This window comes from Chiloscyllium plagiosum, unplaced genomic scaffold (assembly GCF_037043375.1).
Source record: "Chiloscyllium plagiosum isolate Xiang-an unplaced genomic scaffold, Cpla_swu_hap1 HiC_scaffold_37, whole genome shotgun sequence".
In the NCBI taxonomy this organism is placed as follows: Eukaryota; Metazoa; Chordata; class Chondrichthyes; order Orectolobiformes; family Hemiscylliidae; genus Chiloscyllium; species Chiloscyllium plagiosum.
In genome coordinates, this window is record NW_028270175.1 from 82550 (window position 1) to 200040 (window position 117491).

General features: G+C 42.6%; 1 protein-coding gene across 2 annotated transcripts; it reads right to left on the minus strand.

The window, feature by feature from the left end:
- Window positions 1-11040: 11040 nt before the first annotated feature.
- Window positions 11041-105566, minus strand: ddx19a (DEAD-box helicase 19a). 2 transcript variants are annotated; one of them, XM_043676359.2, is made up of 12 exons: window positions 105464-105565; window positions 104677-104728; window positions 98587-98685; window positions 67723-67858; window positions 40246-40338; window positions 40045-40147; window positions 38261-38375; window positions 30071-30248; window positions 29409-29646; window positions 26850-27012; window positions 22507-22698; window positions 11041-13618 (listed from the first exon to the last, which is right to left on the minus strand). In XM_043676359.2, exons 1-12 carry the CDS (start codon window positions 105518-105520, stop codon window positions 13557-13559), a joined length of 1488 nt encoding a protein of 495 aa, XP_043532294.1. In that variant the 5' UTR covers window positions 105521-105565; the 3' UTR covers window positions 11041-13556. The 2 variants fall into 2 exon arrangements, with proteins under 2 accessions (XP_043532294.1, XP_087836309.1); XM_087980183.1 differs by lacking the exon at window positions 11041-13618 and adding an exon at window positions 15796-15939 and having other exon boundaries at window positions 105464-105566.
- Window positions 105567-117491: the final 11925 nt, after the last annotated feature.

Sequence of the window (117491 nt, forward strand, 5' to 3'; positions counted from 1 at the left end):
ATAATCCAAAAATACATAACCCTTTGTGAAAAATTCTTCCTCAAACATTTTAAATGACTGTTCAGAAACAATATGCCCAGGTTGTAGATTACTCATGCTTGGAAAGATCTCACCAAGTCCCTTGTTAAGCCATCTGACAATCTTATGTTTCAATAAGACCATCTTTCAATGTTCTAAACGTCAATGAGTACAGGCTAAACTTGCCAAAACTTTCCTCATAAAACAACCCCTTCATCCTTATACCAGAGACTAAAACTGCACATAATACTCTATATTCAGCCTCACGAATGCCCTATACAGTTGCAACAAGGCTTCTCTAATACACCACCTCCTTGCAATTAAAAGCAATCTTCCATTTACCTTCCTAATTATTTGTATCTGCACGCTAACATTTTGTAATTCACATCTCTCTGCACCACAGCATGCTGTTGTTTCTCTCCTTTTACCTAATATTTTGTTTTTCTATTTTTTTCTACCAAAATGGAGATCTTCAATCAAGAAGTTAGGAGTTAGCTGATCCTCCACCCATGCTAATATACAGTATAAGCTCAACAAGATGAGTTTTAACTTGTATAGTAATCTTTCTAATGACATCTTATCAAATGGCCTTTGCATCCTCAAAGAACTCCAATAAATTTGTCAAACATGATTTCCCTTCCACAAACCATGCTGACTCTTCCTGATTGTCATGATTTTCTAAATGTACTGCTACTTCCTAATGATTTCCTGTATTTTCCTAATGACAAATGTTAGGCTAACAACCACTAGTGACTTGCTTTCTCTGTGCCTCCATTCTTGAAAGTAATCATTAAATTTGAGTTTTTTTTAAAAAGTCTTAAATATTTTTAGAATCTATGGAATATTTGAAGGTTGTAACCAATGCATCCACTCTTTCTGTAGACATTTATTTGGGTCCGAGCAAACAGTCTCTCAGGTCCCGGGGACTTATCAGACTTTAATTCCATTTGTTTTACTCTCCAGTGATTGTGATTGTTTGAAGTTCCCTCTTTTAACCCTTCATTTTCTAGTATTAATAGGATAGGTTTAAGTGCCTTTCATGAAGGCAAAAAAAATTCTTGTTCAAAATCTCTGCTTATTTCTTGTTTCCTATAATTAATGCCCTAGTCTAATCAAAGGTCAGCTGCTTGTTTTTGTTATTTTTGATATTTGCTATAAGCATAATACATTGTAGTCAAAGTAATTCTGACCGTAATACTGGCGTTGATAAAATAGTGAACAGAACACTATGTTTGACTTGATCAGATGCAGGAAGAGTCTGTAACCAAAACAGCCATTTAAACTTTGGGATGGACTGACTTTTTTTTCCTCTCCACCAGTCGGGACCTCCTCATCCTAATTCCCAGTTCTCATTACTATTTAAAAGCAACACTATTGAACTACAGGCACATTTAAATATAATTTGGGTATGTGCTTCTGCCTCAGTATGGCCTTTTAATACATAGATGGATAAATTAGTATTTATAATGTTTTCAAATGATAGCGGTGGGTAATCAAAGAATAATACTTCTAATTCTTTCAAATTAAAGGTTTATAACATTTTACAATGTATGTGTGAAGGAAATATTGCATTTGAATCTACTCATCATACAATGACAATAGGATTATATTATGACATTTTGACTATGACTTTGCATTTTGTTTACATGGCTTGCATTACTTATTGCACTGCAATTTACATAATATAAAATAGAACTAGGAAAATGGCTGTACTATGAACAATTCTATGTGTGTTAATTTATATGGAACGCTTTTTCAAAACCATAATCATTTTTGAAATCTATCATTGGCACAGTGAAATGTATATTTTTCCAAGTGGGGTTTTGACCCTGTTTTTTTTCTGAATTTGAAGACTTTCATTAAGCTTTCCCTTATGCCCCTGACTGAATTCAAAATTAAATTCCATATGTTTCTTGTTGTACTTTAGAACTTCTTATATTATCTCAAGCAAATAGATAACACAGAAAATGTTGATCCATTCAAAATACCAGTTTGGAAAGTGATATAGCATGATGCATACATCTAAAGTACTATGTAACTACTTTCATCATGTTAAAGAAAAGGGGAGTGGGTGGAAGGAGTTGTAAAGGGACGGGACAAATAAAGAACATGGATCCAGAGGAACCATAAAGGGCAACAGAATATTTAATGGCTGTTGAATAATTAGGGGTAGTTATGAATGCACTACCTTGTTTTCTTGTTGAGGGTAATTAACCATAGAGAGAAAAAAAACAATTGTTTAGCCATATGTACATTTAGCACTATCTTCTAGTACGCTTGTATATACCATTTCTATCATAAGACTTTAACAAAGCAAACATGTTGGAACACATAGGTTGGTTTTACAATTTAACACATCTGCTGCTGAGATTTGCGGTACAAACATTTATTGGGATTTGGCACGAAGATTAGCACAATACCATATTCAGAGTGCAAATTATGAGTGAACAGACCAGAATTTCTTGCTTTGCATTTAATTTCACCTGACTTCTTTGTATATTTACATAATATTGTTTATTTATTAAGGCAAGAGGAATTTATTATTATCTACTATTTACTATTATCTGTAAACATTTTAGTAATAATTAAATTTTGAGATCTAACCAAAGTTACTAGGAACTAAGCATTTTTCAACTGATACTTTTAAATGGTACAGCTATTTTTCTAGTGTTTTAATTATGTTGGTCATTTAATTAATCACTTTTCAAAAATAAAATCACACATGATTTGATTAGTTTTCCTGTCTTGCCTTTAAAATTCACCATTCAGGAACAATGTATTACAAATTTTAACTTCATTATTGGGATCTGTTACAATATTCTTTATCTCTGGATAATACAAAGGGATAAAATTTCTAAAACAATAAAAAGGACGGTGGGACACTGAATGGTACAACAGGCAAACATACCAGGCTTTCTTTTAGTCAAATTGCGACAATTTCAATGAGAAATTCACTTGATAATTTAGTTTTGACTGAGACAATTACTTTAAAAATTGAAATAAAAACAGAAAATGCTGGACAAACTTGACAAAAGTTGGCAACTCCTGTGCAGAGAGAAAAACAGAGTTAATAGTTTGAGATTTAGAGTCATAGAGTTATACGGTATGGAAACAGACCCTTTGGTCAAACTCTTCCATGCTGACCAGATTTTCCAAACTGAACTAGTCTCATTTGCTTGTATTTGGCCTATATGCCTTTCAACCTTTCCTATTCATGTACCTGTCTAAATGTCTTTTAAGTGTCTACCACTTCTTATGCCAGTTCATTCCATATACGCACCACCCTCTCTTTGAAAAGGTTACCCCCTAAGGTCCCTTTTTAATGTCTCGTCTCTCACCTTAAATCTGTGCCCTCTAGTTTTGAATCTTTGCTATTCACCTAATCTATACCTCACGATTTCATAAACCTCTATAAGGTCACTCCTTAAAACTCCTATGCTGCAGGGGCAAATGTCTCAGCGTATCCTTATGACTCAAACCCTCCAGTCTCAGCCTTCATCCTTGTAAGTGTTTTCTGAAGCCTTTTCAATTTTATAAACATTGTTATTATAGCAGGGTGATCAGAACTGTATGCAGTACTCCAAAAGTGACCTCACTAATGTCCTGTACAGCCATAGAATGTTGTCCCAACTCCTATACTCAATGCTCTGAGCAATGAAGCCAAGTATGCTACATGCCTTCTTCACCACCCTGTCTACCTGTGACACCATTATCAAGAAACTATGTACCTAAACCCCTAGGCCTCTATTCAACAACATACCCCAGGACCCCACCATTAACTGTGTAAGTCCTACCCTAAATTGTCTCATCAAAATCCAACACCTTCCATTTATCTAAATCAAACTTCATCTGCCATTCCTCCGCCCAGTGGCACATTAGACAATAAAAATCAGGCAGAAGGACAGCTCGCAAAGCAAACTTCCCATAACTGTTGAGACTTATTTTGAAGAGTCTTTAGACTTGAAACACTTTTTTTTGGCTAAGTCCTAGTTGTATCAAATATTGAGGATTTGTCAATGAGGCTTATCGACTTGCCTGATCTCATCTCTTAAATTACTTGTCCCATCCCATGATGCCTCACACATCTGATTTCCACCCCTTATCACACCATTTCCAGACCACCCCATTAGTCAGCAGATATCCAGAATTCACTGGCATTCCTTGTACCCACCCAATCTTTAAAACTGTGTGGACCTTGACAAGCACCATAAATCCAGAGCTGTCCTGCACAGGTCCCAATACTTGATGTGAACACAACAGACTGGTAAATCAATGCATGCTTTATGGGCAGGTTCCTGGAAATCTTGCTAAACAGGGTGCTGCAATGGTGGAGCTTCCTCACTCCCCCAGGGCCAGCAAGAACATGACACCCCAGGATGAACTCTCAGAAAGTGACTGATCCAGATGGAATGTCTTTCCTTGCACACAGATCAACTGGTGGGAATATTTGAAGACATCTTAAACCTCTCCTTACTATGCAAGATTTCCACCTGCTTTAAGATGACCACTATCATCCCAGTGCCAAAGAAAAAACAGCCAACATGCCAGTGGCTCTGGTATCATTATTATGATGTGCTTTGAAAGATTAGGAATACCACACCAACTCCAGCCTCCCAGATTGCCTTGATCACTGCAATTCATCTACAGTTACAACAGTTTCATAGCAGACACAGTCTCTCTTGCCTACTCATCCCTGGAACATCTGAACAAGGACACTTGCATCAGACTACATTGACTTTAGCTCTGTCTTCAACATCATAATTCCAACAAAACATACCTCCAAACTCAGATCTAGGACTCTGCTCCCCTCTGGATAGTGGATCCTGGATTTCTTGACCTACAGACGGCAAATCAGTAAGGATAGGCGACAACACCTTCTCCACAATTATCTTCAAACACTGGTGCCCAACAAGGCTGCATACTCTGTTCCTTACTATATTTCTTATACATTTGTGACCATGTGGCCAAATTCAGCTCTAATTCCATTTACACATTTGTTGATAATGACCATAGTGGGTTGCATTTCAAACAACGAGAATGTGTACAGTAATGAGATAGACAGCTTACTGGCATGGTGTAAAGGCAACAACAGTCTCTCCCTCAATGTCAGTAAATGAAGGAGCCTATCATTGATTTCAGGAAGTGGAGTGGCTGACATGCCACTGTCTTGTATCAATGGTGCTGAGGTAAGAAGTGGTTGAGAGCGTCAAGATCACCAATCTATCCTGGCCCATCTATGCTATAATCCATGTCTATTTTCTCAGAAAGCTAAGGAAATTCAGCAAGTTCACAAAGACGCTCGACAATTTTTCTTGCTGCACCATATAAAGCATCCGATCCATCATCGTTCTGGATAGCAATTCTAGTCTCCTTCCTATCGGAAGGATATTGTGAAACTTGAAAGGCGTCAGAAAAGATTTACAAGGATATTGGCAGCGTTGGAGGATTTGAGCTATAGGGAGAGGCTGAACAGGCTGGGGCTGTTTTCCCAGGACCATCAGAGGCTGAGTGATGATCTTATAGAGGTATATAAAATCATGAGGGGCATGGATTGGGTGAATAGACAAAGATTTTTCCCTGGAGTGGTGGAGTCCAGAAGGGCATAGGTTTAGGGTGCAAGGGGAAAGGTATAAAAGGGACCGAAGGGGCAACTTTTTCATGCAGAGGGTGATACATGTATAGAATGAGTTGCCAGAGGAAGTCATGGAGGCCAGTACAATTACAATATTTAAAAGGCATCTGGATGGGTATATAAATAGGAAGGGTTTAGAGGGATATGGGCCAAGTGCTGCAAAATGGGACCAAATTAGGTTAGGATATCTGGTCAGCATGGACGAGATGCTTCTGCGCTGTACATCTCTATGACTCAATGATTCTATAACTGCTCTGCCCAAGACCACAAGAAATTACAGAGAGTTGTGAAAACTCAGCCCAGTCCATTGTAAAACCCAGCCTTCCTTCCATTGACTCCATCTACACTTTCTGCTGCCTCAGGAAAGCAGCCAACATAATCAAAGATTTTTATTGCAATATGTCCCCTAAATTACTGTCACTACCTCACTAGCACTAAACGTTGCCACCACTATCAACATCTTGGGGTTACTACTGATCAGAACCAGACTAACCATATAAATAGTCTCTATCAATGCAAATGAAGGTTCGGAACTCTGCAATGATTACCTTACATCCTGACTCTTCAAAGCCAGTTCCTCATCTGCAAGACACAAGAACACACAAGAAACTTGACACAATTTATAATTTTGCTGATGATATCATCATTTTAGGACAAACCTCAATCAGTGGCGAGACAGAACACCGGAAAGAGATAGAGTGCTTAGTGGCATGGTGTCAAGATTACAATCTCTCCATCAACATCAATAAAAACAAAGGAGCTGTCATTGACTTAAGGAAACAGTGTAGAGAGCAGGCCCCTGTCTGCATCAATGGTGCTGAGGTGGAGACGGTTGAGAGCATTAAGTTTTGATTTGATTTATTGTAGTCACATATACCTAAGTAGAGGGAAAAGTTTTATTCTGGGAACAATACAGGCAGATCATAGCAAACAAGGACATACAGATCATAGGGTGCTTAGACAGAGTGAGGCATGCAAGGATATGGCTGCATAGGAAGTGCACAAAGCAAGATAAACATTATTTGAAGTTAGAAAAATCATTTCAGCAGTCTAATGATAGCAGTGAAGAAGCTGTCCTTGAAACTGTTCAAGCTTCTATTATCTCCGGTCTGGCAGAAGAGGTGGAAGACAGCATTACCAGTCTTTGATGATGTTGACAGCCTTTCTGTGGCAATGAGAAGTGTAAATGGAATCCGTGGATGGGAGGTTGGTTTCTTACAATCCTAGGCAGAACCGTCATCATACCAGGCCATCATGCACCCACATAGAATGTTTTCTATGGTACATCTGTAAACGCTGATGACGGTCCTTATGGAAATGCAAGATTTCCTAAGCCACCTGAGGAAGAGGAGGCTTTGTTGTGCCTTGTTGACCATCGCATCCTGGAAGTCCAGGATGGATTATTGTCACTCCTAGGAATAAGACTCCTTGATCCTCTCCACCTCAATTCTGTTGCTGTAGGTAGGAATGTGTCCTCATCTTTTCTTCCTGAAGTGAATGATCAGTTCTTTTGTTTTGCTGACATTGAGACAGAGATTGTTGTCATTGCACCATGACACCAAGCCCTCCATCTGCTTTCTGTAATCTGACTCATCGTTGTTTGATATCTGTCCTCCCATGATAGTGTCGTCAGCAAACTTGTAGATGGCATTCATATGGAGTTTGGCTACACAATTGTGGGTGTTCAGAGTGCAAAGTAAGGGGGGCTGAGAACCCATCCTTGGGGATGGTGTGGGGGGCACGAGTCAGTCATACAGCACAAAAACAGATCCTTCAGTCCAACCAGTCCATGCCAAACATAATCCCAAACGAAACTAATCCTACCTGCCTGCTCCTGTCCCATATCCATTATCAGGGAGTTACTGAGAGTTATATCCAACAATCTGTCTTAGTCCACCTATGCCAAACCAATGGTCGAGAAAGCATAACAATGTCTTTATTTCCTGAGGAGACCAAGGAGATTTGACATGTTCACAAGGACTCTTACTAATTTTTATATACACCATAGAAAGCATTCAATCTGGATTCATCATGGTGTGGTTTGGCAACTGCATTTCAAGAAACTACACAGTTGTGAACACAGCCCATCACGCAAACCAACTATATTTCCTGCTGCCTTAGGATAGCAATCAAAATAATCAAGACCCCTCCCACCCTGGTTATACTCTCTGCCCACCCTCTTCTGTTGGGCAAAAGAGTAAACGTTCATACACACATACAAAGAGATTCAGAACAACTTCTTCTCCATGGTTATTAAACTTCTGAATAGACCTCACAAATTTTTAATTTAATGTTGACCTCACTCTCTGTGTACCTTCTCTGCAGCTGTAACATTGTATTCTGCTTTGTTCTAACACCCTAATGTAGTTTGTATGGTTTGATCTGCCTGTACTGCACGCAAAACAAAACTTTTCATTGTTCCTCGATATGTGACAATAATAAATCAGGTCATATCAACCATCTGGCACATAGCAGCCTGCTTGATTGGCACCACATTCACAAGCATCCATACCCTCCACTACCACTACTGAGCAGCAATGTGTACCATCAGCAAGACGCACTGCAGAAAATCGCCAAGTCTCCTTCAGTTGTTCCAAACCAACAACCACTACCTCTAAAAGATAGAAGAGCAGCAAATATGGAAGCATCACCACATGCAAGTTCCCACAAGCAATTCACCATCCTAACTAGGAATATATCAGAATTCTTTCACTGGCACTGGGTCAAAATCCTGGAATTCCTTCCCTACCAGGATTGTGGGTCTATCTATAACATAATGACTGCAGTAATTCAAGACGACAGCTCACTATTAGCTTCTCAAGGGCAACTAGGGACAGGCAATACATGCTGGCTCTGCTAGTAAAACCTGGATCCCATCAGTGAATAACAAAATTCTTCTCCCATTTAAATTTCAGCAATGCTGTTGTACTATGTCTAATCTTATTAATACGCAATGAAAGCATGCTAATTTGTCACTTTTCTGTTCCAGCCTTCTTTCTTTATTACTTTGACATCCTTCTGCCTGCTGTCCAAAATTGGTGGTACTTCATTTGCAGATTTTCTGTTCCTCCACTTTGTGAATTTCCATAAAACCATTTCCCCATTTAATACATACCTACATAGAATATAACAGTGCAGTACAGGCCCTTCGGCCCCCGATGTTGCACCGACCTGTGAAACTAAGCTGAAGCCCATCTAACCTACACTATTCCATTCTCGTCCATATGTTTAGCCAATGACCATTTTGATGCCCTTAAAGTTGGCCAGTCTACTACTATTGCAGGCAGTGTTCCACACCCCTACTACTCTTGAGTAAAGAAACGATCTTGACATCTGTCCTACATCTACTCACCCCTCAACTTAAAGCTATGTGTTCTTGTGCTAGCTATCGCCATCAGAGGTAAAGGCTCTGTCCAATCTAACCTCTGATTATCTTATATGTCTCAATTAAATCACCTCTCAATCTTCTTCTCTTACAAAAACAACCTCAAGTTTGCAAGATTTGAGAAGATTTGTAGCCCGGATTTTGATTCTGGATGTAGTTTTGCTCGCTGAGCTGGAAAGTTCATTTTCAGACATTTCATCAGCATACTAGGTAACATCCTCAGTGAGCCTCCTGACAAAGCACTGCTAGTATTTCCTGCTTTCTATTTATATAGTTGGGTTTCCTCAGCTTGGTTATGTCATTTCCTGCTCTTTTTCTCAGAGGGTGGTAAATGTGGTCAATGACTCTTTATATCTTATACAATCCAAGACATTCAATGGTGTTACCATCACCAAAGTCCTCAATATCGACTATGTATGGAGGTACAAACCCTAATTAAAGATACAAGTTTGATCTACAGGTAAGAACAACAGGTCAGCTCTTTGAATGCTTAGCTGGTAGAGGATGGTATATTGCAGGATTCCATATGGCTTGGCTGATTTTCACATACAATGTGCATGTTTGGCTACATGGTGAGGTCTCAAGAGCAACCCAGACACCGATATCAGTGAACCCACTCGGGCAAACAGAATAGTCATCCTTGAAGTGTAATTACATCCACAAAGTACATATCATTCTTAATAATGGATCCAAATTTGCATTCTTTGGATCTGCCAGGAGACAAGAAGGGTTATTCATTGCTGAATAACTACATCTGACCTGCTCTTGTAGCCACTGTATTTACATGGATGGTAAGAATTCCACATCTTAATTGGCTCCATCTTGCATGCAACTTTGAAGTGAAGCAGTCAAATGATCGCCCTTGTCTTGATGTCCTGGTTTAGAAATCAGCCAGGGGGTTACATGTTATAAATTAGCCTCATCAGCAATCTTGTAAGACCTGAGCAATTTGTTCACTTTACACACCTGATACTGAAATAGGGGCACACCCAATCTATCTTGCAGAATAAGGCCTCTGCACAAACTCATGAACAGACTAAAGGTAATCATTTTTGGTCCAGAAAAGTGCACCATCTGTCTCAGATTACTCTAGAAGAGTAAATATCTCAGTTTTCAGCAATAGGTGATGCTTGCTGCATACACTATTGCTGCACAATAATAATAGAAATGGTTTTCACCACTAAGATATGCTCTGTCCATCACACGAATAAATTGTGGTATACAAAAATAGAAATTGCTGGAGAAACTCAGGTCAGGCAGCATCTGTAGAAAGAAAGCAGTCCATGTCATGGCCAGACCCAAATCTCTCCAGCAATTTGTTTTTTTTCCTGATCTTCAGCATCTGCAGTGGTTTTACATTATTGCGGCATATGACTTTCAGCGCCAGTGAGATGTTAGGTGTGTAGGTCCTATAGCACAAAAACTAGTGGATTGTATCAAACAGAATATTCCTTCTGCTATTCACGAAAAGGTCCTGACTGCATTCAAGTGACATGCCCTTGCAAAACACAAAAGTATTCAACATTAAATGTGATTCCACAACTGGATGCTTGTGAAAACAAAGAATTAAGCTGACAGTCAATTTAGGAATGCCAACTGAGCTTGCAGTGTGGTGCACATTGTAAAATTCAGTACATCATACTTTAGTACAAAAACATGCAAGCATATACTACACCTGTTTCAACAAACTAATAGGTGAGTCATTCTCTGGTTGGTTTCTCACAGCAGTGGAGTGACATATTAAATCAGGCAGTTTGACTATTTTAAAAAAGCTTGACAATTCACTGTCAATCACCACTTTAACTGCTTCATTCTCCATGGCAACACTACTATCAGAGTTCACTTGTTGACCAATCAGCAAATTTTTCATAAAACATGCTGCTTTCCCTTTACACTCGTACTGCAAATTACCCTGAAAAGCACAAGATGCAAACCTTCAAAGCCTTTTGAAAACAATACTCAAGCTCTGTTCTACCAAACGAATAAGTTGAAATTTCAAAATAGGTGACGTACTGACTCTTTATTCCAAATAGTACATAAGAGTAATACGGAAACCAATCAGCAAAATTAGTTTCCTTTGTTGTAAGGGCTTTCAAAGATCTTTTATAGTTTGTAAAATTAGAGGCATTTCAATCTCAAATTCATTATGACACTCAAAGCACTCATTCATTTCTGCAGTTTCAATATTTCCAATTACAATCCAGCTCACAACCAAATAAAAATGCATTGCGTACAAATGCATACACCCTATCGTACAAAATTCAATACAGTAATTTAAGCTGCACAGTCATTGCAAGGTAAAGTTCATATACAAATATTTGAAGAGAGGGCATTTTGTCAAATTTTCCTAAAACTTTAGGTACAATCTCAAATTAGTTTCAATTTTTACTTGGTAAAAGTTTCATTTGTTCCTGTATTTGAACAGAATTATACAGCCAATATATTGCATAAGAATAAGTATTTTATTTTCTCAGACTGTATTTTTAGTTCCTTACCCCAAATTTTTAAACACTTCCAATGTGGGGTGTGATCTTTAACCAGTTTTCAGTATGTAAAGCTGCAACAGTCACCAATTGAAGACATTACTTGAGAAATATAAACAGTAAGATTTTTAACAGCTGGCCATAAATTGCAAATAATCTTTTGCCAAACCAGGAATTCCCTTTTTAAATAAAATTGCTATGCTCTTCAAATTACTTGTCTTTTAACACTAATTTTTTTTTAAAAAAAGAATGTGCCAGTAAAGCTGGTATACTGCAATGACAGTTACCTCAAAGTAACTGTTGAACATATCCAAGACACAAAAAGAATAAAGATTCAAGCAGGGACTTCATTCACAAGCAGGAATAGTGATCCAATCTCTGCTTTCCAACAGAAATATAAAAATGTGGACTTCCAAACTCATATTTAAGGAATACCTTTTTTTGTGAAATGGTTTAAAAATAGTTGGCCTATGTAGAAATTTAATTGATAGGAATGTTATCCATTCAATAAATGTGGACCTTGTATCAGTGATAAATAATACACTGGTGAATTGATGTTCACATACTGCAGAAGTCTGACTAGATTGTTACGTCAAACCTCAAATTCATTGGTTTTTCTAGCCACCTTCCTTGTACAGTAGGATATTGTATGGCAAAGATACTTTCACAAGTCAATTCAAACATAAGCATTCAATATAAAAGGCTCATGTTTAACGGAAGGGTACATATGTCTACAAAGCTATCCCAATTCTAAAATTCAGTGAATAGTTTCTGGTTTATACTCATTGCAGCACACGCAAGCATTTTCAGCATAAAATGGATACAAATCTAAAGGCTGACAAAGGTACAGATTATTTGTGCAGCTATAACTTACATAAGATGACATTCAGAGCTCATTATATAGAATAGGTTCATTCAGTGCAGCAATCTCAAAAACAAATCACCTGCTAGCTCTTAAATTGAGCAAAGCACTTTACATGCTAATGTAATATTACTTATTCGAAGAGCATTTTTAGTTTGATTTGTGTCCAAAGTTTCACTGTTCAACATAAATTATTTCAGCCCAGCAATGCTACTCTTCCCCAAGCTTTCAAACATTAAGTAAAAATCAAACCAGATTCGCAATTCATATCAAGAACTTAAATTTCCTTATGAGCATTTCAATATTAAAGGAACTATAGTTAAACAATTACTTTTCTTATTTAAGGTACTGGGAATTTTTAAATGTTATTATTAGCTTTAATTATTTATTTTTTTGAATCCCTAACAATAAAGCAAATTATTATCAAGAAGTTCTGGAGGTTTTGATGTGGCACTATGACAAGAGTGTTTATTTTCAGTCTGCAGTAACTTTAGGCTGAGTATAACTGAAGATACTTCTGAATAAAAGGTATGGGCTTAATAACTAAATCAAAAATAATTTCACTGATCTAGGAGAAAGCTAGTCATGAGTAAATCACATCTGAAATAAAGCTAAATTAACAATTCGTCACAGCTGAAGTGACAGTAAAAACCCAATACATTCTCTAATTCGTATGCAAAATAATGAAGGATAATCATGAAGTGTTAGAGTGTCATGGCAATTTTGCGTAAGACCAATTTTTTTCAATTAATTTAAGCATCCATTTTTATACCTATGCTTGTAACCCATTAAAATGCAGTCCACCTATTGGAAAAGGCCATTCTTCCTTAACATTGTTACAACTCCTACTTTTTCAGTTTGGCAATTCAAATTTTATTTCTATTTTTTGTTTTTAAAGGTTAACTAAGAGAAACTTTATAAAGCATGTTGAACATTTCAAATGTAAACATTTTCCTGGCATGTTTTATTCACTTGAAGGAAAAGTATAAAATTTTACAGTCCAACTGCAAAGTTTTAAATGAGGTAAATTCAACATAATTTGATTCTGTCAGTCTATTCTTAAAATTGGCTGCAGAATAACCCAATGGATTCCAAGTCCAAAAGTCCAATTGCAGCTGGGCAGTGCACGTTGTCACAGGGTTCAGAAGGGTTTAAACTAGTTCAGCCTGTTGCACTTCAGTTAGCAATCCTTTCAATCTCATCAAGGTCATCTGTATCAAGCTTTTCAATTCTCTTGTCTGAAACAAAAACATATCAGTTAGAAGTAAATTCTTGCCAAGCATCTTCTGTCAACACTGAAGTACAAATGCTGAAATCACAAGCCAAATATTGAAAATGGAATTTTCTCAGTATAATTGGGACAAGCATGTGTGATATCCATCCACTAGCTTATCAAGCAATGTTTAGCTGCCTTTTATGAAAAAAATACTTCCAAATCTACAATCTTTTAATCAACCTGTTCAGATCTGTGATCATATTGTTCAGGGACAGGAGGAATTTGAATCTTAATCTATCTATCCAAAGGTAGGGACACAATCACTGCATCACAAGACCCTCCATTTACACATTTACCTACTCAGGTGTTTTTCAAATAGATTCCGATAGCAAAGAAACAGAAGCTTTGGTCCAACTTGTCTGAGCCAACCAGGCTTCCCAATCTGAGGTGGGGGAGGTTAGTGCTGAAGAGAAGAGGTAAGATGACTGCTTTAATTGTTAAGAGTAGGCATGAACAAAGTGCATAAACTCCAACTTTTAGTTCACTGGAATTGTTGAAAAGAACTGTCAAAAGGATCCATCGAGGCATTTAGAAAGTCTGACATGTTTGAAAAAAAAAACCTTTATTTTCTATCTCTGATGACAAACTGGAGGGATACTGCATGACTGTTTCCATAACCATCCACGATCACAGTTGGGTGTTAACTTCACTGTTTGATTCATAATGACAAGTTATTACATACTCCTTGAAGTGGAACTGTGAATTTCACTGCTTATTGTTTGTTATAAGGGGTTGTGCATTTAAACTATAAGAGTGTTAGAAAGCTTTATTAAGTTGAAGGAATGTAAATACTCATATCCTTTAGGGAGGTATATCTCCTCTCCTCATCTAGTCTCGCTTACATTTCACTCCAGAACTAAACCAATGTTGCTGAATCCACACTGCTCTCGAAGTGATATAGCAAGCCCACTTAGTTGCCTTCCTATTCATATACCCAACCAGATGACTTTTAAAAGTTGCAATTGTACTAGCCTCCATCACTTCCTCTGGTAGCTCATTCCTTACACGCACAAGCCTCTACGTGAAAAAGTTGCCCCGTAGGTCTCTTTTCTATCTTTCCCCTCTCACCCTAAACCTATGTCCACTAGTGCTTGATTCACCCAACCCAGGAAAAAGACTGTCTATCTATCCATGCCCCTCAATTTTATAAACCTCTATAAGGTCACCCCATAACCTCTGACACTAGAGGGAAAACAGCGCAATCTATTCAGCCTCTCCCTATAGCTCAAATCCTGTAATGCTGGCAACATCCTTGTAAATCTTTTCTGAACCCTTTCAAGTTTCACAACATCCTTCCGATAGGAAGGAGACCAGAACTGCGTGCAATATTCCAACAGTAGTCTAACCGATGTCCTGTATAGCTGAAACATGACCTCCCAACTCCTGTACTCAATACTCTGACCAATAAAGGAAAGCATACCAAACACCTTCACTATCCTACCTACCTACCTGCGACTCAATTTCAAGCAGCTATGAACCTGCACTCCAAGGTCTCTTTGTTCAGCAACACACCTGAGGACCTTATCCTTAAGATCAAGATCCCATTATCATATTAGGTAACCTCCTTCACTGTTTACCATACCTCCAATTTTGGCGTTATCAGCAAACTTACTAATTTTGCCTCCTACGCTCACATCCAAATCATTTATATAAATGACGTTAAGTAGTGGACCCAGCAGTGATTCTTTTGGCACTCCACTGGCCACAGGCCTCTCGTCGGTAAAACACCTCCACCACCATCCATTGTTCTACCTTGGAGCCAGTTCTGTACCCAAATGGCTAGTTCTCCCTGTATTCCACGAGATCTCACCTTGCTAACCAGTCTCCCATGAGGAACCTTGTCAAACGCATTACTGTCCATATATATCACGTCCACCACTCTGTCCTCATCAATCATCTTTGTTACTTCTTCAAAAAGCTCAATCAAGTTCCTGAGACATGATTTCCCACACACGAAGCCATGGTGACTATCCCTAATCAGTTCTTGCCTTTCCAAATACATGTACATCCTGTCCCTCAGGATTCCCTCCAACAGCTTGCCCACCACCGAGGTCAGGCTCACCGGTCTATTGTTCCCTGGCTTGCCCTTACCACCTTTCTTATATAGTGGCACCACGTTAGCCAACCACCAGATTTCCAGCACCTCACCTGGGGCTATTGATGATACAAATACCTCAGCAAGGGGTCCAGCAACCGCTTCTCACAGAGTTCGAGAGTACACCTCAACAGGTCCTGGGGATTTATCCACTTTTATGCGTTTCAAGACATTCAGTACCTCCTCCTCTGTAATATGGACATTTTTCAAGATGTCACCATCTATTTCCCAACATTCTATATCTTCCATGTCACTTTCACAGTAAACACTGATGCAAAATACGCATTTAGTATCTCCCCATCTCCCGTGGCTCCACACAAAGGCTGCCTTGCTAATCTTTGAGGGGCCCTATTCTCTCCCTAGTTACGCTTTTGTCCTTAATGCATTTGTAAAAACCCTTTGGATTCTCCTTAGCCCTATTTGCCAAAGCTATTTCATGTCCCCTTTTTGCCCTCCTGATTTCCCTCTCATGTATACTCCTACTGCCGTTATACTCTAAGGATTCACTCTATCTCTCCTGTCTATACCTGACATATACTTGCTTCTTTGTCTTAACCAAACCCTCAATTTCTTTAGTCAACCAGCATTTCCTGCACCTATCAGCCTTCCTTTCACCCAAACAGGATATCTCTTGATCTCATTATATCATTTGTGAAGACTTCCTAATTTCCAGCCACCCTTTACCTGTGAATATCTGCCCCCAATCAGCTTTTGAAAGTTCTTGCTGAATACCATAAAAATTGGCTTTCCTTCAACTTAGAACTTCAACTTTTAGATACAGCCATAGAGATGCACAGCACGGAAACAGACCTTTCGGTCTAACTAGTCCTTCCGACCAGATGTTCCAACCCAATCTAGTCCCACCTGCCAGCATCCGGCCCATATCCTCCCAAACCCTTCCTATTCATATGCCCATTCCAAATGCCTTTTAAGTGTTGCAATTGTACTAGCCTCCACTACTTCCTCTGGCAGTTCATTCCATACACGTACCACCCTCTGCGTGAAAAAGTTGCCCCTTAGGTCTCTTTTATATCTTTCCCCTCTCACCCTAAACCTATGCCCTCTCGTTCTGGACTCCTCCACCCCAGGGAACAGATTTATCTATTTATCCAATCCATGTCCCTCACGATTTTGTAAACCTTTAGATCCAGTCTATCCTTCTCCATCACTATTTTAAAACTAATAGAATTATGGTCGCTGGCCCCAGAGTATTCCCCCACTGACACCTCAGTCACCTGCCCTGCCTTATTTCCCAAGAGTAGGTCTGGTTTTGCACCTTCTCTAGTAGGCACATCCACATAGTGAGTCAAACTTTTCTTGTACATATTTAACAAATTACTCTCCATCTAAACCCTTAACAGTATGGCAGTTCCAGTCTACATTTGGAAAGTTAAAATCTCCTACCATTACCACCCTATTATCCCTTAACTGGGATCTCCTTACAAATTTGTTTCTCAATTTCCTGCTGACTATTAGGGGGTCTATAATACAATCTCAGTAGGGTGATCGTCCTAACATCTTAGGGCAGCTAGTGCCAAAAGTGGGAGAGCTGTCTCGTAGACTAGTCAAAATAGACAGGCAGTAGGCTGGAAGAACACAGCAAGCCAGGCAGCATCAAGAGGTACAGAAGTCGACGTTTCAGATGTAAGCCTTCTTCAGGACAGGGGGATGGGTATAGGGGGAGCTACAGACAAAGGGGGAGGTGGGGACAGGGTGGTGAAGTGGGGATAGGTGAGGATGGGTAGAGGATACCACCTGGTTGGTCAATGGAAGGAATGAATCCGGTTGGTGGCAGGAAGGAGTGGAAGGGACAGGGAGGAGAGTCAGGGAATGGGAAGGGAAGTTATTTGAAATTGGTGAACTCTGGGATGTAGAGTGCCCAGGCAGAAGATGATGTGTTGTTCCTCCAATTTTGCAGTGTGGTTTATTTTGGCAATGGAGGCAGCAAAGGATGGTTACATTGGAAAAGGGACAACGGGAAGGGAAATTAACATGTTTTTAATAAAGCTTACATTCGATTTCCCGATGGAGAGAAGATCAAACCGGAGCACCTTATGCAGTGAACTAGGTTGGAAGTGAGGCAGGTGAACCTCTGTCTCACCTGGTAGGACTCTTTGGGGCCCTGGACGGAGATGAGTGGGGAGGTGCACTGGCAGAAATTGCATTTTTTCAGATGCAGGGGAAGGTACTGGAGGTTCGATGGGGACAGTGGTGCAAACCAAGGACTATCAGAGGGAACAATCCTTACAGAAGGCAGAGAGGGATGGGGAGGGGGAAGATTCTTGGTGGTGGGGTCTGGTTTGAGTTGGTATAAAAGTGTTTAAAGATGACATATTGGATGCAGAGATAGGTGGGTGGTAGGTGAGGACAAAGGGGACTCTTTGTTTATTGTGTTTTCAGGGGGGAAGATTGTTCCACCGCGAAGTCGCTTCAAAGGATGGCCACTTTGCTGCCTCCCTATCCCACTTCCCCACCCTGCTCCCGCCAACCCCCCTAAACCCACCCCTCGTCCTGAAGAAAGGTTACAGCCAAAACATTGACTTGTGTACCTCCTGATGTTGCCTGGCTTGCTGTGTTCTTCCAGCCTTCTGCCTATTTTGGATTCCAGCATCTGCAGTTCTTTTGTCTCAGACTAGTCAAGTAACAGCCTGACAGAGGATGGGGACGGGATCGGGAGGGTGGAGTGGGAGGAGAGGGAGTGAGAGAGTGACTAAATGAAATGGAGGACAACATGGTTTTAAATTATAGAGCCATGCAGTCATACAGCCTTCGGTCAGACTAATCCACATAGACCACAGTCCCAAACTAAACTAATCTGTCTGAATTTGGCCCATATCCCTTGAAATCTTTCCTTTTCGTGTACATATGCAAATATCTTTTAAATGTTGTAACTGTACCTGCATCCACTACTTCCTCCAGAAGTTTATTCATACAATGTTAAAAAAAGTTGCCCCTCATGTCGTTTTGAAATCTTTTTCCTCTCACCTTAAAAATATGGTCCCAAGTTTTGAACTCCCCCACCTTAGGGAAAAAAAAACTTTTGCTGCTCACCTTAACTATGCCTCTTTTGATTTTCTAAATTCTGTAAAGGTCACCCACCACCCTCCTACGCTCCAATGAAAATATTCCAGCCTAATTTTATAACTCAAACCCTCCATTCCTGGTAACATCCTCGTAAACCTTTTCTGAACCGTCTCCAACTTAATAATACCCTCTCTACAACAAAGTTATCATCTCTGGTTTGTTACCCATGCCCTGTGCTCGTGAGGCAAGGAATAGTGTGAGAGAGAGAGAGGAGTTGAACAGGTGGCAACAGGGATGTTGCAGGGGAGAGGGGGTTCGGACACCTGGATAATTGGGGATGATTCTGGTGGACTTCTACAAACAGGATGGTCTATACCTGAACCAGAGGTGAAGTGTATATGGATTTCAGTAAGGCATTTGATAAGGTTCCCCATGGTGGCTATTGCACAAGATACGGAGGCATGGGATTGAGGGAGATTTATGGTTTGAAACAGAAATTGGCTAGCTGAAAGACAGTGTGTGGTGGTTGATCGGAGATGTTCATCCTGGAGTTCAGTTATTAGTGATGTAAGGCAAGGACCCGATTTGGGGCCACTGCTGTTCGCCATTTTTATAAATGATCTGGATGTGGTGTAGAAGGATGGGTTAGTAAATTTGCGGATGACACTAAGGTTGGAGGAGTTGTGGACAGTGCCGAAAGATGTTGCAGGTTTACAGGGGGTCATAGATACACTGCAGAGCTGGGCTGAGAGGTGGCAAATGGAGTTTAATGTGGAAGAGTGTGAGGTAATTCACTTTGGAAGGAGCAACAGGAATAGAGTACTGGGCTAATAGTAAAATTTTTGATAGTGTACGTGAGCAGAGAGATCCTGGTTTCATGTGCATAGATGCCTGAAAGTTGCCACCAAGGTTGATCGGGTGAAGAAAGCATATGGCGTATTGGCTTTATTGGTAGAGGGACTGAGTTTCAGAGCCATGAGGTCATGCTACAAAACTCTGGTGCGGACGCACTTGGGGTATTGTGTGCAGTTCTGGTCACCACATTATAGGAAGGATTTGAAAGCTCTGGAAAGGGTTCACAGGAGATTTACTAGAATGTTGCCTGATATGTAGGTAGTCTTATGAGGAAAGGCTCAGGGATTTCAGGCTGTTTTCGTTAGAGAGAAGGTAATTAGATGGTTGGGTAGGATGGACAGTGAGAACCTTTTTCCTCAGATGGTGATGTCTAGCATGAGCGGACATAGCTTTAAATTGAGGGGTGAGAGATATAGGACAGATGTCAGAGGTAGTTTTTTTCCTCAGAAGTAGGGGTGTGGAATGCCCTGCTTGCAACAGTAGTAAACATACCAATTTTAAGGGCATTTAAATGGTCTTTGGATAAACATATGGATGAAAATGGAATAGTTTAGGTTGGATAGGCTTCAGATTGGTTTCACAGGTTGGCGCAACATCGAGGGCTGAAGGGCCTGTAATGTTCTATCTAGATTATGTTCCAAAACAGGGCAACCAGAACTCTCTCAATATTTCAGAACAGGCCTTACTAATGCTTCTGGAACTCAAATGTTGAGTCTTGAAAGCTACAAAGTGCTCAAGCAGAAAACAAATGTGTTCTTCTGGCTTTCATTGGACCTTTACTGGAACAATGTATCGGGTCTAGATCAGCAATGTTAGCATGAGCACTCCCACATGAAAGTCACAAAAAGTTCACTCCAACTAAGGCATGATGAAGTTTTGACATTATGCACAGTATTTTATTTAGAAAATATTATGTATTACATATTATTTACTGTAAACGTTCTGGTGGGATAACAAATTCAGATATTAGCTCAAATGTTTGGAATGCTAAAAGTATTTCAGTCATTAGCCACCTCGTATTTTGAGCACTGATCGGCAGTCTTCAGATGTTTGTTTTTGGATTTGTACATACAAATGCAGTTCTAGTTTATGGTTTATTATGAATATGAACTCAGGAGTTGAGTGAGTAGGATAATGTTTTATAAGTGACTGATCCTAAGTTGGAACTCTAATGCTTCAAAGCCACGAGGACATAATTAAGCAAGTGAAATCTCAAATTCATCAAGAGTTTAATTATTCTGGCTGGATGTTGGAATTCAAGATGAAAATGTATATTTTCAAGTAATCTCTACATACATTACTGTCCAGTTTTAGTGGTTACTGCTGTTATAACATTAGTGTACATCTAATTAGAAAACTAACTCAAGTTAGAGGAATTTTCTCCAAGTATTACCAATAATTGACTTGACTTTTTCAAATTGCGATAGTAACTCTCAAATGTTTCTGTTAGATTTTATATATAGAAATGTGATGTGACATATAGATAACATCTGCTATGTAAACAGAGGGGTATGTATAGATGTGTATTTTTCAGATCAGAGAGGAGTTGAAAGCTGTGATCCCCAGGGATCGGTGTTGGGCCTCATCTTTCCTGATTTATAACACCAATCTTCAAATTGCTTATTAGGACAAAAATCTATAAATATGCAGTTGGGGAGAGTAGTGAATTGTGACGAGGATGTTGAGAAACTTCATAGGAACACTGACAGGCTGGCCAGAAAGGCAGACAAATTTTGGTGCAGAGAAATATGAAGTAATGCATTTTTGTTGAAGGGCAACAAAATAATAGACATTTAAATGGTAGTATTGAGGGGAGTAAAGGAGCACAGTGACCTCCAGGTTCACATGCAAAATTCTCTGAAGGTGGCCAGGCAAGTTGAAACAGTTCAGGTGGCTTACAGGATCCTGGAGTTTATAAGTAGAGATTGCCGTATAGAAGTAAGGAAGCGATGCTACACCTTTACAAATCATTGGTCAGATCAGTACTGTGTTCAATTCTGGGCATCTTATTTAAGGAAGGATGTTAAAACCCTGGAGAGAATGCAAAGGAGATTTACTAGAATGATACTGGGAATGAGAAATCTTACCAACAAGATTAAAGAAATTGGGCTTATTTGCCTTGGAGCAGACAAGATTAAGAGATGACTTTATTAAGATATTCAAAGTTATGATTTTTTTTAAAAAACAAAAACAGGGTATTCTATTTTCACCAGTATGTCAGTAACTAGGCATCACAATTTCACGATGGTCAGCAAGAGAACTAGGAGTGAGAGGAGGAGAAACCCCTTTACTTAGTTGTTAGAATTTAGAATGCGCTGTTTGGGAGGAAGGTGGAGGCAGATTCAAATGCGAACTGGATTATATATATTTAAAAGGGAAGCTGTAGAGGTAGGGCTAGAAAATGAGACAAAAGTGGGGGAGCTCTTTAGGGAGCCAGCAAAACACAATGTCAAATAGTTTCCTTTTGCACTTTAAAATTCTATCATTTACCTCAAGATATAATGGGTACATATTACAAAACTCCAAGCAGCTGTAATTTGCACACAAGTTGACTCCTTGAAAATCAAAAACATTCAGAAGACATTTTGGTTGATCAGTAACATAGCAAGTTTGAATGAATACTGTTCCCTCTACATTATATAATATAATGCATAGCTGAAAGGTCTAATAGTTTAAGCACATATTTTAATGATACAAATGCAGAATTTAAACTGAACAGTTAGAACAATTCAAAGTTAATCTACATGGTTAAATTAGAATTTTTCAATTCAATTAGATAATTTTCCACTAAATGCAAATTTTCCTCACTGCCAAAATCAGTCTCAGCAGTACTTTAATGATAGAAATCCCACAAATTAAAGGACTAAATGACGTACTGAAATGATCTTGGATTCGGTTGAGGATATTCATGCTGTATTTACTGTCCACCATGTTAATGGCCAAGCCACGTTTGCCAAAACGACCTGTTCGTCCAATTCTGTGAAGGTATGTCTCGCAATCTGGATTACCATCTTTATCCACTGGAAGGTCAAAGTTTATGACGACGGAGACCTGCTCAACATCAATTCCTGGTTTGAAATTAATCAAAGTTTCACCAAACAGCCAGAGGTAATGTAATGTAATAAAATGTTAAGTGGTAGGGGAAAAACAAATTCATACATACACTGTCAAGTATTTACCCACACAACAGCTTTTTAGATCAACATATCAAAATATACAAGGCTGAAAACACGTATTTCCTCTCTAAATTCTCTTTTAGATGCTGGCAATTTTCCATGTCTTTGCCTTACTATGGCTATTTTTTTCCTCAAGTCAGTCTTGATATCAAATTACTGAACTGATTGTACATGGGAAAAGAACAATAAACGAGAACTCATCTTCACCAGCTTCCATACAACAAACTGCACTTGTACAATACCTTCACATTTGAAATAAAATTCTAAGGCCCTTGGCAAAAGTTAAAGAAATGGACACTAAACTCTCGAGAAATTATGAAGGAGTGATCTAACAACATGGTCATGAAATAATTGGTCTTAAGATTTTTTTTTAAAACAAATAGAGAGACATGGAGCAGCATGATTTTCAGGACCGGAGTCAAAGGACACATTACTGAAGGGAATATAGAACAGAAATAGACATTGAAGGAGATCAGAGCTTAAAAATTTGTTGCTGGAAAAGCGCAGGAGATCAGGCAGCATCCAAGGAGCAGGAGAATTTATGTTTCGGGCATAAGCCCTTCTTCAGGAATGAGAAGAGTGTGCCAAGCAGGCTAAGATAAAAGGTAGGGAGGAGGGACTTGGGGGAGGGGCGTTGGGAATACGATAGGTGGAAGGAGGTTAAGGTGAGGATGATAGGCTGGAGAGAGGGTGGGGGCGGAGAGGTCAGGAAGATGAATGCAGGTCAAGAAGGCGGTGCTGAGTCTAAGGGTTGGGACTGAGAAAAGGTGGGGGGAGGGGAAATGAGAAAGCTGGAGAAATCTGCATTCACCCCTTGTGGTTGGAGGGTTCCTAGGCGGAAGATGAGGTGCTCATCCTCCAGGCGTCGTGTTGCCATGGTCTGGCGATGGAGGAGGCCAAGGACCTGCATGTCCTTGGCGGAGTGGGAGGGGGAGTTGAAGTGTTCAGCCATGGGGCGGTTCGGTTGGTTGGTGCGGGTGTCCCAGAGGTGTTCTCTGAAACGTTCCGCAAGTAGGCGGCCTGTCTCCCCAATGTAGAGGAGGCCACATCATGTGCTGCGGATGCAGTAAATGATGTGGGTGGAGGTGCAGGTGAATTTCTGACGGATATGGAAGGATCCCTTGGGGCCTTGGAGGGAAGTGAGGGGGGAGGTGTGGGCGCAAGTTTTGCATTTCTTGCGGTTGCAGGGGAAGGTGCCAGGAGTGGAGGTTGGGTTGGTGGGGGGTATGGATCTGACGAGGGAGTCGAGGAGGGGGTGGTCTTTCCGGAATGCTGATAGGGGTGGGGAGGGAAATATATCCTTGGTGGTGGGGTCTGTTTGGAGGTGGCAGAAATGACGAAGGATGATACGATGTATCTGGATGTTGGTGGGGTGGTAGGTGAGGACCAGTGGGGTTCTGTCCTGGTGGCGATTGGAGGGGTGGGGTTCAAGGGCAGAGGAGCGGGAAGTGGAAGAGATGCGGTGGAGAGCATCGTCAACCACGTCTGAGGGGAAATTGTAGTCTTTGAAGAAGGATGCCATCTGGGTTGTACGGTCTTGGAACTGGTCCTCCTGGGAGCAGATGCGGCGAAGGCGAAGGAATTGGATGTCCATGGTGAATATAAGGCGTTGGGGGCCGGGGAAGCGAAAATCATGGAGGAGGTGGAGGGCATGGGGTGGTGTCCCGAACGTAGGTGGGGAGTTCTTGGACTAAGGGGGACAGGACCGTGTCAAGGTATGCAGAAATGAGTTCGGTGGGGCAGGAGCAGGCTGAGACAATGGGTCGGCCGGGGCAGTCAGGTTTGTGGATTTTGGGCAGGAGGTAGAAACGGGCGGTGCGAGGTTGTGGGACTATGAGGTTGGAGGCGGTGGATTGGAGATGCCCTGAAGTGATGAGGTTATAGATGGTCTGGGAGATGATGGTTTGGTGGTGGGAGGTGGGGTCATGGTCAAGGGGGCAGTAGGAGGAGATGTCCGCGAGCTGGCGTTTATATTGCTGGGGCTAAAGATCGGTGCGCCAAACTACCACTGCACCTCCCTTGTCTGCCGGTTTGATGGTGAGGTTGGGGTTGGAGTGGAGGGCGTGGAGGGCTGCACATTGCGAGGTTGGAGTGGGTAAGGGGGTGGACAGGTTGAGGTGGTCAATGTTGCGGCGGCAGTTGGCTATGAAGAGATCGAGGGCAGGTAAGAGGCCAGCATGGGGTGTCCAGGTGGATGGGGTGTGTTGGAGGCGGGAGAAGGGGTCGTCAGAGGGTGGGCGGGAGTCCTGGTTGAGAAGTAGGCGCCAGACCTGCTGTGCTTTTCCAGCAACACATTTTTAAGCTCTGATCTCCAGCATCTGCAGTCCTCACTTTCTCCTAATTGAAGGAGAGAAGGTGGTGTAAGTTAGTGCAGAGTAGTTATGGACGGCTGCTTCCAGGAAACCTATGCAGGATGGCACTAGACGTCCAGTAAAATGGAGCCAGAATTTCAAAAGCAAGAGTCTTCAGGGCAGAGACTGGAGGTGGACAAAATATCTTGATATGAGTAGTGTGATGTTTGAAGCTAGGCTCTAACTTCAATATAATGCCAAGGATCTAATTGAGCCTGAGCAAGAGGTTCAGAAGAATGATGGAATTACTGCTCTTGAAGCAGATTTAAAGCTAGCACAGAAAGCAATGGCTTTGTTGCTTCTCCCAGAGTTACCCAGGAAGTAAAATCAGAATATTCCTTAAGCTAGCCCCTGGATACTTTGCTATCCATTTGATTGGAAATGTGTTGCTGGAGAAGCGCAGCAGGTCAGGCAGCATCTAGGGAACAGGAGAATCGACGTTTCGGGCATTAGTCGATTCTCCTGTTCCTTGGATGCTGCCTGACCTGCTGCGCTTCTCCAGCAACACATTTCCATCGCTGATCTCCAGCATCTGCAGACCTCATTTTTTCTATCCATTTGATTGCTCAATCTTAATGTCTCTTTTGCTCACTTAGCCATAGACATAGATAATTTAATACTTTTTGCCACAAACTTTGGTAATGTTAAGGCTCAGATGAATAGTAATGGGAAAAACAAATTCCTGGAACTTGACATGGAAACATAAGGTAAGTGTGCAACCAAACACCACAATCATGCTTTGAGACACGTTCTCTACTTGTTTTCATTGGAATTAACAATCTATCATGTGGTTTATAATTAGGGTTTTGGGTGACAAAAACAAGTTAGATAGGGTTAGGGTCAATGCTATCATTGTTATTTGAACCCTAATTCAACCAGATTTCAATCTGTTCATTTTTGGGTTGAAATGCAAGCAAGGCAAAGGTCAGTCAGTCAAGCCAAGGGGCGTGATTGTAATTTAAGTATTTTAGTGCAACAGATCTAGGAATTGCCCTGTCTTCAAGTTTAGGTGGGCTGTCAGCTCTCTCATGCTTTCGGAAAAATAGCTAAATGGAGGTGGAAGTTGATTTCAGGAGAGGCAATGGCCGAGTGATATTATCACTGAACAGTTAATACAAAGATCCAGCTTACGGTCTGGGAACCCAGCACGACTCCTGCCAGGTGGTGAAATTTGAATTCAATAAAAAAAAACTCTGGAATTAGAAGTCTAACGATGACCATGAATCCATTGTCAATTATCAGGAAAAACCCATCTGGTTCACTGTAAACCTTTAGGAAAGGAAACTGCCACCCTTACCAGGTATGGCCTAAATGTGACTCCAGACCCACAGCATTGTGGTTAATGCTTAACTGTCCTCTGGGCAATTACGAATTGACAATAGATGCTGTCCTAACCAGCGACACCGAAATCCAGTGAATGAATTAAAAATAAAGGGAAATCCCCAAGGCATGTCCAAGCTCCCTCTAATCCAAAGATCCCTGGGATCAGAAATTGGTCCACAGACCTCACCACAGTGATCAGAGCTACCTGCTTCAGATGTTGCCCGGACTCAATTCGACCCAACTGAAACCAAGTCTGTCAAACAAGTTTTGTCCGAGGACACCCGCAAGTAACAGAAACTCTTTTCCAAAATTTCCTATACATTAATATCTCAATCTCAAATTTTGTGTCAGCAAAGTTTTATCACTTACCTCTTGCGCAGACATTAGTTGTGACAAGTACTTTCTCTTTGCCATCCCGGAAGCGCTGGATCACAGCGGCTCGTTGCTCTACCATCATCTCTCCACTTAGCAGTGCTACTTGATGACCCTCTTTAGACAATTCAGCTGCCAGCCAACCAGCAGTCTTGCGAGTCTGCAGGCAAAACAACTGTAATTAATTTGTGCAGAAATCAAGAAAACACCTAACTGTAAACTATCACTTGGACAGAAATATTAGCCCAGCATTACAGTGCAAAAAATAAGGCTTAAGCATTTGCAACATTTTTCAGACAGAAGTGTTGAGTGGATGATACATCTCAGCCTTCCCAGCATCATAAATCCCAGTCTTCAGCTAATTCAATTCACTGCCTCTGATATCAACAAACAGTGGAGCCACTGGATAGTACAATTGCTATGGGCCCTGACAACATTCCAGCGATTGTATTGAAGGCTTGTGCTCCAGATGCAATCACCCCTAGTCAAGCTGTTCAAGTACAGGTATAACATTGATATCAACCCAACAATGTGAAAAATTGCCAGGTACATCCTGGTGCACAAAAACAAAACAAATCCAACCCAGCCATTAATCACTCCAATAATCTATTTGAATCGTCAGTAAAGTGATGGAAGGAGTCACCAACAAAACTTTTAATCGAGCACTTGCTCAGTAATGCCCAGTTTGGGTTCTGCCAGGCCACCTTGCCCCTAACATCGTTACAGCATTGATTCAAACATGGACACAATAGCCAAATTCCAGAGGTGAGCTAAAAGTGATTGCCCTTGACATCAAGGCTGTATCTGACCATATGAAGCATCAAGGAACCATTGAGTCAATAGGAATTGAGTGGGAAAGCTCTCCCAGGTAGAAGTCATATCTGTCACATAGGAAGATGGTTGTTTTCTCGTTACTGGATGTCAATCATTTCAGGAGTTCCTCAGGGTTATATTCTAGTCCCAACCATCTTCAGCTGGTTCATCAATGATGTCCCTTCCATCATAAGGTCAGAAGCGGGGACATTCGCAATGATTGCGCAATGCTCAGCATCATTTGAGACTCCTTAGATACTGAAGCAGTCCATATGCAGATTAACAAGACCTGGACAAAATCCAGGCTTGAGCAAGCAACATTCACACTACACAAATGCCAGGCAATGATTATCTCCAATAACAGACAATCCAACCAATGCCCTTTGATAATCAATAACATTACCACCACTGAATCCCCCACTAACAATATCCTGAGGTAACTATTAGGCCAAGACTGAACTGGATTACCTATATCAATACACTGGCTACAGGTGCAGGTCTGAAAATCTTGTAGTAACTCATCTCCTGACTCTCCAAAGCTTGTCAATCATCTACAGGTCAGAAACTGAGTAGCAGCAATGTCTACACAAAGCAATGCAGAAATTTGTCAAAGATCCTTAGAAAGCACTTTCCAAACCCACAATCACTACCATATAGATGGACAAGGACAACAGATACTTGGGACTACCATCAACTCACCACCAAGCCACTCACCATGCTGACTTGGAAACACATCACTGTTCCTTCACTGTAACTGAGTCAAAGTCCTAGAACACCCCCCTTGACTGCATTGTGGGTCAATCTACAGTATATGAACTTCAACAGTTCAAGAGGGCATCTCACCATCATCTTCAAGGGATACCTAGAGATGCGCAATAAATCGGGCCCGGGCAGTGGTACATGTCTCATAAGGTAATAAGCTGAAGGAGTGTACTGTCCCTTTGAGAGAGAGCGAAAGCTGTTTTGCACTGAGCACTTGCAGGCACCCGTCATGTGACTGACTAGCAGTCTCAGAGCATACTAGAAAATTGAAAATATGTAACATTTGGCTGTGACTTTTGGTTCCTATGTTGACAACCATTCAAATTTAGTCACTTTAAATTATCCCCCAGGATACTAAAACCCAACCGACTTTGAATTTACTGTTTTGACAACATCAAACCTGAGACAATTTGATGTTTGGGGTATAAAGATGCCGGCATTTTGAGAGTTAGTCACAGCACGACTAACTGCCATTGCCAGAGTAACTGCCAGCAAAACATTCTCTATTAAAGGTAACTTTTACATATGAAACATCTTTGCACCCAAAAGACCAAAGATGACCCAGGGAGACCTACAGCCAGAGGAAGGACGACACCAGACTAATGTTGAAATTAAGTTGATGCAATTTTAATAGGATCAGTATATTGTTAGAGTTGGAGATAGATAACAAAGGGCGAGGGTTAGAGTTGTAAATAGTTGTTGTCTCGTATTCACTTTTAGAGTTAAAGAATAAATTGCTATTTTTTTCTATAAATAGTGGAAGTTGGGAGTTCTCTATCTCTCACTTTAACGGATTACAAGACGAGGTGAACTTTTCTGGGTGTCTGGCTTAATTAGCAGAAGGGTTCACCGCCGTGTCATAATACCAAGTGGACACTTGTGATTAGAATATGTACATTAGGTTTAGAAATTCAACTGTTCTAGGAAGAGAAAACGGAGGACTGGTAAGCAACTTTGACGAGTAGTATAAAGATTACTCACATGACAGAAGATCATGGCCTGTGCTATGGTAATCGCTCCATAAATATTGCACAGAGCATGGTATTTCTCTTCTTTGTTGTCACAAAGGACATAATATTGTTTAATTGTATCTAAGGTTTCTTCCTCCCGCCTCAACTTGATAATATTAGGCTCTGGAACAACCTTTTGGGCAAATTTCCACACAGACTCTTCAAATGTAGCTGAGAATAGCAGCATCTGACAGTCTTTAGGCAACATTCTGAAAATTAGAAGGCAAGAAATTATTACCAAATCGGACAATTTTAATTACCTATAAATTTGCAAGATTATCCTCAGAACGTACACCACCTTTAGCAGAGTTCAAACCCAGCAGTAGCAGAGGAAATTTAAATGTCAATAGAATACGATACAAAGATATATTGGACAACCTTAACCCAATTTATATTGAGTACAATTCTACAAGAGTAGCATAATTAAATCACTAACTTAAGGTTCTAACGAAGGTCATTATGGAAATTCATAAACTTATGCAATCAGTAGGTACTCAAATATGCCAGCAAACTAGGTTACTACAGCAGTAGAAAGTGGAAATAATTGCAAGTTACTGAATTATATAAATAACACTAGTTTTTCTGCTAAAATTACACCAAGAATGTTTTAGTCCCATAGATTGGTGCTCCCACCTCTGAATTCTAATGCTCTGGTCTTGGTGGCCTTGAGTTGCAATCATGACATCAGCCTCATCTAGGACAAAAACTTTAATTTTCTTGGTATCTATGAATCTCAGTTTTGTGCACCAATCCATAACTGTCCCGGGTGTGCCAATAACAATTTGTTCTGAAATCTTCTGACCCTTCTCAACTGAAAGCACAAAATATATTATGTTACACAATCTAAAATAATCAAATTAATAAAAGTGTACTCCATTCATGAACTACTCATCAATAATTTGGAAAGTAATAGAACTTCTGAAGGAAAAATACATTTAAACAAAAATAGGTGATTATGTTAAATTTTAAATCCATATCAGTCAAACTCCAAGGACTACAAAAATGTTTCAGTTAATTTCACAGATGTAGGCATCATTGACAATGCCCTACTTACTGCTCACTCCTTGTTACTCCTTGAGGAGGCAACATTGCTCTTGTTATTTGCAATTGTTTGTACTGAATGGCTATTACTAAGAAAACCAAATTGGTATGGGGCTAAATCTTGCATAGTTCAGACTACATAAGGATACCAAGGTCTGAACTTTCAACCCCAGGATGGCAGTGCAAATTTGACCTGGAAAAACATGCTCAGGAAACTGATTTTCATTCTGGAGAAGGCAAGTGAAAATGGATATCATAACAGGCAATCCTGAAAAAAAGAGAGTTCAGCGACTGGTTGGTACAGACACCACTGGGCAATCAAGTTCCTGAGACATGATTTCCCACACACGAAGCCATGGTGACTATCCCTAATCAGTTCTTGCCTTTCCAAATACATGTACATCCTGTCCCTCAGGATTCCCTCCAACAGCTTGCCCACCACCGAGGTCAGGCTCACCGGTCTATTGTTCCCTGGCTTGCCCTTACCACCTTTCTTATATAGTGGCACCACGTTAGCCAACCACCAGATTTCCAGCACCTCACCTGGGGCTATTGATGATACAAATACCTCAGCAAGGGGTCCAGCAACCGCTTCTCACAGAGTTCGAGAGTACACCTCAACAGGTCCTGGGGATTTATCCACTTTTATGCGTTTCAAGACATTCAGTACCTCCTCCTCTGTAATATGGACATTTTTCAAGATGTCACCATCTATTTCCCAACATTCTATATCTTCCATGTCACTTTCACAGTAAACACTGATGCAAAATACGCATTTAGTATCTCCCCATCTCCCGTGGCTCCACACAAAGGCTGCCTTGCTAATCTTTGAGGGGCCCTATTCTCTCCCTAGTTACGCTTTTGTCCTTAATGCATTTGTAAAAACCCTTTGGATTCTCCTTAGCCCTATTTGCCAAAGCTATTTCATGTCCCCTTTTTGCCCTCCTGATTTCCCTCTCATGTATACTCCTACTGCCGTTATACTCTAAGGATTCACTCTATCTCTCCTGTCTATACCTGACATGAGTAGACCATTCAGCTTCTCACATCTACTCCATTATTTTATAGTTGATCATCTCCTATAAGCCATTTTCCCACACTATCTGTGCTTTATATACTTTGAGATTGTTAGTCTCTATAACCTTGTTAGTTCCTATCTTGAACCTGCGCAATGAGGGAGACAGAATGCCAAAGAGTCACCATTCTCAGTAGAGAAATTCCTCGTCAGCTGAGCCTTCAAAAGCCTGTCCCTTGTCCTCAGATTATGTCCAGCCATTCCAGAGTCACCAGTAAGGGGAAACATCTCATCTCTATCCACCTTGCCATACCCTGTAAGAATTTTTAAAGTTTCAATGAGATCACCTCTCATTTTTCAAAAGTTCAAAGGAATACGGATCCAGTTTCTTCAATGTGCCCTTATCAGACAATTCTGCCACAAGACCATAGATGCAGGAGCAGAAGTAGGCAATTCAGCCCAGAGTCTGCTCCATCAAAATTATAGCCGATTTGATAATCCTCAATTCCACTTCCCTGCCTTATCTCCATAACCCATAATTCTATTGCTGGTAAAATTCTGTCTTTCTCAGCTTTGAATATACTTAATGATCCAGCTTCAATAGCTCAGTGAAGAACTGCACAGACTTACTATCCTGAAAGAAATTTATGGGTGACACGGTGGCTCAGTGGTTTGCACTGCTGTCTCACAGCGCCAAGTCCGATTCCACCCTCGGCAGACCATCTCCCCTCACCACACTCCCCACCCCCCCCCCCCCCCCGCCCATCTCCTCGTGTATATGTGGATTTCCTCTAGGTGCTCCAGTTTTTCCCTCAATCTCAAAGTGCAAGTTAGGTGGATTGGTCGTGCTAAATTGCCCATAATGGCCAGGGATGTGTTGGCTAGGTGGCTTAGCCTTGGGAAATGCAGGGACGGGGTAGGTGTGGTTGGGATGCTCGTTGGGCTAGGTGGCCTGCTTCCACACTGTGGGGATTCCATGAAATTCCTTACCATTGTCTTAAATGAGCAACCCTGACCAAATTCTTCTAACAGGGGCAAGAACCTCAGCATCTACACGGTCAAGTCCTCTAAGAATCTTGTTTATTTCAGTAAGTACTCCTCTCATTCTTTTAAACTCCAATTAGTACAAATGTGAACAACACAACCTCTCCTAAGAAACTCAATAGCTGGAATTAACCTAGTTAATCTTCTTTGGACGGTCTCCAATGCCTAGATAAGGCAACCAAAACTGTTCACCATGCTGTGTGTGGGGTCTAACTAGTTAATACCTTGTATAGTTTTAGTATGACTTGCTTTCTTTTATATTCCATTCCCATTAAGTAAAGGTCAACAGTTCTTTTGCCTTCCCAGTATCTGCTGAACTTGGATACTAGCTTTTTAGAAGTCCACATCTTCCATGGATAAAGAGACTAAAACTGTACACAATACTCGAGCTGCGGTCAGACCAAAGCTCTATACACATGTAACAAGATATCTTTGCAGCTGGTCTCAAATCCTCATTGCAATGAATGCCAATAGACCATCTGCCTTTTTAATTACTTGCTGCACCTGTTTTCGTCCTATTCAAGTCCTCTTTTCAGCATTCTTACAACTTACCCAATTTGGTGTCATCAGCAAATCTGGAAATAATATAATTGGTCTTCACATCCAAAACATTTCTATAGATTGAGAAGAACGGTGAAGTCAGCACTGACATTAGGAACAGCCTACAACTCACAGGATAATCCATTTATTCCTATTCTCTGCTTTCTGTTAACTAATTTTCAAAACATACGAGCACATCCCCACATACCTCACATACTCTAATTTTATTTACTATCCTTCTGAATACAGCCTCATCAAGCACCTTCCAAAGATCCAAAGACACGCATTCACATTTTCTCATTTGGCTGTGCTTCAAATAACAGCCTCAAACACTCAATAAGTTTCCCAAATAATTTCCCTTCATAAGTTAATACTGACACTTTTTTCTATTCTATTCTAAATGTTCAATTATCACATCATTTATTACAGATTCCCCCATTTCCTCTGTAGGGAACAAGCTAACAGACCTCCACTTTCACCAAGGCTTTGTACAATTGTAGCAAGACATCCCTGCTCCTGTACTCCAATCCTTTCATTATGAAGGCCATTTACCTGCTACACCAGCATGCTTACCTTCAGCAAATAGTATACAAGGACACCCAAGTCTCATCGCACCACCCCTTTTCCCAATCTATCATTCATAATGGTTGAAATGCAACACCTGTTTAGGGCAAACTGGGCTTGCATTCTCAAGCTTCAAAGATTGGAAAATGATCTGACTGAAACTTACAAAATACATAAAGGGATAGACAAAATACATCAAATGTTTTTCCTCATTGGGCAGTTAAGAACTACGGCATAATTTAAAAAAGGGATGTCACTTAGTACCAAGATGAGGAGAAATCCTTTGAAGGGTGTGAACCTTTGGAATTCTGTTCTCCCAGGAGAAAAATGTGGAAGTTCAGTCTGAGTCGGTTTTAAGGTGGAGATTGATAAATTTCTGATTATCTGTGGCATACAGAGTTATGGGTTGAGGTGGACAAAAAACATTCGATTAGCCAGGAGTGTACTGAATGGTAGGGCAGGCTCAAAGGGTTGAATTGCCTACTCTTGTCTCTATGTCCTAAGAATGCAGAGAAACTTAGCAGGACGAGCACCTGCGGAAAGGGAAATAAAGTTAAAGCCTAGAACTGAACATGACTCGGGTCATATAGAACTCAAAGCATTAACTCTTTCTCTCTTCATAGATTGTCAATCTTTTCCAGCTCAGGCTGCTTGGCTTCAAATTTCCAGTATTGCATGATTTTGCTATTTTTCAAGTTACTTGAGCCCCCTCTGCATCCTTCCCCAACAAAATCTCTATTCTGTTGCTCCTATATGTCTGAAATTATCCTGCACGTCTTTCTCCTCGCCTTTTTCTACTGGTCCGTTGATGGTCCACGGGATAAGACCCCCGGGCACTTTTTTTTTTTGGCAAACAGCTCCATTTTGTTTTCCGATCATTCTTCTGTTCAGTGCTGAAAATGCTAAAGGAAATGATAGCTAGATAACTGCCTTAGCAGAACACATTTGATAAGATATAAAGTGCAGGAGAAAAAAAGTGATTGGTGCCTCCTGGTCCAGCAATGCTTCAAACTTGTCCTGGTGTTTGAATCCCTCCATGGTTAAGTCTCTTCACAGCCAAGCAACCCATTTTAGTCCTACAAAGTTTCAAGATATCTCCAGAATACTCATTTTGCTTCACCTCCTATCATTGGCAGCCTTGCCTTCAGCTTCAAGTCTTCTATATTCCTTTGAATAAATACAAGTTCAGGTCACTTAGAGATTAGCGTTTCGTCAAGAAAATTTCAAATCATCATGTTGTCAGAATCAGCTCAAGCTCACACTTTTCTTTGTCTGTTCAAGTCCCAAATGTTCCAAGGATGTGCTGTGACATCTATGAACTGGTTGATTAAAATACAGAGGTACCTCAATTATGTGAACTAGATGGACGGGCACTATTTCATTCGGAGAATTGATTATTTGGTTAATCGATTCAATGCCTTTCCTCTGGGACTTGGAGTTTGGTATTAAGTTTGCTCCCTGTTCAGGAGACGAGCAGCAGCACAGCATGAGAGGGTCCTCGCTCGGCCCCAATTCTGTGCCCACCCCCACCTGACACTACCCCCCACCCGACTCCCAAACCCCGTCCGCCCACCCCACCACCCCCAACTCCGGCGCAGGCAGCTTCTGCCCCCGGTCAGCCAGACTGGACACCAACAAGACCACTACTTTTATTTTTGGGGGTGGGAGGGGGTCTCCAAATAGCACGTGCGAGCGCACACACACAAAGGTATCCCTGTACATCTAAAAATGACTATTGCGCATTTAAATATGTATGCAGTGATATGTTTGTAATACATCCAAAACACACCTTTAATCAAAAAGTATAAAAGCTACAGCATCATTCCACTCGTACTTCGAATAAATCAGATATAAAATGCAACAGCCTTTTGTAAACTAACCAAAGAAAGCATATTACCCAAGCATGCTGAAGAAGTCTCAAACATACAGGACTAAAATGGGCTACAGAGATGGGGAGAAGCTTGACCATGGAGGAACTTGAACACAAAGATGAGAATTTTAAGTTTGAGCCATTACTGGATCAGGAGGCACCAATCACATTTTGCCCTAGTAATTTACACTACTAATCTCTTAACTGGATAAGTGCTCTTTCAGTACCAGCCATTACGATCTTGAACATCCTTAAGCAAATGACATAAGAATGAAAAAATTACAAAAAGGAATTAACTTCAACTCTTTCAATACATCCAATTAAAAAAAACTTTTGATATATACATCTGGTCTAACAGCAAAAGAATAATCTAATTATAGCTCCCAGTATACTTTTCAATTTACAACAGTCTGAATGAATACTTGAGAGAGAAACTTACAAGGAAAATAGGAGAAAACAGGTGAATGGGATGATTGGATTCTTTTATAGATCGCTAGCATGCCTTATATATTTAAGACAACACTAATGTGGAGCTTATTGAAGGTGACTGTAATGCAGTGTTAGAGTCTTAGACCTCTAATCCAAAAGACCTACTCCAGATGTGATAACATAGAACAATACAGCACAGAACCGGCCCTTCGGCCCACGATGTTGTGCCAAACATTTGTCCTAGCTTAAGCACCCATCCACGTACCTATCCAATCGCCGCTTAAAGGTCACCAAAGATTCTGACTCTACCACTCCCACAGGCAGCGCATTCCATGCCCCCACCACTCTGAGTAAAGAACCCACCCCTGACATCTCCCCTATACCTTCCACCCTTCACCTTAAATTTATGTCCTCTTGTAACACTCTGTTGTACCCGGGGAAAAAGTTTCTGACTGTCTACTCTATCTATTCCTCTGATCATCTTATAAACCTCTATCAAGTCACCCCTCATCCTTCGCCGTTCCAATGAGAAAAGGCCTAGCACTCTCAACCTATCCTCGTACGACCTATTCTCCATTCCAGGCAACATCCTGGTAAATCTTCTCTGCACCCTCTCGAAAGCTTCCACATCTTTCCTAAAGTGAGGCGACCAGAACTGCACACAGTACTCCAAATGTGGCCTAACCAAAGTCCTGTACAGTTGCAACATCACTTCACGACTCTTGAATTCAATCCCTCTGCTAATGAACGCTAATACACCATAGGCCTTCTTACAGGCTCTATCCACCTGAGTGGCAACTTTCAAAGACCTATGAACATAGACTCCAAGATCCCTCTGTTCCTCCACCTCACTAAGAACCCTACCGTTAACCCTGTATTCCGCATTCTTATTTGTCTTTCCAAAATGGACAACCTCACACTTGGCAGGGTTGAACTCCATCTGCCACTCCTCAGCCCAGCTCTGCATCATATCCAAGTCCCTTTGCAGCCGACAAGAGCCCTCCTCACTATCCACAACTCCACCAATCTTCGTATCATCTGCAAATTTACTGACCCACCCTTCGACTCCCTCATCCAAGTCATTAATAAAAATTACGAACAGCAGAGGACCCAGAACTGCTCCCTGCGGAACTCCACTTGTAACTGGGCTCCAGGCTGAATATTTACCATCTACCACCACTCTCTGACTTCGACCGGTTAGCCAGTTTTCTATCCAATTGGCCAAATTTCCCTCTATCCCATGCCTCCTGACTTTCCGCATAAGCCTACCATGGGGAACCTTATCAAATGCCTTACTAAAATCCATGTATACTACATCCACTGCTCTACCCTCATCCACATGCTTGGTCACCTCCTCAAAGAATTCAATCAGACTTGTAAGGCAAGACCTACCCTTCACAAATCCATGCTGGCTGTCCCTAATCAAGCAGTGCCTTTCCAGATACTCATAAATCCTATCCCTCTGTACCCTTTCCATTACTTTACCTACCACCGAAGTAAGACCAACTGGCCTGTAATTCCCGGGGTTATCCCTATTCTCTTTTTTGAACAGGGGCACAACATTCGCCACTCTCATCACTAACATCACTGAACAGGCTGATTAGAAAATACAAAATGTGCAGCTCATTTCATTGGAATGGTTATCTACAGATGCCCGTAAATACTTTGAGGACAGGTTCAAAACGCCAACAAAGCAGCAATTTAAATGCAATTCTAAAAGGACAAACCTAGTTTCAGTAGCTTAATCATTAAATTATCATCATTGTTGTAAAATTCCACATGTTTCACTAATATCCTTTAAATAAGGATATCATTCATCCTGAGCCAGGCTAGTCTGCTGCAGCTCCAAATCTACAGCAATGTGGTTGATTCTTATCTATCTTCCAAGATGGCCCAGCCACTCGTTTCAAGTACATTTAGGAATATGCAACAAACACTGACCTTGCCAGTTATACTCACATCCAGCAAAAGAAAGAAAGGAGAAAAATTATCATTCTGAGATCTTGAAGATATGATGAATTGCTGCCTTCCCCAGCATTCGAGGTCATGGGCACTGGAATTACATTGCTGAAACACTCCAGTCAGAGGGTGGCAGTTGGCAATGCTCTGCAACACTACTGGGGTGTGGAAGCCCCTGGCAATATATTTGCCGAAGGCTCTGAATTACAGAGGGTCCCAGGCCACAAGTGAGAGCTAGCAGGATGGGTGTCAGAAGAAACAAGGGGATGGCACTTAGCAGGGCCCCATCAGGAACAGCTAGACTTTCGTGCATCTAGGCTGTATTTATGATTAAAATTATACACTAACACGTTATACTTACGTCTGTTGCCTCGAACTGCATAAGCTAGCTTGATATCAGGACAGTACTTTCCCATTTGTTCAATAACCTGCCCAGTCTGCAAAGCCAGTTCATAGGTTGGAGAAAGGCATAAACACTGGAGGAGAAAAGGTCAACTAATGATTAAGAATCATTACAAAGTTTTTCAGCAATCACATTTAAATAGTAATAGTCTCAGTTATAAACTGCATATCCTGCACTGTGTTCAAACTGGATGCAAAGATTAATAGGTCCATGACAACAGAGGCACATTTCATTGATTTATGTAATAGGACAGGACAGTATTCCCACCAGCCCGAAGTGTACATTACTGCTGCTATTCTTTTGCACTAAGAGCAATTCCCATTACCAATCTCCATTTGGAAATATATAGCTAAATGTAAACTGGTCACTCTCACGGGTCAATCATACCATGTTTACACATAACCACAATCAGTGGGCTAGAATTTAATGGAGTCAAGATTATAGTGGTACTGGAAAAGCACAGCAGGTCAGGCAGCATCCGAGGAACAGGCAAATCAACGTTTCGAGCAAAAGCCCTTAAATCAGGAATCCTGACGAAGTGCTTTTGCCCAAAAGCTTGATTTTTCTACTCCTCGGATGCTGCCTGACCTGCTGTTCTTTTCCAGCACCACTCTAATCTTTACTCTGATCTCCAGAATCCTCACTTTCACCTAGAATTTAATGGAGGTGAGCAAGTTTTGAGAAGATTTGTAGGAGTTGATGAGTGTCTCACCTACCAGCCATGGAGCTAAGAGGCCTGTATCACGTTTTTGCAAGGTCCAAATTAATTGCCAATCAAGGTACTTTACTAGATAGTAGTAAGTCTACCCCAGGATTAAATGGGGTCAAAGCATGGAAATCCCATTCTTTGAGCACTTCTAGTCAAAGACTATGCATTACTTGGCAGTGGCACTGAGGGGTGATGTGGAAATGCACTTGCCCGAGACACAGGTACCTTGGTCATAGGTAGTAGGACAGGTGTGTGGAGTAGCATCAGTAGCAAGGACAGCATTTGGATCTCAAACCAGTCATCCCCACCTCCAATTCAACATTTGAACAACAACCACCCAAAAGTCCAGCATCAGCCTCGCAAATCAACCCGTTCAAGGATGTTATGACACCTTGAGCAGGTGGGATTTGAACCCAGACCTCCTAGCTCAGAAGTAGAACACTAGCAATGCAGAGTTCCCAAAGTTTGCCTTTTGGGCTTCCAAAAAGCAACTGTCCCATATGTCATGAGGTGAATACCATCAGCAACAGGATGATACCATTAACTATCCACTTAGGGGCCTCAATTGGTAGCGGATTGGGCTTAATCAAAGCAGATGTAGAAATGCGACAGGACCCCCACTCAGTCCTCTCCGGAGACAAACGTTTAATTCCACTCGATGTAAGATAGAACACTTCAGCTGTATCTAGTTGTGAAACAACTCGGCCAGGTTCATCATAGCAGTTAGTAAAACAACTGTAAATTACTCTTACCCATAAAAACATCAATACAATTTAGAAAACTGATGAGCGAAATTGTTTGATACTGGTAACTGGGAAATCAATTTTAATAGGTGGGAAAATTGAATAGCCACAAAATACTTTAGTGACCCAGGAAAAATCATGGAACATACTCAATAAGAGCGGATTTTCTTTACAAAAGAAAAAACTGAATTACATTTAAAATTCTTGGTTATTTTGAAATGATTAAATCTTGTAATCTAATTCCAGAGTTTTCCACAATTGGATTATTTTGCAAAATTGGACCACTTTACCTGTGGGTGCCTTTGGGAGAGATCTACACGACTGAGCATGGCCAGAACAAAGGCAGCTGTCTTACCAGTACCTGACTGAGACTGTGCAATCAAATTCTGAGGGCTGGAAAGAAATCCAAATACAGAATGTCACGTAGAAAAAACACACTGGGAAAAGTATATGGCACATCTGGCCACTAATATCAAGTGCGACAAACATACGGTTCTGCAAGCATCATGGGTAACGCGGTCTCCTGGATCTTTGAAGGCCTGTTAAATCCCATTCCATAGACTCCTTGCAGAAGATCTTTTTTCCTAGAAATTAGGAGAAATAATTCCAGCTTATTTAGGAAATCCACTACTTCGCCTCACTTAAATTAATTAGTTGATAAATGGATGCTCAGATGATCCTACCAATTATCCTCCTTTCATATGGAAAAAAAGCAACAGTTTGCACTTTCTCAAATTCCAATTAGTATTTATCCAATAAATGCTTTTGCATACTTTCAATGCTAACTTTCATATCACATGTTTTACTTCTAATTTGTAGTTTTTAAAATGAATACGACTTCAAGCATGTACAACTACTTATGCCAAGTAAAAATATCTGAAAATCCATTCAATAGCATCAGATTGAAGGTACATAACTTTAGCAAAAACACAAAGCTAATTAATTCAGTATTTAGCTAACTAAGTCTCAATCACGATATACAAATTGCTTTCTGCCTTGGGTTAATAGTGCGCCAAATGTTACATACCGAAAGGTAATGGATGTAGGTTTGCTCGCTAAGCTTGGAGATTCATTTCCAGACGTTTCATTACTTTGCTAGGAAACATCTTCAGTGGACCTCATGACCCTCTCTCACTAGTACCCTCACATACGGATAAGGAAGGACACCACTGGGACAACACATCCATCCAAGGGCAAGCCAAACAAAGGCACGCATGAGAATTCCTAGAAGCATGGCATTCCAACCGGAACTTTTTCAACAAACACATCGAGTTAGACCCCAACTACCATCCCCTGAGAAAGGAACAGGAAGTGACTTCACCATAGGAAATTACATCACCAACCCAAAGAAACCCAAACATATAAATAGAAAGTAGGAATTTTCAGCACTGCTTCACACGAGTACCACTGAAGATGTTACCTCGTAAGGTAACAAAATGTCTGGAAATGAACCTCCAAGCTCAATGAGCAAACCTACATCCAAAGCCTCAACATGAGCTACAAATCTTCTCAAAACTCGCTAAGACCTAAAGGTAAAGATTGCTTTATTAAGAAACTGGAGCTTATGTCCAACCTGTATGTAATAAAGGTGTTCAAAGTTATGAAATACTTTCACAACATAAACAAGGAAAAATTCCTAGTGGCTGAGTTGGTAATTTGACAGCATCATTTTAAGACCATAAGACATAGGAGCAGAAATCAGGTGATTCAGCCCATTGAATGGTGGAGCAGACTTAATCATGGCTAACAAGTTTCTCAAACTCATTCTCCCACTTTCTCCCTGTTATCCTTGATACTCAAGAACCTATCTATCTATATACTTAATGACCTAGCCTCCACCGCCTTCTGTGGCAATGAATTCTATAGATTCACTCCTCTCTGGCTGAAGACGTTTCTCCTTATCTCTATTCTAAAAGGTCTTCCCTTTACTCTAAAGCTGTGCCTTTGGGTCCTAGTCTCTCCTACGATTGGGAACATCTTCCCAATATCCTCCCTGTCCAGGCCATTCAGTATTCTTAATGTTTCAATTAGATCCTCCCTCATCCTTCTAAACTCCATTAAACATAAACCCAGAGTCCTCAAACGTTGCTCATATGTGAAGCTTTTCATTCCTGGAACCATTCTCATGAACCTCCTCTGAACGCTCCAGGCGCAGTACATCCTTCCTGAGATATGGGGTCCAAAACTGTACACAATACTCCAAATGTGGTCTGACCAGAGCTTTATAAAGCATCAGACATACAAACCTGCTTTTATATTCAAGTCCTCTCAATCTGCCTTCCTAATTACTGACTCAACCTGCAAGTTTACCTTGAGAGAATCCTGGACAAGAACGCTCAAGTCTCTCTGCACTTCAGACTTCTGATTTTTCACCCATTTACAGAATAGTCCATGCTTCTATTCTTGCCACAAAAGTGCCTGACCTCACATACTTTGGAAGGTCAAATTTGAATGCTGAAGACAGGATTAAAGATTAGATTCTTGGCAGTGTGGAGGAACAGTAGTATCTTGGGGTCCACGTACATAGATCCCTCAAAGTTGCCACCCAAGTTGATAGGGTTGTTAAGAAGGGTTATGGTGTTTTGGCTTTCATTAACTGGGTGCAGGAGTTTAGGAGACCTGAGGTTTTGCTGCAGCTCTATAAAACCCTGATTAGGCCACACTTGGAATAGTGTCCAGTTCTGGTAACCTCGGTATACAAAGGATGTAGATGCTTTAGAGAGGGTGCAGAGGAGATTTACCAGAATGCTGCCTGGATTGGAGGGCTTGTATTATGAAGAGAGATTGAGTGAGCTCAGGCATTTCACACTGGATAGGAGGAGGAAGAGAAATGATTTGATAAGAGGTGTACAAGTCAATGAGAGGCAGAGAGTGTAAATAGCCAGAGACTATCACAAGGAGTCATAACTTTAAGGTGATTAGAGGGGGGTATGGGGTGGGGGTGGGGGAAAGAGAGAGAGCGAAACCGAGAGGGGGGAGGGGCGGGAGAGGGGGGAGGGGCGGGAGAGGGGGGAGGGGCGGGAGAGGGGGGAGGGGCGGGAGAGGGGGGAGGGGCGGGAGAGGGGGCGGGAGAGGGGGCGGGAGAGGGGGCGGGAGAGGGGGCGGGAGAGGGGGCGGGAGAGGGGGCGGGAGAGGGGGCGGGAGAGGGGGCGGGAGAGGGGGCGGGAGAGGGGGCGGGAGAGGGGGCGGGAGAGGGGGCGGGAGAGGGGGCGGGAGAGGGGGCGGGAGAGGGGGCGGGAGAGGGGGCGGGAGAGGGGGTGGGAGAGGGGGTGGGAGAGGGGGTGGGAGAGGGGGTGGGAGAGGGGGTGGGAGAGGGGGCGGGAGAGGGGGCGGGAGAGGGGGCGGGAGAGGGGGCGGGAGAGGGGGCGGGAGAGGGGGCGGGAGAGGGGGCGGGAGAGGGGGCGGGAGAGGGGGCGGGAGAGGGGGCGGGAGAGGGGGCGGGAGAGGGGGCGGGAGAGGGGGCGGGAGAGGGGGCGGGAGAGGGGGCGGGAGAGGGGGCGGGAGAGGGGGCGGGAGAGGGGGCGGGAGAGGGGGCGGGAGAGGGGGCGGGAGAGGGGGCGGGAGAGGGGGCGGGAGAGGGGGCGGGAGAGGGGGCGGGAGAGGGGGCGGGAGAGGGGGGGGAGAGGGGGGGGGGAGAGGGGGGGGGAGAGGGGCGGGAGAGGGGCGGGAGAGGGGCGGGAGAGGGGCGGGAGAGGGGCGGGAGAGGGGCGAGAGAGGGGCGGGAGAGGGGCGGGAGAGGGGCGGGAGAGGGGCGAGAAAGAGAGAGGAGCGAGAAGAGAAAGAGAAAGGAGCGAAAAGAGAAAGAGAGAAGAGAAAGAGAAAGGAGCGAAAAGAGAAAGAGAGAGACGAGAAAGGGAGAAGAGAAAGAGAGAGATGTGAAGAGAGGAGAGGAGAGAAGAGAAAAGAGTGGGAGAGAAGAGAGAGAGAAGGATGTCAGAAGTTGGTTCCTTCCGCAGAGTATGGTGGGTGCATACATTGTGTTGCCAGCGGTGGTAGAGTCTGAGACATTAGGAAAGAAAGTGAGGACTGCAGATGCTGTGAGACATTAGGGACATTTAAGCAACTGCTGGACAAGCACAACCTAATAACAACAAATGAGAGAGAGAAGCACCTTGCAAAGCAGGAGCAAAAAGCGCTTGGGAAACTAAGTAATTGCATTGAGGTAGTTGTTGGGATCACTTTTAGCCAAGGCTGCGAGCAGGGGCCACTTTTAAGTGAGGCTGGGAATGGGGGCTGCTTTTATAGGACCAGCTGCATGCAATTCAGGCCCTCGAACCTGTTCCACCATTCAATATTGAGGATATTGATGAATTCTGCTAATTATGTTTATGTGTGAGCCCAAATACTTATACACATCACAGATAGAGAAGATATTGTTACACATATCTGCAATAACAATGAAAGGCTGTTCCAAGTAAGTAATACAAATGTTCAGTTCTACAGCCATTGTTTTCGAAATCAATAAAAAAAAATTCATAGAATACACAGCACAGAAACAGATCAGTTAAATTATATCCCCCTACTAGGGAGTATGATTCACTCCAACTTCTTCCTTTCCTTCTTCACCTTAGTCCCTCCCTCTTCCCCTCCCAGCTTGTTCTGCATCTATGTTATTCAGCTCAAAGTGGAGTATTCCACATCATCACTACTCATATGGGCAAATTTAGTTACTCCTGAATTTCCTTTTTAACTTCTTCCAGGTCTACCTTATATCACTAACCTTTAATTTTTAGTTTTGAAACTGCATTTTCTTTGCTCAAAACTGGAATTGTGTGGCTTTATTCTCTAAGTACTTAGGAACTCAAATGTTCTCTACTCGATAGAAAACGTATTGGTCTCTAGCCAGATGTAGCAATAACCTGGCAGCCTTTCAGAGCTCACAACATATGAATAAAAGTAGCACTACAAAACAAAAACACTCCAAGTGATTCAGAGCAATACGCTGAACAATGTGGACAAAACAAAGGTATTTGATAAAGTGATCACCTAATGAGAGACATATGGTCACAAGAAAATAAAAGCTGGGAACTTTGGGAAAAAAAGTCAAAACAACAGCAGTTTTAAAAGGGGAAAAACAAAGGAAGCACATGGTGGGGGAGGGGGAGGGGGAGGGGGAGGGGGAAATAAAGAAACTGACACCACAGTGAGCCTGCACAGTTACTGCCTTTGCTGTTTGAATTCATGCACCGCTGGACATTGGAGTGTGTCTGGGAATATTAACAAACAGTGAAATTCACAACTGATCTTGGAGGAACTGTTTGGGCAAAATCACAGCACAGAAACAGATAAGTGAATTGTTTTAAGTGTGGCCTACAGAAAGTCTGTAGTAGTGATTACAGTGGGTTCTTTCTTGATTATGTTTTTTGAGATATGTCTCAATTAAACTTGAAATACAAGTCATAACTATTAATTTAACCTGGGGCAGTGTTTTATAGAGGAATAAGACGCTGTTATTTTCTGGGTCTGTAGATTGTGAAGGAGCAAAACTGGCCTTTAGTAGAGTGATATGCGCTTCTTCTCAGATGTGGGAGTTTAAAGAGAGTTTAAGGGTTACTGCAGATTAGATCTGCAATAAATGCTGATGGTTGCGAATTCTATCAGATCGAATGGATCGGTTGGAGAGACAGTTGGAAGCAATGAGGAATTTGCAACAGCAATGGTATGTGATGGACGGCAGTTATACGAAGGGGGGAGAAGTCTCAGACACAGTCACATAGATGGATTAATTCCAACAAAGGTAAGAGAGGTAGGCAGGAATCTTCTGTGGCTATCCCCATTTCAAACAAGTATGCTGTTTTGGAAAGTGTAGGGTGTGATTGATTCACAGGGGAACGTAGCACGAACAGCCAAGTTTCTGGTATTGAGACTGGCTCTAATGCAACGAGGGGTACTTCTAGTTCCAAGAGATCAACTGTGTTAGAGGTACAGACAGACATTTCTGTGGCCATCAGCGAAAAACCAGAATGGTGTGTTGTTTCCCTGGTGCCAGGATCAAGGATGTCTCAGAGAGGGTGTTCTCATGGGGGAGAAGGGCAAGCAAGAGGTCGTTGTCCACACTGGAACCAATTACATAGGAAGGGAAAAGGTTGAGATTCTGAAGGGAGATTAAAGAGAGTTAGGCAGGAATTAGAAAAAGGAGGTCCTTGAGAGTCGTAATATCTGGATTATGGGTGGCACATTGGCTAGCACTGCTGCCTCACAGCGCCAGAGACCCAACCTCAGGTGATTGACAGTGTGGAGTTTGCACATTCTCCCCATGTCCGCATGGGTTTCCTCCCACAATCCAAAAATGTGCAGGTTAGGTGAATTGGCCATGCTAAATTGCCGGTAGTGTTAGGTGCAGGGGTAAACATAGGGGAATGGGTCTGGGTGGGTGTGCTTCGCGGGTCGGTGTGGACTTGTTGGACCGAAGGGCCTGTTTCCACACTGTAAGTAATCTAAAAAAAAAAGTAATCTACTCCCGCTGCCACAGCTAGTGAGGGCAGGAATAGGAGGATAGAGCAGATGAATGCATGGCTGAGGAGCTAGTGTATGGGAGAAGGATTCACATTTTTGGACCACTGGAATCTCTTTTGGGGTAGAAGTGACTGTTCAAGAAGGACGGATTGCACCTAAATTGCAAGGGGACTAATATACTGGCAGGGAGATTTGCTAGAGCTGCTCGGGCGAATTTAAACTAGTAAGGTCGGGGTGTGAGACCCATGGAGATAGTGGGGAAAGAGATCAATCTGAAACTGGTACAGTTGAGAACAGAAGAGAGTCAAACAGTCAGGGCAGGCAGGGACAAGGTAGGACTAATAAATTAAATTGCACTTATTTTAATGCAAGGGGCTTAACAGGGAAGGCAGATGAACTTGGCACTGGGATATCATAGTAATTATAGAAACATGGCTCAGGGATGGGCAAGACTGGCAGCTTAATGTTACAGGATACAAATGCTACAGGAAGGATAGAAAGGGAGGCGAGAGAGGAGGCGCAGTGGCATTTTTGATAAGGGGTAGCATTACAGCTGTACTGAGGGAGGATATTCCCGTAAATACATCTAGGGAAGTTATCTGGGTGGAACGGAGAAATAAGAAAGGGATGATCACCTTATTGGGATTGTATTATAGACCCCCTAATAGTCAGAGGGAAATTGAGAAAGAAACTTGTAAGGAAATCTCAGCTATCTGTAAGAATAATAGGGTGGTTATGGTAGGGGATTTTAACTTTCCAAATATAGACTGAGACTGCCATAGTGTTAAGGGTTTAAATGGAGAGGAATTTGTTAAGTGTGTACAAGAATTTTTTCTGATTCAGTACGTGGATGTACCTACGAGAGAAGGTGCAAAACTTGACCTACTCTTGGGAAATAAGGCAGGACAAGTGACTGAGGTGTCAGTGGGGGAGCACTTTGGGACCAACAACCATAATTCTATTAGATTTAAAATAGTGATGGAAAAGGATAGACCAGATCAAAAAAATTGAAGTTCTAAATTGGAGAATGGCCAATTTTGACAGTATTAGGCAAGAACTTTCAAAAGCTGATTGGGGGCAGGTAAAGGGATGGCTGGAAAATGGGAAGCCTTCAACAATGAGATAACGAGAATCCAGAGAAAGTATATTCTTGTTAGGGTGAAAGGAAAGGCTGGTAGGTATAGGGAATGCTGGATGACTAAAAAAATTAAGGGTTTGGTTAAGAAAAAGAAGGAAGCATATGTCAGGTATAGACAAGATAGATCGAGTCAACCCTTAGAAGAGTATAAGGGCAGGAGTATACTTGAGGGAAATCAGGAGGGCAAAAAGGGGACATGAGATAGCTTGGCAAATAGAAGTAAGGAGAATCCAAAGCGTTTTTACAAATACATTAAAGTCAAAAGGGTAACGAGGGAGAGAATAGGGCCCCTTAAAGATCAGCAAGACGGCCTTTGTGTGGAGCCGCAGAAAATGCGGGAGATACAAAATGAGTATTTTGCATCAGTATTTATTGTGGAAAAGGATATAGAAGATAGGTGACATCTTGCAAAATGTCCAGATGACAAAGGAGGAAGTGCTGGAAGTCTTGAAACAGTTAAAGGTGGATAAATCCCCAGGACCTGATCAGGTGTATCCGAGAGCTCTGTGGGAAGCTAGAAAAGTGATCGCTGGGCCTCTTGCTGAGATATTTGTATCATCGATAGTCACAGGTGAGGTACCGGAAGACTGGAGGTTGGCTAACGTAGTGTCACTGCTTAAGAAGGGTGGTAAGGACAAGCCAGGGAACTATAGACCAGTGAGCCTGGCCTCGGTGGTGGGCAAGTTGTTGGAGGGAATCCTGAGGGACAGGATGTACATGTATTTGGAAAGGCAAGGGCTGATTAGGGATAGTCAACATGGCTTAATGTGTGGGATATCATGTCTCACAAACTTGACTGAGTTTGACGTGATTGATGAGGGCAGAGCAGTAGATGTGATCCAATGTGGACTTCAGTAAGGCGTTCGACAAGGTTCCCCATGGGAGACTGATTAGCAAGGTTAGATCTCATGGAATGCAGGGAGAACTAGCCATTTGGATAAAGAACTGGCTCAAAGGTAGAAGACAGAGGGTGGTGGTGGTGGGTTGTTTTTCAGACTGGAGGCCTGTGACCAGTGGAGTGCCATAAGGATTGGTACTGGGTCCACTACTTTTCCTCATTTGTACACAAGATTTGGATGCAAGCAGAAGAGGTATCGTTAGTAAGTTTGCAGATGACACCAAAATTGGAAGTGTAATGGATGGAAAAGAAGGTTCCCTTAGTTTACAACAGGATCTTGATCAGATGGGCTAATGGGCTGTGAAGTGACAGATGGAGTTTAATTCAGATAAATGCAAGGTGCTGCATTTTGGGAAAGCAAATCTTAGCAGGACTTATACACTTAATGGTAAGGCCCTAGGGAGTGTTGCTGAATAGAGAGACCTTGGAGTGCAGGTTCATAGCTCCTTGGAGTCACAGGTAGATAGGATAGTGAAAGCGGCGTTGGTATGCTTTCCTTTATTGGTCAGAGTATTGAGTACAAGAGCTGGGAGGTCATGTTGCGGCTGTACAGGATATTGGTTAGGCCACTTTTGGAATATTGTGTGCTATTCTGAACATCTTTCCGATAGGAAGGAGACATGAAACTTGAAAGGGTTCAGAAAAGATTTACAAGGATGTTGCTGGGGTTGAAGGATCTGAGCTATAGGGAAAGGCTGAACAGGCTGGGGCTGTTTTCCCTGGAGCGTCGGAGGCTGAGGGGTGACCTTATAGAGGTGCACAAAATCATAAAGGGCATGGATAACGTAAATAGGCAAAGTCTTTACCCTGCGGTCGGGGAGTCCAGAACTAGAGGGCATAGGTTGAAGGTGAGAGAGGAAAGATATAAAAGAGACCTAAGGGGCAACTTTTTCACACAGAGGATGGTACGGGTATGAAATGAGCTGCCAGAGGAAGTGGTGGAGACGAGCACAATTGCAACTTTTAAGACAATGTCATTTATGTAAATGACAAAAAGTAGAGGGCCCAGCACCGATCCTTATGGCACTCCACTGGTCACAGGCCTCCAGTCTGAAAAACAACCCTCCACCATCACACGCTGTCTTCTACCTTTGAGCCAGTTCTGTATCCAAATAGCTAGTTCTCCCTGTATTCCACGAGATCTAACCTTGCTAATCAGTCTCCCATGGGGAACCTTGTCGAATGCCTTACTGAAGTCCATATCGATCACATCAACTGCTCTGCCCACATCAATTCTCTTTGTTACTTCTTCAAAAAACTCAATCAAGTTTGTGAGACATGATTTCCCATGCACAAAGCCATGTTGACTATCCCTAATCAGTCCTTGCCGTTCCAAATACATGTACATCCTGTCCCTCAGGATTCCCTACAACAATTTGCCCACCACCAAGGTCAGACTCACTGGTCTATAGTTCCCTGGCTTGTCCTTACCACCCTTCTTAAACAGTGGCACCACGTTTGCCAACCTCCAGTCTTCCGGCACCACACCCGTGACTATCGATGATACAAATATCGCAGCAAGGGGCCCAGCAATCACTTCTCTAGCTTCCCACAGAGTTCTTGGGTACACCTGATCAGGTCCTGGGGATTTATCCACCTGAATGCGTTTCAAGATATCCAGCACTTACTCCTCTGTAATCTGGACATTTTGCAAGATGTCACCATCTATTTTCCTACAGTCTATATCTTCCATATCCTTTTCCACAGTAAATACGGAGGCAAAATACTCATTTAGTATCTCCCGCATTTTCTGCGGCTCCACACAAAGGCCGCCTCGCTGATCTTTGAGAGGCCCTATTCTCTCCCTAGTTACCCTTTTGTCCTTAATGTATTTGTAAAAACGCTTTGGATTCTCCTTAATTCTACTTGCCAAAGCTATCTCATGTCCCCTTTTTGCTCTCCTGATTTCCCTCTTAAGTATACTCCTACTTCGTTTACACTCTTCTCAGGATTCACTCGATCTATCCTGTCTATACCTTACATATGCTTTCTTCTTTTTCTTAACCAAAACCTCCATTCCTTTAGTCATCCAGCATTCTCTATATCTACCAGCCTTTCCTTTCACCCTTGAATGAAGGACAAGGGACAATCTGATAATAAGACACAACATTATAACAGGCATAGATTGGATAGAAAGTATTTTTCCCAGGATAGTAATGTTGATTATGAGGGGATATCGGTTTAAGGTTAAAGTGGGCAATTTTAAAGGATACATGAAAGGCAAGTTTTTTTCTTTCTGCTAAAATAAGAAAATTTTGAGTGCTCGGAATGCACTGCCAGAGGAAAGGCATCATGCGTTAGCACAGCTTTCATGGGCTAATGAGCCTGTTCCTGTGCTTTAGAGTCAGAATCATAGAGATGTACAGCACAGAAACAGACCCTTCAGTCCAACTCGTCCATTCCGACCAGATATCCCAACCTAACTTAGTCCCATATCCCTCTAAACCCCTCTTATTCATATACCCATCCTAATGCCTTTTAAATGCTGTAATTGTACCAGCCTCCACCACTTCCTCTGGTAGCTCATTCCACGTATGTACCAACCTCTGCGTGAAAAGGTTGCTCCTTAGGTCTCTTTTAGATCTTTCCCCCTCACCCTTAACCCATGCCCTCTAGCTCTGGACTCCCCCACCCCAGGGAAAAGACTTGTCTATTTAGCCTATCCATGCCCCTCATGATTTTGTAAACCTCTCTAAGGTCATACCTCAGCTTCTGATGCTCCAGAGAAAATAGCCCCAGCTTATTCACCCTCTCCCTGTAGCTCAAATCCACCAATCCTGGTAACATTCTTGGAAATCTTTTCTGAACCCTTTCCAGTTTCACAACATCCTTCCAATAGGAAGGAGACCAGAATTTCACACAATATTCTAAAAGTGGCCTAACCAATGTCCTGTACAGCCACAATACAACCTCCCAACTCCTATACTCAATGCTCTGACCAATAAAGGAAAGTATGCCAAATGCCGCCATGATAGAACATAGAACAATACAGCGCAGAACAGGCCTGTGGCCCTCCATGTTGCTCCTAACTATGAACTCATCTAAGCACTTCCCCCCTACACTATCCCATCATCATCCACGTGCTTATCCAAAGATTGTTTAAATCTCCCTAATGTGGTTGAGTTAACTACATTGGCAGGCAGGGCATTCCATGCCTTTACCACTCTGCGTAAAGAACCTGCCTCTGACATCGGTCTTAAATCTATTACCCCTCAATTTGTAGTTATGCCCCCTCGTACAAGGTGAAGTCGTCATCCTAGGAAAAATACTTTCATTGTCTAACCTATCTAATCCTCTGATCATCTTGTATGCCTCTATCAAATCCCCTCTTAGCCTTCTTCTCTTCAATGAGAACAGACCCAAGTCCCTCAGCCTTTCTTCATAAAACCTTTCCTCCAGACCAAGCAACATCCTGGTAAATCTCCTCTGCACCTTTTCCAATGCTTCCACACCCTTCCCGAAATATGGCGACCAGAACTGTACACAATATTCCAAGTGTGGCCACAGTAGGGTTTTGCATTGTTGCAGCATGACAAGGCGACTCCGGAACTCAATCTCTCTCCCAATGAAACCTAACACACCATATGCCTTCTTAACAGCACTAAAAGTGGCAACTTTTAGGGATCTATGTACATGGACTCCAAAATCCCTCTGCACATCCACACTACCAAGAATCTTTCCATTGGCCCAGTACTCTGCCTTCCTGTTATTCTTCCCAAAGTGAATCACCTCACATTTAGCTGCACTGAACTCCATTTAGAACATAGAACATAGAAGAATACAGCGCAGTACAGGCCCTTGGGCCCTCGATGTTGCGCCGATCCAAGCCCACCTAAACTACACTAACCCACTATCCTCCATATACCTATCCAATGCCCTCTTAAATGCCCATAAAGAGGGAGAGTCCACCACTGTTACTGGCAGGGCATTCCATGAACTAACGACTCGCTGAGTGAAGAACCTACCCCTAACATCAGTCCTATATCTACCCCCCCTTAATTTAAAGCTATGCCCCCTTGTAATACCCGACTCAATACGCGGGAAAAGGTTCATACTGTCGACCCTATCTAACCCCCTAATCATCTTGTACACCTCAATCAAGTCACCCCTAAACCTTCTTTTCTCTAGTGAAAACAGCCCCAAGTGCCTCAGTCTTTCCTCATACGATTTTCCTACCATACCAGGCAACATCCTGGTAAACCTCCTCTGCACCCGTTCCAATGCCTCCACATCCTTCCTATAGTATGGCGACCAAAACTGCACACAATATTCCAGATGCGGCCGTACCAGAGTCTTATACAACTGCATCATGACCTCAGGACTCCGGAACTCAATTCCTCTACCAATAAAAGCCAGTACGCCATATGCCTTCCTCACCGCACTATTTACCTGGGTGGCAACTTTCAGAGATCTGTGTACATGGACACCAAGATCCCTCTGCTCATCCACACTACCAAGTATCCGACCATTAGCCCAGTACCCCATCTTTTTGTTATTCTTCCCAAAGTGAATCACCTCGCACTTAGCTACATTGAATTCCATCTGCCACCTTTCTGCCCAGCTCTGCAGCTTCTCTATATCCTGCTGTAACCTGCCACATCCTTCCTCACTGTCAACAACTCCTCCGACTTTCGTATCATCCGCAAACTTGCTCACCCAACCTTCTAACCCCTCTTCCAGGTCATTTATAAAAATGACAAACAGCAATGGTCCCAAAACAGATCCTTGCGGAACACCGCTAGTGACGGCACTCCATGAAGAAACTTTGCCATCAACTACTACCCTCTGTCTTCTTCCATCCAGCCAATTCCTAATCCAAACCTCCAACTCACCCTCAATGCCATATCTCCGTATTTTCTGCAGTAGCCTACCATGGGGAACCTTATCAAACGCCTTACTAAAATCCATATATACCACATCTACCGCTTTCCCCTCATCAACCTCCTTCGTCACCTTTTCAAAGAATTTTTTTTTTTTTAATTTTTTTTTATAACAATTTATTTTCCTAACTCTTAACAGTGAATACTAAACAAAAACTATTAACAAAGCTGAGCCCCCTTCTTCTAAACTAATCACTATCTAACCCCAACTTTATAAAATGCAGCTCTAGTAACACAATCATTAAAAATTAACTTAATCTCTCAAAGTCCATTCAGTCTTTTATGCTGTCTTTCTTCCTTCCAGTCTTCCAAATCTGCTGCTTCCTTCCATCCTTCCAAATCTGCTGTTTCCTTCTGTCCTTCCAATTCTGCAGTTTCCTTCTGTCCTTCCAATTCTGCAGTTTCCTTCTGTCCTTCCAATTCTGCAGTTTCCTTCTGTCCTTCCAATTCTGCAGTCTTCTCCCTGGGCTGTCTTCTATGAATTTTTTTTAACTGCAAGTGTCTTTGTATAAAATTCCTTGGTCCTTTAATAGATGGTGCCGTTTGAGAGATTTCTTTTGAGAATCCTTTCAGGTGATATGTGCTTTCACATATTTGCCACCCCTCAGCCCAATTCTGCAGTTTATCCAAGTCCCCCTGCAACCTGCAACATTCCTCCAAACTGTCCACTACTCCACTGACTTTAGTGTCATCTCCAAACTTACTAGTCCATCCACCTATGCCTGCGTCTAAGTCATTTATAAAAATGACAAACAGCAGTGGTCCCAAAACAGATCCTTGTGGCATACCACTAGTAACTGGACTCCAGGCTGAATATTTTCCATCAACCAGCACTCGCTGCCTTCTCTCAGAAAGCCAGTTTCTAATCCAAAATCACCCTCATTCCCTTGCCTCTGCATTTTCTCCAACAGCCTACCATGTGGAATCTTATCAAAGGTTTTACTGAAGTCCATGTATACCACGTCAACTGCCCTATCCTCATCCACATGCTTGGTCACTTTCCCAAAAAACTCAATAAGATTTGTGAGACATGACCTGCCCTTGACAAAACCATGTTGACTATCTGAAATCAAATTGTTGCCTGCTAGATGATTACAAATCCTATTGCTTATAATCCTTTCCAAACTTTTCCTACAACAGACGTAAGGCTCACTGGTCATCTCTACTGCCCTTCTTGAACAAGGACACAGCATTTGCAATCTTCCGGTCTTCTGGTACTAAACCTGTAGACAACGATGACTCAAAGATTCTCCTTTTCCCAGAGTGAAAACCGTTGAGAAATATTCGTTTAGCACCTCTCCAATCTCTACAGGGCCCACACACAACTTCCCACTGTCTTTGACTGGCTCTATTCCTACCCTTGTCATCCTTTTATTCCTCACTTACCTATAGAAAGCTTTAGGGTTCTCTTTTATTCTACCTGCTAAAGACTGCTCATGTCCCCTCCTTGCTCTTAACTCTTTAAATCCTTCCTAGCTAACCTGTAACTCTCCATCGCCTCGTCTGAACCATCTCGTCTCAATGTTACGTAAGGCTCCTTCTTCTGCTTGACTAGAGATGCAATTTCTGTAGTACATCACTGTCCCCCTACCTTATCACTTCCTCCCTTCCTGACAGGGACATACCAATGAAGGACACGCAGCAGCACGGTGGCACAGTGGTTAGCACTGCTGCCTCACAGAACCAGAGACCCGAGTTCAATTCCCGCCTCAGGTAACTGTGCGTGGAGCTTGCACATTCTCCCAGTGTCTGCTTGGGTTTCATCCGGGTTCTCCGGTTTCCTCCCAGTCCAAAGATGTGCAGGTCAGGTGAATTGGCCATGCTAAATTGCCCGTAGTGTTAGATGAGGGAGTAAATGTAGGGGAATGGGTCTAGGTGGGTTGCTCTTCAGAGGTCGGTGTGGACTTGTTGGGCCGAAGGGCCTGTTTCCACACTAAGTAAGTAATCTAATCTAAATTGTAAATATCTGTTCCTTAAACCAGCTCCACATTTTAAAGTGTCCCCATCTGCTGCATTTTGCAACTGAATTATGGTCACTCTCTCCAAGGTGCTCACCTACCACTAAATCAAAAACCTGGTCTGGTTCATTAACAAGCACCAGATCCAGTATGGCCTCCCCTCTTGTTGGCTCTTTGACATACTGTGTCAGAAAACCCTCCTGCACACACTGGACAAAAACTGATCCATCCAACATACTAGAGTTATAGCATTTCCAGTCAATGTTGAGGAAGTTAAAATCCCCCATAATGATCACCCTGTTCCTTTCACTCCCACTTAGAATCATTTTGCCAATCCTCTCCTCCACCTCCCTGGAACTCTATCGAGGCCTATAAAAAGACTCCCAGCAGTGTGACTTCTCCTCTTCTGTTTCTAACCTCAGCCCATACTACCTCAGTAGACAAGTCCTCATCAAACGTTCTTGCAACTACCATTGTACTATCCTTGACTAACAAGGCCACACCACCCCCTCCTTTTACCACCTCCCCTGTTCTTAATGAAAGATCTAAACCCTGGAACCTGCAACATCCATTCCTCACCCTGCTCTATCCACGTCTCCAAAATGGCCACGCCATTGAAGTCCCAGGTACCTATCCATGCTGCAAGTTCACCTACCTTATTTCGGATACTTCTGGCATTTAAGTAGACAGACCAAATCAGCTTGCTGTCTGCCAGGACATTCCTGTGACTGTGAAATCCAGTCCATGCCCTCCCTACTCTCATCCTCCTGTGCACTGGAACTACACCTCAGGTTCCCATCCCCCAGCTGTGCTGGTTTAAACCCACCCGAATAGCGCCAACAAACTTCCCACCCAGGATATTAGTACCCCTCTGGTTCAAGTGAAGACCATCCCGTTTGTAGAGGTCCCACCTTCCCCAGCATGAGCCCCAATTATCCAAGTACCTGAAACCCTCCCTCCTGCACCATCCCTGCAGCCAGGTGTTTAGCTGATATCTCTCCCTATTCCTTGCCTCGCTATCACATGACACGGGTTACAGGCCAAAGATTCCTATCTACCTGCAACTCTACTTTCAAGGAACTATGAATGTGAACTCCAAGGTCTCTTTGCTCAGCAACACACCCCAGGACCTTACTGTTAAGTGTACAATCCCTCTAAGATTTGCTTTTCCAAAATGCAGCACCTCGCATTTCTTGAAATTAAGCTCCATCTTCCACTCCTCAGGCCATTGGCCAATCTGATCAAGATCTCATTGTACTGAGGGAACCTTCTTCACTGTCCACTACACCTCCAATTTTGGTGCCAACTGAAAACTTACTAACTATACTTCCTATGTTCACAGCCAAATCATTTATATAAATGACAAGTAGCAGACCCAGCATTGATCCTTGTGGCACACGACTAGTCACAGGATTCCAGTCTGAAAAGCAATCCACTACTACCACTCTGTCTTCTCCCTTTGAGCCAGTCCTGTAACCAAGTGGTTACTCCTCCCTGAATTCCATGAACCTTATCAACCAGTCTCCCATGAGGAACTTTGTCAAATGCCTTAGTGAAGTCCATACAGGTCACATCCACCACTCTGCCCTCATCAATCCTCTTTGCTACTTCTTCAAAAAGCTCAATCGAGTTCATGAGACATGATTTCCCCCACACATAGCCACAGTGACTATCCCAAATCAGTCCTTGCCCTTCCAAATACATGTACATCCTATCCCTCTGGATTCCCTCCAATAACTTGCCCACCATCAATGTCAGGCTCTGGATTAGTGGTGCTGGAAGAGCACAGCAGTTCAGGCAGCATCCGAGGAGCAGTAAAATTGACGTTTCGGGCAAAAGCCCTTCATCAGGAATAAAGGAAGAGAGCCTGAAGGGTGGAGAGATAAGCTAGAGGAGGGTGGGGGTGGGGAGAAAGTAGCATAGAGTACAATAGACGAGTGGGGGAGGGGATGAAGGTGATAGGTCAGGGAGGAGAGTGGAGTGGATAGGTGGAAAAGAAGATAGGCAGATAGGACAAGTCATGGGGACAGTGCTGAGCTGGAAGTTTGGAACTAGGGTAAGGTGGGGGAAGGGGAAATGAGGAAACTGTTGAAGTCCACATTGATGCCCTGGGGTTGAAGTGCTCCACAAATGTGGCTGTGGTAGCGAGTTTGTTTCAGGACATTATTGAAGAGCTCACTAGTCTATAGTTCCCTGGCTTTTCCTGACCACATTTCTTCAATAGTTGCACTTTAGCCAACCTCCAGTCTTCCAGTGCCTCACCTGCAACTATTGATATCCAAACATCTCAGCAAGGGTGTTAGCAACCACTTCCCTAGCTTCCAAGAGTTCTCAGGTACACCCATCAGCTCCTGGGGATTTATCCACCTTTGTGTGTTTCGACATCCAGCACCGCCTCCTCTGTAATATGGACATTTTTCAAGATGTCACCAACTATTTCCCTTCATTCTATATCTTCTATGTCCTTCTCCACAGTAAACACTGATGCAAAATACTCGTTTAGTATCTTGCACATCTCCTGCGTCTCCACACATAGGCTGCCTTGCTTGTCTTTGAGGGGCTGCATTCTCTCCCTAGTTACCCTTTTGTCTTTAATATATTTGTAAAAGCCCTATGGATTCTCCTTAACCGTATTTGTCAAAGCTATCTCATGTCCCCCTTTTGCTCTCCTGATTTCCCTCTTAAGGATACTCCTAAAGATTCATTTATACTCTAAGGATTCACTCCATCTCTCCCACCTATACCTGACATATGCTGCTTCTTAACCAAACCTTCAATTTTTCTAGTCATCCAGCATTCCCTACACCTACCAGCCTTTCCCTTCACCCTAACGGGAATATACTGTCTCTAGATTCTCGTTATTTCATTTTTGAAGGCTTCCTATTTTCCAGCCATCCCTTTACCTGAGAGCATCTGCCACCAATCAGCTTTTGAAAGTTCTTGCCGAATACATTCAAAATTAGCTTTTCTACAATTTAGAACTTCAACTTTTAAATGCGGTCTATCCTTTTCCATCACTATTTTAAAACTAATAGAATTATGGTTGCTGGTCCCAGTCTATGTTTGGAACGTTAAAATCTGCTACCATAACCACCCTATTAGTTGAACAGATAACTGAAATCTCGTTACAAATTTCTCAATTTCCTGCTGATTATTGGGGGTCTATAATACAATCCCAATAAGGTGATCATCTCTTTCTTATTTCTCAGTGCCATGCAAATAACTTCCCTGGATATATTCCCAGGAATACCCTCCCGAGGTACAGCAGTAATGCTGTCCCTTACCAAAAACACCACTCCCCCCCCTCCTCTCTTGCTCTTCTTCCTGTAGCATTTGAATCCTGGAACATTAAGCTGCCAGTCCTGTCCATGCCCGAGTCATGTTTCTGTAAGTGCTGTTATCCCAGTTCCATGTTCCTAACCATGCTGAGTTCATCTGCCTTCCCTGTTAGGCCTTTTACACAGAAGTACGTACAGTTTAATTTATCAGTCCTACCTTGTTTTCTGCTTTGTTCCTTCCTGCCCTGACTGTTTGACTGGCTCCCTTTTCCCAAATGTACCAGTCCCAGATTGATCTCTTTCCTCACTAACAATGACAGACATTTAAGAAAACAGCTGGAAATTCTCAGAAATTTTTGTAGTGATTCAGTCACAGATGTCCAACTCGCCCGTGCTGACCAGATTCCTAACCTAATCTAATCCCATTTGCCAGTATTTGGCCTATATCCTTCTAAACCCTTCCTAATTACAGATCCATCCAGATACCTTTTAAATGTTGTAATTGTACTAGCCTCTGGCAGCTCATTCTATACACGCACCAGCCTCTGAGCGAAAAAGTTGCCCCTTAGATCCTTTTAAATTTTTCCCCTCACCCTAAACCTACGCCCTCATGCTCTGGACTCTCCCTACCCAGGGAAAAGACCTCATCTATTACCCTATTCATGCACCTCATGATTTTGTAAACCTTGATAAGGTCACCCCTTAGCCTCTGACACGCCACAGAAAAAAAGCCCCAGCGTATTCAACCTCTCCCTATAGCTCAAATCCTCCAACCCTGACAACATTCTTATAAATCTTTCCTTTCAAGTTTCACAACATCCTTCCTATACGAAGAACAGAATTGCACACAATTTTCCAACAGTGGCCTAACCAATGTCCCATTCAGCTGCAACATAACCTCCAAACTCCTATACCCAATGAGCTTTCCAATAAAGGAAAGCATACCAAACACCTTCATTATCCTATCTACCTGTGACTCCATTTTCAAGGAATTATGAAACTGCACTCCAAGGTCTCTTTATTCACCAATGCTCCTCAGGACCTTACCATTAAGTGAACAAGTCCTGCTCTTGTCGTCCCATTCACCCCTTAATTGAAGCAAAACTCAGAATAGTTTTACCTCCCAAGGAGGGAGAGGGGGAGACGGAGAGATGGAGAGAGCACGCAATCGCCCATGTGCACAGAGACATGAGTTCATGGTCTTTTCTGGAACAGCAGTTTCTCAACACACCATATAGTCATTTTACAGGGAGGAGCATCCAGATAAGGTAACATACTTATTAAGTGGGTGACCGTTACAATCAACCAGCATCAATAGCAGAGACCGAACCCTTTACTGTTACACAATGAATGTTCTTAACCTTATTAACTGGATTCATACAATAGATACTTTTCCTCATTAGCTGACCTTGCATACTGAATGCTTCCAATATTGTTAAATGGCTCTACATAATGACTGCCTTTCCATCTCGTTAACCTATTATCCTTGCCTCCAGCACTCCACTGTTGACTAAGTTCTTATTTGATGAGTCATGCTCAGCTGAATCTCGTTTCACAAAACTCCGAACTTAACTCTTTCACTGCCTGCTTATACCCTACACATATTTTCATTTTGATCTGTCTTTCCAAAATGCAGCACCTCATATTTATGTAAATTAAACTCCACCTGCCAATTCTGAGCCCATTGGCCCATCTGATCAAGATTCTATTGTACTCAGAGGTAACCTTCTTTGCTATCCACTACACCTCCAATTTTGGTGGCATCTAAAAATTATACCTTTTATGTTCATGTCCAAATCTTTTATATAAATGAGGGAGTAGTATTCTAAAGGGGGGGATAAACCAACTGTGATTAACTTAAGGATTGTTTTTTCTTTCAATTTGAAACTATGTGGCAGAAATGAGCGGTAAGGCAGGATTTTGGGAAAAGTTTAAAGCCAAAAGAGGATTAAAAAAGGAAAGAAATAATCTAAGGTAAACTAGTGAGTAACATTATAAACACAGTTTTAAAAGCTTCTTTAAATACAGGGGGTCTTTATAATTTATGAACATCTGACTTACAAAACTCATTTTGGAATGTAATCCCACACAGGAGTATATTAATTTTAAAGATTCAAAATACAAAAGGTTCCTTGTACTTACAAATGGCTATATTACGCTGACCTACATGTTCTGACTTGGGTACAAGTTAACCTTTGAACTGACTGAAGAATGGAACCCGTTCACACAACCTGGGGGCTGTCTGTAAATAATAAAGCGGCCAAAGCGAACTTAGGCCCCCAACAGAACAAGGCTGGAGAAATATTAATGACAGGGGATGTGAATAAATACTTTCCATCAGTTTTCATGGTAGAGGACATTAATATCATACCAAAAATATTAAATAATCACAGGGCTCAAAAGACAGGTGGTAATAAACATAATAAATATCACTAAAGAAAAAGTATGGGGGAAACTAATGCAGCTTAAGGCTAAAAAGTCCCTGAACCTGATGGGCTGCATCCAAGAACTGTTAACAAAGTAGCCCCAGTGATAGTGGATACACTGAATTGAAAAACTGCCAATATTATGCAACAAAAATAGAAACTGCTGGGAAAGCACAGCAAGTCTGGCAGCATCCGTGGAGAAAAATCATAATTAACATTTCGGGTTGAGTGACCCTTCAAGTCCAAACATGTGCCCTTATTAAAAAAGGAGACAAAAATACTTAACTATGGGCCAGTGACCTTAACAACTGTCACTGGGAAAATATGGAGTCTTTTATAAAAAGGTCATAAAGACAGAGGATTTAAAATACATAAAACAAAGTAATCAGCATGGCTTCATGAAGGGAAAATCATGCCTTAAAATTTTATCACGATTCTTTGAGTTAACACCCAGGATAGATAAAAAGGAAGCAGCTGATACAATCTACTTCGCTTTCCAAAGGTTTTTCAATAAGGTATTGCCTATAAGGCTACTTAAGATTAAAGGTCATGGTGTGGGTGGCAGTATATTAGCAAGGATAGAGGATTGGCTAACAGGAATACAGAACTGGGATATGGGAGTATTCTCAGCACAGTAACCTGCAATTACTCAAGGACCACAACGATGTGTTGAGGGTATAATTATTTACAACATATTGATGAATTGGATGATGGAATTGAATGTACTATTGCCAAGTTTGTGAATGACAAAAAAAAGGCAAGTAATGAAGATAATACAATGAATTTGCAGAGGGACACAGACAGCTTCAGAGTGTGGGCAAAAACTTGGCATATGGAATATAATGTAAGGAAATGTAATGTAACTTTAGCAGAAGGAATAGGAGAGCTGAAGGAAATATAAATGGAGAAAGGCTGCCGAAACCTGCAGCATGAATGGACTGAGATCCATATGCAAAAATCACAAAGCTGCCATTCAAGTTCAGTGGGCTATAGGAAAGGCAAATGTACTGTTGATCTTTATACTCAAAGGAAAGAGAGTATAAAAATAGGAAGATCCTGGTAAAACTATACAAGATACTGGTCAAACCATACCTAGAATACTGCGAACAGTTTTGATCGCTTTAGCTGATGAAAGATATCATGGCATTAGAGGTTGTCTGGAGAAGGTTCATTAGGTTGATTTCAGGAATAAAAACTGACTAATGAGGTGAGCTTGAGTAGTTTGGTCATGGAGTCTAGAAGAATGAGGGGAAACTTTATTGTGACACAAGATTCTTAGAGTGCTTATCAGAGAAGATACTGAGGGGTTGCTTCCCTATGTGGGAGAGTCTAGGAGGAGAGAGCATACTCTCAGAGGATAGTCAATCAATCTATGGAATTCTTTAGTGCAGAGAGCTTTTGAGGCTAGTTTATTAAGTACATTCAAGGGTGAGACAGACATTTTTAATCAGCAAGGGAATCAAATGTTGTGGGGATAAGGTAGGTAAAGTTCAGGATTATAAAATCAGCCTTTATATCAATGAATGACAGATCAGGTTACACGGGTTGAACGGCCTACTTCATTTCCTACGTCAAATCTTTCCAACGTTGAGGAGACAGAACACAGTATGAATACACTATACTGATTGGAGAAACAGAAATTTATGTAGTTATCATGACTGATCTGTAATAATACAATCATGTGTGTATACCAAGAAATAGGGGCATTTAGAAATAGTTACAGAAGTGCTGATTCACAAATTAGGTAATGATTAATGCTTTGGAAAGACAGCCCAGAATTCAAGGACTCGGTCTTCATAAAAGAAAAAGCTCAGCAAATATTTTCTAATTTGTCTAGAAAATATCATGGCAGTAAAGAACTAACAATGCTAACAAACTTCCATAAAAAACAGATGCAAACATAACAAAATAAAGATCTGCAAACGCTGGAAACTTGAGACAAAATCTGAAAAGCCTGAAAAAAACTCAACGGTGGCACAGTGGTTAGCACTGCTGCCTCACAGCGCCAGAGACCCAGGTTCAATTCCCGACTCAGGCAACTGACTGTGTGGAGTTTGCACGTTCTCCCCGTGTCTGCGTGGGTTTCCTCCGGGTGCTCCGGTTTCCTCCCACTGTCCAAAGATGTGCAGGTCAGGTGAATTGGCCATGCTCAATTGCCCGTAGTGTTAGGTAAGGGGTAAATGTAGGGGTAGGGGTAGGGGTAGGGGTGGGTTGCGCTTCGGTGGGGTGGTGTGGACTTGTTGGGCCGAAGGGCCTGTTTCCACACTGTAAGAAATCTAATCTAATGTGGCCAGATTTGCTGAGTTCCTCAGCAAGTCCGGTTTATGTTGCAAATATAATGACACATTTCAGACAAGAGTGACCTGATGATAACTCCAGAGGTTCTCCTTCAAAACTGCTTTCCTTTAACAATATTGATTAAAAAGGAAAAGCAATCAGTAAAACACTTCAATACTAATCCAGCCTTTTCATTCACTCTACACCAATCTGCCGGCGCCTTTTCACTGATGCAACCGAACTTAAATTGAAGTGATCTCTTTCAAACAATTTGATGGCGCCATGGTTGGCTCCGCTACAGAGGGAGGAAGAAATAGGCATAGAAATGCCATAGTCTTAGGGGATTCAACTGTAAGGGTAATATATAGACTCTTCTGTGGTGCAAACAAGAGTCCAGGATGGTGTGTTGCATCCCTGGTGCTCGGGTCCTTGATATCTCTGAGCTGTTGCAGGACTTCTGGAAGAGGAGGGTGAACAGCCAGTGGCTGTGGTACACATTGGTACTAATGATATAGGTTTCTAAAAAAAAGAGATGAGACCCTAAAAGCAGAACGAACAGAACTAGGAAAAAGTGTTGAAATGCAGGGCCTCAAAAGGTAGTTATCTCAGGATAATTACCAGTGTCAAGAACCAGAGTAGAAACAGCAGGATATATAGGATAAACTTGTGGCTGACAATATGGCATGAGGGGGAGGGTTTCAGATTCATGGGAGATTGGGATCAGGTCTGGGAAAGGTGGGATCTGTACAAACTGCATGGGTTACACCCGGACAGGACTGGGACTGATGCCCTTTTTTGGGGGGGGTATTTAGTAAAGTGGTTGAGGAGTGTTTAAACTAGTGAGGCAAGGAGATGAGAACCAGAGGAGTAGGATAGTAGATGCAGAAATTGAGGGAGAAGTAGAAACCAAGGCAAATAATACTAAGAACGAGAACAGGTAAGGAAATGCCTCTGAAAAGAGGTCTGAAATGCATATGTTTCAACACAAACATCATAACAGGCAAGCTGGATCAACTTACAGCTTTCGTGAGTACGTGGTACTATGACATTATTACAATTATGAGACTTGGTTAAAGAGGGATAGGACTGGCAGGTTAACACCCCAGGATTTAAATGTTTCAGGTGTGATAGAAAAGGAGGTAAAAGGGATAGGGGAGTTGCAATACTATTAAAAGGAGTGACTATCTCATGGCTGATTTGAGGGAGGATACATTAGAGGACTTGTGCAGCGAGAACTCAGGAATAGGAAACATGAAATCACAATGCTGGGTATACTATAGGCCTCCCAACAGCCAGTGGGAGATATAGGAGAGAATACGTAGATAGATTTTGCAAAGATGTAAAAACAGCAAGATTGTTGTGGTGGATGTTTTTAAACTTCCACTATATTGACTGGGACTCACTGTGCTAGGGGATTGGATGGAGCAGAATTTCTAAGGAGCATTCAGGAGGGATTCTTAACAGTATGTAAACAGTCCTCCCAAGGAAGGGGTTATACTGGACTTGGTTTTGAGAAATGAGCCCAGCCAGGTGAGTGGAGTTGTGGCATTTCAGAGGTAGTGACCACATAACTGAGTTTTAAGATACTCATGGATAGGGATAACAGCAGTCCTTGGGTTAAGGTGTTTAATTGGTGGAAGGCATACTACAATTATATTTGAAACTGGAGAACTTTGATTGGAGGCTGCAGTTTCAGGGCAAATCTACATCGGACATGAGTGAGTATTTCAAACAACTGCTAATAAGAGTTCAGAAGTGGCACATTCCTGCGGGAATGAAGAATAGGTATGGCAAGTTAAGTGAACTTTAGACGACCAGGGATGTTGTGATGCAGAAGTCGATGTTTCAGGTGTAACCCTTCTTCAGGACTGGGGTATGGTGTGTGGGAGAGCTGCAGAAAAAGGGGCAGTTGGGCACAGGGTGGTGAAGTGGGGATAGGTGAAGACAGGTAGAGAGTAAGAGCTGGAAGAGAAGCAGGTGAGCGTCCTTCAATCGGAGGAATTAATCCTGTTGGTGGCAGCGAGCAATGGAAGGGAGGGGGATGGGCTGGGAAGGGAGTCGGGGATTGAGAGGGAGGTTATTTGAAATTGGAGGAGAACTCAAATGTTGAGTCCTCCAGGCTGTAGGATGCCCAGGAAGATAAGATGTTGTTCTTACAGTAGGAGCTGTGGTTTGTTTTGGCAATGGAGGAGGCCAAGGATAGTCATGGCAGAAAGGGACAATGAGAAGGGGAATTAAAATGGGTAGTGACCAAGAGGTCCGGTCAGCCCCCGCGGACCCAGCTGCAACGCTCAGTGAGCCGTTCTGTACAGAAGATTATATCAGGAGCACCTGATGCAGTAAACTAGGTTGGAAGAGAGGCAGGTGAATCTCTGTCTCACATGGAAGAATGATTTGGAGGCAAGTGGGGTGGTGTACTGGCAGGTTTTGCATCTTTTCCGGTTGCAGGGGGAGGTACCTGGGGGTTCGGTGGCAAGGGTAGCATGAACAAAAGACTGTCGGAGAGAAGTGTCCTTGCAGAAGGCAGAGGGGAGTGGGGAGGGGAAGATGTTCTTGGTGGTGGGGTCTATTTTGAGTTGGCAGAAGTGTTTGAGGATGGCGTGTTGAATGCGGAGACTGGTGGGGTCGTAGGTGAAAACAAGGGAGACTCGCTTTATTGCACTTGGGGAGGGAGGGGGGGGTTTAGAGCGGTGGAACGGGGAATGGAGGTGGTGTGGCAGAGAACTGTCTGGATGACGACAGGAGGGATATCCACCCGTTTTGAACAATGTGCTTTCCCACCCGCCGTCATCCAGACGGCTCTCCACTGCATCACTTCCATTCCCCGTTCCACCACTCTAAACCCCGCAAATACAATAAAGACGGAGTCCCCCTTGCCCTCACTTACCAACCCACCAGCCTCCGCATCCAACGCATCATCCCCAAACACTTCAGCCAACTTAAAATAGACCCCACCAGCAAGAACATTTCCCCCTCCCCACCTCTCTCTGCCTTCTGCAAGGACCGTTCCCTCAGATAGTCCTTGGTTCATGCCACCCCTGCATCGAACCCCCAGGTACCTTACCCTGCAATCAGAAACATGCAAAACCTGCCAGTAAGTCATGCTCTCACATCCATCCAGGGCACCAAACAGGTGAGAAGGACGCTCACCTGCCTCTCTTCCAACCTAGTTTCCTTTAGCAGGTACTCACGATGTAGAGAAGACCACACCGGGGTGACCGAGCGTAATCTTAAGGGACGGCTCACCGAGTATCACAGCCGGGTCCACAGTGGCTGACCAGAACTCCCAGCCACTGCCCATTTCAATTTCCCCAACCATTCCCTTTCTGACATGACCATCCTTGGCTTCCTCCATTGTTAAAACACACCACAACTCCTATTCCGCCTGGGCACCCTGCAGCCCAGAGGACTCAACACTGAGTTCTCCAATTTCAAATTACCTCTCTCCCTGAATCTCTTCCACTGTTCCCTGCCACCAACCAGATTCATTCCTCCCAGTTACCAAACAGGTCATACCCTCTACTTGTCCTCACCTATACCTACTTCATCACCCTGCGCCTACCCCTCCCCTGTATCTGCAACTCCCCCACAGCCACCCCCCAGTCCTGAAGAATGGTTATACCCTAAACGTCAACTTCTGCACTTCCTGATGCTGCCTGGCCTGCTGCATTCTTCCATCCTCCTGCCTAACTACTTTGGATTCCAGCATCTTCAGTTTATTTTGTCTCTGCTGATCAATCATGGCTGATGCGTTTCTCAACCCCATTGTCTCGCAATCCTTGATTCCCATACTAATCAAGAACTTATCTCATTTAAATACACTCAATGACTCTGCCTCTACAGCCCTCTATGGTAATGAACTCCATAGATTAATTACTGCTTCTGGAGTAATTCCTCCTCCTCTGAGTTCTAAGAGAGTCATCCCTTCACTTGGAGATTGTGCTCTCGGGTCCTAGTCCCTATTACTGGAAACATCTCTATGTCCACTCCATCCAGGTCCCTCAGTATTCTGCAAGTTTCTATCAGATACCCCCTCATCCTTTCAATATCCATCAAGTATGGACCCATACAACAAGCCCTTCATCCCAGAGATCATTCATGTAGCCTTCCTCTGACAAAGATATTTTCGATGCTATGCGCTGATCATTGTTTTGAAGGTTTGATGGAATCTTTCTGAAGCTCACATCAGTGGATGGCAGGCTGCAGACCACTCAACTTCTTGTATAGTTTAGACAGAAAGTTGGAACCTTCAACCAATTGGATCACCATCAGTAATTGATAAAGTGAAGAACTGGATTAACTTTTCTTCCACTACACTTGCAGTGATTGTTCTCAGAAGGGGAGAGCCTAAGAATTGAATAGGCATGTCTATGAAGTTCTCACTTCCAGTAAAGATTCCCACACAATCCACCAGAACCCTACTAAATGAACACAGAACATTACAGCACAGATACCACTCCAGACATATCTACAAAACTTGAAATATAAATCACAATCCTTCAAACCTTAAATCGTCCAAGCAAAACTAAAAGCATTTTTGTAACAGTATATAGGATGTTTTTGGTAACTTGAATTAGATATAGATATTTATATCTGGAATGGACTGTACTGGCATAACAGAAACCTAAACAGTAATACAAGAGAAAACAATGCTTACAAATGTAGTTCTTCAAATGACTTCACAGAGTATAGAGGGGAATTTGGATCTCTCTGGAGTACTTCAACTTGATGTGTCGATTGAACCAGATTACTGCGGATTAGCTTATTCAACAGAGACTGGGCAGCCTTATCCTCTGCAGAAATAAAAACATGTCAATCACTACATAGTCAACTCGGAGCACAATTACTATAAAAGTTAATGTTTTCTCACATCAGAAAAGAAATTGAAAGCTTAAGCACAGTTTTCTAAACACTATGGGAAGCACAATTACTATGGAGTGGTTTACTTGGCCAGTTAAGTGTCAACCATGTTACTCTGAGACAGGAGTCACATGAAGACTAGACCGGTTAAAGATAACTGATTGGTTCCCCAACAGATATGACTGAAGCAGATGAATCATTACTAATGAGACCAGCATTTATTCCAGATTTATTAACTAACTGAATTCCTCAACCTGATATGCAGGGATTTCAACTCATCATCAGGGCACCAGTCCAAGCCTCTGGATTGCTTCTCCAGTAATATTACCACTGCTACTGTCTGGGAACACTGTTATAAACCTGCCTATTCCTGTGATGAGTTGAATACACACCAAAATCAGTTGCACATAATTTTTCTAATCCATCTTAGCGTTTATACACAAAGAAAATTGACTAAATCATTGTTATTGCAGTACAACACGAGCTAACTCAACCTCGATTTTGACAAGTGTCAGGAAAGTGCAGAATGCTACTGGAGGTGTGTGAAATAAAAGAAGAGATAATGAAGTTTCCCAAAATTAGAATCACAAAATCCCCGTAACGTAGGAAGCAAGCCATGTGGCCAGAGTTCGCACAGACCCTCTAAGTAGCATCCCACCCAAACCCTTAACTTATCTCCATAACCCTGCACTTCCAATGGCTAATCCACCTAGCGACTCAACATGTAAGCCTGTCTTGGTTTGTCCCAGAAATCATGCTCTTTGGCAGTCTGGAATAATAAAACCTCTTACAGTTTAGTTTAATTTTAGTCTTCCCCTTTATTTACCAATAACACCACTATTACAACATAACACTGATACCTATACGCCAGGCTAACTAGGTTCTAATAACCCAGAAGAGTAGGATATCAGCTCTTCAAGAGCCCTAGCAGGCTACTGTGCTGTTCTGACATAAAATGGCTTCCTTTAGACAAAAGGTTTACAGAAACACTACGTTCTTAATTAGACAGATAACAGTGAAAGATAATTCGTAAAGAAGTTAATTGACAGGTCTGTGCATGCTTGACTGATCACTCCTACAGGCCGTGAGCCAGTCATCAGGTGGGAAAAACAAATCCAGCCGAATTAGGTGTCTACTGGCAAGATAAGTTCCTATCATAAAGAGGTACCAGTCGGAATTAACTGGAAGAGTTCATATGATAACCTTGCACAGCTTGCATGTCTGATACCTTTTTTTTTTACAAAATGACTTCTTAGCAAGGAGGCAAACTTTTGACCATAAAATGGCTTCCCGACAGATGGTATTAGAATCTCTTCAATGCTAGGTTTAGAATAATTTTAAGCGAGAAACAGACTCCCACTTTTTATCTTAAGTACAGAATCATTCTGTACCTGAGGCTGAGATGTTACTGTAAGGTTGTATTTAAACTGATCCATTAGTCTCGAATTAAACATGCTTTCTTTTCAGAGTTGCAATTCCAATTCAAATAAGACAAGATCTGATTAGTTAGAATTGACAGTGGGGCAGTCATGGTCTGTAAGAACAGCAAGTTAAAGCTTCATCAATATTACTTTTCACAGAGTTTGCATTTCATAACCAGTAATGGCGACTCAAAACCATCATAAAGTCTCAAAATACGATTAAATTCAATCCATAGCAAGCAAGCACAAAGAGTAAATTTTCTACTGGCTTCCGCAGTCTCAGCACTAAAATGGTCTCTCTCTCTCGTCATTTTGAACTCTCAAGTCAGCAACTTTTAACAGAAAAATGTCTGTCCCTTGGCTTCTGCCTAGCTTGCAAGGGTAATAACAATTAGTGAGTTTTAAGAAGATTTGTAGCTCAGGCTTAGGTTTGCTCACTGAGCTGAAAGGTTCATTTTCAGACATTTTGTCACCATACTAGGTAACATCTTCAGTGAGCCTCCGGATGAAGCACTCACTACTGCAACAAACCATGAATGGACAGACAATACAAAAAGTCATAGATTTAGACAGCAACAAACCCAGAAAATGAAAAAGCCTGACCTGCAGAAAAAAACTATACAAACTTACACAAAATAACAAACACTGACAACAGAGAAGCATGGATTTAAAAAAATCTGACCGACCCTTAACAGCCACTGAAAGAGCTGTCTGAGTAAGAGGATTAAATTACAACTTCCAGGATGCGGACAAGAAAGATTTCTTAGCAGCGTTAGAAACCACACTGAAAGACACCCAACTCTCAGAAGAAACCCAGCAAACCATCAGACAGACAGTCAGACCAACATTTAGCAGGAAAAAGGAAGAAAGCACACAATACACAAGAAAGGAAAGCTCTAGAAAGACTAAAAAAAATAAAAACACTGTGATCCTACCTGCAGACAAAGGATGCTTGATAGTCATTTTAAATCAAAGACTACATTGAGAAAGCGAATGCACTACATAGAAGAATACAGCGCAGTACAGGCCCTTCGGCCCTCGATGTTGCGCCGATCCAAGCCCACCTAACCTACACTAGCCCACTATCCTCCATATGCCTATCCAATGCCTGCTTAAATGCCCATAATGAGGGAGAGTCCACCACTGCTACTGGCAGGGCATTCCATGAACTCACGACTCGCTGAGTAAAGAACCTACCCCTAACATCTGTCCTATACCTACCCCCCCTCAATTTAAAGCTATGCCCCCTTGTAATAGCTGACTCCATACGTGGAAAAAGATTCTCACTGTCGACCCTATCTAAACCCCTAATCATCTTATACACCTCTATCAAGTCACCCCTAAACCTTCTTTTCTCCAATGAAAACAACCCCAAGTGCCTCAGCCTTTCCTCATACGATCTTTCTACCATACCAGGCAACATCCTGGTAAGCCTCCTCTGCACCCGTTCCAGTGCCTCCACATCCTTCCTATAGTATGGCGACCAAAACTGCACACAATACTCCAGATGTGGCCGCACCAGAGTCTTATACAACTGCAACATGACCTCAGTACTCCGGAACTCAATTCCTCTACCAATAAAAGCCAGAATGCCTTCTTCACCGCACTATTTACCTGGGTGGCAACTTTCAAAGATTTGTGTACATGGACACCAAGATCCCTCTGCTCATCCACACTACCAAGTATCCGACCGTTAGCCCAGTACCCCATCTTTTTATTACTCTTACCAAAGTGAATCACCTCACACTTAGCTACATTGAACTCCAAACTTGCAGAAACTAACAAGTAGCAATAGACCTGACCCCACAACGAGAACTGAATCGCAGCCCTACTCAAAAAAAACTTCAGAAATCTGGAGAAATAAATAGGACCAATGTCCAAAAAATGATACCAGACGGATCCAACACACCACACTTCTACGGATTACCAAAAATCCATAAACCGGGAGCCCCCACCCTCACTTTGACCCATCGTCTGGCTACCTGGAACATCAACTTACAAATTGGCCAAGGAGCTACACCAAAGACTAAAACACTTAGTAGAAGACTTACGCCACTCCATCCACTCCACCCAAGAATTTCTGAAGACCAAAGACACCAAGATAGAAGAGGATGAAATCATGGTCTCCTTTGACGTAACAACCCTGTCCACATCCATCAACATCAACCTGGCCAAAGAAACATTGACTACACTATTAGAAGAACCAAAGACACATACACCAAACACCACCAACTTCATCAGCAAGGACAGTATCGTTAAGCTAATGGACCTATGCTTTACCACCCACTTCACCTTTCACAACAAAACCTACAAACAAACCAACGGAACACCCATGGGATCTCTGATATCAGGGTTTTTAAGCAGAGGCAGTAATGAAGAGACTCTAACAAACAACTCTGCCAACCCTCCAGGCCAAACTTTGGGTCCGCTACGTGGATATTTGTCATCACGAAATGAAATAAATTAGAGGAAACTTTCAAGACCATTAATACTATCCTTACTGGCATAAAATTCACTAAAGAGGAGGAAAACAACAACAAACTACCATTCCTAGATGTCGCAGTAGCACAAACAGCCAATGGGGAACTTCAAATCAGCATCTACAAGAAAACACCACATACGGACCAAATATTGAACTACAGAAGCAATCATCCCAACATCCACAAATGAAGCTGCATTACAAAATTATTTCAACGAGCCACCACACACTGCAGACGAACTATGCAGAGCAGAGAAAAATCACCTATACAGTATATGCAAAAAGAGGGTACACAATGATCAGTCCTATTTCTCAGTAACAAACCCAATCAAGCAGACAAAACACATCCCAGAAACCCTAGCCACTCTCCCCTACATCAAAGGCATCTCGGAAATGACTGCCAAACTACTCAGACCCCTTGGCATCATGGTAGCCCACAAACCCACCAACACACTAAAACAGTAGCTAATGAATGTGAAAAACCCTATATAGACAACAAGCAAAACTATGTCATTTACAAAATTCCTTGCAAGGACTGCAACAAACACTACATTGGACAAATAGGCAGAAAACTAGCCACCAGGATATATGAACGTCAATTAGCCACAAAAAGACATGACCCACTCTCACTAGTATCCTTATACGGATGAGGAAGAACACCACTTCGACTGGGATAATACATCCATCCTAGGACAAACCAAACAGAGACATGCACAAGAATTCAGAGAAGCATGGCATTCCAACTGGAACTCTAACAACAAACACATTGACTTGGATCTCTTTTACCACCCACTGAGGAAAAAAAAAACAGGAAATGACATCACCATAGGGAATAACGTCACCACAGGAAATGACATCACCAACCCAAGGAAAACCAAACATATAAATAGAAAGCGGGCTACACCACCAGTGCTTCAGCTGGAGGCTCACTGAAGATGTTACCTAGTATGGTGATGACAGGTCTGAAAAATTAACCTTCCAGCTCAGCGAGTAAACCTTCATACAGGTAATAAGAATCCATTATAATTGATAGGACCTGACCATTAATTACAAGGCTTTTAATGATACAGAGTTTCGTGTTGGGGTCAGAATTAAACAGCTGTGAATGTTATCGCTGTGTCCTGTTTACATAGATTCATTGATGTTAAGGCAAAACTTCTTAACTGCCTTAGAGCATCTGTTATAGAACATAGAACAGTACAGCACAGAACAGGCCCTTCAGCCCACGATGTTGTGCCGACCACTGATCCTCATGTATGCACCCTCAAATTTCTGTGACCATATGTATGTCGAGGAGTCTCTTAAATGTCCCCAATGACCCTGCCTCCACAACTGCTGCTGGCAACGCATTCCATGCTCTCACAACTCTCTGTGTAAAGAACCCGCCTCTGACATCCCCTCTATACTTTCCTCCAACCAGCTGAAAACTATGACCCCTCGTGTTAGTTATTTCTGCCCTGGGAAATAGTCTCTGGCTATTGACTCTATCTATGCCTCTCATTATCTTGTATACCTCAATTAGGTGCCCTCTTCTCCTTCTTTTCTCCAATGAAAAAAGTCCGAGCTCAGTCAACCTCTCCTTATAAGATAAGCCCTCCAGTCCAGGCAGCATCCTGGTAAACCTCCTCTGAACCCGCTCCAAAGCATCCATATCCAGATCTATGTACCTGCACCCCAAGATCCCTCTGTTCCTCCACACTACCAAGAATCCTATCCTTAATCCTGTACTCTGCTTTCAAATTCAACCTTCCAAAATGCATCACCTCTCATCACTTGATGAGAACAGATGTTTTTATCTTCTGCATAATTTGGGTTATCCCTTTTTGTGGCCTGACCCTCCCTGCCTGTTGGCTTATTTTCTGGTGTGCAGCAAATGTGTTCTATAATTCAGTATTACATTTTAGTCTAAATGTATAAGGACAAGTTCTAAGGCTACAGACTTTATCAATCAAGGACAATTTAGCATGGCCAATCCACCTAACCTGCACATCTCTGGAAAGTGGGAGGAAACCAGAGCACCCAACGGAAGCCCACTGGGAACATATGCAAACTCCACACAGGCAGTTGCCCAAGCTTGGAATCAAACCTGGGTTCCTGGCACTGAGAGGCAGCAGTGCTAGCCAACGAGCAACTGTATTACCCAAAATTGTCCTACAGACAACAAACATTCCCTCATTTTGTGGAAAAGGACAAAAGCATAATATCTTTATTGACTCTCATAAGAATATTACAAAAAAACTGAACAGGACAAGGTTGCGATGTAATTTACTGATACTCAAGACTCACCCATCTGCTGAGATACTGGAAAACATCAGCACATGTGGAACTGTACCCGAATAAGAGCTATCTTCTGCAGTAGCACATAAAATAGAGAGAGAAAAATGCAGAATATGCATCATGTGGCTATGGTGTTAAGGGTCTCTGGACCCAAAACATTAACTCTGTTTTCTCACCATAGATGCTTACATTGAGTTTCTCCCAAAATTGTGTTTTTGTTTAAGATGCACCATGTGCTTGCTTTGTCAATTAGCTCTGTTGGTTGAATGGCTGGTTTGCAATACACAGTGACACCAAGAACGCAGGTTGAATTCCAGCACCAGCTGAGGTTATTATGAAGGTCCTGCCTCCTCAGTCTTGCCTGAGACGATGTGACCATCAGATTAAACTGACCACTAATCATCTCTCTCCAATGAGAGCACAAGGCTATGGTCCTCTGGGACTAATGGCATCTTTACCTTTTGTTACAATATTTATCCATGTCTTTTACACTTGCATTACTGCCTCATAAGTGATCACATACAGTTCTTACACAAATAAAGCGTATTAAGCTATACCAAAATAAGGTCAAGTACAATGTTTGCTTGCTACTCCATGGAATTAAGTACGTGACACCAAAGATGAAATTTCAGGTTTGCAGACCAATTAACAAAGTTTTTAAAACATTTCCTTATGAAGATGAATTCCCATTGATAAATATGTAAAGTGCAAGATAGCTATTCAGAAAAGTCTAGAAATTGACCTGACACAGAAGTCTGTTCAGACGTGGGTGGCACAGTGGTTAGCACAGATGCCTCACAGCGCCAGAGACCCGGGTTTAATTCCCGCCTCAGGCGACTGACTGTGTGGAGTTTGCACATTCTCCCAGTGTCTGCGTGGATTTCCTCCGGGTGCTCCGGTTTCCTCCCACAGTCCAAAGATGTGCAGGTCAGGTGAATTGGCCATGCTAAAAATTGCCCATAGTGTTAGATGCAGGGGTAAATGTAGGGGAATGGGTATGGGTGGGTGCACTTCAGCGGGTCGGTGTGGACTTGTTGGGCCAAAGGGCCTGTTTCCACACTGTAATCTAATCTAATCAAAATAAACTCCTGAATCATTGCGACGTTTAATACCAATGATGTCAATAATGCATGCAACATCTATTTCTGAGAGAAAGGAAGGGAGAGAAATGATGATTAGAGTATGCTAAGAAAGAACAAGAGTATGAAAACTTTTAAAAAATGCAACATGAAGAAGGCTGGAAATTACATAAAAAGACAGAAGTAAAGCCTCTTCATTTGAATGTATGCAACATTTGGAACAATGCACAAATCAACAGCGCAAGTAGAAATTAACATGCATAAACTGGCATCCATTAGAAATGTAGCTACAAGGCGACAAAGGACACACTACATTTAGGAAGGATACAAAGCTCGAAAAAAATGGTGGAACGCAGCACTGTTAATTAAGCAAGACAAAGGCAGACATTCGGGACTGCCAAAATGCACTTAAGGTGCGAAATCAATAGTAACTCCAGAAAATAAAAGCTCACATGTAAGAGATAAGAAACTAACATGGCCAATTGGAATCAGATATGGTGTGCATGAACGTGTTATGTTCAGGCTAGCAGAATACGACAAATGGTATGTCAGTTTTGGGATCTCAAATTTGCAATTTATATAAATGTGTTGGATGAAGAGAAGGTGTAAGTGATAAATTTACTGATAAAAGATAGGGAGGAATGCAAATTGTGAAGCAAAGATAGGTAAACGTGTGGGTAAAAATTTGGTAGGTGGTAAATGTTTCCATGAGACCACCTCTCATTCTTCTAAACCCTAGTGAGTAGAGTCCAAATTTGTCCAGCCTTTACTCATAAGGCAATCCCTTCATACGAAGGATAATTCTAGTGAACTTTCTCTGAACTGCCTTGAATTAAACAACATCTTTCCTTAAGTAAGGGGTCCATAACTGGAGTGACTATAGAACTGAATTACAAAGAGATAGGAATGGCGTGATGCATGATTCAAAGTTCTTGCACCGGTATAGATTAGATTCCCTACAGTATAGAAACAAGCCCTTTAGCCCAACAAGTCCACACCGACCTTGCAAAGGATAACCCACCCAGACACATTCCCCTACCCTATATTTACTCCTGACTAACACACCTTACACTATGGGCAACTTAGCATGGCCAATTCACCTAACCTGCACATCTTTAGATTGTGGGAGGAAACCGGAGCATCCGGAGGAAACCCACGCAGACACAGGGAGAATGTGCAAACTCCACACAGACCCAAGGCGGGAATCTAACCCGGCTCCCTGGTGCTGACAGACAGCAGTGCTAACCACTGAGCCACTGTATAGCGAGTGATTAAGAACTGTAATTTTTATTTGCAAGGGGACTGGAATATAAAAACTGATGTTTTGCAACAGTTGAAAAAAATATTGGCAAGCACCCATCTAGCCCATTGAGCTGGATGCTGAACAACAAACATTGTGACGCAGAGAGAGAGGAAGCAATCATACCTCTTCGCACTGGATAATCTGATTTGGGCAGTGTTCAGGGGCAGCAAATTGTGACTGCAAATGCAGAAGTCTCAGCCTTTGCAACTTTCCAACAGAGATTTGTGGTGGATAGGCTTAAGGAAAGATCTGAGATGAGGGATCATAAGACATAGACATAGGAGTGGAAGTAAGGCCATTCGGCCCACCGTATGACACCATCATACAGGAAGGCTTTTCAAAGTTGGGATGTAATAAGGAATTCAGTGGGACAGTATACAGATGGGGATTGACACATGTCTGTAGCAAATATCAGGCATCCAGATAAATATGTTGTCTGCCCTTTGCTATATCTTTTAGGACCTGACCAACTCAATCAGTAACGCTACTGTCGAGTCACACTTAACAACAATGAAATCCCTCTCCCAGAGTAAATTTTGCGCCCATGCCAGCCTCTGTTTTCTTCAAGTGTTGCTCAACAAGGAGTATTGATACTGAATGAGGATGGTACTAGGTTAAAAACAGGTTGTTTCCTTGCCTATAGTTTAACTCATTGAGTCCAGATTCTGCACCTTGACATTCAATGGTGTTACTATCACCGAATCTAACAATCAACAACATCCTTGGGGTTTACTATTGACAAGAAATTCAACTTGACTAGCCATATAATTAGTGACTTCAAGAGCAGGTTAGAGGCTCAGAACTCTGTGGCAAGTAACTCACCTCAATTCCCCAAAACCTTTTGCACCATCTACAAGGCACAAGTCACCAGTGTGATGGAATACCCCCACACTTAGCTGGACAAATACTCCAACAACACAAAGTTTGACACCATCCATGATAAAGCAATCCACATGACTGCCATTTGCACCCAGCCCCCTTCAACCACGGCCAATCAGCAGCAGTGTGTATTGCCTACAAGATGCACTGCACAAATTCACCACCTTCCAAACACACGGTTACTCCATCTAGCAAGACAAGGGCTGAAGATATATGGGAACATCATGACCTGCAAATTGCCATCCAAGACACTCACCAACCTGACTTGGAAATATATTGCTGTTCCTTCATGGTCACTGGACCATAATCCTAGAATTCCCTCCCTCAGGGCGTCATGGGGTAGCCAATTCAAGGAGGCAGCTCACCACTACCTTCTCAAGGGCAACTAAGGATGGGCATTATATGCTGGCCACCTGGCAACACCCAGATTGTACCAGTGAGAAAAAGAGGAATGTAATTATAAACGTCCAACACACTGACATTTCCCTTAGTTATTAATAACTGCTTTACATTGTCCTGCATTGTGTACCAACCCATATACAAAATCTACTTGCAAATAGACTCAGAACACAGCTAGTTCACAATCTGTGAACTGTCTGTACTGTACATAGTACTGTAGATCTGGTCTCACCAATGCCCTGTCCACCTAAGCACAACTTCCGCATTCAATCCCACTTACAATAAAATCAGAACATTCTATTAGCTTTCCTGATTACTAGCTGTACCTCCTATGCTGTCAAAATAGACAATTTCACACTTCCTTGCATTGTACTCCACTTGCCAGATCTTTGGTCAACTCACTCAACCTATATATATCCTTTTGCAGTTTTATGTCCTCTTCATAACTCATTTTTCCATCCAATCTTTGAGTCATCAGCAAATTTAGCAACAATATCTTTGATCCCTTCATCCAAAGCATTTGTATACATTGTAAAGAGACGAGGACCCAGTTCCAACTCCTTGGGCATTTGTAATATCCCGTCAGCCTGAAAAATGCTCACTTATTTCTACTCTCTGCTTGAAGGAACTTGTATAAATTAGTTGAACATGATTTCCTTTTGATAAAATCACATTGACTCTGCTTGATTATCTTGAACTTATCCAAGTGCCTTGTTATAACATCTTTAAATCAAAGCTTCTAATGTTTGTCCTATGATAGATATTTAGCTAACTGGCCTGTAGTTTCCTGCTTTGTCTCCCTTTTTGAATAAAAAAGTTACAAGAATTATTTTCCAATCTAAACAGAACCTTCCTTAAACTTAAGTTTTGGAAAATTAAAATACACTATTGCAGAAAAAACACTGATGAAATTCATTTACTCAGTACTACTTCATTGGTATCTGGACTTGAGGCCCTCCCACTTTTTCAAGTCCTGATTTCACAGTATTTCCAGCATGCTTCTTATATCCTCGCTATGGAAGACCGATGCAAAATTTCCATTCAATTCATCTGCCATCTCTCTATTCTCAACAGTAATTCTGCAGATTATTTTCTGTAGGATCAACACTTGCTTTGTTAACTCTTAAATATGTGCGCCAAGTCAAACTCAGGCTTATAGCAGATACCAAGGGCTTAACATGCCTGAACATAGAGAACATAGAACAGTACAGCACAGAACAGGCCCTTCAACCCATGATGTTGTGCCGACCATTGATCCTCATGTATGCACCCTCAAATTTCTGTGACCATTTGCATGTCCAGCAGTCTCTTAAATGTCCCCAAAGACCTTGTTTCCACAACTGCTGCTGGCAACACATTCCATGCTCTCAACTGTGTGTGTAAAGAACCCCCCTCTGACATCCCCTCTATACTTTCCTCCAACCAGCTTAAAACTATGACCCCTCGTGTTAGCCATTTCTGCCCTGGGAAATAGTCTGGATCCATGAAACAGTATAAAAAGGTGTGCAACTGTGTGTCGTACTCGCTTCACAAATTCATAGAAGCTCTTTGTTTTATATTTCTTACCAATTTATTTTCATAATCTATTACTCCCTCTACTAGCTTTTGAGTCATCTGCTGCTGGTTCTCAAAATTCCTAATCATCTGTCATATCACTAGTTTCCAACATTTTGTTTCCCTTCCTTTTTCAATTGGCTACCCTTGACTGCCTTTAACAGACCCTTCAGTCCAACTTGTCCATGCCAAACAAGTCTCCCAAACTAAACTGGCCCCATTTGGTCACATTTGGTTCATATTCCTATAAATCTTTACACTTCATTTACCTATCCAAATGCCTTTTAAATGTTGCAACTGTAGCTGCATTCACACTTCCTCTGGCAGTTCCAAATATGAACCACCCTATGTATGAAAAAGTTGCCCCTCAGTTATCTTTTAAATCTTTCTCCTCTCAGCTTAAAAATAAGTCCCTTGGTTTTGAACTCCCCTATTCTAGGGAAAAGACCTTTGCAATTTACCTTATCTAAGTCCCTCATGATTTTATAAACCTCAATAAGGTCATTCCACAACGTCCACTGCTCCACTGAAAGAAGTCCCAGCCTATTCAGCCTCTCGTTACAATTCAAACCCTCCAGTCCAAGCAACATCCTCAAATCTTTTCTGAACCTCTCCAATTTAATAACATCCTTTTGAAAGTTCTTGCCTAACACCTTCAAAATTGGCCTTCCTCCAATTTAGAAATTCAACTTTTAAATCCAGTCTATCCTTTTTCATCACTATTCTAAAATTAATAGCCCCCAAATGTTCGCCCACTGACACCTCAGTCACCTAGCCTGCCTTATTTCCTAACAGTAGGTCAGGTTTTGCACCCTCTCTACTCAGTACATTCACACACTGACTCAAACTTTTCTTGTTCGCACTTAAATTCCTCTCTACCTAAGCCCTTAAAACTATGGCAGTCCCTAATTAAAAATACCACTCCCACTACTGCAGGAGGACCGGAGGTATAAATGTACACAACAAAGCAAAGAACAAGGCAGGACTGATAAATTAAACTGCATTTATTTCAATCTAAGAGGCCAACATGTAAGGCAGACGAACTCAGGGCATGGTTGGGAGCACAGGACTGGGATATCATAACAATTACTGAGACAAGGCTCAGGGATGGACAGGACTGGCAGCTTAGTGTCCCAGGATGTATACTATAGTCGAAAACTAAACAATCCCACTGTCCTGTGACCGAACACTTCAACTCCACCTCTCACTCCAAGGACATGCAAGTCCTGGGTCCCCTCCACTGCCAAACTCTAGCCATCCAATACCTGGAGGAAGAACGCTTCATCTTCCGCCTTGGGACCCTCAAGCCACAAGGGATCAATGCCGATTTCACCAGTTTCCTCATTTCCCCTCCCCCCAATTTATCCCAGATCCAACCTTCCAACTCTGCACTGCCCGATCTGTCCATCTTCCTTCCCACTTATCTGCTCCACCCTCCTCTTCAACCTATCACCATCACACACACACCCCACCCTCACCCCCAATCTACCTCCCCCAATTTGTTTCCCTTCTCATTTGACCCTCTTTGAATGAGGGTCACCCCCTCATTCCTGATGAAGAGCTCGTGTTTGAAATGTCGACTCTCCTGCTCCCCAGATTCTGCCTGACTGGCCGTGCTTTTCCAGCACAAATTTCAATTCTGATCTCCTTAATCTGCAGTCCTCACTTTTTCCTGTAGATGCTCTAGGAAGGATAGAAAAGGCTGAGAGAGGAAGGGGAGTGGCGCTTTGATTAGGGATAATATTATGGCTGTACTTGGGGAGATTTTCCTGGGAATACATCCAGGGAAGGTATTTGGGTGGAACGGAGAAATAAGAAAGGGATGATCACCTTATTGGGATTGTACTACAGACCTCCCAGTAGTCAGCAGGTAATTGAGAAACAAATTTATAAGGAGATCTCAGTTATCTGTAAAAATAAGAGTGGTTATACTAAGGGATTTTAACTTTCCAAAGACACAATGTTATGGGCTTGGATGGAGAGGAATTTGTTAACTGTGCACAAGAAAATTGAGATTCAGTATGTGGATGTACACACTAGAGATAGTACAAAACTTGACCCATTCTTCAGAAATGAGAGGGCAGGTGACTGAGGTGTCAGTGGGGGTGCACTTGGGGCCAGTGACCACATTAGTTTTAAAATATGGTGATGGAAAAGATAGACGGGATATAAAAGTTAAAGATTAAATTGGAGGAAGGCCAATTTTGAAAGTATTAGGGAAGACCTTTCAAAATTTGATTGGGGGTAGAAGTTTACTGGTAAAGGGGCAGTTGAAAAATGGGAAGCCTTTAAAAAGTGAGATAACATAAATCCAGAGATGGTATGTTCCTGTTGGGTGATAGGTATAGGGAATATTGTATGACTAGAGAAATTGAGGTTTTGGTCAAGAATAAGAAGGAACCATATGTCAAGTATAGACAGCAGAGATCATATGAAGCCCTAGAAGAGTATAAAGGAGAGGACAGGATTTACACTTATCTGGAAAGGCAGGAACTCATTTGGGATAGTCAACACAGCTTTGCACGTGGGAAACAGTGTCTCACTAACTTGATTGAGTTTTTGAAGTAGTAACAAACAGGATTGATGAGAGCAGAACAGCAGAAGTGATCCATAAGAATCCTCATGGTAGACTGGTGAGCAAGGTTAGATCACACGGAAGACAGACAGAACTAGCCATTTGGATACAGAACTGGCTCAATGGTAGAAAACAGAGGATGGTGGTGGAGAGTTATTCTTCAGACTGGAGGCCTGTGACCGGTGGAGTGCCACAAGGATCGGTGCTGGGTCCACTGCTTGTCAATCATATAAACGAATTGGATATGAACATAGTTAGTAAGTTGGCAGATGACACCAAAATTGGAGGTATAGTGGACAGTGAAGTTTACCTCAGAGTACAACGGGATTTTGATCAAATGGGTCAAATGGGCTGAGGAATGGCAGATGGAGTTTAGATAAATGTGAGGTGCTGCATTTTGGAAAGGCAAATCAGAACAGGACTGATACACTTAATGGTAAGGTCCTAGGGAGTGTTGCTAAACAAAGAGACTTTGGATCGCAGGTTCATAGCTCCTTGAAAGTGGAGTTGCAGGTAGACAGGATAGCGAAGATGGCACTTGGTAGGCTTTCCTTTATTGTTCAGAGCAATGAGTATTGGAGTTGGGAGGTCATGTTGTGGCTATACAGGATAGTGGTTAGGCCACCTTTGGAATATTGTGTGCAAATATGTTTTTATTCCTATTGGAAGGATGTCGTGAAACTCGAAAGGGTTCAGAAAAGATTTACAAGGATGTTGCCAGGATTGGGTAGGGTTTGAGTTACAGAGGCTGAATAAACTGGAGTTATTTTCCCTGGTGTGTCAGAAGCTAATGGGTGACCTTATAGAGGTTTATAAAATCCGGAGGGGTTATGGATCGGGTAAATAAACAAGATCTTTCCCTTGGGTTGGGTGAGTCCAGAACTAGAGGGGATAGGTTTAGGGAGAGGGGGTAAAAATTTAAAAAGGAACCTAAGGGGCAACTTTTTCACGAAAGGGTGGTGCATATATGGAATGAGCTGCCAGAGGAAGTGGAGGAGACTGGTACAATTACAAAATTTAAAAGGCAACCACATGGGTACAGAACAGGAAGGGGTTAGAGGGATATGCACCAAGCACCAAGGATATGTGGCCAGCATGGATGAGCTGCACCAAAGGCCTGTTTTCGTACTTGATGACTCTAAAATAAAGCATGATATTATATTGTTCTCCTACACGAGGTACTGCAACAATTGAGTCAGTAAAGTTCACTCGACATCCTAAAGATCAAGCCACAGTCTTACGTAGCATGTCCTTTATTGACTTCCAAATTGTAGAAAACATAGGAGAGCAAAATACAGCAATAAATTATCAGCTTAATCCCAGGAGTCATCACACAAATTATTCTTCTAGATATCAGCCATTAAACATATATGCTGCAAGATGAAGGCATGCTTAAGGGTGCAAGACAAATGTCTGCAATTAAAATATCTTGAATAAAAGCAACAGAATGCAATTGGTCAGGCTAAACAGCTGAAGGCTTCTCAGATGTTGTGGTAATGACTTTGAAAACAAGTTTGCCCTTAGAAACAAGAAATTTTTTTGTTTGAAAAAGGTGCTAAAAACGATTTCAGATTAAGAAATAAAAATTGATTAAATTCAACTGAATTGTATTAAAAAAACTTCCAAAGTCGAAACATGAAAGACCAAATGCAAATTAAATAAGGAAAACATAATAGGAAATTGAGAAAACTTCAATGCAACATAACCTTGATAAGGCTATTAAGGTTGTAATCCCTGGATTACCTTCAGTGCCATATGCTGAGCACAGGAATACAAAGACAGGTCAGATGAACACAGATTGCTAAAAGGTCAGCCCAAGAGATAGGGGCTTTGGGTTTCTGGATCACTGGGACATTTGGGGTAGGCTGGACCTATATAAGCTCGATGGATGGCACCTGAACTTTGCCGAGAGTTTTACTTGTGCTGTCAGGGAGGTTTTAAACTAATTTGGAAGGGGATGGGCAAAGAGAAAATTCAGGAGCAAGGTCCATTCAGACATAGGAGGGTTACTAGGACAGTTCAGGCAGTGAAGAAGACATAGGCAAGATAAAGCATACAGAAGGTCTGCAAAGCTAAAAGTGTGCATATTTTAATACAAGGAGCTGACTGGCAAGGCAGATGAAGCTAAGACCTTAAAAGCATCGATCAACACTTGAGAATGGATTGGTAGAAGCACAGACAAGGAGGGGTGGGAGAGAAGCACGAGAAGAAATCCAAGAGTGGCTATTGCATTACTGACAAATTAATGATGGAGGATGCCCTAGAAGGCTGTACATATGAGAGCATTTGGATAGAGCTGAGAAATAAAAGGGGTGATCACCTTGCTGGGATTATACTATGGGTCTCCCAGCAGCCAGACGGGAGACAGAAGCAGATATGTAGGCAAAACACAAAGGTACAAGAGAAATAGGGTTATAGCTGCAGGGAGTTTTGACTTTGCTAACATTAACTGTGATCGCCTTAGTCTGAAAGGATTAGACATAGTGGAATTTCTAAAGTGCATCCAGGAAGCTTTTTTTGTGCCAGTGTGTGTGTGTATATATATAGTTCTACAAGAGATAGGTCATTGCTAGACCTAATCCAAGGGAATATACTGTCAAGCAGTTAAGTGTCAGTGAGTCAGCATTTTGGGGATAGTGACCATAACTGTAAGTTTCAAAGTCATTATGAAATGGGAGAAGGACAACACAAAAGTGTGTAAAATTGGGTGAAGAGCCAATTTCAGTAAGATTAGACAGCATCTGGAAAACAGACCGGGCGCAGCTACTTGCAGGGAAATCTACATTTGAATAGTGGGAGGTTTTAACGGTAGTATGGTGAGAATTCAAGGCCAGTATGTTCCTCTAAGAGGCAAGGGCAAGTCCAGGGAACCCTGCCTGTCAAGGGATATCAAGTTGATAAAGAAAAAGAAGGAAGCATATGTCAGGTACAGTGCATTAAAAACAGGGAAGCCTGTCAAAAGTATAGAATTCATGATGGGGTTGGTTTAAAAAAAAATAAAGTCAAAGAGGAGCCACCAATACTTCTGGTAGACAGAATGAAGTAACTCAAAGACATTTTGAGTATATTAAGAGGATTAGCAGGGAGAGTAGAGCCTGTTAGAGATTAAGGGGGGGAATTTGTGCAAGGAACCAGAGGACATGAGAAATATTCTTTTTAGACATTACCCATCTATAGTCACAAAGAAGGAAAACACTACCCAGAGATTTCAGTTGGGATGTGAGGTTCTAAAACAATGTTAAGTTATAGAAGGAGGTGGTGTCAGATGTTTTATCGGAATAAAAGTGCAAAAATCTCCAGGGCCTGATGAGATGTTCCCAGGCTAGGGAAGGGAACTGAAGAGACTGCTGAGTCCTAGCAGAGATATTTAACATTTCACTGGCCACATGTGACATGCCAGATACTGGAGGATAGCTTATGTAGTTCCTTTGTTCAAGAAAGGCAACAGGGATAGGCCAATTAATCACAGAGCAGTACGCCTGCCATCAGTGTTAGGGAAATTATTGGAAAAATGTTGAGGGACAAGATTAATCAACATTTAGAAAGGTGGGTATTGATCAGGATGAAGATCGAGTCAAGTTGGCTTTACTTTGTTTAAGTTAGTAGAGAGAGCAGCTGGAGACTGTAGTCCATATTGGTTGGCATAGTTAGAAAGAGAGATAAGGTCTTGCACAGGGAATTAGGTAGTAACTTGAAAAGAAAGACCTTTAGAGTTGTAATCACAGAATTACTTCCTGGGTCACATGACAGTGCAGCTCAGAATAGAAGATGGTTTAGTTAAATACATAGCTAAAGAATGGACAGGAGGGAGGATTTCAGGTATGTGGATCATTAGGATGCCTTCCAGGAAAGGGAATACCCGTAAAAAAAAGACAGGCTGCACTTTAACTGGAGGGGCACCAACATCCTGGCAGGGAGGTTTGCTAGTGTCACTGAGGAAGGTTCAAACTAGTGTGGTAGGGGGGCATGAACAACAGCAGTCAGTCAGCAAGTGAAATGTCTGAAGAGGAGTCAGGGACTTTTATAACAATTCATTCATGGGATGAGGACATCACTGGCTAGACCTGCATCTATTCTCAATATGGGCAGTTAAAACTCAACCACATTGCATTGCGGGGCCTGGAGTCACAGGTAGGCCTGACCAGTTAAGGATGGCAGTTTCCCTCCCTACAGGGCATTAGTCCAAATGGAGTTTTCCTGACAATCTACAATGAATTCATAGTCATAATTAGACTCTTAATTCCAGATTTTTGATTGTATTTAAATTCCATCACCTACCATGGCAGAAATTAAAATTGGGCCTCTGGATTAACAGTCCAGTGATATTATCACTGGGCCATCTTCCTCTAAGGCCAGTGAAAGGCAGTGACCACACTGCAGCAAGCATTGGTTGCTGGAAGATCTCCGGATCAGAATTGATTATCTGGAATCTGAGCTTCAAACACTGCGGCACATCTGGGAGGGGGAAAGAGTTACCTGGACTCTGTTTCAGGAGGCAGTCACACCCAGTAGGTTAACTAATCCAAATTCAGTTAGTGATCAGGGACAACAGGGTATGACTCTACATGAGGCAGGTAGGGGAATTCTGAGTTCAGGAGTGGAGGAACCTTCACCCTTGACCTTGTCCAATACATGAGATTCTTGCTCCCTGTACGGATGAGGGGAAAGGGCTGTGGAAAGGATAAGCCAGCTGACCACGGCACCATGGTGCAGAAGGTCATTCAAGAGAGGGGAGCAAAAAGACAAGTAGTTGTTATAAGGGATTGTATAATTAGGGAGATAGATAGTATCCTTTGCGAGCTGGATCAGGAGTCCCACATGGTGTGTTGCCTCCCAGTGCCAGGGTGCAGGATATCTCTGACCGGCTTGAAAGGATATTGGAGCCAGAGGGAGAAGATTCAGTTGTTGTGGTTCACGTTGGGACTAACATAGGCACGGCTAGGAAGGAGGACCTGTGTAGTGATTCTTCGAGGAGAAAGTGAGGACTGCAGATGCTGGAGATCAGAGCTGAAATTGTGTTGCTGGAAAAGCGCAGGTCAGGTAGCATCCAAGGAGCAGGAGAATCGATGTTTTAGGCCTGAGCCCTCCTTCAGGAATGAGGAAAGTGTGTCCAACGGGCTAAGATAAAAGGTAGGGAGGGGGGACTTGGGGGAGGGACGTTGGAAATGCAATAGGTGGAAGGAGGTTAAGGTGAGGGTGATAGGCCAGAGTGGGGGTGGGGGTGGGGACGGGGACGGAGAGGTCAGGAAGAAGATTGCAGGTTAGGAAGGTGGTGCTCCGGCGCACTACCTTCCTAACCTGCAATCTTCTTCCTGACCTCTCCGTCCCCACCCCCACTCCGGCACGGCTGACTGAACTGGTCCTCACCCTGAACAACTTCTCTTTCCAATCTTCCCACTTCCTCCAAACCAAAGGAGTAGCCATGGGCACCCGCATGGGCCCCAGCTATGCCTGCCTCTTTGCAGGATATGTGGAACAGTCCATCTTCCACAGCTATACTGGCACCACCCCCCACCCCTTCCTCCACTACATCGATGACTGTATCGGCGCTGCCTCGTGCTCCCACGAGGAGGTTGAACAGTTCATCCACACCTTCCACCCCGACCTCAAATTTACCTGGACCGTCTCAGACTCCTCCCTCCCCTTCCGAGACCTCTCCATTTCTATGTTGAAACTTTATTGCTGGAACAGCACAGCAGGTCAGGCAGCATCCAGGGAACAGGAGATTCGACATTTCGGGCACAGGCCCATTCCTGAAGAAGGGCCTGTGCCCGAAACGTCGAATCTCCTGTTCCCTGGATGCTGCCTGACCTGCTGTGCTGTTCCAGCAATAAAGTTTCAACTTTGATCTCCAGCATCTGCAGACCTCACTTTCTCCTCTCCATTTCTATCTCAGGCGACCGAATCAACACGGACATTTACTATAAACCGACCGACTCCCACAGCTATCTAGACTACACCTCCTCCCACCCTGCCCCCTGTAAAAATGCAATCCCATATTCCCAATTCCTTTGTCTCCGCTGCATCTGCTCCCAGGAGGACCAGTTCCAAGACCGTACAACCCAGATGGCCTCCTTCTTCAAAGACCGCAATTTCCCCCCAGACGTGATCGACAATGCTCTCCACCGCATCTCCTCCACTTCCCGCTCCTCCACCCTTGAACCCCGCCCCTCCAATCACCACCAGGACAGAACCCCACTGGTCCTCACCTACCACCCCACCAACCTCCACATACATCGAGCCATCCATCGTAATTTCCCCCACCTCCAAACGGACCCCACCACCAGGGATATATTTCCCTCCCCGATCAGCATTCCGAAAAGACCACTCCCTCCTGGACTCCCTCGTCAGGTCCACACCCCCCACCAACCCAACCTCCACTCCCGGCACCTTCCCCTGCAACTGCAAGAAATGCAAAACTTGCACCCACACCTCTCCCCTTACTTCCCTCCAAGGCACCAAGGGATCTTTCCATATCCGCCACAAATTCACCTGCACCTCCACACACATCATTTATTGCATCCGCTGCACCCGATGTGGCCTCCTCCATATTGGGGAGACAGGCCGCCTACTTGCAGAACGTTTCAGAGAACACCTCTGGGACACCCGGACTAAACAACCTAACCACCCCGTGGCTCAACACTTCAACTCCCCCTCCCACTCCACCAAGGACATGCAGGTCCTTGGACTCCTCCATCGCCAGACCATAGCAACACGACGGCTGGAAGAAGAGCTCCTCATCTTCCGCCTAGGAACCCTCCAACCACAAGGGATGAACTCAGATTTCTTCAGTTTCCTCATTTCCCCCTCCCCCCGTGTCTCAGTCCCAACCCTCGAACTCAGCACCACCTTCCTAACCTGCAATCTTCTTCCTGACCTCTCCGCCCCCACCCCCACTCCGGCCTATCACCCTCACCTTAACCTCCTTCCACCTATCGCATTTTCAACGCCCCTCCCCCCTACCTTTTATCTTAGCCTGCTGGACACACTTTCCTCATTTCTGAAGGGCTCATGCCCGAAACGTCGATTCTCCTGCTCCTTGGATGCTACCTGACCTGCTGCACTTTTCCAGCAACACATTTTCAGCCTTGTGTAGGGATTATCAAGTACTAGGAATGCAACTGAAGAACAGGTCCTTGAGGGTCATAATCTCTGGATTACTGCCCAAGCCACATGCTAATTGGCATAGGGATAAGAAAATTAGGGAAGTAAACATGTGGCTAAGATATTGGTGTGGGAAGGGGGGATTCCATTCCATGGGGCATTGGCACCAGTTTTGGAACCGGGGGCATCTGTACTGTTAGGATGGTCTCCACCTGAACCGATCTGGATCCAGTGTTCTAGCGAAATGGATAAATAGGGTGGTCACTAGGACTTTAAATTTCTGAGTCGGGAGAAGGGAAAGCAACATGGAGTATGGAGTCAAGTAGAAGGATAAGCAGCAGGTTAGCAGGTGTGCAGGGTTCAAGTTCAAGACAGATTAGGAATGAAGCAAAAAGGATGGATGACTTAGGACCTATCACTACAGATGCTGGAAATCATGAGGATAAGAAAATTAGCATTAAGGCACTTTACCAGAATGGTCGTAATATTCATAACAAAGTAGTAAATTAACAGGCATAAATCATTGTGAATGATTATGATGTAGTAAGCACCATATGTGGTTGCAGAAGCTTCAGGACTGGCAGTTAAATATCCAAGGATTTACAACTTATCGAAAAGACAGGGAGGTGGGCAGAGGGGCGGGGTTGCCTTGTTAGTTAAGAATGAAATTAAATGTACGGCACTGAATGACATAGGGCCAGAGGATGTGAAGTCTGTGTGGGTGGAGCTGAGAAACCAAAGGCAAAAAAAAATCATAATGGGAGTTAATTACAGACCTCCTAACAGTGGTCAGGACCAGGGGCACAAGATGTACCAGGAAATAGTTAGGACATGTCATAAAGGCAAGGTCACAGTGATCATGGGGGACTCCAATATGCAAATGGTCTGGGTGAATGATGTGGCCAGTGGATCCAAAGAAAGGGAATTCGTGGAATGCTTACAGGGTAGCTTTTTGGAACAGCTTGTGATGGAGCCCACAAGGGAGCAGGCTATTCTGGCCTTAGTGCTACATAATGAACTAGACTTCATAAAAGATCTTAAAGTAAGGGAACACTTAGGAGGCAACGATCATAATATGATAAAATTCAGTCTGCAATTTTGAAAGAGAAGGCAAAATCGGATGTAATGGTGTTACAGTTAAATAAAAGATAATTACAGGGTCATGAGAGTAGAACTGACGAAAATCTACTAGAAGCAGAGCAAGGAAGGTAGTAGGGCAACAATGACATAAGTTTCTGGGTGTAATTGAGGACACAGTATAGAGGTTCATCCTAAAGAAAAGAAAAATTATCTGGGGGCGGGGAAATTAGACAGCCATGGCTGACAATGGAAGTGAAGAAATGTATCATAGAAAAAAAGAGCGCCTATAAAGTGGTCATGAGCACTGGGAAATCGGAAGATTGGGAAGACTACAAAAACAAAGAGAATAACAGAGAGAAATAAGGAAAGAGAGGATCAAACATGAAAGTGGGCTAGCCAATAATATTAGAAATTATAGTAAAAGTTTCTTTCAATACATAAGAAACAAACGAGAGGCAAAAGTAGACATTGGGCTGCTCCAATTTGATGCAGGAAGGCTAGTGCTGGGAGTTAAGGAAATACTTTGTGTCAGTCTTCACAGTGGAAAACAAGTAATAACCCAACAATTAAGGAGAGTCAAGGGACAGAGTTGAGTATGGTAGCCATAACAAAAGAGAAAGTGCTAGAAAAGCTAAAAAGGTCTAAAAATTGATAAATCTCCTGGCCCCGATGGGCTACATCCTTGGGTTCTGGGGGAGGTAGTTGAGGAAATAGTGGAGGTGTTAGTTGTGATCTTTCCCTGACTCCAGTGACTTTTGAAAGTCCCAGATGTTTGGGAAATCGTTGCTGTAACCCCCTTGTTCAAGAAAGGATCAAGACAAAAGATGGAAAATTATAGGTCGATTAGCCTAACCTCTGTTGTTGGTAAAATTCTAGAATCTATCAGTAAGGATGAGATTTCTAAATTCTTGGAAGTGCAGGATCGGATTAGAACAAGTCAGCATGAATTTACTAAGGGAAGGTTTGATTAGATTAGATTCCCTACAGTGCGGAAACAGGCCCTTCGGCCCAACAAGGCCACACCAACCATCCGAAGAGTAACCCACACAGACCCAAACCCCTACTTATGCACCTATCACTATGGGCAATTTAGCATGGCCAATTCACCTGACCTGCACATCTTTGGACTGTGAGAGGAAACCCACGCAGACAGTCGCCAGAGGCTGGAATTGAACCAGGGTCCGTGGTGCTGCGAGGCAGCAGTGCTAACCCCTGAGCCACTATGCCGCCCAGGTTGTGCTTGACAAACCTGTTACAATTCTTTGAAGAGGTAACTAGTAGATTAGGCCAGGGAAACCCAGTGGATGTTATCTGTCTAGACTTCCAAAAGGCCTTTGATAAGGTCCCTCGCAGGAGGCTGCTGAGTAAGGTGAGGGCTTATGGTGTTCGAAGTGAGCTACTGCCATGGACTGAGGATTGACTGTCTGACAGAAGGCAGAGTGTTGGGATAAAAGATTCTTTTATTGGAATGGTAGCTGGTGACAAGTGGTGTCCAGCAGGGTTCAGTGTTGGGGCCACAGCTGTTCACTTTATATATTAATGATCTGGATGAAGGAACTGGGGGCATTCTGGTGAAATTTGCCGATGATATGAAATTAGGCAGGTAGTACTGAGGTGGTGGGCAGAATACAGAAAGATTTAGATAGTGGTCCAGGAAATGGCTGATGAAATTCAATGTGAGCAAATGTGAGGTGTTGCACTTTGGAAAAAATACAGACATGGACTATTTTCTAAACAGTGAGAAAATTCATAAGGCTAAAGTACAAAAGGATCTGGGAGTGCTAGTCCAGGATTCTCTAAAGGTTAACTTGCAGGTTGAGTCAGTGATTAAGAAAACAAATGTAACGTTGTCATTTATCTCAAGAGGGTAAGAATGTAAAATCAGCGATGTGCTTCTGAGACTTTATAAAGCTCTAGTTAGGCCCCATTTAGAATATTGTGTCCAGTTTTGGGCCCCACACCTAAGGAAGGACAAACTGGCACTGGAGCATCTCCAGCGGAGATTCACACAAATGATCCTGGAACGGTAGACCTAACATCCAAAGAATGCCTGAGGATCCTGGGCTTGTCTTCTTTAGTGTTTAGAAGGTTGAGGGGAGATCTAATAGGAACTTACAAGATAACGCATGGCTTAGAAAGCACGGATGCTGGGAAGTTGTTTCTGTTAGGCAGGGAGACTACGACCCGTGAGCACAGTCTTAGAATTAGAGGGGGTCAATTTAGAACGGAAACGAGACATTTCTTCAGCCAGAAAGTGGTGGGCCTGTGGAATTCACTGCCATGGAATGCAGTGGAGGCCGAGACGTTAAATGTCTTCAAGGCAGAGAGTGACAAATTCTTGATCTCGCAAGGAATTGAGCGCTATGGGGAGAGTGCGGGTAAGTGGAGTTGAAATGCCAATCAGCCATAATTAAATGGTAGAGTGGACCTTACTTCCACTCCTATGTCTTATGGTCTTATACTAAGAGGAAGAACAGGGACAGGTTACTGATCACAGCAGGACTGAGGACTGAAATGCATTGGTTTTAATGCAATGTCAGGTACGGCAGATGAATTTGAGCTTGGATGAATAAATATAACTATGATGCCGCCACTATTACAGAGACTTGGTTGAGAGGGTGACAAGACTGGCAGCATAATGTTCCAGGTTTTAAATGTTTATGCATGATACAATGGGATGTAACAGAGGTGGGGGAGCAATATCACCCATAAGGGAAAATATCACAGCTGTAATGAGGGAGGACACTGTGGAGGGTTCATCTAGTGAAGCCAAATGTGTCGAGCTCAGGGATAGGAAGAATGCAATTACTTTGATGGGATTGCACTACAGGCCTCCCAACTGTCAGCACCTGATAGAGGAACAGACAGGTTGCCAGATTATGGAAAAAAAGTGAAGCAGGGTTGTTATAATAGGTGATTTTAACTCCCCCTATATTGAGTGGCACTCCTTTAGTCACAGGATTTGGATGGGGGATGGAATTTGTTTGTGTCCCCAGGACAGTTTTTAAGAAACAATATATTAAGTAATCCAGCTTGGGAAGGAGCCATACTAGACATGGTATTGGGAAATGAGCTCAGCCAAGCGATCCAAGTTTCAGTGGGGAAGCATACTGAGAAGTGACTTAATTCTGTAAGTTTTAGTTCCTCATGGATAAGGATAAAGAATGGTACTCGTGTAAAAGTACTAAAGTGGGGAAGGCTAACTCTACAATATCAGGCAGGAACTGGGGGTACTGTTTGAGGGTAACTCCATATCTGGCATGTGGGAATTTTTTAAAGGCCAGTTCAGGACTAGCACACTTCTGTGAAAATAAAGGATGAGCATAGCAAGATTTGGGAACCTTGGATGACAAAAGAAATTGAGAACTTAATAAAGAAAAAGGAAGCATAAAAGTTTTGGGAAACTAAAGGCAGAGATGATACGAAGATAGCAGGAAAGAACTTGAACAAGGAATAAAGAGGGTGATTATGGGGCCATGAAATGACTTTGGCAATTTGGAGTAAGGGAAATCCCACTGTGTATTATACAAGGAGCAGAGGGTAGTTCTGGAAAATACAGATCCACTCAAGGACAAATGAGGGAATGTGTGTGTGGAGCTGGAGGTAATGGCCGAGGTCCTTCAATACTTTGCATCAGTATTCCCAAAGAAGAAGGGCAGCATGATGGTTAGCACTGTGCCTCTCAATGCCAGGGACCCAGGTTCAATTCCAGACTCTGGTGACGTGGACTTTACACAATTCTCCCTGGTGGGTTTCCTCCAGGTGCTCCGGTTACCTCCCACAGTCCAAAGTAGTTCAGGTTACGTGGATTGGCCATGCTAAATTTCCTATAGTATCCAGGGATGAGTAGGTTAGGTGCATTAGCCATGGGAAATGCAGGGCTACAGGGAAAGGATAGGGGGTGAGTCTGGTAGGATGCTCTTCACAGAGTCAGTGTGGACTTGTTTAGCCAAATGACCTGTTTCCACACTGTAGAGATTCTACAGATTCTATGCAGAAGGAAACAATGGGTAGAGTCTCTCGGGAGGTTCTTGATGATATTCAAGGGCATGTCAATATTAAAAAAAAAGCTGGTGGTGTTGGCTATTTTAAAAAGCATTAAAAGTAGACAAGTCCCAAAGACCTGATCAGATCTCTCCCAGAATGCAGAGGGTGGCAGATGAGGAAATTGCAGGGTCTTGTATGAAATCTGTGTCCTCTAATCACAGCAGAGGTCCCAGAGGACCTGAGAATAGCCAACCTTGTTCCTTTGTTTAAGAGGGCAATAGGCATAATTCAAAGTTGGGAGAAGATTTGTAGCTAGGGTGTTCGTTGTTGTGGTTCTGTTCGCCGAGCTGGGAATTTTTAGATTAGATTAGATTACATTACAGTGTGGAAACAGGCCCTTCGGCCCAACAAGTCCACACCGACCCGCCGAAGCGCAACTCACCCATACCCCTACATTTACCCCTTACCTAACACTACGGGCAATTTAGCATGGCCAATTCACCTGACCTGCACATCTTTGGACTGTGGGAGGAAACCGGAGCACCCGGAGGAAACCCACGCAGACACGGGGAGAACGTGCAAACTCCACACAGTCAGTCGCCTGAGGCGGGAATTGAACCCAGGTCTCTGGTGCTGTGAGGCAGCAGTGCTAACCACTGTGCCAGATGTTTCGTCCCCTGTCTAGGTGACATCCTCAGTGCTTGGGGGCCTCCTGTGAAGCGCTTCTGTGACATTTCCTCCAGCATTTATAGTGATTTGTACCTGCTGCTTCCGGTTGTCAGTTCCAGCTGTCCGCTGCAGTGGCCGGTATATTGGGTCCACGTCGATGTGCTTATTGATTGAATCTGTGGATGAATGCCATGCCTCTAGGAATTCCCTGGCTGTTCTGTGTTTGGCTTGTCCTATAATAGTAGTGTTGTCCCAGTCGAATTCATATTGCTTGTAGAGGCATGGCACTCATCCACAGATTCAATCAACTTGGACCCAAAATACCAGCCACTGCAGCAGACAGCTGGAACTGACAACCGGAAGTGGCAGGTACAAATCACTATAAATGCTGGAGGAAACATCACAGAAGTGCTTCACAGGAGGCTCCCAAGCACTGAGGAGGTCACCTAGACAGGGGACGAAACACAAATTCCCAGCTCGGCAAACAGAACCACAACAGTAGGCATAATCTGGGAAGTTCCAGGCTGGCGAGTCTTGCGTCAGTGGTAAGGAAATTACCGGAGGAGATTCCTTGGGAAAACATGGATTAAGTTAGCAGTAGGCAGCATGGCTTTGTATGGAGAAGGCTGTATCTCAAACTTGATTGAGGTTTTCGATGAAGTGAAAAAAGAGAATTGAAGGCAGGGCAGTGGCTCTGTCTACATGAACTTTACCAAGGCCCCTCTTAAGAATAGAATAGAATAGAAGAATACAGCGCAGTACAGGCCCTTTGGCCCTCGATGTTGCGCCGATCCAAGCCCACCTAACCTATACTAACCCACTATCCTCCATATACCTATCCAATGCCCGCTTAAATGCCCATAAAGAGGGAGAGTCCACCACTGCTACTGGCAGGCTGATACAAAAAGGTAAGTCACATGGGACCCGTGCTGAGCTGGTAAGGTGGGTAGAGAAGTGAAACCAAACAGGGATAGATAGGCTGGAGACTTGGGTAGAGAAATAGCAGATGGAGTTTAATCCGGACAAATATGAGAGTGCATTTTGGAAGGTCTAATGTAGAATGGAAGTATACAGTAAACGGCAAAACCCTTAGCTGCATCAACATATGGAGGGATCTTGGTCCAGGTCCACAGTTCCCAGAAAGAGGCAATGGAAGTGGATAAGGTGGCATATAGCATGCTTGCCTTCATCAGTCTGGGCGTGGCATATAAAAATTGGCAAGTCACGTTGCAACTGTAGAACTTTAGCAAGGCCACATTTGGGATATGGTGTGCAGTTTTAGAAGGATATGGAGGCTTTTGAGGGTTTAGAAACTGTTACCAGGATGTTGCCTGGTTTGGAGGGTATCAGGAGAGATTGGACAAACTTGGTTTGCCTTCATTTGAACATCAGTAGATGAGGGGCAATCTGATAAAAGTTTACAAAATAAGAGGTGTGGATATAATGGATAGTCAGAGTCCTTTTCCCAGGGTAGGAATGTAAATTATTCATGGACATAGGTTTAAGAGAGAAGGGGGTAAGTTTAAAGGAGATTTGAAGGGAATTTAAAAAAAATACACAAGTTGGTAAATGCCTGGAATGCGCTGCCAGATGGAGGTAGAGTATACAATAGCAAGAAGCATCTTGACGATATGAACAGGCAGTGAACAAAGGGATATGGACCACAGAGACAAAGTTTTCAGGTGAGAAAAGCATTACATGACAGTACAGTCTTGGTGGGCCAAATGGCCCACTCACATGTTATCGAGTCAGATGTACAGCACAGAAACAGACCCTTCATTCCAACTCATCCATGCCGACCAGATATCCCAACCTAATCTAGTCCCATTTGCCAGCACTTCGCCCATATCCCTCTAAACCGTTCCTATTCACATACCCATCCAGATTGTTCCAATTGTACCAGCCTCCACCACTTGCTCCGGCAGCTCATTCCATACACACATCACCTTCTGCGTGAAAAAGTTGTCCCTTTTATCTTTCCCCTCTCATCCTAAACGTATGACCTCCAGTTATCATGAGTTCTTCGTTCTTTAATCAGTATCTAGCCGGTTAATCTATTCTACCTGTCCTAGTAGTGCCTGATGGAAACAGTGTCGAGGTAGCTTCACTTTCAGTTTAAGAGCAGAGGGAGATTTACTCTATAATTTACCCTGTACTGTGATTGTCTTGGGAGCATCTGATGGGGATAGTGTCTAGGCATCTTTACTTGCAGCTTAAAAGAATAGCAGAAACATTACTGTTTCTAAGCCCACACTGTCTCATTCCTGAGGAGTGTTCGATTGAGACAATGCCAAAGGAGCTTTACTTTTAAAAGAATAGGACAGTCAGAACAGTTTTTTTTGGAGGGAGATCCAGTCTAATTGAGTTTTTCAAAAAGGTGACTAAATATATTGAAGATGATACTGCAGTTAATGTGGTTTGCATGGACTTCAGTACAGTCTTTGACAAGGTCCTACACGGAAGATTGATCCAAAAGGTAAGAGCCCATTAGATACAAAGCAAGTTGGCAGGTTGAATACAAAATTGGCTGACAAATAGGAGGCAAAAGGTGATGCTGGAGAGCTGCTTTAGTGAGTGGAAGCCTGTAACCAGCAGTGTACCACAGGGATCAGTGCTGAGACTCTTGCTGTTTGTTATGTACATTGATGACGTGGATGAGAATGTAAAAGGTATATTACAAAATTTGCAGATGAATCAAAAATTGATGATGCTGACAGTGAGGAGGAGGATGGTCTCAGATTACAATCCAACATTGATCAGTTGGCAAACTGAGCAGAAAACGGCAGATGGAATTTAATCTTGTTAAGTGAGGTGAAGCAGTTTGGAAAGTCTAATAAGGGAAGAATATACACAATGGTAGGTCCCTATGGAGTACTGAGGAACAAAGGTGTACAAATCCAGAGATCCTTGACTGTGCCAATGCAGGTAGATGGGATGGTGATGATGTTGTACAGGATGGTTACCTTCATTAGCTGGAGCATAGAACGAATGAGCAAAGTAGTACTGTGGAATGCTAAGTGTGCAGTTCTGGTCACCACACTATCAGAAGGGTGTGTTTGCACTGGACAGCATGTAAAGGTGATCTATCAGGATGTTGCCTGGGATGAAAAGTCTCAGTTACGAGAGACTACTGCTCCAAGCATCTCAAACCCAGAGGAGGCTAAGCAGGGGATCTGATAGAGGTATACAAAATGATGAGGGGCACAGGCAGCATAGATAGTGAGAATATGTTCCCTATGGCTAAGACTAAAAGGCACAAATTTAAAGTGAGGAATAAGTGGTTTACAGAAGATTTAAAGAAGAGTTTTTTTCACCCAGAGGGTGGTAGAAATATGGAATTCACTGCCTGAGTGTGATGGATGAGGCAGGTATTCTTGCAACATTTAATCAGCATCTGGATGAGCACTTAAAATGCCAGGACACGGATAGGCTCTGAATCAAGTGCAGGTTAAACAGGATTAGCATAGTTTGCTATTTTTTGGTCAGCATAGACATGGTGGATCGAAGGACCTACTTCTATGCTGAATGACTACAGTTATGAATCATGATTGAAATTCTCTTCTGATTATGATCCAAACTTCCAATGAGGGACAACATTGAGACTTTGCACAAAAGAAATCTGAAGGGGAAAAAAAGACATTGTTGCTTTCACATTCTTTCCACTTAGTGGAACTATCAATCTCAGCAGAAAGGTTAGCTGTGTGACCCAGGTATTTAGTTTTGCATCTTAAATGTTTTAACATCCAAATGGTTCAAAATGTGTTTTGGCCATACAAAAAGAAAGCTAGTACTGCTCAACTACTCCAGGTTTATATTAAAAAAACTTTAGCTTTAAAACTTAAATTAAGGATATACCTTTATCATCATCGTCTTGCTTGACTTCCAAATTATCACCACTTTTGTCGAGTTTAGCGGTTTTGTCCAGTTTGTCAGATGGATCGTGCTTTACCGTTGCTGAAATGGAATTAATTAAAGTGAAGGCAGATGCTTTTGTACTGACTCAAATAATTTATATGCTGTACATGATGATCCAAGTAACTCAGTAATATGTTACTGAGAAACAGAAAGACAAACAAAAACAAAACGAAAGAACTGCGGACGCTGGAAATCAAACAAAGACAAATTGCTTATCAAACTCAGCAGGTCTGGCAGCATCTGTGGAGAGAAAATCAAATTACGTTTTGGGTTCAGTGACCCTTCTTCAAAACTTATGGTAGCTAGGGAAAGGTTGGTATTTATGCAGAATATGGGGTGGGAGGACAGGGGAAGGAGTAAACAATAGTTGGACGTAGAGCCCGAAGAGACAAAAAACAGTTGGACAAACTGCTGGATAAAGATCAGCCTGGGAGAATGAATAGTAACTAATGGGGACTATCAGTAGCTGACAGTGGGTTGTGCATGTTAGCAGCCTAAGTGTGGGGGATGGGTTAAGGACTTTGTGGAAGGTGCTCAAGCCCTAAAATTGTTGAACTCTATATGGAGTCCAGAGGCTGTAAAGTTCACAAATAGGAAATGAGATGCTGTTCTTCCAGCTTGCGCTGAGCTTTGCTGGAGAACTGCAGCAAGCCTGACAGCCTCTGCAGCCTTCTGTCAAACTGTTTTTCTCTGTCATTGGGCTCTATTTCCACCTACTGTTTACTCCTTCCCCTAACCCCATTTTCTATAAATACCAACCTTTTTCAAACTACCGTCAGTTCTTAAGAAGGGTCACTCTGAACCCAAACATTAACTTGACCTACTCTCCACAGATGCCACCAAACCTGTTGAGTTTTTCCAGCTGTTTCTGTTTCTAAAAAAAAAGGCGGCCATTAGACCTCAAGCACATTTCGCTATTCATTTTGATCATTGTTAATCCTCTATCTCAACACTAAGCCCAACCACTCCATATAGCCCAGGATACCTTGAGCTTTAGGAACCTATTTCTTCGATATATTCAATGACTCTGCCTTCACAGCTTTGTGATACAGAATTTCACAGATTCACCGCCTTGCAAGAAGAACTTTATCCATCGCAATCTAAAATATTGTGTCACATACTCTAAGTAATCTTGCTTTGTGACTCCCAACCAGGTGAAATATCTGGATTCAGTCAGTCAGAATTCTACATGTTTCAATGAGAACCCCTCTCATTCTTCTGAATTCCAGTCAGTACAGTACAAGTTGACCCACTCTCCTCATACAAAACATCTACCTCTCCAGTCTGGTGAACTTTCACTCCACTCCCATGGAAAGTATACCTCTTCTTAAGATAGATGAAAATTGCATGTAATACTCCAGCTGTGGTCACACCAAGGCCCTGTATAGCTGTAGTAAGACTTCCTTCCTCCTGTCCTCAAATCCTCCTGCAATGAAGGACAGCCCACTATTTACTTTATCAGCTTCTTGCTGCACCTGCCTGCCTACTTTCAGTGACTGATGTACCTTTCCCCAATCATTATGCCATTCTGTTTTCTACAGAGCTAGACAACTTCACATGTAACCACATTATGCTGCACTTGCTAAATATTTACCCCTTTATTCACCTTGTCAAAAGCACCCAGAAGTTTCTTTACATCCTCCTTACCCACTCACTCCCTAGTTTGTGTCATCAATCTTTAACATAAATATACTTCGCTCCCTCATTCAATCTTTGAGGAGAAAGTGAGGTCTGCAGATGCTGGAGATCAGAGCTGAAAATGTGTTGCTGGAAAAGCGCAGCAGGTCAGGCAGCATCCAGGGAACAGGAGAATCGACGTTTCGGGCATAAGCCCTTCTTCAGGAATGAGGAAAGTTTGTCCAGCAGGCTAAGATAAAAGGTAGGGAGGAGGGACTTGGGGGAGGGGTGTCAGAAATGCAATAGGTGGAAAGAGGTCAAGGTGAGGGTGATAGGTCAGACTGGGGTGGGGGCGGAGAGGTCAGGAAGAAGATTGCAGGTTAGGAAGGCAGTGCTGAGTTCGATGGATTTGACTGAGACAAGGTGGGGGGAGGGGAAATGAGGAAACTGGTGAAATCCGAGTTCATCCCTTGTGGTTGGAGGGTTCCTAGGCGGAAGATGAGGCGCTCTTCCTCCAACCGTCGTGTTGTTGTGGTCTGGCGATGGAGGGTAACCAGTACCCTTCCACTGACACCCTCCTTCGACTGACTGAACTGGTCCTCACCCTGAACAACTTCTTTCCAATCCTCCCACTTCCTCCAAACGAAAGGAGTAGCCATGGGCACCCGCATGGGCCCCAGCTATGCCTGCCTCTTCGTAGGATATGTGAAACAGTCCATCTTCCGCAACTACACTGGCCCCACCCCCCACCTTTTCCTCCGCTACATTGATGACTGTATCGGTGCCGCCTCGTGCTCCCACGAGGAGGTTGAACAGTTCATCCACTTCACCAACACCTTCCACCCCGACCTCAAATTCACCTGGACAGTCTCAGATTCCTCCCTCCCCTTCCTAGACCTTTCTATTTCTATCTCAGGCGACCGAATCAACACGGACATCTATTACAAACCGACCGACTCCCACAGCTACCCGGACTACACCTCCTCCCACCCTGCCCCCTGTAAAAACGCCATCCCATTCTCCCAATTCCTTCGTCTCCGCCGCATCCGCTCCCAGGAGGACCAGTTCCAAAAACGTACAACCCAGATGGCCTCCTTCTTCAAGGACCGCAATTTCCCCCCAGACATGGTCGACGATGCCCTCCACCGCATCTCTTCCACTTCCCGCTCCTCCGCCCTGCCCCTCCAACCGCCACCAGGACAGAACCCCACTGGTCCTCACCTACCACCCCACCAATCTCCATGTACAGCGCATCATCCGCCGTCATTTCCGCCACCTCCAAACGGACCCCACCACCAAGGATATATTTCCCACCCCTCCCCTATCAGCATTCCGTAAAGACCACTCCCTCCTGGACTCCCTCGTCAGATCCACACCCCCCACCAACCCAACCTCCACTTCCGGCACCTTCCCCTGCAACTGCTGGAGGTGCAAGACTTACGCCCACACCTCCCCCCTCACCTCCCTCCAAGGCCCCAAAGGAAACTTTCATATCCGCCACAGATTCACCTGCACCTCCACACACATCATCTATTGCATCCTCTGCACCCGATGTGGCCTCCTCTATATTGGGGAGACAGGCCGCCTACTTGCGGAGCGTTTCAGAGAACACCTCTGGGACACCCGGACCAACCAACCCAACCACCCTGTGGCTCAACACTTCATCTCCCCCTGCCACTCCACCAAGGATATGCAGGTCGTTGGACTCCTCCATCGCCAGACCACAACAACACGACGGTTGGAGGAAGAAGGGCTTATGCCCGAAACGTCGATTCTCCTGTTCCCTGGATGCTGCCTGACCTGCTGCGCTTTTCCAGCAACACATTTTCAGCTCCCTCATTCAATAATTGATATATATTGTGAATCCTCAGGTATCTCACCTGTCATTGCCTTCCATTCAGAAAATGACTTATTTTTGTATTTTCCAGTCAACCTGTTCAGAAATGTTACTACACACCTCTGGAACAGAGACTTGAAACAGGCCTCCTGGCTCAAAGTTAGAGATATTGTGCACCACAAGAATGTTCTAATCCTACTATTCCCTATCTACTAATCAAATGAATCACCAATCTCCTGTCCTTTGATTGTGCATAACTTCTCAGTTTTTTTACCACAAAAAAAATTGAATATCCAAATAGATCATATGCACTGGTTCTCCAATTACTCTCAAAAAAACCTGAGTAGGTTGCTCAACACAATTTCCCTTTTATAAATCCATGATAACTGTATTATGGTTGGTTTTTTTGTGACCTGTTATCACATCCTTTAAAAACACATTCCAGCATTTTTCATACTTCTGATAATAGATCAAACAGTCCACAGTTCCCTGTTTACTACATTTCATTTTTTTAAAAAAAACATACTCTAGTTACACTTGCCACCCTCCAATCTGTTGGAATTGTTCCACAATCTACAGAATTTGGGAAGTTAACAATCAACTCATCCACTAATTCCATAACCACCTTCTGTATAAGAGGAATACATTGTCAGGCTCTGACAATTCATCATCTTTCAATTCTATTTATTTATTGAGCATTATCTTTTCATTAATATTAATTTCTTTATATTCCTCCTTTCCAAAAGACTTCTGCTTGACCATTTCTGGGAAGTCAATTTGTATCTTCAGTGAAGACAGAAGAAAAATAATTCTTTAATTGCTTTGCCATTCCTTTGTTCTCCATTATCAATTCCCGCCCTTTCAGACTGTAAAGGGCTTATATATTGTTTACAGACATCCTTTTCTTTTTACATATTTATATAAGTTCAGACTTATAAACAGACTTCTCATATTCGAGTTGATCTTTCACTACATGTTCGCTGTCACTGTTCTATTAACTGATGTAATAATGCAAGGTATGACGTGTCTGGTTAACATGCAAAATAGTACTTCCCACTGTATTTCTGTACATGTGACAATAATAAATCGATAAGCTCTTGCATTCCTTGCCAATTGACTCTATTTTCCCCTTAAGTAACCTCTTGCCCTTCCTTTGCAATGACAGTTAACAAATGTGACAAATAATTTGTAAAGCCCGCAGCTGTAGTCTGATAAACACTACATTAAAAAAGTTATATTCTTCTCACTGTTAATTCATCTTGAAGAAACGTGCAATTCACTGCTATACTAGCATTTCCCCTTTTGTATAGCTAGCCCTTTTCCAGTTGACAGTTCTATTTTTTTATCCATAGCTCAGGGAGAAAGTGAGGTCTGCAGATGCTGGAGATCAAAGTTGAAACTTTATTGCTGGAACAGCACAGCAGGTCAGGCAGCATCCAGGGAACAGGAGATTCGACGTTTCGGGCACAGGCCTGAAGAAGGGCCTGTGCCCGAAACGTCGAATCTCCTGTTCCCTGGATGCTGCCTGACCTGCTGTGCTGTTCCAGCAATAAAGTTTCAACTTATCCATAGCTCATCCAAGTTACAACCAAGCTGTATATACAGTACCCTCCATCTGCTTCAAGCTCTTCAGCATCCACTTCAACTTTCTCAACAAATTCTTTTCAATCTTTCTATTGCCTTTTTGTCTCTTAGCACTCATTAACTGCTATGTACAATTTCCTACCCTCTAAATGATAACTTCTCTGCCCAAACTTCTCTCCACCTAATAGTTAAATCCTTATATAACTATTTGATTTCTGCATACAGCAGGTCAATTTCCATCTTTCCAACAGACAAAGGAGTGTAACAATCTTTACCATTGAAATTGCATAAGCAGCTGTCAGCCATTCTGGACAAACGTGAAAAAGTTAGATTATCAATTCTCATTTTGTTTTTTGCATTAATAATCCATCATTATGGCAAAAAGATAGTGGCAGTATTAATTCATAGGCTTCAGGGACATGGGTTCAAATCCTTCCTCAGCAACTAGCTGAAGTTAAATTCAATTAATAAATCTGGAAAACAGTGTCAGTAATGTGGCTATGAAATTATCATTGGTTTTTGTAAAAGCACTTCAGGAAAGGACATCTATTCTACCCAAGCAGGCCTACACGTAATCCAGGCCAACAGCAGTGTGGTTAACTCTTAACTGCCTTAAATGGTCTAGCAAATCAGTCAATAAAGGATACTTAGAGATGCACAACAAATGCTGGCCTGGCCAGTGAAGCCGCAGCCAATGAAAGAATAAAGAAACAAACTGTGCTTGGGAACCAGAGACACCAGATTTCTGGGTTATTTTAGTTGGAAAACTTGCATGATAAATCAACTGCTACACCTTGATATATGCTTTTAATAATTTTACTTTCAATTTCCAATAGTGGGAATGTTAAAAATGCATCAAAAGCAAACAACGTGCAACCAGACTTTAAAAGATTTCGAACAATATCTTATTGTTCAACAAGTTTAAGTTAATAGCCGCTTGCTAAATTTGACTGACCATGAGTGCATGTTTACACCATAAGAAAATTTCATACCTTCTTTAGGTTCAGCATTTGAAGTTTCTTCTTTCAGCTTTAGGTTGCTCAGCTGCAATAAGAAAAATACACTTTCTTTAAAGAACATTTGAATAATTTCCTCAGTCATATAAAGTGCAAACGACAACATCGTGGGCCAAAGTGCCTATTCTGGGCCGTGCCTTTCTTGTTCTATGAAAGAGTGAAATTCATGAAGTTACAAATTCAGCTAATAGACAAGATGGAGGGGAGTAAAATGTGAAGTACCACAATCAATGTTTGGACTCTTGCTTAAAGCAAAATACTGCAAATGGTGGAAAACAAACAAAAATCCAGAAAATGCTGGAGGAATTCAGCATAACTGGCAGCATTTGTTTAGAGACAAATGAAATGAATATTTTAATCCTGATATGACCAATTCTGAAGAATCATATCAGAGTGGAAACATTAACCCGGATTCTCTCTCCACTGATGCTGCCTGATCTGAGTTTTTCCAGCAATGTTTGTTTTTGGGTTCCTGTTATTTCTGATCCAAAGACAATAACAGTGAAATTTCATTTGTAAAAAGGTTACTTTCTTTTCCTCTTTCAAACACTTTGTCAAGATCTTTAAAACAAAAGTGCAGGCCATTCGGTCTGAGCCTACGCCGCTGATGAATAAAATCAGGTTAATCTGATTGAGGCCTCACTCCCACTTTCATTCGAGCCCCTTAATAACGGTCGGTCAAAACTAACTGAAGGAGGGTGCGAGTGCCCGGCTCCAATCACCCAGGAGCCAGCCTCTCTATTCTGGGCAGGGGAACACTCACCGACTCGGCTGCCGACTCCTGCAGATCCACCGCCAGCGCCCACGAGTCCGTCGCCATGATTATCCGCCAAGGTGAAGGTCGAAACGCGCAGACGCGGACTGCGGTCCGACCTTTAGCAGCTCCGGGCTGCCGCCTCTGTCCGCGATTTCCGTTCCGATTCTCAACGGAATATGATTCCATTAAAAAATTAACTGAATCTTAATAACATCCACACAAACCGAGACCGATCCCAACCAAACATATTAACAGTAAGGATGGGGTTCGCAAAAGGTGTTCGAATAGAATTGTTACTGGTCTAGAAATCCAAAGCATTTCCATGTCCTAGTGTAGCCCAGACAGACAACTGGTGAAATGTAAACTCAATTAATTATTACACCTGGAATTAAACGCTGCCCTCAGTGACCTTGTTAAGGACTGGGAGCATAGAACGTAAGATTCAGGAACAGAAGGAGGCCATTCAGCCCATCGAATCTGGTCCAACATCCAACGAGATCATGGCTGATCGTCAACTCTGCTATCCAGACTTATCCTTATAATACCGAGATTTCGCTTACTGATTAAAATTTTGTCCATCATAACTTGAATATACTTAACCCAGACTCAGCAGTAGTAAATAATTTCAGAGGTTCACTACACTTTGAGAGAGGAAAGAATTCCTCTATCTTAAACTTGATTTGGAGATGCCAGTGTTGGACTGGGGTGTACAAAGTTAAAAATCACACAACACCAGGTTATAGTCCATCAGGTTTAATTGGAAGCACTAGCTTTCGGAGTGACGCTCCTTCACCAGGTGATAGTGGAGAGCTCGATCGTAACACATCACACTGTAAATTTTTGCTATAAATTCTGTGTTACGATCGAGCCCTCCACTATCACCTGATGAAGGAGCGTCGCTCCAAAAGCTAGTGTGCTACCAATTAAACCTGTTGGACTATAACCTGGTGTTGTGTGATTTTTAACTCTATCTTAAACGAGTGACCCCTTTCTCTGAAATTATGCCCTCTGGTTCAAAATCTTCCACAAACAAGACATTGGTTTGGCCGCATTTAGAATGCTGTGTACAGTTCTGGGCGCCACATTATCAAAAGGTTGTGGACGCTTTGGAGAGGGTGCAGAGAAGGTTTACGAGGATGTTGACTGGTATGGAAGGTACTAGCTATGAGGAGAGGTTGAGTAGGTTAGATTTATTTTCATTAGAAAAAAGGAGATTGAGGGGGACCTGATTGAGGTTTTAAAAATCATAAAGGGTATAGACAGGGTGGATAAAGACAAGCTTTTTCCCAGGGTGAAGGATTCAATAACAAGAGGTCACACTTTAAAGGTGAGAGGTGGAAAGTTTAAGGGGGGTACACGCGGCAAGTACTTCACACGGAGGGTGATGGGCGTTTGGAATGTATTGCCAGCAGAGGTGGTAGAGGCAGGCATGGTAGATTCATTTAAAATGTGTCTGGACAGATGCGTGAGTAGGTGTGGAGCAGAGGGATACAGATGCTTAGGAAGTGGGCCGACAGGTTTAGACAGTACATTTGGATCAGCTCAGGCTTGGAGGGCTGAAGGGCCTGTTCCTGGGCTGTAAATTTTCTTTGTTTTTTGTTCTTAAACAGAAATGATTCAATCACATCTGCCCGGACCAGCCCTCCAAGATTCTTTTATGTCTCAAGAAGGTCACCTGTGATCCTTCTAAACTCTAGTGAGTACAGGCCCAACCCACAAAACCTTTCATCATAAGACAATCGCTGTCTACCCGGGATCAAACCAGTGAACCTTCTCTGAACTGTGACCAATGCCAGAATACCTTTCCTTAGATAAGAGGACCAAGACTGGTCACAATATTTCAGTTGTGGTATAACTAATGACTTATATAGTTCGAGCAGACCTTCCTTTTTTATACTCCATTCTCTTTGAAATAAAGGCAATCTTCCCTCTTACTTGCTGATCTTGGGTGCTAGCTATTTGTCATTCAGGAGGACACCCAAATCCTTCTGTGCTGCAGATTTCTATAGTCTTTCCCCAAGTAAATAACATTTAGCTCTTCAAAGATAGGCAGCACTGTAAATAGTGCAAATGTCATAAAACTATAAAGGATATTGATAAACTAGGTAAATGGGCAAAATTGCGGCAGATGGAGATCAATGTAGGCAAAACTGATAGATCAGGGTACATTCCACATGGCACAAAATTTAATACAGTTCAATGTAGGCAAAAATGATAGATCAGGGTACGTTCTACATGGCACAAAATTTAATATGGTGGTTGTCTAATGAGATTTGGAGTTCAGGTGCACAGACCTTTAAAATGCCACAAACAGGTACAGAAAATATCCAGGAAGGCTAATGGAATGCTGGTCTTTATATTTAAAGTACTGGAGTATAAGGACACAGAGGTTATGCTGCAGCAATCCAAAACCCTGCTTAAATCCCAGACCACAAGAAGGATATATTGGCCTTGGAGGGAGAACAATGTACATTTTCAAGAATAATGCCTGGACTTCAGTTTGTGACGAAGCTGCTCCTTTAACAAGGTTATGGTGTCCTTGGCTCTTTTTTCAGAGAGGTCTAAAAGACACAGATTCCGAAAATTCTAAGTTTAAAAACTCTTAAGGCTAATTTGATTATAGGTAACAGATACTGTCTCAGGCTAAAGGCTTTTAAGTTTTAAAAAAACTTGTACAATGAAAGAGGCATGGCCAGTTATCCTAGCTCAGCTTTTCTCTGGTTTGATTTGGTTTTTGGCAGTCTGGCTATTCGCTGAAAGCAGTCAGGCAGTCTTGAAGCTGCTGGACCCAAAGAAGCAGGTCCATACGGATCCTCCCTCTCCCTGACATCATTTCTGTAAGACCCTGTGTTTGATTTTACCTTTTGTGCCAAGGGGTGTTTATGGGGTTTGTTGCAAGTATTGGGAACAGCATCATTAACTTGGTATAATCTGTTGGGTATTGGATAGTTATTCTGTATTCTGTTTTGAGGGGGTCTGGCCTGGTCCATAACAAGTCACAATGAGTGATTGTACAAATTAAGCCTTATTATCTTTAGAATTTAGAAGGTTAAGGGGTGATCTGATCAAAGTCTTCTAGCAGTTCCAGATCAACAGGATAGGGAATAAAGGCTTGCCTTTATTGGTCAGTGCACTGAGTGTAGGGGTTGGGAGGTCATGTTGCAGCTGTTCAGGACATTGGTCCAACCAGTTTTGGAATATCACATGCAGTTCTGATCTCCGTGCCAAAGGAAGGATGTTGAGAGGGTTCTGAAAAGATTTACAAAAATGTTGCCAGTGTTGGAGGAATTGAGCTATAGGAAAAGGTTGAATTGGCTTGGGCTATTTTCCCTGAAGCATCGAAGGCTGAGGATTGACTTTATAAAGGTTTATAAAATCACGAGGGGCATGAACAGAGTGAATAGACGAGGTTTTTTCCCTCAGATGGGGTATCCAAAATTAGAGGACATAGTTTTAAGGTGTGAGGGGAAAGATTTAAAAGAGACCTAAGGAGCAATGTTTTTAGGGGAGATGATGGCCTTGTGGTATGATTGTTGTTTTGTTAATTCAGAGATCCAGGTAATCTTCTGGGAACCCAGGTTTAAATCCTGCCACAGCAGGTGGTAGAATTTAAATTCAGCAAATATCAGGAATTAAGAGTCTAATGATGACCATGAATCCATTGTCAATTGTCAGGAAAAAGCCCATCTAGTTCATTAATGTCCTTCTGGGAAGGAAACTGCTATCCTTACCTGGTCTGGCCTACATTGACTCCAGAACCACAGCAATGTGTTGACTCTCAACTATCTTCTGGGCAATTACACATGGGCAATAAATGCTAGCCGAGCCAATGACACCCTCAACGCTGGAATAAATTAACTAAAATTTCCACACAGAGGATGGTGTGAGTATGGAATGAACTGCCAAACGAAATGGTAGAGGTAGGTACAAGTACAACATTTAAAAGGCATCTGGATTGGTATATGAATAGGAAGGGTTTAGTGGAATATGGGCCAAATGCTGGCAAATGGGACTAGATTAATTTAAGATATCTGGTCAGCATGGACAAATTGGACCGAAGGGTCTGTTTCCATGCTGTACAGCTCTATCACTCTCTATGATTGTATTTTAAAGGAAAAGCTAGCATAGATAAAACTAACTTTTCCATGCGTTGGGGTTTCTAGAATTAGGGCAGCATAATCTGAGAATTAGGGTCAGACCGTTCAGGAGAGATACTAGGAAGAACTTCTACATGCAAAGGGGTAGAGATTGGAAACTCTCTTCAATAAATAGCAGTTGATATGCAGTTCTATAATTCTATGATCAGTTTTTAGTTTTAAAATCTGAGATGGATTTTTTATTAAGCAAATGTATTATGGGATATTGGCCTAAGGCAAATACATGGAGTTAGGCCACAGATCAGCCATGATCTCATTAAATGTGAGAACAGGCTTGAGGGGCTGAATGGCCTATTTCTGCTTCTATAATCTATTTGTCATGATTTGAGCCACACTTAACCTGTCTATAGCTCACTTCAGACTCTTTATGTCATCTTCACTATCTGCCTTCCCACCTATTTTTGCATCATCCAGAAATTTAGTAATAGTACATTTCCATCATTCAAGTCATTAATAGATATTATAAATATTCGTGGCCCCAGCATTCTTTCCATCATGAAAACTCTCCCTTTACCACAACACTCTGTCCTTTATTGGTTAGCCAATCTTCTATTCATGTTAATACACTCTCTCTAACACTGTGGGCTCTTAGCTTATTACATCATTTTATGTGCAATACCTTATCAAAGGCCTTTGGAAATCCAAGTATATTTACTGGTTCTCCTTTGTCTATCCTTCTTGTTGCCTCTTTAAAGAACCACCATATATTTGTCGGGTATGATTTCCCAATCATGAGACCACACAATTCTTCATGATTTTATTATGTATTTCAAGATTCATAGAAGACTTTCATAGAAACCATACAGTATGGAAACAGGCCATTTGGCCCAACAAGTCCATACCGACCTCTAAAGAGTAACCCACCCAGATCCATTCCCTATTACTCTACATTTCCCCTGACTGATGCACCTAATCTAACCATCCCTAAACACTATGGGACAAATTAGCATGGCCAATTCACCTAATCTGCACATCTTTGGACTGTGGGAGGAAACCGGAGCACCAAAAGGAAACACACACAGACACGGGGAGAATGTGCAAACTCCGCACAGACAGTTGCCCAAGGCTGGAATCAAACCTAGGACCCTGGTACTGTGAGGCAGCAATGCTAACCACTGACCCACCATGCCACCTCATGTATTTTCTTTGCTATTATGTAATTTATAATGAACTCTTAACATTTTTGCAATGACAGTTGCCAAGATAATTGGCCTACAGTTACTTATTGTTTTTCTCCTTTTCAAATAAGGATCTTGCATCAGTAGGTTTCCAATCTTCTATCTCTATAAGTACTTTGTTTATAACTCTGGGCTGCAACACATCAGGTCTAGGTGATGTATCAGCCTTTAGTCCCGTTAGTTTCCATAGGAACTTTTATCGAATGATAGTTATGGTGTTTATTTCCTTGGGCCCTTTGATTATTTCATATTTTTGGAATGCTATTGATGTCCTTTACTGTAAAGATATCTGCAAAGTATTTATTCACATTCCTGGTTCTCTATTTCCTGGTTCTTTATTTTTGTTTATTCAGCCTCATTCTGTAAGGAACCTATATTTTGTTTTGGTCTCTCTTTTCCTTTTTATATTTTTGAAGAATTTCTTCCTGTCTGTTTTTACATTACTTGCTAGCTTGCCCTCATAGTTTATTTTAGAAATTATAGAATCCCTACATTTTGGAAGTAGGCCATCTAGCCCATCTACACCCACCCCCTGTAACCCTACATATACCATGCCTAATCCACTTAACCAACACACTTTGGGCAATTTAGCATGCCAAATTCACCTAACATTGAACTGTGGAAGGGAAATGGAGCACCTGGAAGAAATCCATGGCAAACTCCACACAGGCAGTCGCCCAAGGGTGGAATTGAACCCACGTCCCTGACACTGTGAGGGAGCAGTACTAACCACTGAGCCACCGTGCCACCCTATTTTCTCCATCATAATTTTTTTTTGTACTTAAAACTTTCCCAATCATGTGGTTTACGACTGATCTATGCCAAATTGTATATTTTTTCTTTCATTTGGTACTATCCTTCTTTATTCAAACATTATTAGATTATCTCTTCATAGAATTCTTCCTCAGTAGGATATACTCTTCTGTGAGCCATGAACTATTTTCTTAAATGTCTGCCAATGATCTTTCAACATCTTTCTCTGTCTACACCAGCCAACTCAGCCCTCCTCCCTATGTAATTATCTTTAAGTTTAGTACAGTTGTTTCCAACCCAAATTTCTTGCTCTCAAATTGAATACTAAAACATACCATGTTTTGTCATCGTTTGCTTGAGAATCTTTTACACTGAAACCTACCGCATTTATCAGAATCAAAGTAGCCTGGTCTCTGATTGGATCATAACATAAATTATTACAGGATATTATTCCCCAATACATTCTATGAAATCTTCCTCATAGCTACCTTTGTCAATTTGATTTTCCTAATCCAATTGAAGATTAATGTCATCTATGATTAATGCACTACCTTTTTTTACATGCATTCATTAGCTCCTGATTTATTCTCTATCCTGCAGAGTAAGTATTGTTAGGAGGTCTACAGTCTACTCCAAACAATGTCTTCTTCCCCTCACTATTTCTTACATTCACCCATATAGATTCTACATTTTCTGATGCAAGACAATTTCTTACTATTTATTCTGTCTCATACTAACAATGTTACCCCACCATACTTTCCTTCCTGCCTATGCATTTGCAAGGTGATATATCCCTGAATATTTAGTTGTTATTTTTGACTACCTTGTAATAATGTATCTGTAATGGATATAATATCATAACCATTAACATGTATTTTTGTGCCTTTAATTCGTTTATAGATCCATTTAAGTGTAGAGCCATTTATTTAGCCTTTTTATCAATATATCTACCTTGATCCTATTTACTATTGTCTTCTTATTCTTTGACACTTTGTCCCTTCCTGAGCCAGGAGAAAGTGAGGTCTGCAGATGCTGGAGATCAGAGCTGAAAATGTGTTGCTGGAAAAGCGCAGCAGGTCAGGCAGCATCAAAGGAGCAGGAGAATCGACGTTTCGGGCATAAGAAGGGCTTATGCCCGAAATGTCGATTCTCCTGCTCCTTTGATGCTGCCTGACCTGCTGCGCTTTTCCAGCAACACATTTTTCAGCTCCCTTCCTGAGCCATCCGGGATATCATTATCAAAACATCTGCCCTGCAATGACACATATCCTTTTGCTTTATAAACTTACATATCCCCACTCCTAAGATAGCTCCCTTCCCTCCAAAATAGGTTTAAGTCATCTCTATAGCCCTAAGTTATTCAATCCATTCAGATACTGGTCCCAAAGTAGTTCAAGTGAAGCCCATCCCACCAGAATATATCCTTCTACTCCAGTACTGGTGCCAGCGTTCATGAACTGAAGTTCATTCCTCCGAAACTAATCTTTAAGCCAAATATGTAACTCCTTGATTATAAATACTCTGAGCCAGCATGTACAACCTGAGTAAGGAATCCTGAAACTATTAGCTTGGAGGTTCTGGTTTTTAGGAGAAAGTGAGGACTGCAGATGCTGGGGTTCAGAGCTTAAAAAATGTGTTTCCTGAAGAAGGGCTTATGCCCGAAAAGTCGATTCTCCTTCTCCTTTGATGCTGCCTGATCTGCTGCGCTTTTCCAGCAACACATTTTTAGGTTCTGGTATTTAGTTTAGCTTCTAACTATTCAAATTCTTTCAACATAACCTCTTTTCCAGTTCTATCAATGTCAATAGCACCAACACAAATGATACAATACCAAGTTATAGTCCAACAGGCTTATTTGGAAGTACAAGCTTTTGGAGCACTGCTCCTTCCACTGCTCATAGGACACAGAATTTATAGTAAAAAATCAAAGTGTCATACAACTGATGTGATATAGTGAACAAACCTAGATTGCTGTTAAGTCTTTAATTACTTAGAATGAGTTGCAGGTTTCACATCATTAATATGTAAACCCAGAACTTCTTTCAAGTCACATTCCCGAAATAACTTAAGGTTAGATAAAAAAAGGTGACATTTCAGCTCAGACAATGCATTGAAGGTGTGAGGTTAGAGTCTGTCTGTATTCCAACCTTGAGTCAGACTGATTCTATTTCCAAAGTAGGTCCTTATAAAATGTCACATGGACTGACTGCCTGAAGATTGTGTGCTTTTTGAACAAAATAGAATGTATCTGCAAATTCAAATTCACCCTATAGACTTATATGTGTGTGTATGTGCGCATGTGAGGGAGAGAGAGAGAATATGTGTGTGCACGCGGAGTATATGCCTGTGAAAGGATATGCGTCTGAGTGGTGTATATATCTGAGAGAGAGTGCGCGCGTATGAGAGAAATTAGATTCCCTACAGTATGGAAACAGGCCCTTCAGCCCAACAAGTCCACAGCGATCCTCCGAAGAGTAACCCACACAGACCCATTCCCCTACCCTATATTTACCCCGACTAATGCACCTAACAGTATGGGCAATTTAGCATGGCCAATTCACCTGATTTGCACATTTTTTTGGATTGTGGGAGGAAACTGGACCACACGGAGGAAACCCATGCAGACATGTGTCAAAGTCCAAAGATGTGCAGGTTAGGTGAATTGGCCATGCTAAAAGTCCCCGTAGTTTTAGGTGTAGGGGAATGGGTCTGGGTGGGTTGCTCTTCAGAGGGTCGGTGTGGACTTGTTGAGCCGAAGGGCCTGTTCCCACACTATAACTAATCTAATCTAATCTAAACTCCACACAGACAGTCACCAAGGTGGGAATCAAACCCGGATCCCTGGCGCTGAGGCAGCAGTGATAACCACTGAGATACTGTGCCACCTGTGTGAGTCTGTGTGAGTGTGGTCATGTGTAAAAGTGCATGTACATGTGTGTATAGTGTAGCAGGGACACCTGTAGTGTGACATGAATCTAAGATCTCAGCTAAGGCCATCCTCATGGGTACCGAACTTGGCTATCAGCCTCTGCTTGGCAACTCCGCATTGTTGCATATCCGGGGATCACATTCTCACACTCAAGCAGACCTTCTCTCATACATACGTTTTCTCTCAGATAGACAGAACACACACTCCAATACTCACACTCACGCACACACCCTCTCAAAGGCATATACTCCATCACACTCACACACACACATTCTCTCTCTCTCTCTCTCTCTCTCTCTCTCACTCTCTCTCTCTCTCCCTGTCCCTCTCTCTGATACATACATATATGTCTATGGGGTGAATTTGCATTGCAGATTTGTATTTTTGGATACATTCTATTTTGTTCAAAAGGCACACAATCTGCAGGCAGCCAGTTCATGTGACATTTTATAATTGAATTGAATTGAATTTATTGTCATGTGTACCGAGGCACAGTGAAAAGCTTTGTCTTGCAAGCAATACAGGCAGATCACAGAGTTAAGTAGCATAGATAAGTAAATAATAGGTAAACAGTGGCAAAAACAAAAACAAAGGTACAGGTGAATGTTAAGAGTTTGTGAGTCCATTCAGTATTCTAACAACAGTAGGGTAGAAACAGTTACGAAACCGGCTGGTGTGTGTGTTCAGATTTCTGTACCTTCTCCCCAATGGTAGAGGTTGTAGAAAAATATTGCCAGGGTGGGATGGATCTTTAAGAATGCTGGCAGCCTTTCCTTGACAGCAGGCCTGGTAGATGGATTCTATAGATGGGAGGTTGGTCTTTGTGACTGTCCGGGCCAATTTCACCACTCTCTGTAACCATCTCCGATCTTGAATGGTACAGTGCCATACCAGGTAGTGACACATTCAGACAGAATGTTCTCAATGGTGCATCTATAAAAGTTGGCAAGGGTATTCGCTGTCATGCCAAATTTCCTCAGCTGCGTGGGGAAGAAGAGACATTGTTGGGCCTTTGTAACCAGTGCGTCCACATGAAGAGTCCAAGAAAGCTTGTCATGGATGACCACTCCCAGGAGCTTAACACTCTCCACTTGTTCCACCTCTGTGCTGCAGGGGTGGTTATTTATAAAACCTACTTTCGAAATAGAATGATCTGACTCAAGGTTGGAATACAAACAGATTCTAATCTCACACCTTTAATGCATTGTCTGAGCTGAGATGTCACTTTTTTTTATAAAACCTTAAGTTATATCAGAAGAGTGACTTGAAAGACATTCTGGGATTTACAAATTAATGAATCAAAACCTGCAACCTCTTTTAAAAGATGAAAGCCTTAACAGCAATCTAGGCTTGTTCAATACATTGTATCAGTTGTGTGATACTTTGATCTTTTACAATAAATTCTGTGTCCTATGATCCTGCCCCACTAGCTACCTAATGGAGGAGCAATGCTCCTAAAGCTTGTACTTCCAAATAAACCTGTTGGACTATAATTTGGTGTTGTGTGATTTTTAACTTTATCCATCCCAGTCCAATACTGGCACCTCCACATCAATGTAAATGATGACAACTGGATCCTTCCTCTCCCTGTCCAACCTCCTCTCCAGCCCTGAGAAATGCCCTTAACCCCAGCAAGGGGCAGGTAACACAGACTTTGGGCTTCACATTCTGAGCAGGAGAGAACATTATTTGTCTCCATAATTAGAAAATAGAACATAGAACTGTACAGTACAAGAATGAACCCTTCAGCCCACAATGTTGTGCCAAACATGACAGCAAGTTAAATTCACCCCTTCTGCCTGCCCTTGGTCCATATCCATCCATTTCCTGCACACTCATGGGCTTATCTAAAAGTCTCTTAAGTGCCCCTATTGTATTGGCCTCTACCTCTACCCCTAGCAGCGTGTTTCACAATCCTACCACTCTCTGTGTAAAAAACTTGCCTCTCATATTTCCTTTGACCTTTCCCCTCTCACATTAAATGCTTGCCCCTAGTTTATGACTCTGGCTAAATGATTCTGATCGTCAACCCTAGCTATATCTCATAATTTTATTCTCAGCCTCTGCTGCCCCAGAGAAAATAGCCAGAGTTTTTCTAGACTCACCTTATAGTTCCCACCCTCCAATCCAGGCAGCATCCTGGTAAACCTCTTCTGCAATCTCTCCAAAGCCTCCACATCCTTCCTGTAATACGACGACCAGAGTTGAGCACAGTACTCTTAGTGTGGCCTAAATAAAGACTTAAAAAGCTGCAAGATGACATCCTGACTCTTGTACTCAATTTCCTGACCTTTAAACATAAGCGTGCCATTCCTTACCATCTTATCTACTTGTGTGGCCACTTTCAGAGAGCTGTGGACCTGAACTCCAAGATCCCTCTACATCAATGCTGTTCATGGTCCTGCCATTAACTATATACTTTGCCTTGACATTTGATTTCCCAAAGTGAAGCACCTCACACTTAGCCGGATTAAACTCCATCTGCCATTTCTCCACCCATACCTGTAACTGACCTATATCCTACTGTATCTTTTGACAACCTTCTACGCTATCCACAACTCCACTGAACTTTGTATTATGTGCAAACATACCGATCCATCCATCTACATTTACATCAAAGTCATTTATATATATCAAAAACAGCAGAGGTCCCGAGATGGATCCCTGTGGAACACCACTATTCATGGGCCTCCAGCCTGACCAACAACCTTCCACCATTACCCTCTGCCTTCTATGGGCAAGCTAATTCTGAATCCACCTGACCAAGTCACCAGGGCCTCCATGCATTTCAACTTTCTGGATGAGCATAGCCTTTAGTAAAATCCATGTAAACAGCATCCATTGCTCCACCCTCTTCAATCACCTTCTTCACTTCCTCAAAAAGTTCAATCAAGTTAATAAGATGTGATCTGTCCTGCACGAAGCCATGCTGACTTGTCCCTGAAGTGTTCATCTATCCCTCTCTCACCAACCCGCACCACCCCTGCCCCCCCTCTATCTGCAGCTCCCCTTACACT

Coding starts and splice junctions, on each gene's coding strand:
- ddx19a (XM_087980183.1), bottom strand. CDS start 105,520: ATGGCGACGGACTCGTGGGCGCTGGCGGTGGATCTGCAGGAGTCGGCA. Junction 98,686..104,676: donor AAATGCTGAACCTAAAGAAG/GTATGAAATTTT, acceptor ATTCCATTTCAG/CAACGGTAAAGCACGATCCA. Junction 30,249..38,260: donor TGCAGTTCGAGGCAACAGAC/GTAAGTATAACG, acceptor TTGTGCTTTCAG/TTGAGAAGGGTCAGAAGATT.